Source organism: Ovis canadensis, chromosome 2 (genome assembly GCF_042477335.2).
Source record: "Ovis canadensis isolate MfBH-ARS-UI-01 breed Bighorn chromosome 2, ARS-UI_OviCan_v2, whole genome shotgun sequence".
Classification (NCBI taxonomy): Eukaryota; Metazoa; Chordata; class Mammalia; order Artiodactyla; family Bovidae; genus Ovis; species Ovis canadensis.
The window spans coordinates 245040685-245162710 of record NC_091246.1 but is presented as its reverse complement, the minus strand read 5'-3'; the positions used below and the strand labels follow the sequence as shown (position 1 = coordinate 245162710).

Genomic DNA, 122026 nt, shown 5'->3' with positions numbered 1-122026 from the left:
TGATGCTGGGAAAGATTGAAGGCGGGAGAAGGGACTGACAGAGCATTGGATGGTTGGATGGCATCTCCAACTCAATGGACATGAGTTTGAGTAAGCTCCAGGGATTGGTGATGGACAGGAAGCCTGGTGTGCTGCAGTCTGTGGGGTCACAAAGAGTCAGACAAAACTGAGTGACTGAACTGAACTGAGTCAGAGGTCATAGGGTTAGTGGCAAAATCTAGATTTGAAGGGAGGTCAATTTCCTGATTTCTGAGCTTCTGTAGAGTTCATCCTCCAACCAGGGGGGAAGAACAGGCCCCCAGACTCTGGCAGCCTGTATCGCTTCACCTGTTGCATCCTCTTCTCTTCTGCCCCTCAATACACTGCGTCTATCTCTGACCCACCACACACTTTGGCCAAGCCAGCCATCTCATTGGTACTGGGATAAGTGGTTTTTCTGCAACCTTCCCCTCTGCCTCTTGTGGCTTTTCTCCCTCTGCAGCCACCTCTCAGGTCCCTTAGAAGACAGCTCCTCTTCCACTCTGCCCCATCCTCCATTCTTCCCTTTCCCATCCCTACCTCTCCCCTCCCTTCCCCTCTCCCTTCTCTACTTCTCCTTTTCCTCTTTCTCCCTCTTCATCGCTGCTGGCCCAGTTCAGTCCTGAGCCCTATCTCCTCTTCTGGGTCATCTCAGTCAACAAGTACCATATGTCTATCTCCAGCCCAATGCTCGCTCCCCAGATGCCACACCTGTAATAATATTTTGTTAGGTGGTTCAGTGGTAAAGAATCTGCCTGCAACTCAGGAGATGCGGGTTTGATCCCTGGGTCAGGAAGATCCCCTGGAGAAGGAAATGGCAACCCATTCCAGTATTCCTGCCAGGATAAATCCCATGGACAGAGGAGCCTGGCCGGCTACAGTCCGTGGGGTCGCAAAGAGTGGGACGTGACTTAGGGATTGAACAGCAACAAAGCAACTATCAACGACTTAGTACTAGCAGAATTTACATTCTACTAAGAGGCTTAACTTGTCAGGTCTTTGCTGATGTCCACAACTACCCTGTAAACATGGGTTTTGTAATGTCCCATTTGCAGGCCTCTGGTAAAATCACTTTCCCAGGGGCACACAGTTATAATGGAGGGGGTCGGGATGTGGACCGGGATCTAGTGAGGCCAGAGGCTACTCTGCCGTCCACTGTGCCTCCTGAGGGTTCACCTGCTTCTAGGGCATCTCCACTTGAGTTTGTGCCTCAGGCCCTGGAAATTGCCCAGTCCCTCTTTTCCCCTCAGGAAGGCTCCTTCCATCTCACCAGGCAGCTGATTGGAAACCCTGGTCTCATCCTCACCCCCTCCCTCTGTCTTGCCCCCAGACTAAAGTCCTGCAGATCCTGTTTCTGGGTCCTGCTCCCTCAGCTTTCTTTTGCTGATCTCACAATTTCTCTCAGTCTCCAGGCCTCTCCCCAGCTCACCTCTCACAGTGCAGAGCTGTCCCAAAAACGTGGATTTGACCATGAAACAAATTTCAACTCAGCTTGGCTTTCACAGCCCTTTGATTCCTGGCTCTAGAAGCCTCAGACATCTTGTGCTCACCCCAGCATCTTACCCTCTGAGAAAATAGAATAGCCTTCCCCCTAGCATGCGTCGTTTGTACCTCCTTGCCTTCATCTGGTAGTGGTTCTCTCTCTTGGAGGGTCATCCTCCTCTCCTGACTACATGTATCTGGCAAACTAACCCTTCATGACAACGCTAAATGGCCACCACCTGCAGGAAGCCCTCGGTGACCGTCACAGAGCAAGGCTGAACTGCTGTGGCACTTGTCCCAGCTGGTAGATCCGAACCCATCTGCCCTGAACCCAAGGCCTCACTATCTCTTGCCTTGGTGACTGCAGTGGCCTCCTGGTAGGGCTTCTGCTTCTGCCATAGTCCATTCTCCACTCAGCAGCCAGAGCAATCCTTTGAAAATATAAATCAAATCATATTATTCCATGTTTAAGCTCACCGATGGCTTCCATCTCACCGCTTTCCAAGACTTACATGACCTTCCCCTGCCTTCCTCTCTGAGCTCAGCTCCTACATCTCCCCTTGGCTCCTTTGGTCCAGACACACTAGCTTCCTCTGTCCCTCAAACAATCAACTCTTTCCTCCTAAGACTTTCAGTTCAGTTCAGTCACTCAGTCATGTCCGACTCTTTGCGACCCAATGGACTGAAGCAAGCCGGGCTTCCCTGTCCATCACCAACTCCCAGAGCTTGCTCAAACTCATGTCCATCAAGTCAGTGGTGCCATCCAACCATCTCATCCTCTGTTGTCCCCTTTTCTTCCCACCTTCAATCTTTCCCAGCATCAAGGTCTTTTCTAAAGAGTCAGTTCTTTGCATCAGGTGGCCAAAGTATTGGAGTTTCAGCTTCAGCATCAGTCATTCCAATGAACACCCAGCACTGATCTCCTTTAGGATGGACTAGTTGGACCTCCTTTCAGTCCAAGGGACTCTCAAGAGTCTTCTCCAACACCACAGTTCAAAAGCATCAATTCTTCACTCAGCTTTCTTTATAGTCCAACTCTCACATCCATACACGACTACTGGAAAAACCATAGCCTTGACTAGATGGACCTTTGTTGACAAAGTAATGTCTCTGCTTTTTAATATGATGTCTAGGTTGGTCATAACTTCCAAGGAGCAAGTGTCTTTTAATTACTTGGCTGCAGTCACCATCTGCAGTGATTTTGGAGTCCAAGAAAATAAAGTCTGTCACTATTTCCATTGTTTCCCCATCTATTTGCCATGAGTGATGGGATTGGATGCCATGATTTTAGTTTTTTGAATGTTGAGTTTCAAGCCAAGGTTTTCACTCTCTTTCACTTTCATCAAGAAACTGTTTCGTTCTTCTTCACTTTCTGCCATAAGGGTGGTGTCATCTGCGTATCTGAGATTATTGATATTTCTCCCATCAATGTTGATTCCAGCTTGTGCTTCATCCAGCCCGGTATTTCTCATGCTGTACTCTCTGTATATAAGTTAAATGAGCAAGGTGATAATATACAGCTTTGACGTACTTCTTTCCCGATTTGGAACCAGTCTGTTGTTCCATTACCAGTTCTAACTCTTTCTTCTTGATCTGCATACAGATTTCTCAGGAGGCAGGTCAGGTGGTCTGGTATCCTTGTCTCTTGAAGAATTTTCCACAGTTTGTTTTGATCTACACAGTCAAAGACTTTGGCATAATCAATAAAGCAGAAGAAGATGTGTTTCTGGAATTCTCTTTTTTGATGATCCAACAGATGTTGGCAATTTGATCTCTGGTTCCTCTGCCTTTTCTAAATCCAGCTTGAACATCTGGAAGTTCATGGTTCATGTACTGTTGGCTTGGAGAATTTTGAGCATTACTTTGTTAGCGTGTGAGATGAGTGCAATTGTCCAGTAGTTTGAACATTCTTTGGCATTGCTCTTCTTTGGGATTGGAATGAAAATTGACCTTTTCCAGTCCTGTGGCCACTGCTGAGTTTTCCAAATTTGCTGGCATATTAAGTGCAGCACTTTCACAGCAGCATCTTTTAAGATTTGAAAGACTTTGCACCTGCTCTACTCTCTTTGGAACTCTTCTATTCTCTTTTCAACTGACTTGCCCCTGACCTCCCTACTAAAAACAGGTCTCCTGGTTATTCTACATCACGATGTCTCCTTTTCCCTTCAGAACATGTATCAGCTATGTACTCAATTACTCAGTTGTTTCCTAGTCTATAAATAAGTTCCGGGAAGGCAGAAACCATGTTTATCTTCATCTACAGTTAACTCCCTGCACACATAAAAGCTAATCAGGTGCTTATTAAATAATCATACTGTACCATGTTGTGACTGTATACATGTTTGCCTATCTCACTGGTCTGTGAGACCCTCAAGGGTTCCCTACTTAATATCATATTAAGTGTTTATTTGTAGATTGTCCATTTCCCCATCAGAATGGAAACACCATGAAGAGGAGATATCTGTTCATTGCTATATTCTCTGTGCCTAGAACTGTGCCTGGCAAATAGTAAATAAACTCAATAAATATTTACTGAATGTTGAAAATGCACGGATATGGCCACATCATCTCTGTCTGTGGCACCCTCTCAAACCCAAGCCCAAGAGAACTATCAGTGAATATTGGCTGAATGAATGGGTCTGTGCTAAGAATGTGTACACTGATGATGGCCAGATTCTTGGAGCTTGGACAGGGGGCTTGTGTCTGTGTCTCTCTCACACACTTCCCTCCAGAGTCTAGGCCCACAGGGTTGGTGGAGGGAAAGAAAGAAGTCTCACCTGGAGGTGAGTGCTCACAGCCATCTGGTGGTCACCTGGGGAACTACAAGTATTGTCCACCTTAGTCAAACTTTATTCCCAGCCCCTTCTGGGGGAGATGGTGACATTTAGGCTAGAATGAAGGCACACTGGATTTGGTTCCAGATAGAATGGCTTCAGATCCCAGCTCTGCCATTGACAGTGTGATTTGGGCAAATCGTCTGGCTTCTCTGGGCTTTACCTATGAAATAGGGGTGTAGGATTATTGTATGTACTGGGCTCTGGTCTGGCATCTGGTAGGTGGGAAGGGCTGGAGGGGGAAGTCAGTGACGAGGAGAATCAAGGAGACAGGGAAGGGGGCCTGAGGATGAGAGAAGAAAAAGGGTTGCCTTTTCTTCTAGATAGCAGATCTTTGGGGAACAGACCTGGTTGGCAGTGATGGCCTCAATTGTCCTGTTGACATGGGGCAGTTTTGGAGCACGAGAGAGTGTGCCCACATGAAAATCCATAGCCTCAGACTTCCCTGGCAGTCCAGTGGTTAAGACTCGTGTTTCCACTATAGGGGACGCAGGTTCAGTCCCTGGTAGGGGAACTGAGATCCTACATGCTGCATGGCACAGCCAAAGAAACCCCAAAACAAGCAAATAAGAAACTCCACAGCCTCACTTGAGTCACTTAGGTCTCCAGGGTTTCTCAGGGTTAGAAATGTCACTTCAGTCTTTTCCTCTTTGGCTGACTGAGGATTGCCTCCGTCATGAACCAACACCATGATTCTCTGGATCAGGAAATTCTGACCAACCAACTACTTCAAGGGAAAGGTGGTCATTGATGTTCTTCACCCTGGAAGGGCAACCGTATCCAAGACAGAAATTTGGGGAAAATAGCCAAAGTATACAAGACCACACCAGATGTCATCTTTATATTTGGAGTCAGAACCCATTTTGGTGGTGACAACTGGCTTGGATGTGATTTATGATTCCTTGGGTTATGCAAAGAAAAATAAACCACCACCACCTTGCAAGACATGGGCTGCCTGAGAAGAAAAAGAACTGAAGGACAGAATGAAGGAGCTTGGGGGATCACAAAGACCAATGTAGGTTCTGGCAGAAGGAAGGATTAAAGATCCTGCAGTGACTTTATCTGTGGTGATTGTGCAGATTTTTCATGAAAGGATTAATAAACTATGTAAAATAAAAAAAGATCATGCCACTCAGAAGAGAAGAAGACGGTCTCTCATACATCTCCCCTCTATTTGTGTGTGTGTGTGTGTGTGTGTGTATGTGTGAGCCATATGGCTTGCAAGATCTTAGTTCCCTGACCAGGAATCAAACTTATGCCCCCTGCGGTGGAAGTGTGGAGTCCTAACCACGGGACCACAAATGGGTTCCCTCTCATACACCCTCTCATGCCAACCTCCCAGCAGCCTCTCTGAGACCAACTGGACAGCTGTTGAGACCTGGCTCTGACAGGGGAGAAAGTGGACATCCGGGTTCCAGGGGGCAGATGTTCTTGTATTCCCTTTGCTGCCCCGCTTTCCTCAACACTGTGCGTATTACTGTTCCCTCTGTGATTTCCTTCTCTTTCTCGGATGTTGCTTTTTGTCCAGTCATCCAGTCAGCAAGTATTTATTGAACACCTCCTCCACGCCAGGCTTTGTTCTCCAGCACAGACCAGAACAAAGTCTGTATCCTCTTGGAGCTTATATCTTGGTGGGGCTGACATGTCTTTTCTCTTAAAACAATAAATTTACAATTTCAGGAGTGCTAAGTGCTCTAAAAAATGATAAGGAAAGGAGGGAGAGAGTGACAGGGGCGGGAGTGGTCGTCTAGGGTAGAGGTTGGGAAAGCCTGCTCCGGAAGATATTGACTTGGCCGCAGAGACTCTCAAATGGAGTAAAGGGGTTCTGGGCAGAGGGAACCGCCAGGCAAAGCCCAGGAGCAGGAAGCTTCTCACCCAGTCTGTGCTCTCACTGGTGGGTTTCCCTGAGGCTCCTCCTCTCTGCTCCCTCCCCGCACACCCAAGCCTCCCAGGTGTCCTCCTCCTGCAGCCAGCACCTCCCAGCAATCCCATGCAGAAGATACTAACATGGTCTCTCTTTTTCTTAACTTTTATTTATTTATTTGGCTGTGCTGGGTCTTAGCTGCATCACGTAGGATCTTGTTAGTTGCCGCATGCAAACTCTTTAGTTGCGGCTCATGGGATCTAGTTCCCCTGACCAGGGATCAAACCCCAACCCTCTGCATTGGGTATGTGGCGTCTTAGCCACTGGACCAATTGGGAAGTCCCTGTCTCTAGAGAAAACAGGCCCAAAGAGCCTAAGATATTCACCCAAACTAACTGCTGACCACACCACCTGCTAACCACCCCAAACTCACCATGTGCAACCTGAAGTACAGTATCTTCTCCAGCCCTGCCAGCCCCATGTACCCTGCCACTGGCCGGCCCCCTCCTTCTCCCTGCCCCACACTGACTGTGGATACTGCAGTGGTTCTGTGCTGGGAGGATAAGTGGTGGGGCCTGGGATCTGGGCCCTCACCTGGTCCCTGCCCCCAGCCCCTTCCCACAGGCCTGGTTGATTCCAATGAGGATCAGAGCTCGAGTTGGAGGGTGGAGGAGGCAGCTATTTCCCCTTTCCCAGAACTGGCCATATCTGTGGCATCTGGAGAAGTCAGCTGGGAGAGGTTCCCTGGGAACAGGAAGAGGTGGGGAAGGGGGAGTTTCTTCTCTGTGCCCTGCCCTGCCAGGGTGCCTAAGATGGGAGGCCGAGGGGGGCCCGCCCTGGGGACTGAGCTGATGGCTTTCTGCTTCCAAGTTCTTCCCGACTCCTGCTGCTTCAGGGAAGTGACCCCCCCCACCCCCACCCCCACCCCGCTGGCTTTCCAGATCCTTGAATAAATAATTCAAGTTTTGAAATCTTGCCAGGCCCACCCCTCCCTGTGCAGTGAGGGCGCTATTGGGCTGACATGATTGACGTCGCCCAGCTCCTTCTGCCAGCCCCGGCATCAGGAGGGCTGGCCCGGTTACTGTCAGTCCAGACCCTCTACCCTGTCCCACCCCCCTGGGGGCCCACAGTCACCTGGTATCTTCATTCCAGGACCCTATGACCCTTATCACAGCCTGGTCACTTGTGACAGGGTCACGGTGACCTGAAGAACTATCACCCAGCCCCTCCACCTTCCCTTTCCTACCGCCTCATCCCTGAACCCCATCATGGCCCAGCGTCACCCTGACACTGCTATGGTTGCCCTGGGGGCTTCCTTCTCCTCCTCAGCGTCGCACTGCCACCATCCCCCCAAGATCCTGTCACCGCGCTCATACCGTCACTTCCACCCACCTCCCTGCTCCCTCGTGCTCCTGTCACCATCACCTCAGGGCCCCATCGTCTTGGCAACCCCTGTCATCCTCACCGGGGACGCTCATTCAGCCCCCATCACTCGGGCTCCGTCACCTGAATTCCGTCAGCCTGTCTCTGCCACCCGAGGGTCCCATCACCTCCACAAACTCTCCGGGGCCCCTTTCTTCCTCTCCCTCTAACACATGCCCCCCCGCCACCTCCCTGAGACTGCAAGGGCTCTCGCACCAGCGACCCCGAAACCCCCGGCCCGTAGAGGGCGCAGCGTCAAGGACAGCGCGGGCCGACTCAGAAGGGGGCGGAGCCGCAGCCACGGTCGCTTTTTATGAATGGGGGAGCGGGCGGCACGAGGCCTCATTACTATGCCGAGCGGCGCGCGCTGCGCCCCAGCGCGACGCACCCATTGGCCAGCCGGGCCACTGACGTCACCAAAGCGGTGGTCGGGGGCGGGGCAGGGCGGGGTGACTCACGCCGCTTCTCCCGCGGCCGCGGGGGCTTCTCGGGGTCCTCACACACCCTGCGCAGCCCGGACCCGAGCGCAGCCTCCCCGCGGCCCGGCCGCGCCCCGTCCCGAGAGGTGAGTAGCGGGCCCCGCCTTGGGTACCAGGCGTCCAAGAGGGCACGCAGGATGCTGGACGCTGGGCAAGCGGTCAAGCTCCCAGCGGTTGGTTGGGGTCGGAGGTTGAGACCAGGAACTCTGAGTCTGGGCTAACAGGAGGGGACCCAGGGTCTGGGTGATAAGAGCTGTCAGCTGGGTAGCCCGGCGTGGGGTGAGCACTCCTGCAAGGACCCGAGGCCCTGAAGGGACTGATGGTCATCTGAGTTTGGGCCGGCAGGAAGCGTCTGGGCCAGGAACCAGGCGTCCGAGCAGGAGGAGGTGTCCGACTTAGAAATCCAGACGTCCGGACAGGAGGCGGAGTCAGGCCCAAGAGCCAGGTGTCCAAGCAGAGGGAGGGATCTGACTCCAGGATCCTGGCTTCCAGCAGGGGGTGTTTGTCCCAAAGACCCAGAGGTTCAGGCAGAAAGAAGGGTCCAGCTGGGGGCAGAAGTCTAGGCGAGTGTGTGTTGGGGGGCTGAGGTCCCAGATGTTGTTACCCTAAGAGTGCAGGGTGGGGGCTGGCGGGAGCTTCACGAGCATTCTCTGGGGGCGGAGTCTGGGGCTGGCCATACTGAGAATCGTGAGGGGTCTGGTGAGCCTCAGAAACTGAGCGTCATCCTCCCCAGTGGGGAGGGAGCAGAGCTGCTGTCAGTCTTGAGATGTCCCCTCCCCCAGTCCTGGGCCTTTCCCGGCTTCTCCGGGATCCTATGGGCCTCCATCCACTTATGGTAGTCCTTCATCTTGTCCTCCTCGGTCACACACATGGGAGAAAGACCTGCGGGACTCAATGTATTAGAAGGGAGAGGGGAGCGACCCACCACAGGGATCCCCAGACCCCTGCTGGCCTAGGGGCATAGGTGAAGACAAGGGTATCCTGGAAGGAGCTTCAGGGCATGGGAGGGGGTGGGCAACCTGGGACCCAGCCAGGTATCCTGAGGAGAGACCCCCCCCCCCCCCGACTGCTTCCAGACCCCTCTACCCAGCACCCAGCCCTGCCAGCTTCTCACAGGGCGTTTCTCCTACAGGTACCATGATGTGGGGTGCAGGCAGCCCCCTGGCCTGGCTCTCTGCTGGCCCTGGAAACATGAACATGAGCAGCATGGGGTCCACAGAGGGGCCCACAGGCCCTGCCGCACCGCTGCCCACCCCCACGGCCTGGGACGTAGTACTGTGCATCTCGGGCACACTGGTGTCCTGTGAGAACGCGCTGGTGGTGGCCATCATCGTGGGCACTCCCGCCTTCCGTGCCCCCATGTTCCTGCTAGTGGGCAGCCTGGCTGTGGCAGACCTGCTGGCGGGCCTGGGCCTGGTCATGCACTTCGCTGCTGTCTTCTGCATTGGCTCAGCAGTGATGAGCCTGGTGCTGGTTGGCGTGCTGGCCACGGCCTTTACTGCCAGCATCGGCAGCCTACTGGCCATCACCGTTGATCGCTACCTTTCTCTGTATAATGCGCTCACCTACTACTCAGAGACAACAGTGACGCGGACCTATGTGATGCTGGCCCTAGTGTGGGGGGGCGCGCTGGGCCTGGGGCTGCTGCCTGTGCTGGCCTGGAACTGCCTGGATGCGCGGGCCACGTGCGGCGTGGTCTATCCGCTCTCCAAGAACCATCTGGTGGTCCTGGCCGTCGCCTTCTTCATGGTGTTCGGCATCATGCTGCAGCTGTACGCCCAGGTCTGTCGCATCGTCTGCCGCCATGCCCAGCAGATTGCCCTCCAGCGGCACCTGCTGCCTGCCTCCCACTACGTGGCCACCCGAAAGGGCATTGCCACCCTGGCCGTGGTGCTTGGCGCCTTTGCCGCCTGCTGGCTGCCCTTCACCGTCTACTGCCTGTTGGGCGATGCCCACTCCCCACCCCTCTACACCTATCTCACCCTGCTCCCTGCCACCTACAACTCCATGATCAACCCCATCATCTACGCCTTCCGCAACCAGGACGTGCAGAAGGTGCTGTGGGCTGTCTGCTGCTGCTGTTCCTCTTCCAAGACGCTCTTCCGATCCCGCTCCCCCAGTGATGTCTAGTCTCATCCTGGTGACCCTCCAGCCCTCATCACTACAGAATTCCAGAATGTTAGGTCCTCCAGGGCTTTGTTCCAACCCCCAGCTCCACACCCCAAGACCCAGCTGGTTCTGGAGTTCTAGGACTTTGGGTGTTTCACAGGATTCTGTTCAGATCCCTGCAGGGCCCAGCTGGCTCCATGGTTCTAGAATGTTCCGGTGGTCAGGGTCCCAACTCAGAAATGTCCCACAGCCCAGATGGGCTTGGAGTTCCAGTAGGCTGCTGGGTGTTTCACAGTGCCATTCCAAGTCCCTGACCTTCCCCCTCCCTTGACCTTGACCATGTCACTTTACTTTTGTGTTTCTGAGCTAAAGAGTCAGAGAGGTTAGTTACTCCGTTGCCTAGATAAGAGAAAGGTTTATCTGTATATATGTGCACATACAAAGAGAATATCTATTTATTATTTATTTATGAATTTATTTATGGGTGTTAAGGGGAAATAAAGAGACCCACACCTTGAAATCCAGGCCATACCAGGGTACTCCCAGTCCCCAACACCCTCATTTCTGACCTCAGTTCCTAGAGGGGGAAAAGGGAGAGAGAGAAACCACGTATTTTGTTATTATTTTTGCTTACTTTTTATCGAAGAGATCATAGAAACCAGAGCCTTCTCCCCAGGCCCGCCCCCTCGGGTTTGCAGGGGGAACACACCAGCCTCTGGTTTTTTATTTTTTTAAGAAGCCATCACCTGAGAAACCGAGAATTCCTCTGCTCTGGGGGCCGACTGCCCTCTGGTGGCCGTTTTTGGGGAACTGCAGCCGGGTCGGCCGTCGGAACCAGGCCAGGCAACCCCAGCTCCACTCCAGGCTGGTGTCCAGCACCATAGCCAGAGCCTGGGGTCAGGTCTCACCCTGCGGTGCCCTACAGGAGGCAGGGTGCGAGCCAACACCTGAGCCCTCTGCCATCTGGGGTAGGGTCCCCAGTGCAATCCCTATTCCTGTTCCTGACCCAACCCTCAATAAAAAAATGATTTTGTGATAAATAAGATTTGTCTGTTCGTGGAAGGAGTGGTGTGGGGTGTGATGGGTGACAGCCTCGAACGGGAGGATTAGGCCAGGCCTGGGGACCTATGGGGGGATCCAAGAAACTGGAGACTCAGGTGGAGTAAGGCTGGCAGGTGACACCTCCCACCCCAGGATGCCAGTCTGATGGGTTCCTCTGTTCAGACCCAGGCGTCCCCAGACAAGAACCCCACCTCCACCGGGACTAGAACTGCTGGTGCCAGGCCCCCGTGGGTTTCAGTTGCTCACATCTTGCCTACATTAGCTTTAGCTTGGGGTTTGGGCATGAAGAATGTGCTCAAGCCATGTAGGTGTCCTGAACAACAGCAGCCTCTTCCACTCACAGGTGTTTCCTGCGCGCTGGGCACTGCACTAAGCGTTCTGCATCCGTCAGCTCACGTATGCCTAACAAGCATCCCCTGGCACGGGTAAGAACTTCATGTTACAGACCAGGAAGCGGGCCAAGGGAGATTCAGTGGTCAGCTCAAGGTCATACAGCTAGGAAACGGTAGAGCCAGGATTCAAAAGAGGCACGTTTGTTTCCAGGTCCTGTGCACTGTCCCCTGGCCGATGCCCCCTCATCTCCTGCCTTCCCAAGCCAAAGGCTTAGGACATTCTGGACCCTGCCTTGTGTTGGGGTTAATTTTCAGAGCCAGTGGCCCCATTTTGGGAGGTGATTGGATGGGGTCTGTTCACTCAGGAGCTGGAAGGACTTTTTTCTACGCAAAGGTGAGTGAAGGTAAGTGTGTGTACCCTTGTGTGCATTTGAGGACAAAATTGGGCAGGACTCTGAATTTCAGTTTTGGAACCAAAAAGAACTTGTTCACCAGGTACAGGCAGGAGTAGGTTTGGGGTGTGGCTGAAGAGGAAGCTCGGACTACCCCAAACCCACATCTACCCAGATGGGCGAAGCCTGGAGGTGGGGCCCTCAGAGCACCCCTATTGCACAGATGGGGAGACTGTTTCCCTGGCCAGAGAGCTTTTGCCTGATGTTCAAGACTCCTCCCCAATAGCAGCCACAGGAATCCAAGGGGAGTGGGCATACCAACAGGGCTGGGTCACAGCTGGCAGAGGGCGGGCCTGGGCTGAGCTACACACAGTGCCAATCCAGGCCCAAAGTGGGGAGGCTCCACCAGGTCAGGTTGAGGCTTACCTCCTCTCCCCACCTTCCTGGAAGGTCCCTGGGAAAAAGGTCCCCAGTCAGGAAGCACCTGTCCCATGCCAAACATCTCACACAACATCACCATGGCCCCTTTGGTGGGGGGGGGGAGGTACTATTGCTTTCCCCATTTTACAGAAGAGAAAGTTGAGGCTCTGAGAGTAATGAATTTTCATTTATTCATTGCTGTCCTTGTGGGCAGTGTAAATTCTAGCTGGAGGACACAGTAATAAAGACAGGAACTAAAATATGATAATGTCAGAGTGATATATTCTCAGAGACAGAGCACAGGGAGCGGATGTAAGCTTTAAACGAGGGTGCCCCTTGGAACCTCCCTGGCAGTCCAGTGGTTAGGGTTCAGCTTATCCACTGCTGCTGGGGACCCATGCTGGATCCCTGGTCAGAGAACTAAGACACTGCAAGAGATATGGAGTGACCTAAAAGTAAAGATGCGGATGCCCTCAAAATCCTCACTGAAAGTGGCATTTGATTTGCCTAAAGTCACACAGTTAAGAGCTGAGCTGACCTGAGGGTTGAACCAGGTCCTTGTGACTTCCAATCTGTTTCTTTCCTGGATGAGGGAATTGGTTTCAGGAGCAGCTCAGAAATAGCAAGCAAGGAAACCAGGGCAGGGAGCCCTGTCCTGGGCTAGGGAAAGTTTTGGGGGTCTCCAGGGCACCCCTAGACCTTTGGGAGGGGCAGTGTAGGAACAGGCCTACTGGCTGCCTCAGCCACACTCCCAAGGAGCACCCACCAAGGTCTCGAAGGAGCAGGGCCAGGGGCCCATCCCATCCTCGGAGGGCTTGGCTCTCGGCCCCCTCCTTGCTTCTGGCTCCAGGGCCCAGCAGGGCCAGCCTCATTTGTGGTGGACCCTCACGCCGTTGAGTCCTCTGTCTCTGTGTAGCTGTGAGGTGGCGCTCAGACATTTCTGGAAGCCTGCATCTTCAGTCTCGGCCTTGAGTCCTGGGCCCACATGAGGGTGTCTGAGCCTGTCCCCGGGTTGGGGTTTGTGTGCAAGGTGGGGCCTGTTGGCTTCTCCTTCCTCCTGGGATTCTGCAGCTACATCTCAGGTCCTCCCTGTACCCCAAGTCTGTGTTTCCTCCAGGAAGCCTCCCTGGCTCAGCCCTCCTGTGGCTGTGAAGATGAAGTTTATACACCTTGCTACACTTCTCCTTAGTAAATATTTACAGAGAAGTTTTACCTTCCTCATCAGAATGGGGGCCTCTGAAGGCTGTGTCCCAGCTCCAACTGAAGGTCCCTGAGAGAAGGGACATGTCTGCCCCTCAGATTGAAGCCGTCTGCGTCTCTTTCAGGCTCAGACTTCTCAGCCGGGGGCTGCTCATCACGTGTGCATGCACGTGTGCGTGTATGCCTGTGTGTGTGTTTTTCAGGGTGGGGAGTAGCCAAGCCTTCCAGCCTCTCTGCCTTAGCCAGCTGTCCAACTCCATGCCTGATCCCCCCAAGTGATTGAGGCCCAGGAGGGTGAGCTGGGCAGTGGGGGCTCCCTGGCTTGGAGGAGGCAAAGGCTGGGGCCCGGAACCCTGCCTTCCTGCAGGGGTAGGCCTTAGGGTGGGGCTGGGGCCCTTCTCTCCTCCCCTTCTTCCCAGGTCCTGTGGAGGGGGCAGCCCCCACCAGGGCCATGACCGCTTCTCCCTGCAATAAGTGAGGAGACAGCAGCTATTAATATAAGATGAGTTCACGGGCTCACAGCTTCTGCAGGCTGGAAAACAGGCTCCTGGGGCCGGGGGCTGCGGCAAGTCTCGTCTGTCAGATTTTCTCCTGGAGCCTGAAACCTGCCAACCCCACACCCCGCAACTCCCTACATGCGGAGACATGTGTGCACACAGGCATGTGCACACAGGCACACACGTGGGGGTCCAGGTTCCTGGCTGTTGAGAGAAGATCCACACATGCACACACATCCAGACACGCACGTATGATCAGTGTGTCTGCACACTGGTGTGAGCACCTGTGCACACAGATGTATCACATGTACACAGACCATGTCAGCCTCAGGTGCACGTGTTCTCATGCAGAAGCACACACCTAAATGCATGCACATGCCCCTGCACAAATACGTACGCACACAGACACACAGCCTTGTATATACATGTGTGCACACAGGTCCAGGCACGCTTGCATGCCCAGACCGATCTGCACACCACGGCACACCCACATATATACAGACACAAAGCTGCCCGTGTGCATACAGATGGCATCAGTCATGTACACACATGCACACAGGACTACATTCAAGGACTTGTACATGTACATATATGTGTACATGCATGTCTTTTGCACAAGTGTACAGTCACACAGGCTCCACACTGTCAGTGTTCAGCAATCATGAATTCACAGGCAGACCCTTGCTTTCCAGCACTAACCGGCTGGCTCAGCCTCCCCTCCCCCCAGCCTCATGACATGCAGCTCAGGCTCCTGCCAACCCCAATGTCTGCCCTTGGCTTCCCACCCCCCGGGGGGTCCCCAGATCCCTGATTAACCCCCTCACTAATTGGCCACCAGCCCCTTGACTTTGCTGCAGGCCTTCTCGGGAGCTGGGAGCGAGAGGCTGCAAATTGGCCAAGCAGGTTGGGTCTGGGGAATAGAATGCGAGGCAGGGCGGGGGTGCTATGAGCTCAGTGCTGAGCTGGAGCCAGGGAGGGTGCCCCTATACCAGGACTGGGGGGACACTGGCATCGTACCCTCGTGGGAGGGCACTTAGGATTCACATGCATCCAGTCACCTGAGCCTTCGCTGCACGCACTTTCACGCACACTAGTCATGTGGGTGGACATGCTCCAGCCCATTTCACACAAATGCATGTGAACATTTGCACACACCCACACTCAGGAAAAACCCCATTAATCAAAATCTTACATGTTGATAAATTCACCTGTCAGATACACAGAGACCACTGATATATGTACATCCTAACACACTTCACCTAAATGCCCAAATGTGTCATATGTATATCTGCTTGCAAACACAAATTTACTTGCTATACATGCCTATGAATGTACACCTAGGTCTACCTGTAGGCATGTAAGAACATACATCCACACCTGTACATGCACACCCAGAGTGCAGGCATGTGTGTGCCTACCATGATGGACCCCCAAATAGCCACAGAATAAGAACTCCCACAGCCAGCCACCAGCTTTGCGGAGGAACAGGGAGTTTGAAGTTCCTGCGGTCTACAGGGAGAGGGGTGTGTGTTGGGGGCAGGGAGTGGTGGAACTTGCCTAATACCTAAGCCCAGTACTCCCTCTGGGTTCTCCTCAGCCTCGGGGCTCCCAGACGGGACAGAGGTTCTGGCTTTGCTTCTCTAGTTCCTGTCTCCTTGGCTCTGGGCCTGAGCCCACAGCGAGTTCTGCTTTCTTGCAGACAGCCAGGGGCATTGGAAAGCGGAAGGTTTCTACTTTCATGCCTGCTGCCAACTTGCTGTGTGACTTTGGGCAAGTTGCTGTACCTCTCTGTGTGTCTGCCTTTCCAACTGTAAACTAGGAATAAAAAGCCTGGTATTGGCTGTCCTTCCGGGATTGCCTGAGGAGTCCATGGGTTCATCTTTATGGATGTGCTTTACTCAGGCACACGTCTGGGAGAGGTTAGTTCCCAAGACAGCGAGACACGAGTTGTGGTGGGGGGTCGGTGTTGGGCAGAATACCTAATCCTGTGCGACTCCTCACTGAACAGGGGAGGGAGCTGAGGCCCAGAGGGAGCTGCAAGGTGGGAGCTAGAAAACCTGGCCTGACTTCTCAGCCAGGAAATCTTCTCCTCCTTAAATACATACGCAGGGCATGAGCAGGTGTGTGCACAATCCCCCAGGTAAGGGCAGGGATGCCTGCCTGCTGCAGTGGGAGGGTGTCTCTGCAGAATGCCTGCCACCATGGTACCGAGCATTCTACCAGGAAGAGATTCTTTTGGGTGTGAAAGGCTAATTTTTTTTGTCCTCTAGCTTCAGACCCCTCATAAGACACTTCTCCTGGGGCTAAGGCTGGCTTTGGGGAGCACCTGAGACATCTCCTAGCTTCCAGATCTAGGAGGGAACTGGCTGACAACCACCCTGGAGCAGCACTTACGGAAGTGGTGCCAGCTTGCCCTGGCCACCAGGTGGCCAGGAGGGGGCAGTGAGGAGCTGGCAGAGGCAGCACAGGAGGGGTGGCTCCTGAGGAGTGTGTGGTTTGCTTGCGCTTGTGATCCTGTAACCGTGTGCTGCTCTGTGCTCGTTTGCACAAAGATAGGATTCTGTGTGCACGTGTCTCCATGTCTGAGTGTGCACAAATGCCAGCATCTGAACAGGTGTGCGCATATACTGAAGCTGTGTCTGTTGGAAGCCCCTGCCCATACACAGGGAGACCACTGTGTTCCAGGCAGTTGAGGGCACAGGGCACTTCTAACTCTAAAGGTCTAGGATAGCAGGGCCCCCAGTCCAGCTCACTTATTGAAAAGCGAGAGCAAAATCAACCATCATTTATAAAACTAGGCACCAGCGGGTAGGTAGGGCAGTCTGTAACAGAAAACCTTTCACACACCCCTCTGACACCAAAGATCATGATCCTCGATGGAAAGATTCTGAAAATGGTTTACGCTGCGTGGTGGGCAGAACACGAGAGACCCCCGCGCGAACTGCAGCTCTGCTTTTGGTCAGCTATGCGGTCTTAGGCAACTCAACCTCTCCGAATCATGTTTCTCAAGCGTCAAGTGGGACCCTTGGTTGGTGAAATAAAGCACAGGCAGTCTCGGGCAGGTAGTAGTTGAATGCTCCTTCTTTTCACTAGCCCAAAGAGCTGAAGCTCCCAAGTGGAGGAGCTGGAATTTAAGTCAGACTCCCAGCTGCCCAGAACCACATTCCTTCCCTCCAATTCTCCAGCAAGGGCGGCTCCCGACACCACCATTTTGTCTTCTCCCAGGGCGGGCGTCTGGCTGCCTGTCAGTCACCGACCTCGGGAAGCCAAGTGCTGACTAAACAGAGGCCTGAGCAGGAGGGTGGGGTGAGGGGCTCCGCCAGGGCCAGCAGCTCCCGCGCCCCCTCCCCTGCACCCCCACCCCCAGCGATGAGCTCAGAGTGGCTGGCGCAGCACTTGCTGACGATTCAAAACTTCTGCCCCCTCTCCTGGGATGCCAGTGGGTGACTCTCTCGCAACAGCAGGCGTGACCAGCCGAGTCACCAACCCAGCTCCCACCCCTCTCCCGGGGCCGCCCCACACCGTCTGTCTGCTGGGCTCAGAACAGGGAGTCCGCTCATCAATTACCCCCGGGGACAGCTACTCGCAGCAGCTGTGCTCGGAACAACCGTTGCTTCCTGGGTAGGTCATTTTTTTAGGGTCAGAAGAGAAACCCAGACCTGTCGCCTTCCCAGGCAGGAGAGAGAGGGGGCGTGCGGCAGCCTAACCCTTTTATCGGATTCCATTGTAAGTCGTTCTATTTAAGGTAAGTTGCTCGGGTCTGAGAGGCAGACAAGATGCCGGCCAGATGCTGGCAGGCAGCATCAGCATTCTCCTGCCTGATGTGAGGGCCCCCCCCCACCCCGCCCTCCCCTGCCCCAGCACACCCTTCCCAGGCAGCTGAGGTGGCCTCCACGTGCCCCCCCACCATGGGTCTCCTCCTAAATCAACACCCCCACCTCCCACACAGGGCGCACCAGCCAGAGGCAGAGGCCCCGGGCCTCCGAGCCCACCCACACCGACCTCCCTCTGGAGCTCTGGCCACCACCTGTGGCTATCAATGTTGCCCCCTTGGAACTGCTTCTCCCATTACACAGATACAAGTGCGCGCTCGCACACGCACACACACATACACACCCCCCAGAGGTGGCTGCATGGTTACAAAGACTTTCATCAGATTATTTAAAATGTTGGCATTTATGTATTCGGAAGTATACATAAAACAATTACACAGAATCCTCAGGTCACTTTGGGAGCTAACGTGCTATACACATGAACCTGGCAGGGACTCACGTGAGCCCAGACTTGGAGGCATAGGACTGAAAAACTGGGTGTCCTTCTCTTCTAAGGGCCTGAGAGCAGCAGGGGAAAGAGGAAAGGGTCACTTCAGGGGTCTGGCTCAGCCCCACTGCTCAGATCTCAGTTGCAGCTCCTGTCCCATCTTCAGGGGAAGGGGCCCCATCTTCAGACTGTACCCCACGACATACAAGCCTAGTCCCTAACATCTTCATGTGGCAAACACACCCAAGAATAATCCACTGGACCAGGTCCTTATAAATATATTTATATCAGAGAAAACAAGGCACTTAGGGAGCGTTACGGCTCACTCTCCTACACATACATCATTCTAGACAGAAAGTAAAAACTGGTTAGTTTCTCAAATGAGTTAACTGAGTAAAGTTAATACAATAACAAAATTGCTCCCTAGCCCTTCCTGAGGCACGGGATGAGGTGCATCTCTGGGCAACCCCTGGTATCCCAGGTCAGCTGGACCCCGGCAGAGCTCAAAGCCTGACGAGCCCAGGAAGCCTGACACTCTCCTGAGCAGAAGCCCCTAGCCTTGGGGCGCTGCCCTCCTCCCCAAGCAGGTGAGGGGGTGCTGCAGTGGGAGGCAGGCAGAGAGCAGAGCTGGGACACGGTGGGAATGCTTAAGCAGGGTCACCAAAGCCACAGAGACCTCAATCTGTCCGAGCTGGCACTGCAGAGCCGGAGGATCGGCGCCACGGGAAGAGATTTCACATTAGCCCTGACAACACTGCCTCAGCTCTGCGGTGACATTGGCCAGGGTCGTTTCTGAGGGGCACACGAGCTTCCGTTGGAGGCGAGCTGGAGCTCAGGCCAGCTGCTCTGAGCCTCCAAGGGATCGCTGAGCCTGCCCCCTCCCCATGGCTGCTCCTTTGGAATGTACTCATCTCACAACCAAGGCAGAGCCACAAGTCACTTCTGACACTGCCGACTGGAAGCTGGGCCCCTGGGCCACAGGAATGGGGGCAGGTCCCCTGGGCTGGGCAGAACAGGGAAGGGAGGCGGCTCCTTGCCTTCAGCCCTCAGAGTCCTTAGGGGCCATTGCTCCACACCCTCACCAGCCTCAGCCCAGTTTAAATAATCACTAAACGGCATTCTACAATTACAGGATTCCAAAGACACACAATTACCTGCACAGGGTCCTTTATCATCTTAAAGGGCTCTGGGTTTAAAGAAGCTTTTTTTTTTTTTTTTGGTGCACATATGCATAAGTAGAGCCCAGAGGGCCTCTCGGCTGACTGGGTCCCCAGCCCCCTGAGCTGAGGAAGCTTCGCAAGGCCGGCTGCTACAAAGCGCCGAGCTTGGCTGCATAGATTTTAATGAGAGCGTCAGGCAGAGCTGTGCTGTTGCTCTCCGGGACTTGCAGATCATTACCAAACCAGCTGTAGGATGAGAACACAGCACATCGAAACCCTAGGAGGTCACTGAGCTAATGATCTAATCCTACCTTCCGCAGGCAGTGCCCCTCCCCACCTCCTCCTGCCCCCAGCCCTCTTCCTCGGCAGGCTCTGTCCATTCCAGAAGCCAGGCCAACACCGCCCCCTTCAAGGTCAGAGCTGGATGATACGAGCACAGTGCTGGCTCCCCGTTTCCAGAAAGGAGGGGGTGGGGGTGATTCAGTCAAAGCCATTAGGCCCAAACCCCGGCCTGGCCTGGCCAGGCCCCAGGCCCCTATTTGGGAGAACCGCTGCCCTCTGCCTGCTGGCCTGGCCACTGCTGGGTGACAGCTGGGGGGCACCTTCAGCAGCCGTTTTAGAGCTCTGAAGAAAGCACCTTCAGCTTCCGGAGCGCACTGTGGGAGGCACGGCAGGGGTGCACACGGTCTGGCGCTCTCAGCGCCAGAGCCTGGTGCCCGCCCTGCGCCCAAGACGCCCTATCTGGGGAGACAGGCGGGCACACTGGCCTCTTAACGGCTCCGTCCCCACGACTGCATGCTCTCCTCGAGCTGGAGGGGCTGATGAGGGCTTTGGCAATTACTAGAACCATGTGCTGTGCTGGGGGGGAGACAGATCCTGTCTGTCTTTGTTTCACGGCTTGGAGAGCTGGAGAAGCCTGGAAAAGCCGGTTTCAGCCTAAGAGGCTACACAACAGAAGAGAAGAAACCTCACTGCTAGCCAAAGCTGACCGGCTTTTTTTCTCAAAAATAGCACCTGTGTATTAGCTTGGGGAAGAAGGGAGGAGGGAGGGAGGGAACATCATGGTGCAGTGAGGAGGGGAGCTGGAAACAGGACCCAGAGTCGTCCTGCCTCTCAGCCCTCCTCACGGCTGCCAGGCCTCCCCACCCCACCTCCCCAGGCAGCTCCCTGCGGCCGCTGCCAGCCTGAGGGACTGAAGTTTCTACAGTTGGCAGGACCTATGCTTAAACTGGGGAAACAAACGGGGGAGGAGATCCAGAGGAACTGAAAGCAGCACCTGTCACACTGCCTACCCTCCTCCTCCTCGCACTACTCTGGTCCCCCAAGAGGGCAGCTCTCAAGGCCAGGTGCCGGGCTGGTGACAGGAAAGGGGGGCACACGACGAGAAGCGCGGCCACGAGGGTCTGAGCAGCACTGACAGGCCTGGCACAGGCCCCGCGCCCTTTTGCTGGACTCCCCTCTGCGGGGAGGTCTGGAGCAGCGCAGGGCCCAGAACCTAGCAGGTGCCCACAATTTGGTCCCATACAGCACAGGGGACTCGGAATCAGAAACTCCGGGCTTGAGCTCTGTCCCCATCCAATGGTGTGACCATGAGCCAAGTCACTTCCCATCTCCAGGCTTCAGCGTCATTCAACCCAGAGACTTCCGTCTTCTTCCAGTCCTGCAGCTCCGAGTCTCTGCTCCTAACCGCGGCAGAGGCTCAGATCCCTGGGTGTCAGGGCTAGTTTGGTCATGGCTCCTAGAGGTTAGAACTGGGCTGTGGTGCTTGGAGGCACCTGGTGGCAAGGGAGGGGTGTTTGAGGGACACGGGAACAGCACAGTCCGGGAAGGAAGCCTGGGAGGGAGGCAGCCACCCTGCCTTCAGAAAGGCACTGTTTCTGAGCAGAGAGGGGTGAGACATTTCTTTAGGGGCTTGATGGCTCCTGGAATAAAGGGCATCTAGACACAGAGAAGGCTTAGAAAAAGGCAGCCTCACCCTGTGGATGAGGACAGAGGGGTGAGGCACCGGGCCTGCGGCTGCTCCGCCCTCTCAGTGCACGGGAAAGGGGCCAGCAGGCTTCAGGACCAGAAGATGGCTGGCACTATGCAAAGCAGCTGAGGGCAAGGATTCTGGAAGACTACAGAAAATGGCTCCTGGGGGAAGGCACCAACTCCAATTTAAACCCAATCAAAGGAGTGTGCTTGGGGTCTTCCCTTCTCTTCAGTCGGCAACAGTCACTTGAAGGGAACAGGGAACATCCCAGCTACAGAACCTCAGCAGCCCCATGGGGCCTGACCCTGGGGAGATGGGAAACACATGGTGATTTGGAGGAAGCACTTGGGATATATCTTTGGTTGCTTCAGGGAAGGCTCTGGCCCCTTGAAATTCTTTTTTTCCTCCCTTTTCTTCCCCTTGGGACTGTTGGGGTAGGTATCAAAGAAGGCAGGTAGGAAAGAAAGAAAAAGGAAGTAGGCGGCAGGCAGAAGAGTTAATCCGACCATTCGTCTTCATCAAACTCAGAGGAGTCGTCTTCTGAGTCGCTGTACTCCACAGCAATGCGACGCGACAGGATGGTGGCCACGTCGTTGCCCACAACATCCCGCTTCTCTTGCTCCCGCTGCTCCTCAACCCTGCGCAGCTGAAAGCCTTGTGGGAGAGAGAGAGAGAGAAGGGTTAAGAAGGCAAGTCAGCCTCTGAATCCATCCAGGACTGAGGAAGAGGGAGTGGCCCCTGGTGGAGGTGGGTACTGAAAAGGACAGCTAAAAAGAAGGATGCTGGAGGAGAGTAAAGAGAGAAAGGGGGAAGCCGATGAGAAGTCAGACAGGCTTTATGACACTGTGGTCCCAGTGCGACAAGAGGGTCTGAAGGGAGCCTGCCATTCTTCCAGGCTCCCACGCTCTCAGGCTGGTGAGGATGGTACTTCTCACAAGGCTTTGCGTGAGGAGTGGCTGCCATACCCCATCTAGCAGGCACTGAAAGTCATCGATTTTCATGGAGTTGAGCTGCCTGAGGTTGTCTCCTCTAGACAACCCTTCAGTTCACTGAGGATCAAACAGAAGGAACCACTCTAGCCTCCTGGGACCAGAACCACCCTCTGACAGAGAATAAATGCTTCACGATAGGAAGACGATGATGAGGGAGGGGAGGAAGGCAGGGTGAGAGGAAGGAGACATGGAGACAAGAGGGAAAAGGGAGGAAGGAAGGAGGTGGGAAGGTGGGGGAGAGGATCGGAGAAGGATAGGAAAGGCAAAAAAGTGAAGGACAGGGAGTGTCTGAGTCCAGATGAGGAAGTACCTTCCAAGACAGTGATTCTTGGTTTTCTTTGGGGCTCAGAATGAACGCAAGAACACACAAAGCATAAATTTCTAAGCAGTTCGAAGATCCTAGGTTAAGAAGCCTTTACTTTAAACCAAGGTGGAAAGAAATACAAACGTCTGCATTTCTTCAGGAGTGAAGCCTTTCTTCAGACTGATCTGAGGTCTGAAGTCCTAATCTCTCTCCACCCAGCAAAAACCATTCCCCTGGAAGGGCACAGGGGCCCCCGCCCGCCCTCCAGTCAGTCATCCCAGCTGCCCAGACAAGGCGCCATGATCCTGGACCCACCACTGGGGGTTTACCTTGACGGATGGCTGAAAGCAAGTCGCTGCGGGCATCGCTCACAGGAGGCAAGGAGGACTTGGGCTTGGTGGTGTCAGAAAGTGGCGGAGGAGGTGCAGCCAGCTGGCCATCTGCACCACTGAAAGGGGGTGGAGGGGGCCCTGGAGGAGGGGGCGGGGGCGGGGGCGGAGGTGCGCCTCCTGTTGGCTGGGACAAGGGAGGTGGTGGCAGAGTTGAGTAGTCAACTGCCGGCGGTGGGGGAGGAGGTGGAGGGGCAGCAAAATCAGGGTGAGGCGGGAAAGATGGGGGTGAAGGTGGTGGCGGGGTCGCTGGAGACCCAAATCCTCCAGGCGGGGGTGGGGGTGGAGTGTTTATCATCGGAGGTGGAGGCGGAGGGGCAGGTGGTGGAGCAAACCCGGGTTTGGGGCCTGGTGCAGAGCCCAGAGGAGGAGCTGGTGGTGGGTGGCTTGGGCTGACCACACTGGACCTTTTGAGTCCAGCTACGCCAGCCCCTCTTTGGTTACCATCTGCCGGGTAGCTGAAAGGACAAAGAAAAAAGACCCACTATCACTCTCAGGATGCAAACACTCCCCTTTACGTGAAGCTTATCGATTACCCTAGGTTCATTCTGGTTGACAGTATAATTTCATTCTGGCTCAAAGAGAAAGAACAACCTGGGGATGGTCAGAAATCCCCAGCCTTGAAATGGGCAGCTTTGTAAGATAATGAGCTTCCCGTCAGCAGAGGAGTTGAAGCAGAAATTGAGAAATACCGCCTGAAAAAAAGTGGATTTAGGAGTTCTCTAATAGGTAAGGCTGGCCAAGACCATCTCTTAGGTCCCCCTCAAACCTTTCAGCTCTGCAAGGGAAGGCGCCCTCCTGAGTCCTCCTCTTAAGAGGAAGGGTCAGCTCAATCCTGGAGCCAGGACTAATAAGCCACGTAAGAACGAACCAAAATAAAAATTCAAACACCACCACCCACCAGGCTCCATTCCATAGGCTGTTAACATTCACCAGATCTTGTGAGGGCAGGAAACCCAAGCCAAGCTAGGCAAACCTGACCAGGGTACAGATTCAGGTGAAAGCACCTTCAGTGCTCCTGTGGAAAAACCTGAGAGAGAACGAGGGCCTGAGGGTCAGCAGAGACGGGAAACGAATGTGCCGCCAGACTTGACCCAAGTTGAGGGAGCATTAAGGCTCACCTCTCCTGGGTCAGTCCTGCTTGCCTGCGGCGGCGAGGTCTCAGGCCACATGTGAGGCTGAAGGGCCTCTTTTTCCACCTTTGTGTCTGTCCTACACTAATAGCTACTCCTTAGGAAAGCATCCATCTTGGAATTTTCCACAGACCTTGGAGCCTCACTGTATCCGACGCGGCAACCAGCAGGAAGTGATTTGGGAGGCAGAAGGAGGTTTGGGATTAATGGTTTCAGACGCCAGAAATGGGGCGGGGGGGTGGGGGTGGGGTGACAGCGCGGCTACAGGTCTCCATCGGAAGGGGCCTCAACATCCAGTCTCCGATTAAACAGTGTCCAAGGAGACAAATGTACCTTTCAAAGCTCTCACTTGTTAGGCATCAGAAAGAAAAGTAACTATTTTTCTCAGGAAACACTGAAATCTAACACTCCTCAGATCCCTCCCCTTTCCAGCCACGACATGCTAACTCTTCCTGTATACACCTCTGCCAGGGACACTGACAAATATCAAAATGGTCAGATCCTAAGTCTCATCTCTTTCTCCTTTGTTTCATTCTTCCTGGAGATTCTAGCCACAGTAAAATGGAGCAGAAGCAACAGGAGAAAAAGGCAACTACTTACTAGGTTCCTAGACAACTAGGGAGAAAGGATATTCAGTATTTTATGGACAGCAGCAGATTATACCACTTTATTTGATCCTGAGTCAGCGCTAAGCGAAAAAACAAGAGAGAAGCTGGTGTCTTCTCTCTGTTCAGGTGTAGCCAGTAGTTAAGAACACAGGCTCTGGAGTCAAACTGGCCTGCTTTCCAACCGTGAGTCTGCTTCCTACTGGCAGTGTGTTCTTAGGTGAGTTCACTGAGTACTCTTCTGTGAAATGGGTGCCTATCTCAGGAGGACTCTTGTGGAGGTTAACATATACATACATATACATATACAGTGTTTGGTATAATGCCTGGTACCTTATAGACAATAAATACCAATTATTTCTATTATCCTGACTCACTTGTCTGGAGTTACTTTAGTGGTCCTGGCCTCGATTTGGAACTTTTACTTTGTTCTTGAGTGTTTAACCACCCAGAGTAAATAGCAGAGATACCACTGTTTACCTGAATTCTGCTGGTGGGGGGGGCAAGTTGTCCTCAGAGAAGGAAGGAGAAGGTGGAGAAATGGAGTCTGACTGTGGTGGTGGTGGGTAGTTGCCTGCATCCACGTTCTCAACAGAGCCAATGCTGCCATTCTGGTACACCAAGGTGGGTGGATACCTGATAATGAACCCAATGCCCAAATTGTTATTTAAAGCCTGAGTGATACTCTCTTGCTCTTCTAAAAGAGCCCACAAAAAATGCATTTGATTGCTAAATATCTCCCAGTATTTCTACTCCCCCAAGTTGCTGTAGCTGCAATTATTTTATTTTTTTTAATTTAATGGAGTATAGTTGATTTACAATGTTGTGTTAGTTTCAGGTGTACAGTAAAGTGAATCAGTCACACACACATACACACATATATCCACTCTTTTTTAGACTCTTTTCCCATATGGGTCATTATGGAGTACTGAGTAGAGCTCCCGCGTGATACAGTAGGTCCTTACTGGTTATCTATTTCATACAGAGTAGTGTGCATATGTCAGTCTCAATCTCCCAATCTACCCCTCCCCTCTCCCAGATATTTCTGCTGGATTGTCTGTAAAAATGGGACTCAACCCAGCTTATCAAAATCACGCTGTTCCTTTCCTCGTCACACCCAGCAGTTCTTTGAGATTCTTTCCCAAATGTTAGGAGCAGCCCAGATCCAAATCCCAAAGTCTGTCTTGCAGCAAAGGGCAAAGCCAGGCCCCAAGGCTAGTGAGCTGCAAACACGTGACTGGCACTCAGCCTGGTTTTGAGGTCGGCAAGCCTCTGGAGTACTCAAAGGCCAAGGAGGCATCTGACTGCAAAACCAAGCTGAGGATAAATGCAAGTTGCTATGTGGTAGCTGGATGCGGTTTCTTATCTCACAAACCAAGCTGCTGATTCAAGTGGGGTCCTAGGGCTGGCCTCATGAACACCTGTCCCTCATAGCACTGGGCCGTGGGCGAATTCACTCTGGGTGAACAGCAACAAACTTCCACACAAACAGGAACACACCAGGCAGCAGCTAACAAAGTGTGGCCTGTCCCGCTCCACCTCGCCCTTCTTTCCACCACTGCTGGGTTATAAGGAATTCATCTAAAGTAGACCCCAGGCAGAACAGAGTTGGAGGAAACTAACTAAATCAAATGATGCTCTGACGTAGAAAATCCCCAAGGCCTGCAGCCCTGTAGACCTGGCACATCTCTTTATAGGTTCACCATGTAGAACAGCCTGGCAGCCTGATCCCAAACCTCTCAGACAACAGAATCACCAGACACACACACACACACGTAATAGCTGGTTGGCACTCTGAACACACAAGCTGCTGGTCTTAAGAGTCACTGAGCCTTCCTATGACAAGGGCCTGTCTGAACAGGATGAGATCATGGAACAAAATGGCCCCTTTTTATTGAGAGGTGAAGGTAAAGGAGGTACCCTCAGGGCTGATTCCCTGCAGAAAGGTTCATTTTTTTCCTCTCACCATCTTCATCACTCTTTAAAACAAATCTCTTAATCTAGGAAGAACAAGTGTCAGAAGTGTCAAGATTTCTAAAAGTCAAGAATTTCATGGTAGAATTATTCCTAAAAGCAAGAACAACTCAACTCTTTCCTTTTATCATTCCTAGACACCGGCATGGGCTGGCATGGTTCTCCGACAGCCAGGATGCAAGGTATTTAGGGGAAAAACCAGGGCAACATTTATGCCAGGCAATCTCAGCGACTTGGCTTTGAATGTCACACAGGTCGGACACCAGGATAAGCATCAAACCAAACTTTAAAACCATTTACCCGCCTTGTAAACCTCTAGTGTGATCTGGTATTGGGAAACGGGGTCAGACTGACATCTACTATTTCTCCACAGAGATATATAGCCTCACACTGGCTGCACGGCCTTTCCCACACTATCTCTGAGGCCCGCTTTCAGTCCCTTGGCCAGCCTCTCTCCAGAGACTGACAAAGGCTGACTGAAAAGTTGCTTTGGTGATGTGCACAGATTCTCTGCCTGGCCTTCCCTACTCCCATGAAATGTCCAGTTCTTAGTCACGACCTTCAAATCAATGCTCTGAAGGCAAAGGACTCCTAAGACCACTTTTCTTCCCTTTCTAGTCTTTCCTTTGAGGCCCTCAGATATTGTAAGGGCACCAGAAGCCATGGGCTTTATTTTCCAGACCACTCTGGCCACCTTATTTAAACTGCTCAGCCTCTAGATTTTTCTTCTTGTTTTTAGCAAATTTTAATCACCAGATGGAGGTACTTTAAAGTAGCTGATTAGCAGTGGTATTGATTTAAGCCACACAGCCAGACTTCGGGGGTATGAAAGGTGTCACATCAGAGCTGTCAGACTGCTGCCCCCAGCTGCCCAGACCCTTCAAAGAATGCTACCAAGAGGACAAAAGCAGCACCTACCGAGAAGGCTTTTCTTTGGATTCCACAAATTCTTGACCCATCTTCATTTTCTCCCACTCTTCCTTACGTGTCTTGATTTTACGTGGGTTTACATTTCCTCGATTTGGATTATCTTTCTTTTCTTTCTATAATGAAAAGAAACAGAAAAGCTTAATAAACATTTCCCAAAGTTCTTCATTAAAATTCCACCCACCTTCATGGATATACACCCTAGAAATAATCTGCCTAGACAACATACAGTAACCACAGAACTTACAAAATTGCTGGGTTTAGAGTGACCTAGAGGTTATCTAATCCAAACCACCTCCTGGGCTCAAACACATTTCTTCAATCCTATACTCAAATACCTGTAGCAATGGAAATCTACCATCTTTCTGGGTAATTCATTCATGTTTTTGAGCAACTCTAACTGTTAGGAAGTTAATAAATAGCTATTTATTATTTGTTATGCCACAAAGGTCAGTCAGGAGAGAAGAGAAATAATGACAGCCATAGATATCTGGGACAGATACAGGGAAATAGTTAAAAAACAAACCCAAACAACTGACGGATTCTTCAGCTTGTGCAGCTGCACTAGCCCCTGGTGCTCTCTTAGGCCTCCCAGCAGCCATGCTAATGGGATTGTGAGGTTGCAACTGCTAGGTCATATGCTTACACACATCACTGGGAGTCTAAGGGGAGGGGAGCACCTCTACCAAAACTAGGCCTATGCCCCTACCCCTGCCCCGCCCAACCAGTAGTCAAGGTGTTAAACCGCTCCCGTTGCAAATCAAACACTATAGAGCCTTGTGCTGATCTCTGAGAAATGAGCTGCAAAGCTGGCGCAGAAGGGACTAGCCTAGCTCGAGTGTCCAGCAGAGTCAGGTGCAAATTGCAAGAGAAATAAATGGCGAATAGAAAAGTCAATTTCTAAAACTCAGCCTGAATATACTCAATTGTTAATAGTACTGGGGGGAACAAACACATTTTTGGTGTGATTTATACTTTCATCTTGGTTGTGCTTGGAGCGGACACATTTTTTTAAGAGTCTCACCTGGCATCCAAGCAAGCAGCCACTCAGAATGATTACTTCACATAAGACTGGCTTCCTTTTTATCCCCCCTCCACAATCGTGCCTACTGATGTGTAGAACAGAAGCCCCTTTCCCCTCACCCTATGCTTCCTCTTCTCTTTCATGATATCCTTGGTGTCCTGAAGCATCTTCTCCTTCCAAAGATCAAAGAAGTACGAAGGGTCTGTGTAGAATTTGAGTGCCTCTTTCCCATCATCCCTGGGATAGAAATGAAGACAAGTAGCTGTCAGTAGACAAATGAGCTCCCAACCAAATCCAATATTCCAAACACCTACCAGTTAGCAGTTTTTACACTGAGGAATCAAGAAGTCATTCAAATTGACTGCGTATTTCCTCCTCTATACCAGCATTCCAAAGCCCCTGAATGGCATGGCACCTCTTACTTATCTAGCTTTTTAAGAACCTTAGCCTTACTTTCAATTCCTGGTGGAGGAATCTGCATGGTTAGGGCAAGAATGGTTTATAGCAGCAGGCATCCTGCTTATGTCTAATGATCTCCAGGGCTGCAGACATCTCCCCGAGGACACTCGGATATCTTGGCACATCAGATGGGATTTCTGCCACTGACTCCCCTACCACCATCAATTGCCCAGGACGCTCCAGCAAGCATTAACGGCCTCCACCCACCCACAACCTGTGTACACATGCACAGCTTCACATGTGTACAGACGTATGCACATACACACGTGAATGTGTATCGCGTGTGTAGCTGTCATTCCTCTGTAAATACAGGCAACCACAGCACTTCACCTACTAGAACAGCTCAGCATCCGCCCCCCATCCCCCAACCACAAGGGGGCCCCAGTGAGAAAAGACAGTCAGCTGTTCTATGACCGCAAGATTTAATTACCAGCTCTTAGTAGCTGTGACAGAAGAACAGGGTGAGCTGATGAGTGTCAGTATAAGGGTCATCCGCCAGATTCAACGACCCTGGCTGGAATCCTGAGCTTTGGCATGGCTAAGTCTCTCTCCTTTTTCAGAAAGCATGCATTTAGGGATGGATAGTTATTTTAACACTATTCTCAACTAAAACGAATTGGAAAGGTAGTTCTTTTCTGACCTCCAATCCTATCACAATACACAGAAACCAGTTCCAATCAAGCACTGATGATTTTTATATTAAATCTGGTTCTGAGTTAGCCACATCACTCATTTCTGTTAGGCTAACTCCAGAAAACTGAGAAGAGAATGTTAAAAAGGAAAATACCCTACATTAGCTGAAAAATAAACTTGTCTTACCATACTCCATTCAATACTATCAAGTGTATAATCCCTTCCTCTCCTACAAACCCTCTGCCCAGATCCAACCAGACTCAACGATGGAGGCTGCAGAGTCAGACCTCTGCCCTGCCATGTTAGCTGGCCCCTTTGAGAGCCACGGGGCAGACATAATTTCACACGGTAATAACAAAGGATAGGTACCACGCACTTTCTCTGCGTCTGTGTGAGAAGTGGCCATGTTCCTACTCTGGCTCTCTGGATCAAGCGGGTGTCCTTGAATTTCACACACACACACTCTCTACTTTGCAGTACACCCATGCCTCACAGAAGACATCTGCCTCCAGCTATCTGTAATTACTTTTACCTGTTCCAAAGATATTTATGGATGCGAGCAAGATAAATATTCGCTTTCTGTCCCTGCTTGGAAGTTTTTTACAGTAACACTACCAGACCAGACCACTAGAGGGGAGGGGCTTTAAGCTGTCTATAAGGCTACCTTTTTCAAGTCCAGCCATAGCACTGTAGGTCCTTTCACAGGGGAATGTTGAAAGGATGTTCAAAACAAAGTGAACGACACTCATTTGGAAGAATGCCAATTATTCCTTAGGCTCTGGAAGGACCCTCAGGGCCCAGAGAAGCCAGTCCACAAGGCTGGCCCCACTAACACGCCCAAACATCTGGTAATCTAGCAGTTTCAGAGTAAGTGGGAGCCTTGCTAAAATGTTGCCCCTGGGATGCAAGCTATAGGACTGCCTTGTAACAAAGTCCTTTTGGTTCTATAATAACTAAATTCCTTGGATGGAGTCCAAGACGGACTTGGCTTATACCAAATTAAACTCTGCAGCATAAATGCTATAGCAAACTTTCAATATTATATATTGTATTCAATCATATTACATATGCGTTTCAGAAACCAAACAATAATAAGTGACACCTGTTTATATGGTAAATGTTAGCTTCTTCCACCACAAGCAACTCTGGGGTAGGTAGTACACTTTTTGATATAATCCTCTGATGTACACAACATCTTTAAAATGATGATCTAGTGTTGTTAGCCACAGGCTGAAGAGGGGAGAAGCTAGCCAGGTTACCTGTAAGGGGTGAGATTGTTGAGAGGTGGAGGAGTATCACAGGTGTTGTATGTTTCCAAAACAGGTATGGGGAGAGAGTTTCTGTCAAAGAGCTTCTGGTCTTGAACAGTAGAGCTTCTGAAGGCCTTTCGGGTGTTGATTCCCTGTAGTGATACTGAAAGAAGATGGAAGGCATTAGAAAATGGACGACAGACTATCTGAGCAAACACTGAGTCACGCCAGCCGGAGAGGCCTCAGCTGCTGCGTTTCTTGGCTGCGGCTGTCTGCAGCCAGGTTTTTTTTTTTTTTCTTCTCCCCCTCTGGGGAAGCCCCACAAGGCTGTCAGCAGCCCAGCCATTTCATGACTGAACAAAATGAGGCAACACAAAGGTTTACTATGTGGCCAGATCTAGCAGGCCCCTCCTTAGGAGGACTGAATCTTCCAAGTACTTTTATGGTAGCAAAACAAGACTGGGGGGAAGGAGAATTTGAGAAAGAAGGAATTGGGGAAATGGGAGAAAGGGAGTGTGTGGAGGTATGGTAGAAATGAAAAGGTTTCTTCACATCACCCAGGTTTGTGTCATTTCAAAGAACTCCATAGGTCTCTGTGATTTCCCCTCTCACTTTTTTATAAATCAGGGGAAAAAAATCTAAGCAACTGCTCAGCAGAGCCTGCAAATGCTGAGCTCAGCTTCCTTACCTTCTTCTTCCTTGGGATCCAGCTGAGTGACTTTAACTTGTAGGCGGTCGACCCTCTCAGCAAGGGAGCTTACCCGAGAGGCAAAAGTATTTGCCTGAGTAAAGAGCTCTCCAAAAATGTCCTCGGCATATTTACCTGAGAGAGCAAAGAACCAAGTCACTAGTGCATGAAAATGACAAAAATGGTCAGAAAAACTGGCTACTAAAGACTGTACTCCCCACCTCCCAAACACACAGGGACCTCGCCTCTCTAAGATGGTTCAGGCTACAGGAAGAGCTTGTTCTTGGAGACAGAGATACACCCTCCAGAGCCTGGGCAGCCTGCAGTGTGCTCTGTAACTAAGAGTCTTCTTGGCAAACTGAGCTGTCATGAGCTCAAAGCAAGCTGAATAAAATCAAAAGGTGTGATACAAAGAAACATCCTAGAAGAGTGGATAGTATGTCTACATATTTGCCTATAGCCCTTAGCTGTTTGCTGTTCTGTAAAAGTACCCTCTGAAAGTGGTTCTGGAAAACAAATTGTGAATTAGTTAAGTGTTTACAATTAACATAAAAAATAAGTTACATCCTCAATGGAGCCCCCAAAATACGCTGAACAACCATGCTGAGATGTGGTATCTGTGAGAGGCCTTGAACTGTCACTAACAACTCCTAGTAGAGACTAACAACTTCTTCTAAAGGGTCAAAAGGTGATTTTATGATTCATAAGCTACAATTTTGAAAGTCTTTGCTTTAAGTTATAATCCTTCAAATCTACATCTCAGGGAACAAGTGGAAAGCTGAAACATTCAAGCTCTCCCTGAAAAACAACATACCAGTGGTCTCATTCCACAATGTCTTGTTTTTTAGAAAAAGAGCTCCGTACTTTCAACCCTGGAATGCAAGGAGAATCTGCAGCCAAAGAAATGTAACAGCAATCTGACACTACCTCCATACCGTCATTCCAAGCCACAAAGCACATTCTTGCTAGGAACTGAAAAGTGGTGCGTACGAATAAATATACCATCTGAGTGTGTTACCTGCAAGGTGAAGGCAGGCATAAGTGACTGCGCCCAACCAACAGATCATTTCTTTAATAATTATTTAAAGTAGATCTGATTTTTAGCTTCTAAACTACATTTATGCTTAGTCCACACCGGAGGGGGAAAAAATGACTTCAAAAGGCCAAAACTTCACCTTGAGGGTGAACTGCAGCTCACTCACCTTCCCAGTGTAACCTGAAGAGTAAGCATAAGACCAATCAACACCATATTCTGGACTGCTAGCAGATTTAGTCAATAAGGAGTTTCTAATCAAGGAAGAAGCAAGTCTTTGCATACTGAATGGTTCTGTGATCTAAACAACCATGGGAAGCTCCTGAGCTCAAAGGACTCAAACTGGCTAACAAACTGCATTTCCACTGTGCAGGCTGAAGATTCCTATCTGATCCCTGTCCATAAAACGGCTAAGTTCCTATAAGAACCATACTGTATTGACTCTCAGATACAGAGAACAAACTAGGGGGGAGAGGGAAGAGGAAAGGGACAAGATGGGCTAGGCGTTTAAGAGGTACAGACTACTAGGTATAAAATAAGCTGTAAGGATATATTATAGAGCACAGGGAATATAGCCAATATTTTATAATAACTATAAATGGAATATAACCTTTGAAAATTGTGAACTACTATGTTGTACACCTGACACATATAATATTGCAAATCAACTATATTCAAAAAAACAAAAAACAAAAACCATACTGTATCATGCTTACCTAGGTAATGAAAGACTGACTGAGAAACACACAACATTAGTATGGAAAGTAACAAAGGCTCAAAAATATCTGGTAACCAACCAACTGTTCTGGAGGAAAAGAAAACCCCAAGTCAACTCACCCTAGATCACCCAAGAGAGTACCCAGGACTTTCCGTGCTCCTCAGTGGAAGGAGCAGCGACAGCAGGAAGAGCGCCTGTGATTTCAGATGAAAATCATACCAAGAACTCCACCACACAAAAACGGTGACACCGAGAATGCTACTGGAAGGGACAGCGAGGCGGCGTAAAGGCTTTCCCCACTGTCAAGTTACCTCAGGACTTAAGCATACTTAGAACTCAAGATAATACATGGAAGAAGCAGTAGTCTTCAAACCAGGAAGTCTGAGTTTAAGTCTCAGTTCTTTATCTCTATCCTTGTCTTACTGACTCTTCACCAAGTCAAACTCTCAGCCTCAGTTTCATCATCTGTGAAATGGGGACAACTGTATCTATCTCACCAAGTTGTCATAGGACTAAATAAGCCCAAATCGTAAACAGTTATATAATGAGATTCTTCCTTACACTGATGACTTTTAAGAGTATCGATAACTCAGTATCTTAAGACTTACGCTTGAAAATGAAACTGAAATTCACTCAGTTGTGTCCAACTCTTTGCAACCCCATGGACTCCACAGTCCATGGAATTCTCCAGGCCAGAATACTGGAGCGGGTAGCCATTCCCTTCTCCAGGGGATCTTCCAATTTAAAATATAATTCCAGTTGGTAATGTGATAGTCCTGCTCTGTAAGTACTAAAAAGTACTCCAACCTCTGAAAACAGGAGTGTGATACGTACATATCTTGTTCAGAGTTAATTTCATTCATTCAGATTACCAAGACAGATCCACTATCAAATCAGGACATTCACAACAGACATCTACCTCATTCTGCAAAAGATACCTTAGCAGTAGAATTTTTCAAACAAAAACAAATCTTCTTAATGACCCAAGAGGAGGTTCCAGTCTTCTAGGTGGTCAGAACACTGATTCAGAAGTGCTGGTTGGCTGCACATTTTCTAAGACATGGCAACCTAATACGTGAAACGCCAATCTCACTGCCCTGAGGGAAAATAAGAACTCTGGATATGCTATCAGGGAGCAATCCATGGCTGTGAAATTTTTAGTTTTGTGCATCATGCATTCCATAATCAGACTTTCCCTACTAGACCAAGCACTTCCGGCTAGAGTATATAATACATGAGGTCAAGGTCATGAGCCTGAAGTACGCAGGAGCCCATTTCTGCACCCTTCTCTGCTGGATGTAATCCTAGTCATCTTTCAAGGTTCGGTTCATATGTAACCTCTTTTATGGAGCTTTTCTTGACTCTCCCTATTCTTGCTATGTTCCCACTCCCCACAGGAAATATTCCTTCTTTCCCTGTATTCTCTGTGCACCAACAGCATGGAAGGGTAGAAAGAATAGAAGCACGAATCATTTAACAAATATTTACTGAGCTCCTACTGGGCGCCGGGTACTATACAAGATAGACACTGGGGTTCAAGGAAACAACACATGATTTCTGCCTTCAAAAAACTTTTACTTTAGTATAGGAGATACAGACAATTTTTAATATAATGTGGCAGGTAATATAATACAGGCAAGTAATAGGATCTCAGAGGAGTACTCAGTCCAACCTGGAGGAGATCCCTAAGCTGGGTCTTGAAGATCCTCTACCAAAATGGCAAGGGCTCTCTAGCAGTGGGAACAAAGGCGCCGTGCGAAAGTGTGAAGAGTATATGGTCTGTCTCAGAAGCTATGAGTAGTTGGCAATTCATCTTTTCTTCCTTCTTCCTCCCTCCCTTCTTTTTTCCCTTTTTAATTTTAAAAGAATCTCTTTAAAAGATTATAAAATGGGAGAAAAAGATGGACTGCAGAAAATGAGGCTGAAAAGAAAGGTAGGTCTTAAAGTCTTGAATGCCAAGCGAAGGAATTTAAAATTAAATAATTTCATAGTGAGGAAGACGGGAGATAAAATACATAGCTAACATTTATGCTCTTATTTTAAAAACATTTTTAAATTGCAAAAGTTAACACAGACTTAACTTTTTAAAATTCAAACAAATCAGAATTATGAAAGTAAAAAGTCAGATTTTAGTTTTTGGACAGACCACTCTGGCAAGAACATATAAGTTTAAGATTTAAAAGACTTTACACAATTTTTAGGTTTATAGATTTAAAGAGGTTGATCAGAGAAAGGGAAGCCAGAGGTGGTCTAAGAATCCTTTGGTGAGTGTTCAGTTGGGCTGCCCTGGTGGCCCAGTGGTAAAGAATCCGCCTACAATGCAGGAGCTGCAGGAGACGTGGTTTCGATCCCTGGGTCGGGAAGATCCCTTGGAGAAGGGCACAGTAACCCACTCTAGTATTCCTGCCCGGCGAATCCTTGGGACAGAGGAGCCTGGCAGGCTACAGTCCACAGGGTCACAAAGGGTTGGACATGACTGAAGAGACTTAGTACGGCACAGCAAAGGTCTAATGCAGGGCAGTCGTGGGAGAGCCAGGGAGCCAGGGAGCCAGGGGGCAAGCTTAGAAATTCTTAGGAAGTCTGACTTTGCCTCTCAGTGGCTACTGTGTCTGCAGGCAAGTTACCTTACTTTTCTGAGCCTTCATTTCTTCACCTGAAAAACGGGAATGCCAACGTCTAACCTCAAAGGATTATTAAGAAGATTAAATTAGATAGTCTATATGTCAAGTGGAGAAGGCAATGGCACCCCCCTCCAGTAATCTTGCCTAGAAAATCCCATGGACGGAGGAGCCTGGTAGGCTGCAGTCCATGGGGTCGCTACAAGTCGGATACGACTGAGCGACTTCACTTTCACTTTTCACTTTCATGCATTGGAGAAGGAAATGGCAACCCACTCCAGTGTTCTTGCCTGCAGAATCCCAGGGACAGGGGAGCCTGGTGGGCTGCCGTCTATGGGGTCGCACAGAGTCGGACATGACTGAAGTGACTTAGCAACAGCTATATGTCAAGATCCTATTAAAACCTGGCATAAAGTAGGCAATCAACAAATATGAGATCTCTTCTCACCCTCTCTCATTCTCCCTTATTTCTTTCTTTCTCCTCTGGTAGATTATGAGCTCCCAGAAGGCAGAGACCACTTATTATTATTGCTGTATCCTCTCAGCACCTGGCACATAAAATATGTTCAATACATGTTTACTGGATGAATAAAGGGTCAGCCAGCTCTACGACGTGAGAAAATCTTGTTTCCATAAGCACAGGCCAACCCTGGCCCTCAGATGAACTTCCTCAAGATAGGAGTGCCTGATCACAAGTAGGAGAGTGAGCAATGGCATCCAGCAACACTGCGCTGGAAAAACACCTGAGAGAGACCATAACTCCTGCTGAGAGAGAAGACGACGCATCATTAGCTAGATGTCCTTTGTCCTACAGAGAAGGAACCCGCATGTGACTGACTTCCACCCATTTGGCCTTCTCAGGGTGACAGAAGCAGAAAGGATGCTTCCAAGGAGCAGTGAGGCTCTCTGCAGTCTTCACGTGCTTCCCTGTCAGTCGCACTGCTGTGGTACTGCTGTCAACGGTCCTTTGTGTAAGACAGACACTGGCAGGGTTTCATTTCTTTCCTGACGCCCCATCCAGGTTTCCCTAAGCCCTGGATCAACTGAGACGGCCTCTGAGCTGGGTGACGGCTTAGGAATCTCAGACCCCATACGTCATCTGGTCACAGGCCTCTATCTCCTCAGGCCCCTATTTCCAAGGCAGGGGCTATTACTATCTGGGGTGGGAGGGGAGGGGGGGATGCAGGCTTTCTTGATATTCCACTGCTTTCACGAAAGGCAGTGATGCGACAGGAGGGTTAAATGTCTGAAATAATTCACACTAAGATGCTTTTGCTAAGGAAGATCACTAAAATGGCATTTTGACAGAGGTTCTTATGGGAACTAGAATGGCACTAGACAAATGCAGAGCCTATCCAAGCATCTGCCTTTCCCATATCTCGGCTCCAAGCAAACAAAATCCGCTCAATTCAGAGTGAAATCCAAACCTAAGCATGTACCCCACTGAAGGCAGTCTCATTCATTCTTAGCAATTAAAAAAAAATTACAGTTGAGCTGGCTTTCCCTCAGCTTCAAAATAGACTAGGTTAACCCCCATCTTCCTCCTAGAGAAGAATGGCTCCAGCTACAATCTGTGTCACTGTGTTCACACAGCTTGCAAAACTCCCAATACCCCAGAGACTACAGAAGTAATTTGTACCCTGAACTTAGACCTGGGGGCTTGCAGCACAATTAAATGTGTACCAGGGTAGACAAGTCAGCCAGAATCTCTCTGAATGCGTGTTTGCTTTACTCCTCTTCGTGAAGAAAGGTGGTGGTGGTTGGGGGGGGGGGGGGGTTTGGGTAGATAAAGACTATTGGTACATTTGAGGCTTCAACAAAGTCAGGCTACATCGACTAGCTTGTGCAATTACAGGCACATTCCCCAACCCAAGATACTGCTCTGTGAACCTCCCACTTTACACAGAGAATTCTGCTCCGTCATTCCATCTGCAGTTTCTGCTGCAGCCCTTCCTGCCACCCTTCCCACAGATTTCTTTTGAAGCAGGTGGAGGGGGAGGCGGAGGGAACCTAGAGGGTGGTGGTAGATGAAGAAAGGGTTGAGGGGAAGAATCTGTATAAACAGAAGCCTCTCTCTGGGGAGGGGTGAGGGTGGGATAAATTTTCGCACTACCTAGGGAAGGCAGATGGGGGAGAACGAGGAACACGGAGGAGAAGGGGAGGAAATAAACAGCACCAACGACCCCTGAGGGCAAAGCACAGGCTCTCTGCGGCACTCACTCAGGCTGCCCAGCTGTCGGATGACATTTGCCAGGGTGATGTTGGTCATGCATTCCAGCTCGCTTCTAACGCTAGGCAACGTCTGACGGCACAGGTGCCTTGGCTCGATGTTCCTCGTTACTAACGGCATGGTGGACCTGCTTCAGGCAATGTTCTGAATGATGAAAAACAACCTAAAAAAGAAATAACAGGAAAGTATTACTCAACCACAAATTCCAGGCACACCAAGGCTGTGTGAGTCGTTTTTCCTTTTGTCTTGCTCTGATCTAAACAGCTTTAAAAAATCTTTCCCTCTCTCTCTCTTTTTCCCCTGCTTTAAGCCCTCCCCATCACACCCCTCTTTCACAGGTTTGCTATCAGAGCCCTGCTGGATGAGTTTAGAAATTCTGAACTGGTGACTGCTGGCTGAGGGTACACAGGCAGTATAAAAACCTAAAAACCCTAAAATAACAAGTATGCTCCAGCTAACAGAAGTCTCTAGAGGCAGGGACGCATGGTCAGAAAACAGCCCATTCAGCAGGTCCTGGATGGTACCGATCCTAACCTGGGGGTGTCCACAATCAGAACAGATCAGATTCCAGATGATCAATTATGAGAATCAAAAAAGAGCTTCTGTCATCTGATAGTCTCTACAACGAAATTACGTTGCCAAGTGATTCCACTGATCTACATCAGGATGTAACTTCTCCAGTTCTCCCCTGATGGAGGACTCTTAATGTACAACTAAACACTGTCAGTATCTATTAAGACTACTAAAGTGCACTCTGTAAATGGACAGAATGAAAGAATACCAAGGAAAATTTTACATGTTCAATATATTAAACATGATGCCAAGCACACTGTGCTGCGAGATTCCCCAGCAGTCCTTTCTCTTCTACTCACAGCTCCCTTTCTCTCTCCCATCCGGTTCAACACACCTGGGCCAAAAGGCTCTTGAGACAGCAGGAAGTGTCTGGAGCAGATCCGGAAACCTTCCAGTTACTGGTTCTTATCCTGTCGGCTAAGCCCCTTTCCCTAGGAAATCCCCCAGCACTTTAGGTTCACGCTGAGCTATTGTTTCAGAGTTAGATTACCAAATTCCTAACTTTACGAGGATAGGAGGAGGTTTTTTATCCAACAAAATGACTATATGACTATAGCCAAGGCACACCGGGCTGGAACTGTTCACCTAACTTGTGAAACTAAAGAAATCTGAAGCAGCCTAAAGGTTTTTGTGCTAGGGAAAATGGCAAGTTAAATGGTAAAGCATAAAGGTAATATACTCAAGTCCCCAAGATTGCAAACACCTCTTAAAACACACACACAAATCCACAGAGGTTTACTTACATTGAATCTTAAAACACCAGCTCATCACCAAAAAAGTTGATTGTGAACACGAAATGCTTAAACCAAGCTATACATCATAGAACTTAAAAGTGAACCAACATATTGTCTGACCAAAAGAAAAAAAAGCCCTTCAGCTCAAAGAGGGAGTAGAACCCTTTGGAACAGACTGCTCCTTGTTATGGACATTCTGCTCTGCTAAGAGTAAAAATAAAACAGGAAGCCAGCAGCCTGGGGAACAAGATTTCCTGTCACCAACAGCAACAGCCCAAGAACCAAGAGAATCAGCTGTTTGCTCCTAACTTTGAACCTCCCTTTAATAGTCACTGTATGGCAGCTGTGCCTATCTTTGGGGTGCAGAGGTGTTTCCTGAATATTTGTCTACTGTCTAAGGAAATAATTTTCATTCTGTTCCTCAGCTAAGTTCCCCTTAGATTCAACACATTTTCTAATCCAAACTCTGGACTTTCCCTTCCAGTCTAATGATTCTCCTCTTTTACATAATGTAAAGGGTACTGGGTACTAACATGCAGCTTCAGTAACTAACTCAAACTGAGAAAGAGTTTAGAGCAGAAAGGGAGACAAGGGGTCACAAATAAAAGAAGCTCACAGGGCTGTGCACCCTCTGGATGCCCCCAGATTCCCCAAATTCAAGCTCACCAGAAGAGCCAGAAATTCAGGGTGCAGCCAGAGATGACTGGAAATAGCCACTATGGCCCCCTCCTTTAGCAATCATTTCAGAACTTGTTCCAGCATCTTAGAGGAGCTACAGGAGCCAGATCCCCTTGAAATTCTGTGTCAAATGGCTACTGACAGGGCATTCCAGACATTCTCTTTGGACACCTAATGGAAATTGGATTCCAAATAGCTAGGTAAATGTCAGATGGGGATGAAACTGGGGAAGCCACTCATTAACACCTTGGTACTTTAGCATTTATGTTTTCCCAAGTTCCTTGGGTAAGAAGACACAAATGGAGTCAACCCTGTGTCATCTGGAGATGGGGGGGCGGGGGGCAAGTTTTCAATACCAAGATAGCTAGCTACGTCTTGCCAAAAAAAAACCCAGCTCCCACATCAAGCTAGAGTAATCAAAAAATTACAGTATTCAATATCCATCAAGACAAAAGAATTAGAAAAGTGAATCTGCTACTAAAAAAAGTCATTTTACGTGTTTCAGAGTCACCAAAGAAAGACAAGAGTCCTTATTAAATGGAATTACCCACATTACTACTCACTTTTCTTCAAAAGAAGTATGGAATTATGCACAATCTGAACCAAAATACTAACTTGACCAAGAAAGAAATCCTACATTCCAGTGAAGATAAACTTGGAAATGAAGCAAAGGCTCTTGACTCAACTCAGCTTTAAGTTGCGTAGTTGAGACATACTTGGGTTAGTGCCCTGAGTCTTGACACCTTACTAGCTGTGTGATCTTGGGCAATTTTCCTAGAGACATTAAATAATGTAACATATATAAAATGTCCACTACAGGGCTAAGAAAAAAAAGGTAGTTATTTTTAGTTCAATAGACCTGAGGCAAATCCTCCTGTAAAGTCAATTTTATTCATTGACAAATATCTTGAAACACTTTTAACAATGGACATATTATGTAGTAGGACGCAGTGTTCACATAAATTTAAAGATGAAACCCTAGACATCAATGAAATGTGTGAGTTCTGTTTCTGGAGACTGCTCCCAGCCATGCTGTTGGAGCTCTTGAAGAACATACATTCTCTCTCCTCTACTCTTTTACAATGGGTTCCTCATCTGAACCACAGAATAGAGAAAAGGATTAGAGTGACTGTTTTCTCCATTCTCATCAAGAGTGTAAACAACTAGTACCATTCCAGATGCACTGGAGAGAAGCTAATGCATTATATACAATGGATACCTAATGGCATTAGGGCTTAATGTTCTCATGGGAATCCAGTTGAGAAAAACTCCTCGATCATCAGTCGTCATTTAGTGGGAAATCAGTGGAGCACTGGGTGCTGAGGAACTTCTAAATTAACGAAGTGACATGGTCAAATCTGCATTTTTAGACAAATCATTCTACAAGAAGTAGGAAGCTGTATTTGGACAGAAGACTGGAGGTAAGAAGACCAGTTGGGAAACTCTTCCCAGGATGAGAAGGAGATGATAGAATGGAGAGGCCCACCACAGCTAGCAAGTAAGAACTGAGAAACCACAGACAGGCTGTGAGGGTGAGTCCAATCCTTCAGCCCTATCTGTTCTGTACAAAGATAAAATGTATGTTTCTTTATTAAACATACTATGAGGGAGCTCCCTGGTTGCCTAGTGGTTAGGATTTGGTGCTGTCACTGCTGTGGCCTTGTTGCAATCCCTGATCAGGAAACTGAGATCTTGCCATTTATAAAAAATTTTTAAAAATAAAAGTACTATGAAAAGAACTAAATGCTAGTGCCAGTAATGAAGGGACAGTGAAGAAAACCAAGAAAGTAGTCATTCTTAGCTAGAAAAAGAAGTTTTGGACACATGAAAAGTGGAATGTCCTATCTTTATAGAATCAGTAGAAGTTCTTTTTCAGTTATACTTTACTTTGATTAGAAAAATTATACGCTATAGTGATATTTGCTAATTTGGGGGTTTGAGAAGGTCTTACCTTCAGGGATGTTACATAGGAGAGGAATTAAATTAGAACCATTGAGGAGATAAAAGTTATAGGGACATAGATTTCAATTAAGTTAGTTCCTTTTAATTAGAGCTGTCCTATATTAGAATGGGTTCTCTTCAGAGGTGATAAGTTCCCCAGTATCATCCCCTGGATACCAGCTATTAGGCATGCTGGGGGAGAGATTCCTAGACTGTAAGAAGATGATATGGAGAGGTCAGACTGGATGACTGATACAGTGCCCTCTAAATCAAAGATGATATAATTCTGACTCTGGGCTTCAGTTTCTTCATTTGCAAAATAAAAGGACTAAGCCAAGATCTTTAAGAATTTCTAAAATTCTTGGATTTGCTGGACTTTGGCGACCTGATGTGAAGAACTGACTTATTTGAAAAGACCCTGACACTGGGAAAGATTGAGGGCTGGAGGAGAAGGGAACAACAGAGGGTGAGATGGTTGGATGGCATCACTGACTCAACAGACCTGAGTCTGAGTAAACTCCAGGAGTTGGTGATGGACAGGGAGGCCTGGCATGCTACATGCCACGGGGTCACAAAGAGTCAGACACAACTGAGCGACTGAACTGAACTGAAAGCTGCCATAACCTCTTGCTTGGCCAACAGTCACTTGCATTTTGAACGTAAGGGCAGGGGAGGTCTAGGTACTGTAAAGATGGATGGATCATGTCCATGAATCAAACTCTTCTATAGATCCAGAATGGTAAAAAGGACATTCCAGATAGCGCCCTGGGGTTAAGTTAATTACACTCGAGGAGCCTCCCAAGCCAATCTGGATGTTGGCTACCCAAAGATGAAAAAAAAGGGGGGGGGGGCTTTTTTTTCTTAGACCAGTTACAGACATCTAGTCAGACTCAGCAGCAACCCCCATCTTCACCCCCCAGTTATTTTCAGCTTAAGGGACTTGAGAATGAGTCAGAATAAATCAAAGACTTCAACCATCCCCTCCAACCCACGGCTTGGAGTACACTGACCAGTCTGGACTGCCAGTACCATGATGAGATTCCTGCTTTGAATTGGAAACTGGATGAGGTGTTCTCTGAGGTCCCTTCACAACAGTAAGACTCTACAAGTCTGTATATTTGAAGTTATCATGGGATATTTACATATCACATTTGGCCAGTCTTAAGGCAAAAGGAGACTCTGACATGTACCCTACACTCTGAACTCTCAACTCTGCTCCCGACAAGCCTGGAGCAGGAGTGGGGTGAAGTAGGTGAGAGGGACGAATTTGGAAGCTGGAATAAGGTAATAAAGGAAGAGTGCATGTGACGGGGAAGATGCACTCATCTGTACTCTACACTTTGAATTCCTATTAACAGCAGGACAAAAAACAGATGACTGCTCATTCTGGCAATGACATGTATTACTAGCTGTTTATTATAAATAAATGAACGATGCTTCATTTAGAGCCATGGTCACTGATAACACCTGCAGATTTCTATGGTCACATCCCAAAGCAAGTATATCTGAGCTACAGCAATAACTATAACAACAGAAATGCTTCTCAAGGCAGTTCCTCTTTGAAACATACCCTCAAAATGCTGATCAGCAGTAGCATGGGATGAGAACATGTGGGGATATTGTATGTGTGGCAATTAGTACTTCTGCTTTTCACTTCAGCATTTCCCACTGTTCTATAGTTAACAACATTTTGGATAGGGGCATATGAGAAGCGCCTTGCTTTGTAGACTAGTTTCCTCTTTCAGGAGATAAATTTCTTTATGATAAAGAATATGCATTCCACAGTGGTTCAAGAATCTCAACTGAAAAGTCAAACAATCACTTGATTTCGAAATAAAACACAACACTCAGGTTTACCGTAATCTAAGTTGGTCCATCAGAATATTTAAAGAAGTATAAATTTACTGCTGCATATAGCAGTTCCTCACTCTCATGCAACAATCCCAAGGAGAATTGTCTCTTTATAGACTTAGGCACCTACCACTTCCTGTTGAAATACAGGGTGGGGCTGAAGCTACAAATATAACCAGACTCTCTCCAAACACAAGAAATTACTGACAAATCAGTTTAGGTCACCAGAGTAATGTTCAAAAAAGCTGGCAAGATAAATGGAACTCCAAGAGTGTACAAAGAAAGTATCTGACTGGGAGAACCAAGAATAAAAGCTTACCTGTGATCTAAAACCAGGAGAAATGACCAATTTCATAAATGAATGACACCAGCTATGGACCTACCTTCAATAAATGTAAAGTTCCTTCTTGTCCTAATTTGGTTTTGGGAAAGGAGTCCAGGGGAACAGATTTCTAAACTACAGTATCTTACTCCTTGAACATACTGTACATCTATCAAGGACCACTCACACCTGGCAATTTCATAACTTTCTATTATCTTTTAGGGGCAATACCACCTTTTTTCTTCTATTACTCTTCAGGCTTTAATCATAGCTTTGTTCTTAAAGCTAAAATCAGGAGCTAATAACTTCAACCTGCAAAACTGGTTTCTTCTAGTATCAACTATTCCACAGAAAACTGCCTTTTTTGGTTGGTTTTTGTTTTGGGGTTTTGTTTTGATTATTACTGTATAGCTGCTTTACAATGTTGTGTTAGCTCCTGCTGTACCGCAAAGTAAATCGGTTACACGTATACATCTATCCCCTCTTCCCTGGATTTCCTTAGGTCACCACAGAGCACTGAGTAGAACTCCCTGTGCCAATAGTTGGTTCTCATTAGCTTATCTATTTTATACTTGGTAGTGTATATACGCCTATCCCAATCCATCCCCAATCCCACTTCCCCTTGGAAGCCATGTGCTTGTTCTCTACATCTGTACAATACCTGGAGAAAACCGTAATTCAAGAAGATACAAGCACCCCCAATGTCCACTGCAGCACTATGTACAATAGCTAGGACATGGAAGCCACCTAAATGTCCATCAACAGAGGAATGGGGAAAGAAGATGTTGTAAATACATACAATGGATTATTATTACTCAGCCATAAAAAGGAATGAAATTGTGCCATTTGCAGAGATGTGGATGGACCTAGAGACTGACATATAGAGTGAAGTAAGTCAGAAAGAGAAAATCAAATATCATATATTAACACATATATGCAGAATCTGGAAAAATGGTAAAGATGAACTTATTTGCAAAGGAGAAATAAAAAACTGCTTTTCAAATGGCCAAAATTAAGCTCTTTCTTAAAGTAAGATCCATCTGGTTGTCCAAAAGAAAATACACTTAAAATTGTGCATTGGAAACCACTTAAAACTGTGAGTCGGGTTCTAGTTCTTAGTCTAATGATGACTAGCAATTGGAGAAAAACTTTTAATTCATCTTTCCAGTTCAGCTGTGAGCTGCACTAAAAAAAATGCTTGAGAGGTGCTATATGAAACTGAGATTTTGTTTACAAAATATTCCTAGCTCCAAAGAGATTTATTCACATAAAATATTTCCTGTATCTGCATCTTTGCCTAAGTTCCTAGTTATGAATCCATTTAAATTGCACAGGGTCTGCATGGTTAGCACTGATAACTTCAATAACAGACACAAAGTTCATTTTACTCTCCCAGTCTTAATTCCACTTTCTAGCAAAACTTAAATTCATCAGAATGGAATGGTCTGAAATACTCCAAACTATCCGTCTAAAAGGTCTTACTTTTGATCCAGCAATTACACTCCTGGATATTTATCCAAAGAAACAAAAACACTAGCTTGAAAAGATACCTACACCTCCATGTTCACTGCAGCGTTATTTACAACAGCCAAGACACGGAAGCGACCCAAGTGCCAATCAAGAGATGACCAGATAAAGAAGACATGGTATACACACACACACATACACACTGGAATATCACTCATCCACAAAAAAGGAATGAAAACCTTTGGGACTGATATATACACACTACTGTATATCATATAGGAAACTAATAAGAACCTAGTGTATAGCACAGGGAACTCTACTCAATACTTTGTAATAGTCCATATGGGAACAGAATCTGAAAAAGAGTGGACAGGGACTTCCCTGGTAGTCCAGCGGCTAGGACTCAGGTTCCCAACGCAGTAGGCACCCGATCAATCCCTGGTCAGGGAACTAGATCCCACATGGTGCAACTAAGAGTTCGCATATCACAACCACAAGATCTCACATGTCACAACTACAGATCAAACGCACCATGTACCTCAACTAAGACCCAATGCAGCCAAAAAAATAAACATTTTAAAAAATTAAAATAAAAAAATAGAGTGGATCTGTATGTGTGTAACTGATTCACTGTGCTGTATAGCAGAAACTAAAACAACACTGTAAACCAACTACAGTAAAAGTGCTCCCCCTCAAAGCAGAATGAAATCTTGCCATTTGCAACAACACGGATGGACCTAGAGGGTATTATGCTAAGTGCAATGTCAGACAGAGAAAGACAAATACTGTATGGCTTCACTTATATATGGAATCTAAAAACGAAACGAACAAACACAACAGAAATGGGCTCCCTGGTGGCCTAGCGGTTAGGAGCTGGTACTTTCAGAGCTGCTGCGTGTGTGTGTGCACGTGTGCTCAGTCGCTCAGTCACGTCTGTTTGCAATCCCACTGACTGTAGCCCGCCAGACTCCTCCTGTCCATGGAATTTCCAGGCAAGAACACAGGAGGGGGTTGCCATTTCCTACTCCAGGGGATCTTCCCAGCCCAGCAATCGAACTCGAGTCTTTAGAGTCTCCTGCACTGGCAGGCGGATTCTTCACCACTGGGCCACCTGGGAAGACTGGGATTCAACTGCTGGTTGGGGAACTGAGATCCCTTAAGTGAACAGAATTATGATACAGAGAACAAAGCAGGTGGTTGTCAGAGGACAGGGGGGAAGAAAGAAATAGGTGAAGGAGATTAAGATGTATAAACTTCCAGTTGCAAAATAAACAAGTCAGGGGTATGAAATGTACAGTATGGGAAATACAGTTAGTAACTATGATATGTATTTGTATTGTAACATATCTTAACTAGACTTATCCTGGTGATCATTTTGAAATGTTTCAAAACACCAAATCATATACTGTATAATAGGAACTAACACAGAGTTGCAGCTCAATTATACTTCAAAAATAAACTCATGGAAAAAGAGATCAATTTTATAGCTATCAGATGCAGGGGGAGGGGAACTGGATGAAGGCGGCAGGTATAAACTTCATTATAAAATAAATAAGTGACAGGGATATAAGGCACAACATGATAAATATAATTAACACTGATGTATGTTATATACAAAAATTGTTAAGAGTGTAAATCCTAAGAGTTTTCAACAAACACACAAATATTTTTTCTATTTCTTTACTTCTGTTATCTATATGGAATGATGGATGTGAGTAAAACCATTACGCTGCACACCTTAAGCATATACAGTGCTGTGTGCCAACTATATCTCAATAAAACTGGAAAAATAAATGGGGGCTCACTCTTACTCTGAGTGCATGCATGCTACATTGCTTCAGTCGTGTCTGACTCTGTGACCCTATGGACTGGAGCCCACCAGGCTCCTCTGTCCACGGAATTCTCCAGGCAAGAATACTGGAGTGGATTGCCATGCCCTTCTCCAGGGGATCTTTCCAACCCAGGGACTGAACCCACATCTCTTCCATATCTTGCATTGGCAGATGGGTTCTTTACCATTGGCATCACTATGAGTAAGTGAGGAAACCTTATTCCTGTCATTTGTGGGTACTCAAGTACCAGATTTCTTTCAGCTATAGTCATCAAATGAGCATTAAATTCACACAGGAGTTTAACATGAAAAACAACTCAACTGCTCTGGGACAAAGAAACCTCACAAAACAAAACCTCGTGCTCGCTTCAGCAGCACATATACTAAAATTGGAACGATACAGAGAAGATTAGCATGGCCCCTGTGCAAGGATGACATGCAAATTCATGAAGCGCTCCATATTTTTTAGCAATAAAACTACCATATAATCCAGCAATCCCACTCCTAGGCACATACCCTGAGGAAACCAAAAATGAAAGACACATGCATCCCACTGTTCATTGCAGCACTACTTACAATAGTTACAACATGGAAGCAACTTAGATGTCCATCGACAGATGAATGGATAAAGAAGTTGTGGTACATATACACAAAGGAATGTTACTCAGCCATAAAAAGGAATGTATCTGAGTCAGTTCTGATGAGGTAGATGAACCTAGAACCTATTATACAAAGTGAAGTCAGTCAGAAAGAGTCAGAAAGAGAAAGATAAATATCATATTTTAACACATATATACGGAATCTAGAAGAATGGTACTGAAGAACTTATTTATAGGGCAGCAATGAAGAAACAGAGAATAGATTTATGGACATGGGGAGAGGGGAGGAAAGGGTGAGATGTATGGAAAAAGTAACATGGAAACTTACATTACCATAGGTAAAATAGATAGTCAATGGGAATTTGCTGTATGGCTCAGGGATCTCAAACAGGGACTATGTATCAACCTAGAAGGGTGGAATGGGGAGGGAGATGGGGGGGAGGTTCAAAAGGAAAGGGATATACGTATACCTATGGCTGATATGGACTTCCTTGGTGGCTCAGATGGTAACGCGTCTGCCTACAATGCAGGAGATCCGGATTTGACCCCTGGGTCGGGAAGATCCCCTGGAGAAGGAACCGACTCCAGTATTCTTGCCTGGAAAATCCCATGGACAGAGGAGCCTGGTAGGCTACAGTCCATGGGGTCACAAACAGACACACCTGAGCAACTTCACTTTCACTTTCTTTCATGGCTGACTCATGTTGAGGTTTGACAGAAAGCAACAAAATTCTGTAAAGCAATTATCTTTCAACAAAAAAATAGATTAAAAAACCCCCAAACCTCAACAAATCACTGCACAAGATTATTAGAAATGTGTCAATAACTCACACAAGCCCTTATAAAGTATTCTCTTTTTTAAAAAGTTTTCTTTATTTACAGGCAACGACAGAAATGAGTGATCTCCGGTTGGTGGTGGCCAAAAAACTGAGATGAGGATAGATACAAAAGGCATTCCTCTCCAAGTACCTGGGCTTGAATACCCGGGAGGAAGCCTAACCTGGACATGTGCTACCATATAGGAACACAAAGTTGTTTTTTATGGGAGAATGTCTAGTTCCCAGTTTACTATCTCACCCAGGGATAGAGAAAATGGGGCTAGGCTGTAACCCTTCTTTCCTGGTTCCTGCAAATAGTAGTCTACTGCACTTGGTTAAGCTCCCTACAGACAAGACATTGGAGCACCCACTGGTGGATGAGATACTGAAGCAAGTTTGAAAATGAGGAAGGAGATAATCAGGATGGAACCGTACATTAGGCACTGAGTAGGTCTCATTTCATCCTGCTGGCTCTCTAGCCATGCATTTAATCTCTATGATGCTTCTCTTCATATTTCAAGCATCCCTCCATAGTAACTACTCCCTCTCTGGGATGAAAGGGCCAAAAAAGAAGCCAGTTCCACACAAATGAGAAAGGCCAGGGGGGGAAAGGTTACATAGTAACAACAAAAAAGGAAATTCAGCAAAATGTTTTGCTGACAGCTCAAGGCGATCCACAAACACACTGTGTGGTCATGGGGTAGACGGAGCAGTAGTCCTGGATATGACTGGTAACGCACCAGTGTAAGTGGGAGAGAGACCTGCCATCTCAGCTGCATCCGTACACCCGCGAGTGGAATTATGAAGCACACTGCCATGAGATTTCATATCAACTATTCTGCCAGCTGTAACAAGAATTCATTGCTGAAAAAGTGTCACACACTCATCTGTCACCAACGGCCAAGCTGCCAGCAACTAAGAGCAGCAAAGGGCAGCTGTACATCTTCCTCTCACAAGGTCTATCCACCACTCAAAACGTGGGATTTATAAGGAAAAGTCCCTGAACAGCGGGAAAAGCACGTGTCCATTTCTTTTCTTTCTATCCTCAGTTTACTAGGTTACCAAAGCCCTCAAAAGAGCTAATAAGCAGTGATGTAGAGCAGCAAGAGCATGGGCGTTAGAGAAAGAGGTGTGGATTTCACCCCACTACTGCCGAACTTCAGTTCTGGGACTTTGGCAAGCAGTACTCTCCCTGTCTGTTTCCTAACCTGTTAAAATTAGTAAAATGATCCTTAGTTTTTAAGGTTGTTGTGCACAAAAATGAAATAATGCGTGTATAAAATACTTAACATAGTACCTGGTACAGAATAATCACAATAACAGTAGCAATGACTGTAGCAGTAACAGCAGTCCCTGCAGCAGCAGTGGTGACAGAAATACTAATTCTGCACCTATCTAGCGGTCAGCTCTGGCATATAGCTAAAAATGTGGTTCTCTTAACCAGTAAACACTCTTTTAATAAGTTTTGGGTTGCATTAATTGCTAACTACTAATTATAGTACCCTTATCAATCAGTGAATATTTATCAAGTAGACACTAGATGACACAAAGAAATGTAAAATTCTTCCCATGACTCCAAGAGCTTATAATTTGAGGACAAATAAAACACAGGTAAGTAACAACACAGTAAACAGAAGTTATCTAACGAATGATGTAGTCGATTATGACAAAAGAAGGGATGAGAAGATCACTTTCAACTGAACAGAATTCCTGGAATAAAGACCGGAACTGGGCAGGATTTGGATTTAAAGAATAAAGAAGGGAAGTTTTCTAGGTGAGGGTAATATAAGTAGAAGACTTGAATTCTACCATGAGTATTTACGGAAAAGTCACAACTCTAATGGGTTTTTACGGTATTTCATGAAATTTAAGATGCATGATTATTCCAGAGATGTTAAAATATGGGGAAAATATACATCTCAGAATTAATGAAACATAATATTTCTTTTTCTATAATATGAGAGGGTGAACAAGATGATCTTTAAAAGTTCTTTCCAATTCTAAAATGATATAAAAAAAAAAGATATGATTTGGTTAACTCAGACTTACAAGATAATATTCAAATTTTACCAAATCATCAACACCATGAGAAGAAAGATAATAAAAAATAAGAGAGACTGAAACCAAATCCCACTATTTATTTGCAAAGCTAAAATGTTTACCTCCTAATTAGTATGCGCGTATGTTCTTTTATATGTGCTAAGTCGCTTCAGTCGTGTCCAACTCTTCGCAACCCAATGGACTGTAGCCTGCCAGGCTTCTCTGTCCATGAATTCTCCAGGCAAGAATACTAGAGTGGGCTGCCATTTCCTTCTCCAGGGGATTTTCCCCACCTATGTATCAAACTGGCGTCTCTTAAGTCTCTGCACTGGCAGGGCGGGTTTACCACAAGTGCTACCTGGGAAGCCCTTTCCTCTATATATTTGAATATAATTATAACAGCTGTTTTAATATCTTTGTCTGGTAATTCTATCACCTCTATCATTTTTGAGTGTTTCTATGAACTGATTTTTCCCCTAATTATGAGCCACATTTTCCTGGTAACTTTTGACTGGATCTTGGACACTGTGATTTTATGACGTTGAGCACCTAACATCGTTGTCTTGGTTTCAAAAGTGTGAGGCTTTGTTCTGGTTGGCAGCTAAGTGACTTCTGGTTCAATTTGGTACACCTGAGGTTTCTTTTTAAGCTTTGCTAGGGTGGATCTTGAGCAGCTTTTACTCTCTTGGCTCTTTAGCCCCAGTACAGACATGGCCCTTCGGTGATCTCTACTGGATGCTCTCTACTGGATCTCTGCTGGAGAGTGAGCAACATGGGCTCTCTATGCTGGCTGATAGGAATTAGTACACCTCCCTACACTGGCAATCAGTTAGCTCATAAGTTCCTGGTCACTCTTTTCCAACCTCCTGTAATCTGACCCCAGGCATATGGGTGATCAGTCAAGCCTCAAGGAGACCCTAAGAAGATTTCTAGAACAGTATTCTTCCTCTTTTCCAGAACTGCACCCCACAGTTTCCAGTTGCCTCAGCCTCCCCTGAACTATTAACGCGATTTGTCTCTTCAGTTCAGTAAGACAAATCTGCTCTGCTTGGGATTCCCTACCGCCCCACCCCGCCTTGCTCCATGGTTAGAATATACACCTAGACAGAAAATCAGGGTAATCACGGGGCTCACCTCCTTATTTCCCTTCTCCCAGCAATCAAAGCCACAAGCTTCCTATGTAAGTCAGGATTGATTTCCACTCTGGTTTTGCAAGGTCCCCAATCATAAAGAGGTATTAATTTCAATTTATCTTCAATAAGTATATGCCATGGAAAACTTTTAAAAGGAAGAACAGGTATCCCAAAATCAAATAAGAAAACATTGCAAAAAGGTAGGATATCACCACTATATGCCTGTAACATATTTGAATAACATTTAATTTTCTGAATAATCATAATTAATAATGGCAGAAATTTTTCCCTTTTTCTTTTTTTAAAGTTGGTACTCATATAGGTATTTATCACATTAAAAATCAATACAGCTTGATGAATCCAGAGGCAAGTTCAGTCAAGAGACAAGGATTCCCTGAGCCACTAGTTATATATGACTTTGGGCTGGTTAATCTCTCCAAGCCGCATCTGTAAAACAGGGAAAATAAAACCTATCTTATAGGATGGTTTTCAGGATAAAATGAGGTAACATACGTAAGCCTTCTGGAGGGGTATCTAGCACCTAGTAGGTACTCAACAACTGATAGCTCTTGTTGCTAATTCAAAGGAGAACTGAGTTTGTTGGACTTACCTCCTAGTGGTAATACAATAATCTAAAGAGCGCAGGTCAAATCAAAGAGTTCTCCTAATTGGTTCTCTTTTCTTTGGTCTCAGAGGAAACCAAGCAGTAGGTAGGCCTCTTAACTTCTGAAACGGGTTCTCTGGGAGTCTGAAGACAGGAGCTGAGAAAGAAATGGATGGCCTCAAAATTCCACCAAATGCAAAACTTATTTTTGAAGTGGAATTAGTGGATATTGACTAAAATAATAAAGATGTGGCCGTGAAGAAACTTATGTATCTAATTAGAGCTGGTTACTATTGTTAAGTGAAGAGTCAACTGGAAAATTCAAGTTAGAAAACTTGTTTACTTGATCCCTCAACTTTTAAGAAATGCAATCCATTATAAACCCTTGAATTTTAAAATATTTTACTACAACTGTGTAAAATATCACTTGAAGAGAACTGATTTGCCTTTTACCACATGTTGTAAACTAAAACGTTCAATAAAAACGTATCCAATGTCAAAAAAAGGAAATGGATGGCCTTTGCTTACGTTATACCAATTTTAAGGATTAAGACAAAGGGTATCAGTCTATCAGTCCTCCAAATCACAGTCAAGAGTCAATTCAATATTTTCACTTTATGTATTTTGAAAGCAGTCTCAAAGGTACTATTATCTGGATTGTACCATTTCTTAAAAAAAAAAAAATTATTTCATCTTAAAGGCCCAAGGTGAATGTCACCATTTCTAAGAAGCCTCCCTCAACTCTTCTAGTCTGAAGTAATTTCTCCCTCTCCAAAGGTGCCAAAAAAGTATGCTGAACCTTTTACGGCAGTCACTACATCCTATATTGTAGCACAGCTTTTTGGAGTGTACAATTCTTTGAATACAGGAACTGAAAAACAAAATATCTTTAAACAGAAACAGTAGTAATAGCAGCAGCTGTTGGAAACTGCTGTAATAAGGGTGGGATTTTTGAAAACTTCTTTGCATCCTGTAGTGTCTGCCCCAAATGTGCCAGGTATTTAGTCATACTTTAACAAATCTAATCTTCAAAGCACTACTGAAAGGTAACTGGTAGCGTTCTGATTTTACAGCTAAGAAAACTAAAACATTAAGAGCAGTTCTGTAACTTTATCACAGTCACACAGCTTTTAAACCCAGGTCCATCTGCATCCATGACACTATGCTGACTTCACAAACACCCTAGCCAAGACTGTGCCCAAAGTTCTCATTTTCATACACAAGTGCCATCAAACCCCAGACTAGTTTCTTCCCCCTCAAAAAAAAAAAAGATAATATGCTAACATAAGAAAGCCTTCCTGACATATTTACCCTGGAACTGCAATGGTGTTAATGAGAATAACACACTGCTTTCTCCCTCTCTACACCCAGTTTTAGCCAGCTGCTCAGGGGCTTCACATCTTTCACTTTAAATAACAGAAACACTGGCTCATTTAAAGTGCCAGCCTCAGATAACATACATGTTCAGATGCTACTGCTTTTCAAACAAACGCCTATTTCCAAAGAGCTAGGCATTTGGGGTTCCATCACTTCTGATGGGTTACTTTTATTTACAGGGTCCCTGAAAATCACTTTTAAGTTCCATTCTCTGGGCACTGTTGAACTCATCAAATCTTGTCATTAAGGACTTTTTAAAAGTGCCTAATCTATCATCTTCTTTTACAATGAACCAAAACACATTCCCATGGGTAATTCCTAAAGTGTATACAGTAGTCCCCTTTCTCCAAGAGTCATACATTCCAAGCCCCACAAGGATGCCTGAAAGTACCAAACCCTATATATAAACAAAATACTTTTTTCTTTCCTTGTTAAGTCGAGAACTTTCACCTTTTCACTCAGAGGAAGTACTTTTTGGCCTCTCTTTGGCTACTCTTGCATTTGAGGGTCATTAATAGGTAAAAGAAGGATTATGTGAACACAAGCACTGCAACACCTGCCAACTGATCTAATAACCGAGATGGTGGCTAAGAGACTAACAGGCAGGTAACACACACAGCGTGGATATGCTGGACAGAGACGATTCACGTTCAGGGCAAGACAGCGTAGGATGGCATGAGATTTCGTTATGCTGCTCAGAAAGGTGAGCAATTTAAAATTTATGAATTGCTTATTTCTAGAATTTTTCATTTAATAATTTTGGACTACTGAAATTAGTTATTATTTAATAATTTTGGTAACTGAAACAGAGGAAACTGAAACTTCAGATAATGGGTGATGACTGTATGTATGTTTTAAAATAATATTCTTCTGAGCCTTTTTCTAAAAAGCACAACTGTTTTTCCTTTTTAGCCCAAGCAAAGATAATTATATATCAGAAGTGAGTCCTACCCCCCCATCTCTTTCTGCATATGGGGAATGCTGAAAAGATAAGTCTTTTTTAATTATTAAATGTAAATAGCTCATTAAATATAATCCAATTACTTTAATTGTAAAAGGGAAGTAATTACAGTATATACATGTATTCTTGCCTAGTAGATTTAATATCTTAAATTAATCTTTTCAGCATTAATATTTTAAATTAACCTTTGATATCAGAAAAATTCGAGAGATTGATGTCTATTTTAAATATATACATATAGAGCTGTACCTTATGGATCTCTGTTGTGCTTTCACCCACAAACAGTTTTTGTGGGAACAGCCCCATCCCCATAAAGAAGGGTAATTAAATAACACCTGCCCTAACTGAACTGGCATTTCTTGTCTGCTGTAATTCATGTTAAAGGGTCTGTTTTAAACTCTAATGCTTTTGTGGGACAAAAAGCCAAGAGATGAATTCTATGGCATTCCAGTAATCACAACAGCTTTACTTAGCAAGACAATTTCAAGCCAAAACTAGGAGCATGTCTCTGGTATAGTAGCCTAAATTTTCCACTACCTCATTTCTATTCTGTTACTATCAATTACAGTTCCCTGAGACTACCCTCGAGCATTCTCCTCTTGCTAGCCTCTTCTGGTCTAGCCCCTCAAGTTTGCTGTTACAACATTTTCCCTTAGCAGCCATTTGGCTCTTTGATTTTTACTCTTTCTTGGTGACCAAGAGTAAGTAAATTGCATAGCTAAATCTATGAACTGCCTTGAAAATGGGCTCTGCCACAGTTTGTGCACAGAAGAACTTCTATTAAAACGGAGAGTAAAGGCCTATACGGACGAGAAATTAGGAAGACAGTTCTGTTTTTCTACCTCCCACCAAAATCTATCAATGAGTGTTGTTTTAAGATATGAGCATGTGTTTAGAAAAATTAAAACTGTGTTTACATTAACATGGAACTTTCCCAAACTTTAGAAATATCGAGAACTGAATGAATATATATGTTGTAGCAGTAACAACTACGGCCATGTTTGTATAGCACTTCCCCTCCAAAGTAGAAAAGTTCTATTTAAAGTACAAAGAGGAACTTCTCTGGCAGTCCACTGGTTAAGAATTTGCGATTGCACTGCAGGGGGCACAGGTTCAATCCCTGGTCAGGGAACTAAGATCCCACAAGTCACTCAGTGCAGCCATACATACAAAAGAAACTACAAAGCAGCATCATGCGTTTTCAGCAACTTTCCAGGATTTCACTGAAATAAATTTCACTGTTCAGACTCCAGTATTAATGAGCCAAAGGTGCATCTGTGTCTCACTGATATGACTTCTCAAAACAAATAATGAAACAGATAAGCCTAACTATGACTAACTCCTTTCGCCATTCAGACTGCAGCCATACTGGAGCGGTTCCTGACCACGTAATACATAAGGCTGGCTTCTGCTGTCATCCTGGCTAACTTGGAAGGCTATTTTATGGTCCAAAAGGACAGTGACAAGGGGTCACTGTGAGTGCCTCATTTCAAACACTGTAATGAATTCTGAGCAGTCACCAAAGGTTAGCAGAAGGAATGGAGCCTGATATCTGATGATGCTCACAGGACTCCAGAAGGACAGCGCCATTAAAAGACAAGAAGGAATTTCACAAGTGAAAGGTGTACTGGCAGCTAAAACTGAGCCCCTTTCCAGATTTAAATGATTCAAGTCTCATCTTAGTAACACTGGTATTTTTGCACAAAATGTATCTTATTAGGACAGCCCTTGAAAGTTAAAAGGTGTCTTTAAATGCCTGCTGATCTAAAATTGCCATGTTCCATGTTTAAAGGGATTGATTTTCTGGAAAAGGACAATAAGATGCCAAATTCTGTTCAATGGAGATCAGAATACTGTTTGGTGAACCTATTCTGCACCTGTGGAAGCAAAAGAATAAGACTGGCTCACACACCCGAAGGAGGGTAGTATTTATGTGGGCTCTCCCAATGACCGCTTTAGCAGCAAATGTAAGAAAGCCCCTTTTTTGAGGCCAAGGGGCGGGTCCAGGACTTTCAACTACCCATTCAAGCAGGGTTACGATTCCCCTCCTCCGTAATTAAGTTCCCTTTCCCACTCTCCACGCATGCATGAATTGCAGTGACATTGACATGGGGGTCTGACATTAGTCTTTGAAGGTCATTTAAATCCTCCTCCTTCCAAGCTGCCTTAAAAGCAATGCATCATCCTCTCCACAATGCCTGAGAATGGGGTTTGACAAGATGGTACTCAATGTGGAGTGAACCTAAAGCATAAAAGGAAAGGGGGCTCCAAATTGATATGATACCTCCAAGGGGCATCATAAAAAGAACCAAAGAAATAAACATTAGGTAAAACTCAGCTGCTCAAGAGACAACACCAAGAGAAACACTAAACATCTAACATAACATGAATGAAAACATGCCTACTGATTAATTTCAGAAGGTAGAAAAGGTCATTCACAATATGGCCCCTTTCTTTGGCTCCAGTCTCATCTTCTGTCATATCTTATATTTACATACCCTTCCCTGAAGTCCCACAGACCTTCTCATGGCTTCCCATCTCATCACGTTCTCTCTTGCCTCCATACTTTTGTTCAAGTCTAACCACCTACCACAACCTCCAACTTCTCAGTTCAGTTGCTCAGCTGTGTCTGACTCTGCAACCCAATGGACTGCAGCACGCCAGGCCTCCCTGTCCATCACCAACTCCTGAAGTTCACCCAAACCCATGTTCATTGAGTCAGTGATGCCATCCAACCATCTCATCCTCTGTCGGCCCCTTCTCCTCCTGCTTCTAGGGTCTTCTCCCCAACTTCTAGGGTTTTCCAAAACTGAGCTCAGGGATTTCCCTGGTGGTCCAGTGGCTAAGACCCTGCAATCCCTGCAGAGGGCCAGGGTTCAATCCCTGATCAGAGAACTAGATCCTGCATGTCACAACTAAGACCCGGGGTAGCCAAATAAATAAATTAAATATTAAAAAAAAAACAAAAACCACCCACTGAGCTAAAGTGAAACATCTTTTGACCTACCTTGACCCCAAAGGAGCTTGATGGCCCTCCCTCACATCCTCTTTAAAATTCCATAATATTCTGTGCATTCCCATCCTATCCCATTGCTTTAAAATGACTGATTTTCTTACCTGCTCTCCCACTAGACTAAATTGAGGCTAGTGTTCAGTCATCTCTAATTCTAATGCCTACCACCATGTGAGACGCAGAATGTTCAATAAAAATTTGTCAAATGAATAAAGCTACAGTAAGTGGCTACTATGCTTTAGCCCTCGAAAAGGTAAGGTCGGGAGAGTGTCTCTGGACCTCCAGTCTTACAGCACTGCTTCCTGAGGGAAGAGAACCCAATCTGAACGGTCCAAGTTTAACTTCTATTTTAGATTAAGAGTCCTGGTAACACACCAGATCACAAGACAGAATCTCCATACACTTTCCAAGCCCTAGAAAATATCAAGGGTCTAATCTGGTACAGCATGAGACATTAAAAATTAAAACCCAAGGCAAAAATTAACTAAAAAACAAAAGGCTACCCTGACCAATATGATCAATCTGCCACCTCCTTTTTATTCACTCACCTCCAAGTTCTTACTTCCTAAAGTAAAGAGAGATGAATGCTAAGAGTCATCAGCCAAAGAAGATAAATTTCCAAAAAGGCTAGGGAAGGTCTAAGTCATGAAAATCAGCACATGTCCACTGCTTGAAAGAAATCCAGGCTGTTATTAAAATCCCCGGGCACTTAGCCTAAAACGTTAATAAGCCTCTGAGTCTTTCCTTTCCCTCCCAAATCAGCTTCTGGCTTCCCTTCCCTCAATACTTCTTCCCCATCATCTACTCACCCATCAGCCTGCCCCGTCTTTCTTTTCCTTCCTACCTTCACAAATACTGAGAGAGATGATCAGAATTTGGCAAACAAATGACAACTTCAAACTACATGCGGGACACCAGTATAAAGGATATCCAATCAATCAATTGTTTGTTCCGCCTTCCTTCACTCATTCAACAGACCTTACATACCAGACACTGTGCACACAGTGGGGATATAATTCAACACTGCCCTGTCCTCATGAAGCTTGATCACTCCTGAAGGAGACAAATTAAAAAGGGGGACAATAATATAAAGTGATGAATGTGACCACAAATGTTAATATTCAAGGGTTATGGAGGCATCCAGCTCACACTGGGGGTGAAGGGGTCATAAGAAAGAGTGTCTTAAAAAGATGAAAAGGGTTAGTTAAGAGAAGTTTCAGGGGAAGGAAGCAATGTGTGCAGAGGCGAACAGTGTTCCAGGAACAGCAAACAGCTGGGTGTGGCTGAAGTGCAGGAGGTCACGAGTGATGAGGCCAATCAGACAGACAGAGGCCCAGGTACAGAGAGCCTTGTGTGCCATACTATAGCACTTGGGAGTGTGTTGATGGCTACTGAGAACTATTTCAGATTGAGGCCAGGGAGTGACATGATCGGATTTGCATTTAGAAAGCTCTCTCTGGCAGCAGAGAAAATGTATTACATGAAGGGGAGAAAGACTGAGGCAGTAATCCAAGTGGAAGCACTTCTAATTGATCGATAGAATCTACATAATGGGAAAGTTGCAACGTAAGATGACAGAAATTGCTCTATATTGAGTTTGAGACCAAGTTGTCACTGATAAGCTTTCTCTTTTGAACAATTAAATTACCTAATCTCTCTCAGTTTTTACATTCTGAAAAATGCATTTGTGTGTTCTAGGGGGAACACTAGACTATCATGTATCATCCTTTTCTTAATGCTTTAAAATTTAGAGTATAAATTCTTTAATATATGTATAGTGAGATAGCAAGTATCACTGTAGAGTGTACCTACCACCTAGTTTAAGAAGAATATTACCATTAGTTTTATTTATTTTTTTTTTACCATTAGTTTTAAAGTCCCCTGCATGTCTCTCCCCAAACCCACCTTCTTCTCTTTTCACCATGAGGTAACACTATCCCAAACAGTGATAACTTTATCACATCTGTATCTCTAAACATTTTTAGTTTCACATGTTTCTTCACATGAATCTTATCATAATGTATATTCTTCTGCAACTTTTCACTCTACCATTTGTTGAGATTCATTCATGTCATTTCCATGGTTACACGGTGCTCTACTGTATGGCCACACTGAGATTTATTTATACAATCTGGAGTTGATGGATATTGGGATTTTTTCCCAGTTTGGATTTTTGTTTATTTTGCTAATGCCAACAGTGTTGCTACGGACATTTTGGTACACATCTCCCACTGCACACGTGCAAGAGTTCTTTAGGGTAGATAGCCAGGAGAGAAACTGCTGGGTACAGGTATGCACATCTTCAACCATGAGATAATGCCAAATTGTTTTGCAAAATAGTTGTACCCATTTACACTACTATTTGCTGGGTTCTGGTTGCTTCATAGCCTTGCTGACATTTTTTGCCAGACTTTAATTTTTGCCAATTTGATAGACACAAAACAGCACATCACTGTAGTTCTGACATGCATTTTCCTGATTGCTCATAACGCTGAGCATCCTCAATGCTTTTTGTAGAACGGAGCTACTTTTTATTTTCAGAAACCTCTGAAAGCCTAGAATGGCTGGAAGTCCTTAAGAATGCTGCCTCCCCATAACTAACAAGATGAAAATTGGTCTTTCTTAGCACTAAGCTAAAATTGTATGACCAAATCTCAGCCATACTGACAGCTGACACACAGGCAAATCTAAGATTTTTCATCTGACAACTGATGGTGAGTTAGAGAATTTAGAAGGACTATACTGAGACAGAAAAATCAGAGGGGCAAATATTGCAATATTTAAGGCCTCTGACTATATGATATCAACACACTTCTTCAGCTTCCTTTCTGGTCACACCTTTACAATGCTCTACACTTCTCCTGCCTGTGATTTCATACAAGATATTTCCTGCTTCCTGGAATACCTACCTTTTAAAAATTTTTTTTCCTCCCCCTACTTCTTGAAATTTTGTTAATTCTTCCCTGCCCAATTCAAATGTAATTGCTTCCGTGAAGCCATTCTCACCCTCTTCCTCAGAAATAATTAATCAAGCTCTCCACTGCTTCAATAGCACTCTATAATTCTTCTGTTAGAGTACCCATCCCATATTACAGTTGTAACGGGGATCGACTAGGAGCTTTCTGAGGGAAAGTACTATCTCTTAAATCCTCAGGGGCTGAGTAGCACTCTGTCAACTATCAATTCTTCATAAAACACTGGGTAAGTAGACAGAAAGATAAACATAATCTGCTACGAAAAAATCTCTAAGGAATTTCCTGGTGGTCCAGTGGTTAGGACTGTGTGCTCTCACTGTCTAGAGCCCAGATTCAATCCCTGGTCAGGGAACAAAAATCCTGAAAGTTGCACAGTGTGGCCAAAAAGAATATAGTTCTTAAAAAGAAGAAAAAGTCTCTAAACAATGAAAAGGTTCTTTCTTATTCTTGCTGATTATGCAGAGAAAAAAAAAATCAGAGAAAAGGCAAGGTAGGACAAAAGCACTGGGAACTAGTAAGAATTAACTGTGACAATTCAGACTCCTGAATGGAGCTCCATGTCAGGAAGGCCAGGAAGTGGACATGTAAACTGGACAGTCACCTCTTTAATGGGGGACAAAGGCATCGAAAAGTGAGATTTATAACTGAATCTAAAACCTCAGGCTGTATCTTTAAATTCATCTGGAAATTATTTGGGCCTAGTATTTTCTGCAGGAGAAGTTGTTTTTATTATAAATTCAATTCATTAAATAGTTAAAGGTTTTCACTTTTTTCTTAAATCATCTTGATAAGCTTTCTTTTGAAGTTTGTCCATTTTATCTAAATTTTAAAATAAAATGACACAGTATTCTTTAACTTGATTAGCAAAAATGATTACTATAAGGAAAAAATATCTAGAAGACTAGACAGAATAAGGGCAGAGATAAGGATCCAAAACAAAGATTTGCGATTTCACAATACTGCAATGTGTTCATGTGTCTCTGCATTCCTAGAACACAGACTTCTTTTGGACAGGGATTACGTCTACCAGTCTTTGGTACCTAATGTGTTCTAAAAAGTATTTCCTGATTTCCCATATCAAATGAAAAATACAAAATTGACAGTTCAAGTCAACAGGTATTTTCTTATTTTAAGAGTTGATTTTGATTAATATATGGTTGACCTGAGTAATATTTGTAGTTGTCTTTAAAATAAAAACCTTTTTTACAATCAAGTAAAAACTGGTTTCAAAGATCTTTAAAAAAAAATCCATTTAAATATGGGAATTCATTGAATTTAAAGGAAAAAAAAACCAGCAGGAACTGATTTGAGCTATAAAATACAGCTCTGAATGAAAAAATACACATTACTTTAAAAAATAAAAATGAAGTTATTATTAAGACTATTGTTACTATAAAATCACACTTCATGACTTAAGAAGTCAGTTTAGTGGTTTGAAAAAAAAATGTTAGTCATTTGTTTTATTCACTTCTTCCTCACACCTTAGAACACAGTAACCAACTGAAAGCAAAACTATCTGATTTAAACTTCAGAGTCCCCTCCCACCCTCTCCTGCCCCAGTGGATGTGCACTCGGTTAAATGCATTTTGTATGAGAAAGGAGAAGCAAAGAGATTGGTTTGAGCTTTATCCAGAGCAGATTATATTAGAATAATTTTGAAAGCTTGTTTAGAGACTCATGGAATAATACTAGTCTTCTATTAGTGAAGGTCAACCTTTTTAATTGGACATAGTCCAGGACACTACCTGGGCAACAAATCAGTGAGACAGTACAGACACCTCTGATTCTAAACTGGTATAATCCTTTTTTAATAAGCATTATCACAGCCTCCAGCATTATACAATAAGATTTCCCAAATATCTATGAGAAGTTGACAGCGGTAATACTTCTCTACCTATCTCATAATACCAATGTATTTTACCAGCTCTTCCCCTTACAGAAATCACATTAACAGAGATGTTTAGAGAAATTTCCTGGCTGTCCAGTGGTTAGGACCCCACGCTCTCTCTGCCCAAGGCCCAGATTCCAATCCTGGTTGGGGAATAAAGATCTCACAGGCTGCTCAGCACAAGGCCAAAAAAAAAAAAAAAAAAAAGATGTTTGAGGATTTATGGTTTTAAATGTCAGTAGTTTTTAAAACTAGACAAGTGTTACAGAAATTTTTGTTGGTATTTTTCAGGCTTGGTGAAAATGGAATTTGACAAAGATTATTTTCCAAGTGGTGTGGAAGGAAGCAGAGAATTAGCAAATCGAGAGGAGAGAAAATGAGAACGCATCAGGTGAAGGCCTGAGGTTTGTTGGCAGGAGAAAAAAGTATGGTACTCTATAAACAAGAATCCATGGTAAACAAAATTTAATTAAAGTGAAGCAATTATCATGTCTTGTCACATTTGTTAAAACAGAACTCTGCCAACAGGTATCCTGTTTTAGGGTGTCCATCAACTTGATTTCTATCAATTGTCCCAGAGAAATTATGAATAGTGTTCCCTCTTACTCTTAAAAGTGAACTGGTTTTAAAAATAGCAAATCACCATGTTGTACACCTGAAACTAACATAACATTGTAAATCAACTATTAGTCAGTTCAGTTCAGTTCAGTCGCTCAGTCATGTCCAACTCTTTTCGACCCCATGAATCGCAGCACGCCAGGCCTCCCTGTCTATCACCAACTCCCGGAGTTCACTCAGACTCATGTCCATCGAGTCAGTGATGTCATATAGCCATCTCATCCGGGTCATCCCCTTCTCCTCCTGCCCCCAATCCCTCCCAGAATCAGAGTCTTTTCCAATGAGTCAACTCTTTGCATGAGGTGACCAAAGTACTGGAGCTTCAGCTTTAGCATCATTCCTTCCAAAGAACATCCAGGACTGATCTCCTCTAGAATGGACTGGTTGGACCTCTTTGCAGTCCAAGGGACTCTCAAGAGTCTTCTCCAACACCACAGTTCAAAAGCATCAATTCTTCGGCGCTCAGCTTTCTTCACAGTCCAACTCTCACATCCATACATGACCACTGGAAAAACCATAGCCTTGACTAGACAGACCTTAGTCGGCAAAGTAATGTCTCTGCTTTTGAATATGCTATCTAGGTTGGTCATAACTTTCCTTCCAAGGAGTAAGCATTTTTTAATTTCATGGCTGCAATCACCATCTGCAGTGATTTTGGAGCCCAGAAAAATGAAGTCTGACACTGTTTCCACTGTTTCCCCATCTATTTCCCATGAAGTGATGGGACCGGATGCCATGATCTTCGTTTTCTGAATGCTGAGCTTTAAGCCAACTTTTTCACTCTCCACTTTCACTTTCATCAAGAGGCTTTTGAGTTCCTCTTCACTTTCTGCCATAAGGGTGGTGTCATCTGCATATCTGAGGTTATTGATATTTCTCCCGGCAATCTTGATTCCAGCTTGTGCTTCTTCCAGCCCAGCGTTTCTCATGATGTACTCTGCATAGAAGTCAAATAAGCAGGGTGACAATATACAGCCTTGACGTACTCCTTTTCCTATTTGGAACCAGTCTGTTGTTCCATGTCCAGTTCTAACTGTTGCTTCCTGACCTGCATACAGATTTCTCAAGAGGCAGGTCAGGTGGTCTGGTATTCCCACCTCTTTCAGAATTTTCCACAGTTTATTGTGACCCACACAGTCAAAGGCTTTGGCATAGTCAGTAATGCAGAAAGAGATGTTTTTCTGGAACTCTCCTGCTTTTTCCATGATCCAGCGGATGTTGGCAATTTGATCTCTGGTTCTTCTGCCTTTTCTAAAACCAGCTTGAACATCTGGAAGTTCACAGTTCACGTATTGCTGAAGCCTGGCTTGGAGAATTTTGAGCATTACTTTACTAGCGTGTGAGATGTAGCGTGTAAATCAACTATACTTCACATAAAAAAGTTTTAAGCGAATCGGTTTACACAATCAATTATATGATCACCCTGTCCTTCAAGAACCAGGAGGCAGAGCTGCCTCAATGTTCAGGATCGAATCATAGTCCCAACTATGTAAAATCCAGTACATACTTCCCTCATTTATCTAGCACCATGACCACAACAGCAACAGCAGAGTAACTAAGAACATGGACTCTAGAAGCAAATGGCCAGAGTTCAAATCTTAACCCTGCTACATACACTCTAGCTATGTGACCTCAAGAAATTTTGCTGTTTTTTTCACTTTGAAATAATTTCAAACTTGGAGAAAAATTGCAAGAATAGTACAAAGGACTCCTTTATGCCCGTCACCGAGGTTCACCAATTATGAACATTTTACCATATTTACTTTTATCTTCCCCCCACACACAATTTCATCACTAATTTTTAAACTATTTTGATAACAGGTTGTAGATAGACATGGTGCCGCTACGTCTAAATACTTCAGAAAGTCAACTCCTAAGAACGTACTACAGTCCAATTATCACATTAGAAAATTTAACAATAACAATACAGTATTACTGTGCAACAAACATAAAGTCCACATCTAAATTTTACCAAGTGTCCCAATAATGCTCTTTATGGGAATTTTTTTCCTCAATCCAGGATTCTAATCCAGAATTGTGGCCAGGTTTCTTAATTTTTCCCTCATGGGATTACTGGGAGAAAGAAAGGAGTAAACATACAGAATTTGGAACGGTTTCTGGCATTTAATATAGGTATTAGCTGCTTTTAGGGAGGGACAGACTCCATGCAGGGCTTCCCTGGTGGTCAGCTGGTAAAGCATCTGCCTGCAGTGCAGTGCAGGAGACCGGGGTTCGATCCCTGGGTCGGGAAGATCCGCTGGAGAAGGGCATGGCAACCCACTCCAGTATTCTTGCCTGGAGAATCCCAGGGACAGAGGAGCGGGGCAGTGGGCCACAGTCCATGAGGTTACACAGAGACTCCATACAAAGTACAATAACTGTTGGATAATGAAAATAACTCTTTAGACATTATAGTTCTGTTGTGTTTTGTTTTTTTTGGGGGGGGAGGGATGCTGTTCAGCATGTGTGATCTTAGTTCCCCAACCAGGGAACGAACTCCCACCCTCTTCATTGGGAGCATGGAATCTTAACCACTGGACCGCCAAGGAAGTCCCTAGACACTATACTTCTTAAAGTCATTTTAATGAAAACCCTCTGTAAAATATGTTGTGCATATCCATTATTTCTTAAACAGAATACACAAAATATAATTCAACCTTTTCCTTAGTAACTCAGGGTCTTCACATCAGCAAGAGTACTATGCTATAAAACCATGATGCTGTCAAAGGTTCTTGAGGTGTGAAGTGCTATACGCCTCCACAGTGAAACGGCAATAAAGTTCTGGACAGAAATCTTGAATCCCCTCCTCCTGCTGTCAGCTTCTGATCATCTGTATGTATCAGTGCACCCACTCTATATTATTCTAATAACGCTTATAGTCAAACAAGGCTTTTAGTTTAAAAGGCACTTTCATGTCATCTCTCATTAATTCAATAAATATCTACTATGTCATTTGATTAATTAGCTGATTTGAATTTCACAAGAAGTCTGTGAGGTAAAAAGAACATGTATTACGACTCCCAATTTTAATTACCTCATTATAGATGAATAAATTAAGGCTCAGAGAGGTCAACTGACTTACTCTGGGCCACAGAGCCAACAGGCAACACTGACAGCCTTCACACACCTAGATCCTCTGCCCCTCAGTACAAACAGTTACCTCAGAGTGAGGCCCTAGGATGACAGACTTTTTAGGTAGGTGAACAAGCTTTTGGAAAGCTCTTTGACTTTCAAAAGTACTTTCAGCTTCCTTTCAAATGCAAGGAGTTGCATTCTGCTCGGCTGAAAATGCCAGATGTCTGACTTTCAGATGCTCTTCCTCTGTATTTTCTCAAATATTTTTTCTAAAATTCTCTGAACTTGATGGCAACACTTTATTAACATAGACTCCACACCCATTTGAAACTTGAGATAAACTCAGACCTGAGCTAAAGTTAACCTCTGCACTCTAATAAAGAAAAGCCTGGCTGAGAAAATGGTGTAAATAAGATTGCAGGCAGAAATGTTTAATGAGCTGTTTTTAAGCATTTCAGGAGTCTAATTTACATACAATTAAAGTTAAATTGCACAACATTCTCAGCTATTCATTAAACCAGGTACAGGGACCTCTACCTAACAAAATAACCTGGTAACACTATTAGCCTAGTTTCAGTTATGACTCAAAGTAACAGCTGCACCTAAAGAAAAACAAAACACAACACTCTCACTAGGATTTACCCCAATTAGCCCAAATTAATGAGGTTTGATTGTACCTCCAATGATGACCCACAAAACCTATCTTCCCCTGATGGCCTAGAGTAGAAGCTCAAATGCAGTTAAAACACCTGCCACAGAAGCTAGGTAGAGAAAGCAAGACAAAATGGCAATGGCATAGAGTTAAGAGCCAGAAGCCTCAGGTTCTAGGTCAGCTTATGCTGCTGAATCTGTGTGACCTTGGTTAAATCACTCTACTTCTAGAGCCTTCAGTTTCCTAAGCGATAAATGTGGTCTTTAAATACCATATCTCACTAAAAGCATCCAGAGTTCTTTGACTAAAGGGCAGGAATTGCTCAAGATGAGTCTGGAACCTCTTATAACTAGAAAGCAAGGAACAGTATCAAAGACTACTTCAGTTATGTCAAAAGGAATCAGGAGCCAACCTGAGGAGGCTCCCACTAGTTCAAGATGGAACAAAGTGAACATCAGTAAAAATAACTACAATAGACTAAAACATATCAATTATATTAAAACTCATGATAATACTTTTTTTAAAAACCTAAACAACTCATTCATTCCCTTTGGAGTGTATCAGGGAACCAACTTATTTTCAAACTTGCAAATAAGGGAATAAAGGTGAAGAATAGAGTATTTATCCTGCCTTTCCTGTACAAATCAAAAACTTCAGAGAAACCGAAGAGTTGATTAGGGAAGTTTTTCTTTTTTGAAGTATTCCAGCTCATAAATGAAGAAAGAATAATAGGGAAAATAAAAGAATGATAGAACCGGGATGAATATCACCATTTTGCAAACATCTAGGTCATCATCATCCATGACTACTTACAACACAAAAAGAGACACCTGAACATTACAGGCCTTCTGAGAGAAGAACACAACCACACTTACAAAGCATTATATCGTCAAAGCAGGGAGCTGATTTAGTTCAAGCCATCAGAGTTGTGCTGACCAGTAAACAGCCACTACACACACGAAGCTACTGAGCACTTGAGATGTGGCTGGCTCACATGCATTGCTACGTGCTGTGAGTGTAAAATACACTCCAAACCACACAGGTTTAGTATGTAAAATATCTCAATAATTTTTATATTTATTACATGGTGAAACGATAGTAACTTACAACTAAGTAAAACAAATTTCACCTGTTTCTTCTTACCTCTTAAATGCACCTACTAGAAAATTTAAATCTCACTTCAGACTTGAATATTTCTATTAGATAATGCTGCTCTAGATCTAACAACCAGTTTACAAGGAATACAAGTGGCAGAGAAACAAATAAATAAATCACAGAAATTCAATTAGCAAAATCTAGAATGAGAAAACTTGGTTTCATCAACAACAACAAAAATACAAGGGAAAAAAGAGGCAAGAGAACCCAAAGATTAAAAGAGACTTTAGAGCCATATAAACCAAATCAATGTATGGAAATTTTTTTGGAACCTGATTTTAATAAACCAACTGTTTAGAGAGAAGGGGGGAACACTGGTGAAGGGAGAGAGGGAAAAGAGAAAGCAACTGTGGAAATATGAACATTAACTGGATATCCAATGAAGTTACTGTGTACTGTGATTTTTTTTTTCAAGAGTAATTACCTTTTAAAGCCACATAATGAAATTATTTACAATTAAAATGATATGGTGCATGGAATTTCTTTCAAAAAAGTCTTGTGAGGATGAGACAGCAGTAGTACAGATGAAACAAGACTGGCCATGAGACTGATAAATGTTGGAGTCCAGTGACGGACATGTAGAGGCTCCTTATATCATCTTCTCTATATTTGTAATATTTGAAATTTTCTGAACTTACTTTTTTTATGAGAAAAAATTTTACTATAAGGACACTTCCAGCTCTTGAATCTACAAATATCTATGAAAATAAATGGTGGGGTTGGCAGGTACCTCAAGAAGTCATTCAATCTAGTTTTTTGCTTCTAGGAATGTTACTTGCAATATTACTTCACTCAACAAATATTTATTAAGCAATTACTAAATGCAAAGGCCATAGCACTGTAGAAGATGTATGCAGATATAAGAGTTTCTGTTTAAATAGTTTCATAATACAGGAGAGACAAGAACATAAATATAAAATAAAGTAAAAGTGGTGAAGTTATGGTTTACCTGGTTAAGTAAACCACAAAAAGGCATGATAGAGGAGTGTCATATAACTGGGTGTTAAAATAGGCAGGATTTGGACATGTAAAGACAAGGAGTATTATGTCTAAGGTGGACAGTGTGAGCAGAGGTACATAAGCAGAGAATAATGAGACATTTCTGAGGAATGAAGATGCGTACATTATTGCAAAAGCAGCAGGGAACATGGCTGGAAAGACAAGTATGGCCAGATGATAGAATCTTAAGTATCAGGGTGAGTTTGTACTTTAGTCGCTAAGAGATAGGAGTCACACAAGATGAGTTACAGATTAAAGAATATTTAGGAAGATGCTATGCATATCACTTGGTATTACTGCCTGGAAAATCCCAAGGACAGAGAAGCCTGGCAGGCTACAGTCCATGGGGTCACAAAGAGTGGGACAAGACTGACTGACTGAGCACACACACACATCTCACTTGAGCAGAGAAGAACAGAATGGACCTGGGAGCGGTGGGAGTGGGGACAGGCGCGATTCAGAAAGCTGAAGCGACAGTCAAGGCAAAGGGAACAAGGAACCTGAACTGGTATAGCAGGGAAAAGAGACAGGGAGGGACCTGAGGCTATCTTGGCATGAAAAGAGGGAGGTCAGGAAAGTCAACCAGCAACTAAGGCCTTACATCTCACTCAACTGGGCAAACAGTAGAGCCAACGTTTGATATGTTGGCAGACCTATACTAGCTCTGAAATGTACTGAATAAACGACTGACTGAGTGAATAAGTAAATAAGGGGGTTTGTGGGGTGGGATGGGCAGAACAGCTCAGCCTTCCTGTTTTAACTTATGAGGAAGTCAAGGTGCTGAAGGAAAATGCTGCCCAGGTGTGCTAAGCAACATTGTCAGAAAAGCAAAGGTTCTATCGTTAAAACCTGTATAAAAAGTATAAAATCCATCCTTAAAAACTCTTACCATGTCTCCCTACCAAGAAGGAAACAAGTTGTACCAATATGACCACTGGTTGCCAAAAGCAAACAATCCATGAAAAGCTGAAGGTGCAGAAGAGATGACCAACCGGAAAAATTCAATAGGAATTCTGGGACTGGGGTTCAAAGGTGGAAATGCAGATTTGGAAGTTACCAAACAGAGGAGGTGATAGTCAAAGACATGAGAGAAGAGATGACCTCCTAACACAAAAGCATAAAGAGAAAGGAAAGGACACAGGACAACCTGGAGACAGAAAAAGAAGAGAGATCGAGGAAAGCGAGAGAATCAGAACATCGCCCTGTTAAAAAGCTTAGAGAAGACTTTCTAGAAGGAAGGCATGCTCTACCCTTGTTTTCTTCTTTGACCCACACAGCTAATTCCTCATCAAGCCTATCAGCTCTACCTCCAAAATACTTACCACATGCATCTACTTCTCTCCTTTCTTCTTCCACCAACCTAGCTGACATCTCTACCACTTGGACCTCCGCTATTCACCTTATATCAATCCCTGCCCCCCAAATAATTCATTTTTTTTTGCAGCAATTGGATTAATCTTTTCTTTAAAAAAAAAAAGTATTTATTTAGTTGGCTGCGCTGGGTCTTCGTTGTGGCATGCAGGATCTTCGTCTTCACTGTGACACATGGAATCTTTAGTCGCTGCATGCAAACTCTCAGGAGCAGCAAGTGGGATATAGTTCCCTGGTCAGGGATTGAACCTGGCCCCCTGCATTGGGAGCTGGGGTGGTCTAGCCACTGGACCACCAGGGAAGTCCCTACATTAATCTATAAAAAATGCAAATCATATCACATACCCACTCCCTCTTTAAAACACTAACTAAATGGATACTTAAAGACACTGGGGTGTGACAATGCTAATATAATCATGTTCCAGTAGGGAAAATACTTGCATTGACAAATATTGACAAATGAAGTCTGCTTCAAAAATATTAAGGGCAAACAAGTCTGAACTTATTCTATGAGGCCAGTACTACTGTGCTATCAAAACCAGACAAAGGGACTTCCCTGATGGGGAAGTGGCTAAGATTCCATGCTCCCAATGCAGGGGACCTGAGTTCAATCTCTGGTCAGGGAACTAAATTCCATATGCCGCAACTAAGGTCCAGTGCAGCCAAATAAATTAATTAATTAAAAATAAAAAACCCAAAGACTTCCCCCTAAAGTTAGGAACAAAAGTGCAATATCCATTCTTCTCACTTCTGTTCAATACTGTACTGGAGGTTCCAGCCAGGGCAATTGGGTAAGAAAAAGAAAGAAAAGGCATGAGACTGGAAAGGAAGAAGTAAATTCTATTTGCAGATAACATGATCGTGTAATATAGAAAATGCTAAGAAATCCATCAAAACACTGTTAGAACCAAGGCAGCAGGACACAAGATCAATATACAAAAATCAATTTTAGGGACTCCCCTAGTGGTCCAGTGGTTAAAAGAATCCACCCTGCAATGCAAGGGACGAGGATTCAATCCCTGTCAGGGAACTAAGATCCCCCATGCCTCAGAGCAACTAAGTCCGTGAGCCACAATTAGAGTCCATGAACTGCAACAAAGGATTCCTCATGACTCAATGAAGAAACGATGTGCTGCAAGTAAGACCCACAACACAGCAAAATAAATTTCTTTTTAAAAAATCAATTTTATTTCTATACACTAGCAATAAATTGGAGAAGGCAATGGCACCCCACTCCAGTACTCTTGCCTGGAAAATCCCACGGACGGAGAAGCCCGGTAGGCTGCAGTCCATGGGGTCGCTGAGAGTTGAACACGACTCAGTGACTTCACTTTCACTTTTCACTTTCATGCACTGGAGAAGGAAATGGCAACCCACTCCAGTGTTCTTGCCTGGAGAATCCCAGGGACGGTGGAGCCTGGTGGGCTGCCGTCTATGGGGTTGCACAGAGTCGGACACGACTGAAGCGACTTAGCAGCAGCAGCAGCAGCAGCAGTAATAAACAATCCAAAAATTAAACTAAGAAAATAATATCATTTACAAATGCATCAAAATAAATTTAGGAATACTTAGGAATAAATTTCATAAAAGCAGTGTAAAACTTGTACATTAAAGACTTCAAAATATAGAGAAAATTTGTAAAGGCCTAAATAAATGAAAAAACACCCTATATTAACAGAGTGAAAGACTTAATATTGTTCCAATACCAACACATCCTAAATTAGTCTACAGATTCAATTAAATTCCTATCAAAATCCCAGCTGAATTTTTTTTTTTTTTTGGCAGAAATTGACAAGCTGAGCCCAAATTTATATGGAAGTGCAAGGGACTCAGAAAGTCAAAACAATATTGAAAAACAGAACAAAGCTGAAGGACTCATACTTTTTTATTTCAAAATTTATAATAAAAGAGCTTCAGTAATCAAGGCTGTGACACTGGCGTAAGAACAGACATTCAGGTGAGTGGATCAGAACTGAGAACTCCCAAAAACCTCTATGGTCAATTTATTTTTAGCAAGGATGCAAAAAAATTCAATGGGGAACAAATTATCTTTTCAATAAATGGTGCTGGGACAATTAGATACTCATCTGAAAAGAATAAAGTTGAATCTCTACCTAACACCAATACAAAAAATTAACTCAAAATGGATCAAAGGCTTAACTATAAGATCTAAGAGTATAAAACTCTAAGGAGAATATATAGGTGTAAATCTTCACAATCCTGGACTAGGCAATGGTTTCTTAGATAGGACACCCAAAAAAACAAACAAGCAAAGGAAAAGTAGCTAAACCATACCTCATCAAAATTAAGAAACTTTTGTGCTTCAAAGGTCACAGCAAGAAAGTGAAAAGACAACACACAGAAATGAAAGTATTTACATATTATATCTGGTAAGGGGCTTGTATCCAGAATATATAAAAAACTATTCAATTCAATAATAAAAAGGATGAATGACCCAACTTAAGAATGCGTAAGGCATTTAAACAAACATTCTCCAAAGCAGATACAGAAACAGCCAACAAATACATGAAGGGTGTTCAACATCACACTAGTTATTAGGGAAATGGAAATCAAAACATTAGCTATGTGGGAGGTGGGTAAACTAGGCACTTGGGATTAGCTGATACAAACTACTACATAAAAAGCAGATAAACAAGAGGTCCTACTGTATGGCACAGGGAACTATACTCAGTATCTTGTAACAAACTACAGTGGAAAAGAATTAGAAAAAGAACATATCCATGTATAACTGAATCACTATGCTGTACACCAAACACTGACACAGCACTGTAAATCAACTGTACTTCAAAAACAAAACAAAAGCTATGAGGTATCACTTCAAACTCACGAGGATGGCTATAAAAAAAAAAGATGAGAAATATTGGTGAGGGTGTGGAAAAACTGGAATCATACAGTGCTGGTGGAAATGTAAAATAGTGCTGCCACTTTGGAAAACAGACTGGCAGTTTCTGAGTTACCATATGACCCGGCAAATCCATTCATAGGTGTGTACTCAAGAGAAATGAAAACATACATCCACTCCAAAAAATCTCTATACAAATGTTATAGCACCGTCATTCATGATAGCAAAAAAGTGGTAACAAACCAAATGTCCACCAACTGATGAATAAATAAAAGTGTTACATCCATACAATGGAGTACTGATACAAGCCTGCCACATGATGGACACTTGAAAGCATTTGCTAGGTGAGAGAAGCCAACCACAGAACAGCATGTGTTATATGACTGAATTTATATGAAATGTCCAGAAAGGGCAAATCCACAGATACAAGAAGCAGATTAATGTAATACCATGTAAAAACGTCATTAAATTTATTTTCCCCAAAAGTATCTTCATCTATTTTAACCTTGACTAATTCAAAATTCCTATGAATTCTGGTTGTAAACTCTGGAAGGGAGTTTAACGTAGATTGCCTAGGAACACTTGACTTCCCAATATAAATGCTTCATGTGCCATGCTTGCCTTTCCTACACAAGGGCAGTGTCATCGCAAATTGCCTAACAAGGTCATGGAAGTGACTTTGTATCAAAAACATTACTTTTGGGGGCTGATTTGCACCACTTTATTTTATATAAGTCTAATTTCAGTCTGTCTGCAATGCAGGAGACCCGGCTTCGATCCCTGGGTTCAGAAGATCCCCTGGAGAAGGGAATGGCAACCCACTCCAGTACTCTTGCCTGGAAAATCCCATGGACTGAGGAGCCTGGTGGGATACAGTCCATGGGGTTGCAAAGAGTCGGACATGACTAAGCGACTTCACTTTCACTTTCAGGGCTGTGGGGAGGGGAAAATGGGGAGTGACTTCTAATAGGTATGGGGTTTCTTTCTGGTGTGATAAAAACATTCTGCATTTTGAAATTAAACAGTGGTGATGACTGTATAACCTTGTAAATATACTAAAAAACACTGAATAGCATATTTTATTTTTAATATTTATTTTTGGCTGGCTCGGGGTCTTAGTTGCAGCACACAGGATTTTCCTTGCAACATGCAGACATCTCTCTAGTTGAGTCACTGGCTACAGGGAGCTCGGGTTTAGTTGCCCAGTGGTATGTGGGATCTCAGTTCCCCGACCAGGGATTGAACCTTGGTCCCCTGCATCACAAGGCAGATTCTCAATCACCAGACCTCTGGGGGTCCCTGAACTGCACATTTTAAATGGGTAAACTTTTTGGTATGTGAACTGTACCTCACTTTACATTTATTTATTTATTATTTATTTATGGCTGTGCTGGGTCTTCATTACTGCTCGGCTTTTCTCTGGTTTCGGCGAGTGGGGGCTACTCTCTCCTGGCGGTGCACGGGCTTCACGTTGAGGTGGCCTCTCTTGTGGCAGACCATGGGCTCCAGAGCACAGGTTCAGCACTTGTGGTGCACAGGCTTAGCTGCTCCGAGGCATGTGGAATCTTCCTGGATCAGGGATCGAACCCGTGACTCCTGTATTCACAGGTGATTCTTTATCACTTAGCCACCAGGGAAGCCTGCATCTCACTTTTAAAAATCAAAAAGAAATGTCCACAAAAAGACCTGTACACAAATGTTCATAGCAGCTTAATTTGTAATAGCCCCAAACTAGAAACATCCAAATATCCATCAACAGGTGAATGGATAAAAAAATTACTATATTCATGTAATGGATTATTACTTGACAACCAGTGAAACTTGCAACAACATGGATGAATCTCAAAATAATCATCCCAAATGAAAGACACCAGACCTCTGTCAATGAGCATATAGTGTATGATTCCATTTATATAAAATTCTAGATTTCCTGATGGCTCAGCAGGTAAAGAATCTGCCTGCAACTCACGAGACAAGGAGACACGCGTTAGATCTCTGGGTTGGGAAAATCCCCTGGAGGAGGAAATGGCAAACCTCTCCAGTTATTCTTGCCTGAAAAAACCCATGGACAGAGGAGCCTGGCAGACTACAGTCCAAAGGAACACAAAGAGCCGGACACAACCGAGCATGCACGCTGGCTAGAAGATTCAGAATAATTAATAGTGATAGTGTATCAGTTGTTGCCTGTGGCTGGGAGTGTGAAGGTGAGCATCAGAGCAGAAGGGAGTGATTACAAAGAGGTAGGAGGAAAGATTTACGGGTGATGAGTATGTTCATTATCTTAATTATGGTAGTGTCTTTAATGGTATATACATATGTCAAAAATTACCAAATTTTACATTTCAATATGTGGTTTATGCCAATAACATCTCAAAAAAGCTGTTATAAAAATGAAAAAAAAAAGGCTGTTAATTCAAGTATTTAAACTGCTGCTGTCTATAAGCTAGATAATAATTTTAAACAAAAGTTACATGATTAATAGTTACTATGTGAGGTGATGTATGTGTTAATTGACTTGATTGTGGTTAATCATTTCACAATGTATATACATACACTAGATTTTCATGTTGTATACCTTAATATAAGATTTTTGTCAATTATATCTTGATAAAGCTTAAAAAATAAAAATAAATGAAAGTTACATTAACTGTTGAAAAAAATAACATTAGGGGAGGAGATAGAGTATTAGAAGGAAAAAAATCAGCCATGAATTAGTAACTCTAGTTAGGAAATAGATACACAGGGGTTCATTATACCATTTTTTTACTTTTACATATGCTTGAAATTTTGCATTAACAACTTTTTAAAGGGAATACCCTGACAACCCAGTGGTTAGAACTCCACACTTTCACTGCCAGGCACAGGTTCAATCCCTAGCTGGGGAACTAAGATCTCGCAAGCCACACAGTGGGGTCAAAAAGAAAGAAAAAAAAAGTTTTTAAAAAAACTGTTCAAGCATCTGAATTTAAAAAAAAAATCTCATCAAGACTTCCCATTTTACTTAAAACTTATCAAGCCTACAAAGCTTCGAAATACCTTTGCACTTAGTTCCTTTTCCTTCTACCTTGGAACTGTCTTTTCCTCACCTCTTCCTTTGGTTCATTCATTTTCATTCTTCAGTTTTGGTTTGTCACCGTCTCACAGAAGCCTTTCTGACCATCTCTGTGGTATGCTTAGTCACTCAGTCGTGTCTGACTCTTTGTGACCCCATGGACCGTAGATTACCGGGCTCCTCTGCCCATGGGGACTCTTCACACAAGAATACTGGAGGGGGCTGCCATGCTTTCCTCAGGGCTTCTTCCCAACCCAGGGATGGAACCCAGGTCTCCCACACTGCAGGCAGATTCTTTACCGACTGAGCCACCAGGGAAGCCCAACCATCTCTGAGTTCCTCCATTACCTCTGTTATAACACCTTATTTTATTCTCTTACTAACATATCACAATCTTTCAATATCTTATGAGTTGGTTTTTGTTCTTTAGTCTCTAAGTTGTGTCCAATTCTTTGCGACCCCAAGGCCTGTAGCACACCAGGCTTCCCTGTCCTTCACTATCTTCCAGAGTTTGCTCAAACTTCTGTCCATTGAGTCCATGATATCACCCAACCATCTCATCCTCTGTCACCCACTTCTCCTGCCTTCAATCTTTCCCAGCATCAGGGTCTTTTCCAGTAAGTCAGTTCTTTGCATCAGGTGGCCAAAGTATTGGAGTTTTAGCTTCAGCATCAGTCCTTCCAATGAATGTTCAGGGTTGATCTCCTTTACGATTGCCTGGTTGGATCTCCCTGCTGTCCAAGGGACTCTCAAGAGTCTTCTCCAGCATCACAGTTCGAAAGCGTCGATTCTTCCTCACTCAGTCTCCTTTATGGTCCAACTCTGACATCTGTACATGACCACTGGAAAAACCATAGCTTTGACTATACAATCTTTGTTGGCAAAGTGATGTCTCTGTTTTTTAACATACTGTCAATGTTTGTCATAACTTTTCTTCTAAGGAGTAAGCGTCTTTTAATTTCATGGCTTCAATCACGGTCCTCAGCGATTTTGGAGCCCAAGAAAATAAAATCTGTCACTATTTTCACTTTTTCCCCCCTCTATTTGCCATGAAGTGATGGGACCTGAGCCATCACCTAGTTTTTTGAATGCTGAGTTTCAAGTCAGCTTTTTCACTCTCCTCTTTCACCCTCAACAAGATGCTCTTTAGTTCCTCTTCACTCTCTGCCATTAGAGTGATATCATCTGCATATCTGAAGTTGCTGATATTTCTCCAGGCTATCTTGATTTATTTGTTTATGTGATTAATTTAATCTTGATTTATGTGTTTACTTATTGCCTACCCAAGCCTCCTTAAACTGCATGAGAGCAGAGACCTTGCCTCTTTTTTTTTTTTTTTTGAGACCTTGCCTCTTATAATCACTGAGCTGTGTTCTTCATACCTGGCACATAACAGATATTTAATAATTATTTGTTGAATGTTAAACTAGTAACCCAATACTGCGTCTTATTGTTGAACATTTAATACATTAAGGTCCTACAGAGAACCTACTGTTTGCAAAGCTTCAGGTAACACATATGCATGTCTGAAGTGAGAGGATACATGATATAACGTGAATAGAATGCAAATTTTTTTTAATTCCTCCAAAGGCTAGTGAAAACAGTAAATAAATACTATTTAAGAAGACTTATTTTTTTCTCTGGCGAATTCATTTAGAAACAGAAATAAAGAGTATTTACCTTCTCAAGACAGACCTATAAACAAGGGGATCCCCAGTGATTAATGCTGTAACCTATCAGAAATAACATTTTTAGAAATTAGCTAGAAAAAAAAACTGTCTAGTGAATCTTCTCAGCTTGCATGACTCTAAAGTAGTAGCTAGAGGTATGATGATACAAAGTTGTGCATTAAGAAAGGTGGAAAATAGCATCCATGTAGACAAAAATAAGGTAATGCAATAATGGAAAGGCAGTCCAAACTATAATTATCAAATGATGAGCTCTAAAGCTACCTGTTTCAATACAGGAGAAGGATATCAGAATCCCTGAATTTATGCTGAATACAGCTACAAAAAGGCAACCAAACGCTGGTCATTATTACGAAGGTCTTGGAAACAGGGAACACATCATCCTGCCCTTGTACCAAGCAAAGTGTATCTGTATTAGAATAAAATGTGCAGTTGTGGTCGCCATAACACAAAAAGGTAAAATAGAGAAGGTCTAAAAAGGTATCCAAAAAGGCCAAAGGACAGAGGAGCTTATGCAGGTGTATATATATATTTTAATATAGATATATAAAGGACACACTAGTATGAAACAAAGCGAGGGTGAAATGGTAGACTACATCAAATCTTAAAAGCTACAATCCAGTTAGAAGTGTAAACAAACAGTAAAGTATATTTTTTAAAAAATTTAAGCCCAAGTTTTAGAATAAGACAGACAGAAGTTTTATGTCAAAAAAGGGAAGGGAAGGGGGAAAGGGAAGAAGGGGAAAAAAATGAAGGCAGGAAGGAATTGAGCTTTAATCCCAGTAGGCTTAGCTGTGTGACAGTGGGAATGAACTTAACTTTGAGCCTCGCTTTTCTCATCTTTAAATATCTAATTTGAAGGGCTGCCATGAGAATGGAGATATGCATACTACCTGGTATATAGTCTACACTTACTACTTTTATTAGGACTAATAAAAAGTAATAGTTTACTACCCAATCCAGTATATAAAGTAATAAAACTCATTACTCAGATGACGAGTACAGAATATAAGAAAAAAAAAATCATTCAAAGATAGTCTAGAAAAATTCATAGGCACCTTTTCCATAAGAACCTTCTTCCTAAGAAAAATTACAAATTTTAGGCAACAGAGGCCTAAACTTTGAAGCTGACACTTTCACCCCTTTACCATTAGCAGCAGAATTCTGGACTAGATGATATGTCCAACCAAACATGCCATTCATTGTCTTAATTTAATTAGACAGGTCCCTCTCTTACAGATGAGAAAACTGAACCTAAGAGTCAATGCCCAAGGCTATACACAAAGCTAACACATGGAGGAGCCTACATCTGAAACCAGACAGGCTGACTCCGAATCTATACTCATAACCACAACTAACTGCCTCCTACTCTGCAAGAAATGTTGGATGCTGGGTATGCAAGAATGAGATGAGTGATTAAGGAGTATACAATAAGTATTCAAAAAGGCTGCTTGATGAGTTCAGCCCAGCCAAGATCACCACCAGTTAGATACTCAGATTTAGGGTGACCACAAGCACAAACACTGAAATAATAACCGACTAATGAGGATGTAACAAACCTAATATAAGAAGGGAACCCTAAAAATCCCTAAACTGTGGTCTCAGATATGGTAAACACACTGCAGAAAAAGAGGAAAACATATCAAAATGCTAACTAGCGGGATTATGTGAAAGTGAAAGTCACTCAGTCGTGTCCAACTCCTGGTGACCCTGTGGACTATACAGTCCATGGAATTCTCCAGGTCAGAATACTGGAGCCAGTAGCCTTTCCCTTCTCCGTGGGATCTTCTCAACCCAGGGATCGAACCCAGGTCTCTCACACTGCACGCAGATTCTTTACTAGATGAGCCCCAGGGAAGCCCAAGAATACTGGAGTGGGTAGCCTATCCCTTCTCCAGCGGGTCTTCCCAACCCAGGAATCAAACGGGGATCTCCTGCATTGCAGGTGGATTCTTTACGAACTGAGCTATCAGGGAAGCCCAGTGGGATTACGGGTGACTCATTCTCTGTTTCATATTTTTTTTTAATTTGGCTTTTAAAACAAAAAAGAGCTCATATCATTTTCATAACTGGAAAAATGAAGAAATAAAAATAAATCTGAGGAAACTTTCACTCTTTACTCACTTCAAATTCTGTAATTTGTTGCAATGGGCATGTATTACTTTTGTAATTCCAAAGAGATTTTAAAAACAAATAAATCTAATATATTAGAAAAATGAAGTAAATTACATGCAAATACCAAAGCCAAAAAATGGATATGATATAAGAATTAGCAAATAAGGAGTTACAGTTTGTTGGAAAGAACTCCATACATAGACCACAAGACTCAGATTCACACTGATATACACACCAACATGGATATCAAAAACTATGTTGAACAGAAGAATTCAGACACAAGAGTACATACTGCATGAGCCAAGGTCAGGAAAATTAATATGTGAGGATAGAAATCACAACAGTGGTTGCCTGTAAGACAGCAGGGAACTGAGGAGGGTTATGGAGACAGTCTATCTCTTGACTGGGTGTTAGCCATACACGTATTTACATGTGTCAAAACTCATCTATCAATAATTACACACTTGTATTTCTATGTATTCCACTATATGTAAATTTTACCTTTAAAGAAATCTCATTTTTTTAAATAAAGACAGGGTTCAATCTCAAAAGACAGGGTTCCATCTCAAACCCGTTATTTATTAGCTGAATGACTTTAAGGAAGTTACTTAACCTCTCTGAGGCTGCTTATCTGTATGTATGCTCAGTCATATCTGACTCTCTGCTACCCCAGGGGCTGTAGCCCACCAGGCTCGTTTGTCCATGGGATTTTCCTGTCAAGAATACTGGAACGGGTTGCCATTTCCTCCTCCAGGGGAATCTTTCTGACCCAGGGATCGAACCCACATCTCCTGTGTCTCCTGAACTGGCAGGCGGATTATTTACCGCTGAGCCGTGGGGAAGCCCATTTATGGGTATAAAATGGAGCTAACATAACTTATCTCAATGCCGGGAACTGACTGTAACATGTATCAAAGTCAGAGACTGTGCTTTGCAAACTGTAACAGTATGAATGTTCAAAGAACTTTAAAGGTAAAATGGGGGCAAAGTGGATCTTATATTTCTCTTAATACCACAAATGGCTTTGTTATCAGGAATACTATTCTTTAAAAACTATCAGTATTCTACAAAGGGAAATTTACTTATAGTTCTCAATTGTGAAGGGAAAGGAACATCATGGACATGATCTAAGACCTCCTTCTACAGAGTTAAAAACAATTACTCAAGATACGACTTGAGAGAAAGCTTGCTAGACTGAGTACTTGCCGGAACAATGGCATAATCACAGGAGGAAAAGGTCTCAATTCTAAATACGTGAGAGTAAGAGTTGCTCACTACTTTACTATGTCAATTACAAAGTTTAAATGTCCCCGTAAGTCTTATCATAAATGTGTATAAATATTTATCTGTGCACATACATACACATATTTACTCAAATTGGAACAGAGTTAAACCACTGCTTCTTCCCAAAAGAGCTTCTACGTTCTAAAAATAAGAAACTTAATTCTGTTCAACTAGAATTCAGAATTCATCTTATAACTGAGAGTATGTCTCAGGCTTTCCCATATTTACCCAAAAAGAAAAGCAGCTTGAAAAATAATATCATAGGCAAAGTCTAATAGCCTCTCCCATCAATCTCAAACTGTTTGTCTTTATTAGTGTATAGAAATCATGAAGACGACCAAATTTTTCTGCGGTACTTCTATATCTGAACGTTATTTCTTCTGTAAGCATTCAACAATTCTTGTTTCTATTCTTCTCTTTTCTAATTCAATTCTGTTTGGTTTCTAAGTTAAGAAGTGTGCTTCATTTGCATAAATGGTAACTATTCTGAGATACCATTCATAACCATACATTTGAATTCTCTAGAGTACTATTCATAACTTTAAATGGAACAGGGGAAAAAAAAACACTCATTCAGCTTCACTTTAATGGTGACTAAGACATGAATGATTATGTTATCTTGTAGAGGGTTGGCCAAAGGAGTGAAGTCCCCCAGTGTTACGACTAACTTGTCATCATTTTATGAACGTCCAAAGGAACCAAGAGGATCACTGCCTTGACCAATCTACCTATCACAAAAAAATACTGCGCTTAGAAAAACATGCTCATTAGCTAAACATGTTTTTTAGAATTATGAAGTATCTATGTAGAAACATTAAAAGATATATCTTAGCCAAGAAGCTCAAAAATTAGCTGAGAAGAATCCTGACAAGTCCTGGCAAGTTCTCTATAAAACCAATGCTGGTTATTCTCTAAGTATTAAAACAGCTTTTCTGAGAAAAGCTGAATCTTTTATTCAAGGTAGTAATATTCTAGTAGTTCTTTACTCTACCTAACCGGTGGCAGAAACTGAATTCACAAAATCTGCATAAATAATTCAACTGTCTGTACTGCTCTAATATATTTAAACCAAATAAAATAAAATGAGCAGAATAAAAATGATGGTGCTATTTTAAGTTTGTCACCTCCTGATTTTCCCTCATTTTTCTTTCTTATCCAAAAGTCAGAGACAAGAGACTATATAACCAGAGAGGAGGAATGGAAGGACAGCACATATGTGGGGACACCTACATTCATCCCCGCTCTATGACCCTACTACCCCTACCCTTGACAGAGTTTTCAACAGAGGGCAATTTTCTCCCCAAAGGACATTTGACACTATCTGGAGACATTTCTGGTTGGCACAGAGAAGGGGCAGAGGTGCAATTACCATTAATAGATAGTGGGTAAAGACCAGGGATACTGCTAAAGATACTACAATTCCCACGACAGTCTACCACTATATAGCATATTATTCAACCCAAAATGTCAATAGCACCAAGGATGAGAAACCTGACCCCCAGGCTCAATAAAGACCTACCTCTCAATAAATGTTTGTTGGAATGAACTGAAAAGGAAAGACCATAAATTGGAAAAAAGAGAAGCCTATAAGAATGAAACAGAAGACAGAGGCCTAAATTAAACATTACTAGCATCTATCAAGCCTTTATTGAGACTTCCTGGAGGTCCAGCGGTTAAGACTCTGCACTTCCAACACAGGCGATGTGGATTCGATCCCTGGTGGGGGAACCAAGATCCGACATTACACGTGGCATGGCAAAAAAAAAAAAAGGCTTTACTGTGTGTTTCACAATCGGTCATACAGAAATGAACAATAGAGCCCAGCCCATAAGAAGCTCATCGCCAGGTAAAGGAAAGAGTTTTATAATTTGTCTGTTATCTGATTTGACAATATCCGATAAATGCTTTAGTGAAGGAAACGGCATACAAGGGAGTCACTCAACTTTTCCTAGGAATGATTCACATCTTAGAAGACATCTTAGCTCAGTTCTGAAAGATAAGTAGGAAGCATCTTACTTCACAGCTTACAATGCCTCTTTGCAGACAAAAAGCCATTCAACAAAAACTGTGGAATACCAATTATGTTCCGCACATTCTGTTATGTTTTGGAGACACAAATTACAACTTTCCACTTTTCCCCTGGCACTGCCGGTGCCCAGCAGCCCACCTCCCCAACTCAAATCCCAACAATTCTTTCACTGAGCAATTGTCACCAACCTATCACAGTAGTCAGGAAGGCCACTATCCATGGATTCAGTAGAACTTCCAGTTGCCTGTCGACAAGACTGTATCTAATCTTGCGTAGATCACAAAATCAGGATGGCGATGCTGGCAGAGTAACTAGCAATGAACTGACTATGTGTCCAGATCTGCCAACTGTTGGATGTGTGCTGCTATCTTGGAAAGCTATTTTACTTTATGAAGAAATCCTCTTCCACCCTACCCAATTCATGCCATAACCAATATGGAGTTGCTCAGTCGTGTCCAACTCTTTGTGACTCCATGGACTGTAGCCTACTAGGCTCCTCCGTCCATGGGATTTTCCAGGCAGTAGTACTGGAGTGGGCTGCCATTTCCTTCTCCAGGGGATCTTCCCGACCCAGGGATCGAACCCAGGTCTCCCGCATTGTAGACAGACGCTTTACTGTCTGAGCCACCAGGGAAGTCCAATAGCAAATTAATCAACATATATTTACTGAACACCTTCCATGTGCTTACCTCAATGGTTCTCAACTCTGGTTGTTTACTTACACCGGAATTCTCAGATATAATTTCCTTTTTGATGGTAAATTCTGATGCAACAAAGTGTGATGCCTTGGCCTTTAGGCTTTACAGAATATACAAGAAGTGTAATACACAGTGCTTGTTTTGAAGAGCTTAATCACAGTCACAACAGAGTAACCTGTAATAATATGTTTCTTTACTAATTTGTAACCCTTTTGCAATATTATCAATCCTTACCAAAGGGAAGAAACTGAGGTAGTCTGGATAAGAACTGTTCCTATTCCCTAGTCCAATCAAACACTAACTACACTAATACACTGTTACACTGATACACTGTCCCACACCCTTTCTATCTCCCAGACAGTGAAAGTGCCACTCTCAGGAACTATGGAGACACTCCAATTAGGAGAATGAACTGAGGCCCTCAAATCAGGTGGCAGTTTGTCCTGAAGCCCAGAATCTCTCAAATTCATGATGTCAAAGGCCTTCTTTTAAATAGGAGAAATAATTCTTTAACCTCTAACAATACCAGTCCACCTCACTCCTAGTTGAAGTGTTCAAGAATAGTAAAGAGTAGACCGAATTTTTGTAAATGTGCTCCTAGAGGTCCTTGGCCGTTTAAAGAAATCACCCAAATTCGTAAGGCTGGTAAACTTCAGTTTTTCACATGGTAAATAATTGAAATTTTTTAAAAAGTAAAAATATAAATCAAAACTATCTAAATCCAATATATTTTAGTAAACTCCTTGATGTACAAATTGAAGAAGCTTGAAAACTTAAAAACATAAAAATTTTTATATAAATCTCATCCAGCAGCAATGACCTCATACTAAAGACCACCTTGAAACTTTAAATTCTGCAAACATGATTCTACAGATCCTCACCTGATTAGTCTTTCTCTGAATTATATGGGAAAAGATGCAATTCTCTTAATTGCTATATAAAAATTGATGAGCACAAGACCTATAAATTACTTTTTTAAAAAAAGAGGGCAGGGATGTCTTTCAAACATCTAAGACAGAGACCAATAACAGTATTAAAAGGTAAAATTTTGTACTTGAGGAAAAATGCATATTAATGTATATTAAAATAAAAAATATGAAAGAAAAAAAGTGTCTTCTATGTAATACTGTTTTCAGGACCTATGACTTTAAAATTTGCTTGGTTGACAATATTTGTCCTTGTAATTGTTCATCATATAAACTATATCCATAAAATTCCACAATTCCTTATTTCCAAAATCCAAAAGGCTATAAAAAACATGTGTTCATTATTCATTTGGTGGCAAATCCTGACATGAAATGACTATAAATTAAATGACATGACGCTATTTATAACATTTATTTATCCCAGTTGGTGTGAACATTCTGACATTTTACTGCAGAAACAGAAGTATGTTTGATTACAAGGTGCTGCCCCACACCTTTCAGGGATGTTACATAACTTACAATATTTGTACATTTCTTTTTCAAAATTCTAAATTCAGAAGCACAACTAATCCCAAGAACCTCCCCCCGCTCACGGTACTGCAGATAAACTATATATAATTAAGACTAATCTTTTACAGAAAATATAACTGATGTTAAGAGTAAATGTAAATCTTTACATGTAATAGATAACAAATTTAATGTCTTTAACTATTCACAACTATACAATCCTGTAAAATAAAGCATTATAAAGACTTAACAAATGTCAAAAAACACACCATTTTTTGCTTTCCAATTAATGGGGACATTTGCATCATCCAATATCTAGATCAAGTCCTCTCAGGCTGAAACACACTAATTTAAATCACTGATTAAAAAAAAAAATCCCAAAGACTACAATTGGTAATTATGTTGAGAAAAACAATCATTCACTGACAAATAACATATTCAGTTCTGACTTTTTAAAAATTATCTCAGAAGGTTGAAGATGTAAAATTCTTTCATTCTAGAATATAATCTCTGAACGTAGAACATATTTCAAGTGACTTTTTCTGTGAAACCAGAGCCTTAGACAGGGGACAGCAACAGAAAAGTCCTTAAAAACATTTCAATGGGAAAAAGAGTTTCACAGTTCTTTCCTTGCTTCCTCCTTCAGTTGCTTTTCTGGTTTTAGAATTTCAAACAAAGAAATACATATTGGCTCCAATGCTAAGAAACGCCCTCCTTCTCAGCAACTTCCTCTTCCAATTTACTTCCCTACTGTTGACATATGAGAACAATGCACACTGCTGTCCTACCATTTTGATTAACCAAAAGCTCTGAGACTTGGAAAAATTAAGAGTTGCAATTTAGTTGTAGTACCCACTCTAGGTCCACAATCTTCACTAATCTAGAAGTCAAATAACAGGAAGCAAAAAGAAAGGAGTATCTCACTTCAAGAGGCAGGCTATTGAAACTTTCACCCCAAGAATCCAAAGAAATTTGCACTAACGAATGGGAAATTTCTTCCATCCCAAGAAAGCTTGGCCTTCTTAGGGAGGAGAAAAAGTTACTAGTCTGGCACCATTCCAAACCAAGAGTCAAGTCTATGCACCAACAGTTAGTGAACTTCTACTGGCCATGCAATCAGGATTCAAACGGAGTTCTCTGAGATTCTGACATACTTCCGAGTGACTTTTACAATTCGGTAACGGTCCTTTCCAACTCACAAATTGAACAAAGGGGATGTACTTATGATTAACCATCCAGAGATTAAGACCCAGCCTGTCTCCTTGTTAGAAGTCAATTCAAGTGTCTGGGACCCAACCCCTCCCCCATTTATGACAAAACAAACTTCCTTTAAGTAGACAGTCAATTGCCCCTTGACCAGTGATTCTCAAAGGAAACACCCTAATGTTGGTAAGCTCTGAACCTTACTGTGTGACCTTGGGCAAGTTACTCAAGTCCTCTGAAACTTATTTACCTGTAAATTCTCAAGCGTGGCTGTAAAAATTAAACAAGAACCTGTTTGACACACAGTAGGGGCACCATAAATGTTTCTTCTAACCCACCCAAAAAAAAAACCCCAAGTTCTTTGGGGCCTAAATTTCAATCACAGCCCCAAGAGGCTCCAAGGATCCCTCCCTCTTCTCCGATTCTATGAAGAACTGTACAAAACTTCCCCATCTCAGAGATTCTACGGTCCTGGAAGACCAAGACAACCAGACCCCACCCCATTATAGTCTGGGGTCCATCCAGAGTCTTCCTCGATGGGCCCCTTTAGCCAACTTTCCTTGTTACTCTGCAGACCATCCTGGACACACACCTACACTCACGTACACTACACATTCCTCTCGACCACTCTGGCCAGAAGTCTCAAAGAGCGCTTTAATGCCTTCATGGCCGAGATGGAAACTGAGGCTCCGCCGAGAGAAGAACTTGCCCAAGATCTCTGACAACGTCTGCCCGCAAAGCCTTCGTTTTACAAATGGATAAAACGAGGCCCAGAAAGGGAAGTGACTTGCCCAAGGTCACACAGCGAGTTGGAAGCACAGATAAATCAGGTTGGGGTACTTTCGCTGCCTCGCGGGCCCTTCCAAGCCTCCGAGGGGGTCTCCGGGACATCTCCTCTCTGGGGAGGGGAGTGTACTGTAAGACATCACCCCGTGCTGACCGCTCACCGGCTCTCGATCGGTCTGCGGCTGGAGGCGCGGCACCCACTCCCCCGGAACCCTGAGCGACTCGGGAGGGGCGGCCCGACAGGGCCCGGCGCCTCACGGCTGGGCCCGCCCGCGGGGACTTGTTGCTCACCTGGTCTCGCGCGGTCGCCCTTAGCGTCAGAAGGGCTGGCCGGCCGCCCTTCTCCGCACAGGGTCTGTTCTCTCCAGCCGCCTCTCGGGCTGCCACACAGCCGGACCCCCCCCTCCCCCGCTCAGCGCGATACGCCCCCAGCCGCGCTCGCCCGGCCCGCGTCCGCCATTACGCGATTCCCCGCCCGGGGACGCAGCCACACCCCGCCAACCGCCCTGATTGGCTCGCTGTCCCACCCGCCTGGGACTTCCGGGCTTTCCATTGGCCTGAGTGGAATGTCAGTTAACAGCTACGCAAACGACGTACTCAAGGGTACTGTCCCGGGAGCTCCACCCGAGCTACTTCCGCAATCGGAGTAAACAGCAAGGGGCAAACCAAGTGAAGTGGGGGTGACTTTGAAACTAAACCAACCCCTATATTCAAAGTAGGAAAATCCCACTTAAAAACTCGTACAAAGTGTATCGGGAGGTGAATTCTTCTTGTTAGAGTTCAAATAACCAGGATCTTTGACAGGATGAATGGGTCAAACCTATAAAGTTTCTGTGGACACCCCTAAAGTTACTGATAGTTTTGTTCCTTCCCGACCGGTGTCCGGCCTGCAGAAAGTAGGGCGGGGAGAGTGAGTCACAGGCTCCCGCCTGCCGCTAAGGGTCCTTCTGGGGTGACGCCCGGGGTCCTGGGATTGGGTGCTGGGTGTGAAAGGCCAGGGTCAGGTGAGTTGGATCCTGGTTCAGCCGCCACCGAACTCTGCGACCTCAGGCAACTCTCTCAACTTATCTGGGTCTCAGTCTGTCCTGCAAAGTAGGAGCAGTCACGTCTGCCTCTTGTCCTGTAGTGTTTAAGGATTCATGCTTGAGTGGGTATATATGCACGTCTTGCCGATCATAAAAGGTTGCAGGCCGGATTCACATTGTACCTCAGTTAGTTCTCTAGAGCAACTCTTAAAGGCAGATACTGTCCTTATTTTGCAAAAGAGAAAACTAAAAACGCCATGACTTAACCCTGAGTCGCCCAGGGAATTTGAAATGACCCTGGGACTCAAACCTATATATTTTGGCTTCCATTTCTGTATTTCTCCCTTCCAGGTCTGGTGTCCCCTGAGAAAGACCTCTCCTCCAACTTGTTAGCATTCCAGGGAGATTCTTGAGGGTGCCCTCAGGCCAATCCCCCATCTCTCTGGTAACCATAGACTTAGGTGACCACTCCCTAGCTCCGAGGTTCCTGGGAAAAATAAGCCACTCCCCAGCTCCGAGGTTCCTGGGAAAAAGAAGCCAAGGGATGTACCCGAACTGTTTCTGGGGGCCTAGGAACCAGGAGGTGGGTAAGGGATGACAGGTGGGTCAAAAACCCAGGGTAGAATCCTGAGTAAGGACGCAGAAGCTCCAAGAGGGGCAGTCTCCATTCCAGGACTTATGTCCAGGTCTCTCTGCTCTCGGAACAGGGCTCTTTTCACCGCAGGATTGTTTTTCTCGGAAGGACTGCCTTGGCTATAATTCCTAGTCCTTTTCCCTCTCTGGAAAAGAAGGGAGCCAAAAAGGGAGTGTGAGGAGGGAGCAGTCTAAGACGTCAGAAGGACAGAAACCACCAAGTGGGTGGTGCCCATAAGGCCCCAGTGCCCGCTGAGTCAGTGACCTCCAGGCTCAAATTGGGCCATGTGGTCTGACGGCGGATGACTATTTAAATCCTGACTGTGGCCACTGGGCGCTGGGAGGCAGCAGGTGCTATGCAGAGGTCAATGACTTTAGGGCAGACTAACCTAAGATTGAATCCAAGCTCCACTACTTTGTAACTAACTCTCAGCCTCACCCAGGTCTTCTCTAAAATGGGGACAACATAGCAGTTGTGAGGATTCAATAAGTTAATTGTGGAATTAATGAGTCATGTGTGTAAAGTGCCTGATAGCTATTTATTCATTCATGGATTCATCCATTCAGTAAAAAAATTATTACACACCAACCATGTGTAAGGCAGCCTGCCAGCAGTGTAGCTACAGTGGTAAGCAAAACAGACTCATACCTTCATCGGGCTTACAGTTTGATGAGGAAGCAAGTTGTTAAATGATCAGACAAATCAAAAGCTATGATAAGGAATAAGGAGGCAAAGTACAATGTGTTTATGAGAATGAATGTCAGGAACTGAGATGGGGTCTCAGGAAGCTTCCTGAAGAGATGCGTTGATGAATGGGGATTAACTAAGCTGCAGATGGTTGGAAGAAGTGTTGGAGGCCAAGAGAAAGCATGCTAAAAGCATCCAGGCCCAGGCCCATGGGGGTGAATTGCAGCATTGGGGAGAGAACTTGCTGTGGGCCTAAACAAATAAGGTGTTACAGGATAAGGCAACTGGCGTGAAAGTGAGGCCATTCTCCAAGAGTCTCTGTTCTTTTCTGGTAGTGCCTGAGTGTTGACATCAACCTCCCTGGGCTTGAATCTTGGCTCTGCCATCTCTCCTTGAACCATGTGACCTGAAGCAGTCACCACACCTCTCTGTACCTCAGCTCCTCTTCCAGTCAGTGGGGATAGTGGTAGAATAAGGTGAGGGAGTGAGGATTCTGTGTGGAAATGTGTATAAGACACTCTGGCACATAGAAGGCACTTCACAAATGATGTTTAGCCTTCACAGCATGGAGGGAGGTGAGCCTAAGGCAGCATATCCAGTAGATGAATAATGCTAATACTAATTAGCAATTAGTGTTAACTGATTAATACTGATATTGGGAGAGAGCTGATGCAAGCTCCTGGGTACCACGCAAGTTGTCATCTGACTTTAATTGTCATAAAAGACTGGAGCCAGGCAAGCCTGGGTTCAAGTCACATCTGTACCATTTCCTGCCAGTGTGACCTTGGGCAGATGACTTCACCTCTCTGAACCTCAGTTTCCTTATCTGTAAAATGGGGGTGATAATTGCTCCTGATTCTCAGAGATGTGAAGATTATCACATCTTTATCTCAAATGCAGGGACTTCCCTGCTGGTCCAGTGGTTAAGAATTCACCTGCCATTTCGGAGGACATGGGTTCAATCCCTGGTCAGGGAACCAAGATGCCACATGCTGCGGGGCAAGTGGGGCACAACTACAGAGCCCCATGCTCTGGCACTTGCACATCACAACAATAGATCCTGCATGCTGCAACTAAGACCTGATGCAGCCGTAAATAAATATTAAAAATGTGAAATAATTAGCACAGTGATTGGCACATAGCTGCAGCTGTTGAATGTTCGCCTTAATTATTATTATTGATGTCGGCAGTTACTGTCTGTGCTAGGTAAGATTCTGGTGCTTTGCTTGAAGGTTGTCTGGCAATAGGAGACTTCGTTTCTCCTTTCAGGCAATGGAGATAGGTTACTTTCAGAAGGGGAGGTGCTGTGCATCTTAATACTAATAACTAATCTTGAGACTTACCTGACAGTCAAGGTTAGCACTCCACACTTTTATTGCCAAGAGCATGGGTTCGATCCCTGGTTGGGGACCTAAGGTCCACAAGCCACATGGTGCTGCCAAAAAAAAAAACCATAACTGTTACTAATAATAAGCACTAACATTGAGCATTTGCTATGTGCCAGCCATGGGGTAAGCGCTTTACTCATACATTCTTACAGCAGGCCTATAATTTAGGTCCTGTTGTTGTCATTTTCCAAATGAGATAAAGGAAGCACAGAGAGGTCAAGTGACTTACCCAAGGCCAAACAGTCAAGAAACAATATGACTGTATTGGTGTTTTGGGGGAGGGAGGTGGGAGGGGGGTTCAGGATAAGGGGGCACAGGTACACCCATGGCCGATTCATGTCAATGTATGGCAAAAACCACTACAATATTGTAAAGTAATTAGCCTCCAATTAAATAAATTAATTAAAAAAAAGAAACAATATGACTGCAATTTAAACCCAACCTTGGAACTTGAGAGGGCTTGGTGCTTTTGAGAGGCAAGCCCTCTTTCTAGTACCCAAGGAGTTCTCACCTGGAACGATGAAATAATCATTGCTGCTAAGTCCCAGGTTCTGAAGACCAAACACTGTTCCTTTCCGACCAGTTCTAGAAAATAACCCTTGCCTGTTCCCTGTCCTCGACGGCTGATAAGATCAGGGAACATAACTTCTCCCTCTACAAGGGGAAGCAGGAAGACACATCAAGTCACCAGAACTGGTTTGAGTCCCAACTGTGCCACTTAATGGTTCTGTCCTAGCCAAGTCACACCCCGTCTTTGAGCCTCAGTTTCCTTGTCTATAAAATAGGGATGATAATAGCTCTGCCTCCTAGGGCTGTTGTGAGGAGCAGAAAAAACAAGTCCTGCATGAACTATAAAGTACTCTTCAGCACAAGGCTTCCTCTCCTTGTTGCTATGGGGATGGCGAGCACTCCAGAAAAGCAGTCACAGCCAGTATAGCGCATACCAGGCAGATTGCCATCTCTGGAAACAGTCCTGGATTCGAGTCCCAGATCTGCCTCTTACTCCTGTGTGTGTGACCTTGGGGCAGTCAGCCTCAGTCTTCTCATCTATAAAATGGAGTGAATCGTACTGATCTTGTAGGGCTGGAGGGAGCACAAGCACAGTGAAAGAAGGCACCAAACGCCATGAACCCATGCCTGTTACAGAACTGCCAGAGCACAGGGATTCAGGGCAGAGGGACCACAGAGAATCACACTGACCCCTTCACACAACCCCTGCCTGAAGGCAAGAGGGTGGAGAGGACTGTGCTCAGAGGCAGAATGGTCTCCAAGCCACTGCCCTGCCTCTGGCATCCTTAGCTCAGGCTGGGTCCACTGCATCTCTCTCTCTCTCCCTCCCTCCCTCTCGTCAAACAAGTTCTCCACTGAGCAATCCCAGGGGGCCCCCGAACCTCGGTTCCAGCCAAGCTTGCAGGCTTTCCCCGCCTCCACATCCTGAATCCACAGCCTTTGCATTTGCCATTCCTTCCACCTGGAATGCTCTCTCCTCCCCGGAGCGACTTTGATGGGGGAAGGTGGGGGGAGGGGGAGGGGGGCGGTGCTGGAGGGGAAGGATCTGGAATGATGCTCCCCCACCACCTCACTCCCCATGCCTGCAACCCCCACGGCAAGCCTGACCTCCCCCCCTCCCAGCATGGGGGATGAGACAGCGCTGGGAGGGGGAGGAGGAGGGGGAGGACTCAAGTGAAGGGCCCTCTGTGGGGTTTTTCACCTGCTCAGAAGAGGCAGACGGAAATGAAAGCTCTAGAAAAATGCCTGCCGCTCTGCTCCTGAGGCCCCCAGCTCGGCGAAGCCTCCCCCTGCCTTCCCACTGTGCCATCTTCTCTCCCTCCCCCCTCCTCCTGCAGGCAGGTGCCACATAGTCAAGGAACACGGGTGGGCGGGCAGGCCAGAAAGCCTTGAGTTCAAATCCCATTCCTGCCGCTTAGCCAGGGAGTGGCCTCCGCAAGCTGTTTGGCCTGCTTACACCTCATTTCTTGATACAAGGAGACAACAATCCCTTCTCAGGCCGCTGTGAGGACTAAACAGGGAAGCCAGATGAAAGTGCCCAGCACAACCAAAGCGCTCAGCAATGGAGTTGGTAACAGTGATGGCAACACACCCAGTGCCCACGTGTGCCTGGCACAGCTCTCAGCACCTGGCAAATATTAGTCTACTTGATTCCTGGTGAGGTGGATCCCATTACTGTGAGGGATTACTGACTGCAACGTCCACCCTGGCCAGGCACCATAGTAACCATTTGCATGAGCTGTTTTATGACAGGGGGTCCTGGTAAGGAACACGGACCTAATAAGCCACCACCAACCGGAAGAGTTCAGGAAAGGTCAAAGGGAAACACCACATGTCCAACCACCTCCCAGAATCCTTCTCTCTGGCATCTATTTGGCTGGACAAGGCATGCACCACCAGGAAGGACTCTGAGTCAGAATGATTGCCTAAAGACAACCCGGAAACTAATCCCATCACCATAAAACCCGAGACTGAGAGCCACGTGGCAGAGCAGTTGCCCTGGCTTCCCTTACCCTCCTGCCCTCAGCCCGGGTGCCCTTTCCCAATAAAATCTCCTGCTTTGTCAGCATATGTGTCTCCTTGGACAAGTCATTTCTGAGAGTTAGACAAGAGCCCAGTTTTGGGCCCTGGAAGGGGTCCCTTATTACCATCCCTCATTTTACAGATGAGGACACTGAGGCACAGAGAGGCTCTATAATCTGCGCAAGGCCACACAGCCCACAAGAGGCAGAGCTTAGCTCTGTTCTTACCCTTTGCACCCTGGTGCTCTCAGTGGTGGTTGTTTTATTTGCTGTTATCTGTACTGATTCTGTGCCCTCAGTAAATGCATGTTATTCTTTTTTTTCCCTCCCACCTTCAAAATCCTGCCTGAATTTTCTCTCCTTTGTAGCGTCTTCTAGTCTATTCATCTAGTGAGCCTCTACTGCTGACGGCTCTTGCCAGACCTGTGCAGGGCACTGGCAATCCAGGGATCCATCCACCCAGTCTCTGCCCTCGAGTGACTCCCAATCTAGTGAGGGAGAAAAACACACACATAAAAGCTACACATACATTGGACTTCCCAGGTAGTCCAGTGGCTAAGACTCTGAGCTCCCAGTTCTGAGCTCCAGTTCTATCCCTGATCAGGGAACTGGATCCCACAGACCACAACTAAAGAGCCCACATGCTGCAACTGAAAGAGGCCAAGTGCCACAACTAAGACCTGGTGAAGCCAAATAAATATGTAAATAAATATTTTTTAAAAAATAAAACTCTCTAACAGCAAAAGGAAAAGTACAAGAATTTAAAAAAAAAAAAAAACATACATTATTTGAAAGAAAGAGAGGAACACCGATTGCAGCAGGAGCTGGGAGCCCACAGAAGCATAGAACTTAACTGGAGGATTGGGGCAGGCTTACCAAAAGAGGGATCATTTGAGTAGGGTCTTGAAAGGCAGATAGGAGTTCCTCAAACAAAGTTATAATATAGAGACATAGAATATGATGTACAGTGCAAACCCTGCAAAGGAGACTGAATCTATAAAGGCTAGATACTAACATGCTGGATGAGATGGCTGGATGGCATCATGGACTCGATGGACATGAGTCTGAGTGAACTCCAGGAGATGGTGATGGACAGGGAGGCCTGGCGTGCTGTGATTCATGGGGTCTCAAAGAGTTGGACACGACTGAGCGACTGAACTGAACTGAACTGAACTAACATGCTGGGGTAAGTTCTATGCTAGGTCTTCTGGGCACTGCAGATAAAGAGGTGAAAGAAATGCCCCCAGGGAGTTTACAGACTTGGAATCAGGGAATAGAAAGCAATAAGTAAAGCAAAAACAGCAGTATTAAAGAAGAATCCAGAGAGGCTTTGGGACTACCAAAAAAGAGAGACCTAAACCTGTCAAGGGGTCGGTCAAGGCTTCCTGGAGGAGTAGTTGATGCCTGTGCTAAGTCACCTCAATGGTGTCCAACTCTCTGTGACCCTGTGGACTGTAGCCCATCGGGCTCACCTTTCCATGGGATTCTCCAAGCAGTACTGGAGTGGGTTGCCATGCCCTCCTCCAGGGGATCTTCCCAACCCAGGGATCAAACCTGCGTCTCTTATGTCTCCTGCGGTGGCAGGTGGGTTTTTCGTCACTAGCATTGCCTGGGAAGCCGGTTGATATCTAGGCTGAGATTTAAAGATCAGGGCCAAGGAACTGTCCCGGTGGTTCAGTGGCTGAGACTTGGCACTCCCAATGCAGGGAGCTCGGGTTTGATCCCTGGTCAGGGAATTTGATCCCAGAAGCCACAACTAAGAATTCACATGCCATAACTAAAATTCCGCATGCCGCAAAGAAGATGGAAGATCCTGCGTGCCACAACTAAGACCCAACACAACCAAATGAATAACTTTTTTTTTTATTGAAGGATAATTGCTTTACAGAATTTTGTTGTTTTCTGTCAAACCTCAACCTGAATCAGCCATAGGTATATATATATATATATATATATATATATATATCCCTTCCCTTTTGAACTTCCCTCCCATCCCCCTCCCCATCCCCCCTCTAGGTTGATACAGAGCCCCTGTTTGAATTTCTTAGCCACACAGCAAATTCCCCCTTGGCTATCTGTTTTACATATGGTAATGTAAGTTTCCAATAAATATTTTTTTAAATAAAAAAAGGAAAAATCAGAGCCAGATTATGTCAACCTACCACCACCCAGCCCATATGTAAATTCAACATAAAAAACGAAACTAACTGTTAAGAGTAAGGAACTCCAATAAACTTCAGATGTTTGCCATGAATACTATTTAAATGTTTTTTAAATTATCAAACATCAGATTATTTTTAAAAATTGTTTTTGGTGTCCCTGCTTTGCTGGTGTCCTGAATACACGTTCCTCTGCTTGTTGGGTAATCTGACAAGGTAACTGGCCAGAGGGAGTCAGCCAGGTGAGAGCTGGGGAAGGGTGTGGCAGGCAGGGGGGAATTTCTTGTAAGTACAAAGGCCCAGAGGCAAGAGAAAGATGGCGTGTTGGGAGAAAAAGGAAATCCTTTGATGCGATCCGGCAAATGGAAAGAGGTGGGGGATGGAGAATTGGACTGGATTCTAAGGGTGCTGGGGAGGCACGGAAGGGTTTTAACTGGGATGTGACGTGATCAAATGTTCCTTTTGCAGGATCACCCTGAATATTGCTAGAGACCTTTTGATGGTTTGAAATCATTCATGCAAGAGACACCAAGTACCCAGGATGTTTCAAGCACTGACCCAGGTCCTGAGGCTGCAACAGATAATTAATTAAGGGTTCCGCAGACAGAGCAAGACCTGGCGGGGACATTGAGTGCCCCGCTACGGAGGAGTCTGAGTGGATAGAGGCTTGGAGTGTGGAAGTGTATGGCTTTCACAAAAAGAAAGCCAAGCCCTGGTGCTGGATGACGAAGCAGTGAGATGGGAGATGGTGCTCAGGGAACTTGCAGGGGACTCGTAGAGGAGAAAAAAGGGATGAAAGCGGGAGTAGAGGCAGTGGGTTAGGGGTGAAAACCCCTGCTCCGTGTAACCTCCCTTGAAAGTGGCCAAGTGGGCAGAGGGCAGAGGCCCTGGCCAAAGCCATCAGCCCCCCATGCTTCCTGAGCTCTGCTGAGCCCTCCTCCTGGCTCCAGAAGTCAGACGAAACCCTGAAGGAGAGCAGAGGCGGGTGAGGAGGGGGTGGGCGGGAAACAAGCCCAGGCCTCTCACCCCAGCAGGGCCTTCCTTCCCAGCGGCTGGAGCCAACCCTGCTGAGGAGCCAGAGGTTACAGGGAAGGATTAAGGAGTTGGTTGCTTTTTTACCCAAATTGTGGCTGCATTTCTCTCTCTTTTTTTTTTTTTTTTAAAGAAAAATGTTCCTGTACACGCACCCGGAGGCTTTTGCAGGAGGCGGCTGTTGGAGAACCGGGAAAACAAGCCAAGAAACAAGAGAGAGGAAAAAGACCACGCCTCGCTTGGCAGATTCCTAATGGCCCAGGAGACCTGAGGCTTTACAGTGGGAGGCCGGTGGGGGCTGGCTCGGGTGGGAGGGAAGGGCAGGCCGAAGGACAGCCACTTGCTGGCCAGTGACCTTGGGCGGGCTGCTGCCTGCTTCCCTCTGGTGAGAATGGGGAGGAGGGGGCAGGGGCCGGGCTGGCCGGCTGAGGTCACAGGAAGGCCCCTTCCAGCCTGAAACGCGATCTCGGGATGTGGGGCCTGCCAACCTGCAGTGACCCTGGGCCAGCAGAGATGAAAGGCTGCCTGTCCCCGGCTTCCGGACCCCCGAGGCCCCAGTGCCTCCAACTTGAAGGGCAGCAAAGCGGCTGCAGCTGGCTGAACCCGGTTACTGGGCTCCCCCCACCACCACTACCACCACCGCCACCACCCTCCCACACCACCTGATGTCCTTCAACCCTCCCTTCCCTGTTTTGCAGAGGACACTCGGAGCCCAGAGAGGGCTAGTGACCTGCCCGAGGTCACACAGCAAGTTGGAGGCTGAGCCAGGACTCACCACAAAGTCTTTGGATTCCGAAGCCAGGCCTCATTCCCTTTCCTGGAAACTTGGCTGCCTGGTGGGGCTTACCCTGGGGAGTTGGAGAGACCCAGGGTTAGGGAGGACAGTTGGGAGCTGTGTCTGTTTGAAGTCACAGCTTAATGTTGATTAAAGTGCCTTAAAAAAAAAAAAAAAAAAGACGAAAGGAACGTTCCCAGCCCCTGCCATGAGCCTGGACTTGCTCTGCTGGCAGGGGAAGGAACAGTGGCCAGCTGCGGCCTCAGTTCCTGCTGCTCCCGCCCCAGCAGACAGAGGGACAAAGGCCTCTTCTCAGCCTGTCCCCTCCAGCCCCTTGGATCAGAGCAACAACCAGGAGGCTCTGTCACTGACCAGCTAAGTCCCTGTTTCTCTCTAGGTCTTAGTGCCCTTTCTGGAAAATGGGGGCAGAGTATCTGCCTGACCTACTTCTCAGCACCATTTTGAGGTTTCAAAGAGGGAGAGTTAACAGAAATACAAACCTCTCAGCACCTCCTTCTGCCTGAGGGTCGGCTGCCTCTGAGACCCCTCTCCCTCACCCTTAAACCGGCCAGCCCCAGTGCTCAGCGGGGACCATCCCTCACTTTGGGGAGCCCTCTCTCACCTCCAGACTGTGCTGCTCCTTCAAGGTATTTATCCCCGTTGTAATTAAATAATTAATTGTGTAATTGGATCTGTCTCCCCACTAAAAGGTGAACTCTGTAATAATAATAATAGCTGACACAAAATGCTTACCCAGTGCCAGCGACTTTCCATGCATTAACCCATTTAATCCCTGTGCTGGGTACGGTTAGTTTTCCCATTTTACAGATGAAGAAACTGAGAAAAGGAAAGATAGAGTCATGTACCTGAAGTCACAAGCAAGCTGGAAGCTGAGCCAGGACTCAGTCCAAGAAGTAGCAGAACAAGGATTCAGATGCAGACCCCAGGCTGCAATCAGTAAGCCACTAATGAGGTTAGTTCAGTTTGTTCCTTGTCCATCCTAGCTCAGAATATCTGGCATCCAGTAAGTGCTCCATATGTATCGGGTGACCAAGGACAAAAGCAAGCAATGAATGCATTTGGGTATTTGGAGAAGACTAAGTGGTGTTGGAGAAGACTCTTGAGAGTCCCTTGGACTGCAAGAAGATCAAACCAGTCAATCCTAAAGGAAAATCAGTCCTGGGTGTTCATTGAAAGGACTGATGCTCAAGCTGAAGCTCCAACACTTTGGCCACCTGATGTGAAGAGCTGACTCGTTAGAAAAGACCCTGATGCTGGGAAAGATTGAAGGCGGGAGGAGAAGGGCACGACAGAGAACGAGATGGTTGGTTGGTATCACTGACTCAATGGACGAGTTTGAGCAAGGGTGGTTAAGGACAGGGGAGCCTGGCGTGCTGCAGTCCATGGGGTCGCAAAGAGTCAGACAAGACTCAGCGACTGAACAACAACTGAGCACCATCCAGGGGTGAGTTTTGCAGGTGCCATGTGTGGAGCGAAGCCCTGATTAAGGGAGGCGGTACCCAATATATTGTTAAAGACCTGTTATTAAGCTTCTTTCTGGAACATAACAGGCCCCAGACCTGGGACATCATCTGTGATTCTTCCTTCCACTTCATCTGCCAGAGCCATTTAGCCCCCAGGTTCTGCTTGCCATCTCCCAGTGCACCTCATCTTCTCCATCCTTCAACCCCTATCTTTTCCTTGGATTTTTGTAGCAACTCTTACACAGGGTTCTCTGTCTCTAATTTCTTCTCCTTTGAGCTGGGGACTTCCCTAATTAGGAATCTACTTGCCAATACAGGAGACACAGGTTCTATCCTTGGTCCAGGAAGATCCCGCATGCCATGTGGTAACCAAGCCCATGCGCCACAGCTACTGAAGCTGCCACACCCTGGAGCCTGTGCTTCGCGACAAGAGATGGCACCTCAGTGAGAAGCCCATGAACCGCAATGAAGACCCAGTGTAGCCAAAAATAAATAAAAAGTTTAAAAGTGGTTAAAGTGAAGTTGCTCAGTTGTTTTGGACTCTTTGCAACCCCATGGACTGTAGCCTACCACGCTCCTCCATCCACGGGATTTTCCAGGCAAGAGTACTGGTGTGAGTTGCCATTTCCTTCTCCAGAGGATCTTCCCAACCCAGGGATCTAACCTGGGTCTCTGGCATTGTAGGCAGACGCTTCACCATCTGAGCCACCAGGGAAGTCACTTTAAAGTAGTAATAAATAAAACCAGAAAGCTAATTGTGTGTCCTGTCCCTCTTTACTCCCTCCCTCACTAATGAACCTTGGATGGCTCCCCGCTGCTCTCTGGATAAAGGCTGCACTTCTCACCAAGGCTTCTACCACCCAAACCTCTACCTCCCCCCAGCAGTCTCCCCACCCCTCAGTCTCACCTCCTACCCTTCTCCACATGTCCTTTGCCCAAACCACTCTATGTAGGAGAAGTTAAGAGTGTGGAAGACCTAGGTTCAAGTCTGAATTTTGCCATTTACCAGATGTGGAAGTTTGTAAACAAATCAGTTCCCTTCTCTAAGCCTCAGTTACCACATCTGGGAAAATGGGCATAATTATAATACTTCTTCATAGATTCATCATAAGGATTAAATGAATACATAGGATGCTGAGCACAGCACCCAACACTCCCAGTAGTTCCGGTAATTCTTACCCTCTGCTACAAAGACCATTTCCTACTGTCAGTCTTACAATTCTTTATGACCCAGCTCAAATGTCACCTCTTGGAGGAGATCTCGCTTGATATTCACACTCTGTTCCCCAAGTGAAATCAGCCTGACTTTCCAGGCTCACTTGCACTTTGCACCTCTGTGAAGCACTTGTAATATTGTTGCACCCTTTCCCCCATTACCCCAAGAGTTCCTGGAGAGCAGGAACACCTTCTTAACTCTAGCCCCTGCCTGGAGTGCAGCTCAAAAAGTGTAGGTAATACTGAATGGAGGCACCACTTTCAGCGCCTTTCTCTCTCTCTTTTTTTTTTTTTTTTGGTTGTGCTGGGTCTTCGTTGCTTTTGTGTGGGCTTTCTCTATTTGCAGAGAGTGGGTGCTACTCTTCTTTGGGTTACACAGCGTTCTCCTCGCACCCACTACTCTCTTGTTGCAGAGCACAGGCTCTAGGCACGTGGGGGTTTCAGTAGTTGCACCTCTAGGACCATGGAGCATGTGTTTAGTTGCTCTGCAGCGCATGGAATCTGCCCAGGCCAGGATTCGAACTTGCGTCCCCTGCACTGGCAGGTGGATTCTTACACACTGCGCCACCAGGGAAGTCCCTCAGTGCCTTTCTTGAGAGCCTTGCAGGCAGGAGGCCTGAGTGATGCTGGGACCTGGCTGCCCCAGTCCCACTCCAGCTCTGGCACAGGTATGTTGGTATGCGAGTGGGAGTGGAAGTGGGCAGAAGAAACCCCTGACCTCTGCGCTCTTTCCTCCCGCCGGGCCTCTGCAGTCCTCTGAGGGAGGACGAGATGGGAGGAGGCACAGGTGCTGAGCAGGGGTGAGGTGGGGCTATAGCCAGAGCTGGGGCGTGAGTGGGAGCTGGCAGACTCCAGCTGCTCCAAGACCAGGGCTGGGCCCGGCAGGACAGAGCCTCACAGCCCAAGTCCCCACCTGCCATGCCCCGCCTTATCCTGGCACCTGCATGAAGTGACTTTTCAGGTTGTAAAACTACATCTTGATCTGCAAGGAAGCAGAATCCAAGCCTGGCCTTGTCTAGTTGCTGAGCAGGGAAGAAGGGGAGTGTTCCCTTTTATTCTCTTTTTGTGTAGGCAACCCCTTGCAATCCCAGACACATCGAAGGAGGTAGCATTCTTTGCAAACCCAGGTTAAGGTCAAGTTATCCCCCAACTGTTGCTTCAGTTGCTTCTCCTGCCACTCCCCCTATTCAGAACCCTCCTCTCAGGGCCTAGCACCCTCAGGATAAAGTCCCAACTCCAAACCCAAGCCATAAAGTCCTGGGTAGTCTGGCTTCCGCCTCCTCTTGCACTTTTGCTCACTGCCTCCATGTCTTCTGGCCTTTCCAGCATACCTTGCCCCTTCCTTCCTCTGGGCCTTCACACATACTGTTTTCTCTGTCTTGAATGCTTTTCCCCATCCCCTAATAATTCTGTTTTATGTTGAGTGCTTTTGATGCCTAAGAAATCTTTGCCTATCCCAAGATCGTGAAGGTACGCCCATTTATTTTCTTCTAGGAGTTTATAGTGGAGAAGGCAATGGCACCGCACTCCAGTACTCTTGCCTGGAAAATCCCATGGACGGAGGAGCCTGGTGGGCTGCAGTCCATGGGGTCGCTAAGAGTCGGACACGACTGAGCCGCTTCACTTTCACTTTTCACTTTCTAGCATTGGAGAAGGAAATGGCAACCCCCTCCAGTGTTCTTGCCTGGAGAATCCCAGGGAAGGGGGAGCCTGGTGGGCTGCCATCTATGGGGTCGCACAGAGTCGGACATGATTGAAGCAACTTAGCAGCAGCAGCAGCAGGAGTTTATAGTGTTAGCTTTCACATTTAGGTCCCTGATTCTTCGTGGTGTGTTGTCAGGTAGGGGCTGAGACTCATTCCTGCTCTAATTCCTACTCATTTGTTTTTTCAGTCTTTTGGCTGCACTGGATCTTTATTGTGGTACGCGGGGTCTTTCGTTGCGGCATGCAGGCTTTCTCTAGCTGTGCTACAGGGCTTCTCCCTGCAGCGCCTGGGCTTTTCTTGTTGTGGGGTGTGGGCTTAATTACCCCATGGCATGTGGGATCTTAGTTCCCTGACCAGAGATTGAACCCATGTACCCTGCACTGGAAGGCAAATTCTTAACCGCTGGAACACCAGGGAAGTTTCTCCTGCTCATTTTTGACAGTTCAGCTTATCCCTCACCTCCTCTGAGAAGACTTCTTTGACTGCTCCAAGACTAGATCAGTTCCTCCCACTCCATAACCCAGAGCACCCTCTATTTTATTGTAGCACTTGTCACAATCGTAATTAAACAATTATTTGTGTAATTAGTTGTTTAACATCTCATCTCCTCTTGCATACTGTAGCTCTCTGAACTCAGTGCCTGTGAAGGTCTTCTTTAAAAACTTTGTATTGAAAGAGACATTCCGAAAACCGCTCCTATCGAAATATGCAGCTTGATAAATTTTCACCAATGGAACACACCATGTAACCGGTACCCAGACCACTGTGATGCTAAACATTTTCTGTACCCAGGAGTCCCCTCATGTCTCATCCAGCTATGGCTGTCTTTTTTCACCCTTATATTCTTAGTACTCAGCACAGAGCTTGGCATTATTAACCTCTCAGAATTTTTGAATGAATGAATGAGTTGGTGATGGTTAATTCTCCTGCGAAGAATTAGACATGGAACCCGATCTCAGCTCTAGCTCCAGTTCATTGTGACCTTGAGGAGGTCCTTCTGCTTTCTGGGTCTCAGTTTGCTTGTTTATAAAATGGGTGGGTTGAGGGGATGGAAGGAGGTTGGATAATAATCCCTTTGGGACTTTTCCAGATACAGCATTTGAGGCAGAATAAAGCCCTCAGGTTCTGACAATATATTGTCAGGGACGATTGATTTTGGTCTCATGCCTGAAAATGAGGGCCTGGAAGGATTAGAAACTTGATCCAGATGGAGCAGCAGGAGCCTGGGCCTAAGATTCAGAAGAGCTAGGTCTGAGTCCCAGCCTGGCCTCTGGGTGACCCAGGGCAATTCCTTCCCGTCCCTGGGTCTCCTTGCTTTCTTCACTTAAAATGAAGAGTCGGTTGGTCTCCAAAGCTTGACAAATGGTGATGCTGGCTCCAGGCCTCTGAGCACCAAGTTTCAGTTCCTGGGGCACAGGAAACTGGCTCCGGGCTCCTCCCTTGCCAGGCACCATGGCGGGAGAGGAAAGCACACAATATGATAACCACCCTAGCGAAGGGAACGCGCAATCCAGCCGGGGGACCCAGTGTTCAGCCAGGAACCAAATGGAAAATGGGCTGATGGTCCAAGTGATTCTCTCTACGTGTGGGGCTGGAGGGGAGGAGTTGGAGTGTTCCCAGTAGGGGTAGGAGACCTGGGAGTGGCGGTACGGGAAGACAGAGATGGCTTCTTTGGGGAGAAGCCTTTGGAAATTGGCAGGGCAGCCCAGGGTGCTTCCCAGAGATGGGAGGAGGCAGGAAGGAGGAAATTGGGTCCAGGTGACCACAGAGCAGCAGCTTGGCCAGGGAGTGGGCGAGGCGGGAGCTTGGGCAGCCGCCCCACAGCTGAGTCCTGAAGGGGAAGGCGGGGGCGGGGCTGGGGGGCTGTTGCCTCTGCCTCAGCCCTGGGAAAGCGCCATCTTCTCAGGCCTCAGGCTGCAAAGGAGGGCATGGCTGTGAGCTCAGGCTAGAGGGGTGTCTTTTGGAGCCGTCCCCCAGAGCCCTGCCCAGCTATCCTGGAGCTGCATAAAAAGCAGAGTCCAGCTCCTTCCACAGGGCCCTCCCTTCAGCTTGGATCTCATTTCTGCCTCTTCCTGGCTTTACAACCAGGGGGCACTCAGAGCATCTTCCCCGAAGCCCGTTCCTCAGACAGATGACTGAGGCAGGGTGATCGGGAGCCAAGTTAAGGCACTGAGTTCTACCTCTGCAAATGGTAATAGGCAGCAGAGCCTAGAGTTAAGAGCTTGATTGCCAGGGTTCAGCTCCCAGCTCTGCCGCTTGTGGGCTGTGCGACCTAAGGCAAATCCCTTAACCCTTCCGTGCCTCGGCTTCCTCATCTGTAAAGTGGAATGATCATATTACTTAAAGCATAGGGTTGTTGTGAGGATTAAATGAGGCAGTGGGTATAAAGCATTTAGATATAAATCAGTGCCACCTCCGAGGCAGCAAAACAAGTAGACTTTGAAGTCGTTCCTCTAGTCCAAGCTTCAGTTTTTTTAATCTCTAAAATGGTGCTAATAATGCCTGCCTTTCTGGTCATATGTGAATGTTAGTCAGGACGAGCTGACCCCTAAGAAGAGAGTACACTGGAAACCTCTGTCTCACATCCCCTCCCTGCCTCACCATCAGCCTGTTCAAGCTCTGTTCATAGGTCCCCAGCAAACAGCTGCTCCGTGGCCAGCTCAAAAGCCTAGGAATCTACCCTGGCAGTGGGGTTTGGTCTAGGCTAGGACCATTCAGGCTCTGGGACCTAGTTCAAAGGCTTCTAGGATCTGGTTACCCAGAGGTAGTCTAGAGGGGGTGGAGGTGGGCTTCAGGTGGGCATGGCCTCTTGACCTCTCTCTCTGACTCCTTACTCGGTGAGGGAAGGAGCCAGTAGAGGAGGCTAAAAGTAGACCCTCTGAAATGTGGGGGTTCCTACTTCCCTGGTTGCCTGGGCCTAAAGGTCAAACTAATTAAGAAGAAATGACAAAGCCTGTAGTAGTCCCTTGGGAAATAGTAAGACTCCCTGCTATCCATTATCTTCACAACAGCCCTGAAAAGCAGGCACTATTGAGCCCATTTTGAAGATGAAGAAACTGAGGCTCAGAGAGGTAAAGTCACTTACCTGGGGATCACAGAGCTATATCCAGGGGCACAGCGGAGATTCAAAGCTGGATCTGTCTGATCCCAAAGGGGCTGCCAGCCAAAGGATAGGAATCCCAAGATCACCAGCACCTTGGTGACCAGCTGGGGCTGGACCAGGGGCCAGATTTAGACTGGGCATGGTGTGGCCCCAGAATGATGACCAGATCCACTCAGGATAAAACAGTTTGATTTACCCTCAGAAACCTGCCTGTGAGCCCCCTCACCGCCCTCTAGTAGCATTCTTTTTTTTTTTTTTGGCACGTTGGGTCTTAGTTGCAGTGCATGGGATCTTTTGTTGCCGCACGGGGTACTCTTCCGTTGTGCCCAGTCTCTAGCTGAGGCACATCCCGCAGCATGTGGTATCTCAGTTTCCCGACTAGGGATCAAACCCAGGTCCACTGCATTGCAAGGTGGTTCTTAACCACTGGACCACCAGGAAAGACCCAGTAGTAGCTTTCTTACTGAAATTATTTATTGTGTCTACAGACATTTGCACACCTCTTCCATACGTAGAGCCATATGCTCGGCCCTGGGGACCCTGGATGAATCAGGGTCTCAAGGTCCCTAGTCTCCAAGGGAAGACAGAGGCATGGCTAGAAACCTACTAGGGCAAGGTGGACTAAGGAGTAAGCACTGAACTGCGGCTCCCAGCTTTCTGGGTTTGAGCCTCAGCTCTCTCTCTTATTACCTTCAGAAATGGGGCAAGTCACCTAACTTTTCCAAGCCTCAGTTTCATGTGTGTAAAATGGAGATGATGATAAGATATTTTTTTTAAGATGTCCATGAGGATGAAATAATATCATGAACATGAAATGCTTACATATACAAAGTCTAGCATTTAGAAGGATTTCCCTGATGGCTCAGCTGGTAAAGAATTTGCCTGCAGTGTGGGAGACCTGGGTTCGATCCCTAAGCTGGGATGATCCCCTGGAGAAGGGAATGGCTCCCCACTCCAGTATTCTGACCTGGACAATTTCATGGACTGTATAGTCCCTGGGGTCACAAAGAGTCGGACACCACTGAGTAACTTTCACTTTAGCATATAGAAAGAAGCATCCGATGACTATTAGCTGTCTGTAATTAAGTGAAATGGGGGCGGAGAGGAGAAATCTATTTTTGTTGGGCAACAGGAATCAGGAGAGGCTTCTTGGAGGTGGGGACATCTGAGTCGGGCTCTGAAGGATGACTTCACCTGGAGAAGTGGGGGAAGGCATGCCAGGGACAAGGCCCCAGAGACCAGGAGGATATGACCTGTTTGGGTGTGGCTGGGCAGAGTCAGCTGGGAGGAGTGATTGGAAATGAGGCTGGAAAGGCGGTTTCAAGGGCCTCCAGTGCCTTGCTGCCCGAGTTTGGACTTTAAAGGGCTGGGGACAGAGCAGGCCTTTAAGAGCTGGGAAGGGACATGATTGTGCCTATTTTAGGAAGATGATTCTAACTGTAGTGTGGATGGAGCATGAACCGGAAGGGGAGAGACTGGATGTTGGGGAGCGGATCTGAGAGTGTGCCCTGGGGGCTAAAGTCCCCCAGGGGCTTCCCCAGCTGCCTCCAGATCAGGCCCTGACTTCTTCCTTCCTGACTGCCCCCAGGCCCCCTCCTCTGCGTGGAATGTCTTCCCCTCTCCCTTCGTGGGCTAATTCCTTGTCCTCCCTCTGGTCTCTGTCTAGCCACGCTTCCTCCTGGAAGCCCTCCTGGGCACCCCCCGGCCAGGCCTAGATTAGGTCTTCTCTTGGGGACTAAACTCTGGCTGAGCAACCACCTACTCAGGGACCACCAGGCCCGGCACATAGGGGGCGCTCAACCCTGAGCAGAGGAAAGACGGAACCTGTGAGTGAAGGGACAAGCCCGTTAGGGGGCAGGTGTGACAGTCAAGTGAAAATGATGGGACCTGCAGTGCAGTGAGGGCCGAGAAGCATTGACAAGACGCACGATTGATGAGAAGTGAGCACGGGGTGAAAAAGAAAGAGTTGGCGATAACTCAGAGGTTTCTCCCTCTGATAGCCTGCTGCCTTTCACCAAAAGAGGAAACATGGGTGGGGTTAGGAGCAGGAGAGGAGGGGCGGGCCAGGGCGGAAGATGGGCCCCCAGGGCTGGCTGCTCCCCAGAATGCCCTCCCCATTGCTGGGTCTCCATCAATGTCTCTGACTTGGTCAAAACGTTGCCTCCTCAGAAAGGCCACTGTGAGCCCCCCTAAGCAGGCTGGCCCCCTATAGATTACTGTCTACCAGCATACCCGCTCCATGCCCTTCCAGCCCTCCGCAGAGCTGTCATCAGGTATCTATTGATTTGTATTTTGTTTGTAGTGTGTTTTTCTCAATAGATGGGAAGTTCCTCTGTCACCTTATTGCGTGGACCACGTCGTACCTGGCAGGCTTCCTGAAACACAGTAGGTGCTCAAAACAAGATGTTTTTTTGGTAGGAATAAGTGAAGGAAAGAAGGAAGGTAGGCCTTGAATGCCATGATAAGGAATTTGACTCTTGGCCTCCAAGAAATGGGGAGCCATAGAAAGTTCTTAAGGGAGGCAGTGTCAGGATTCAGCTTGTTTTAGGAAGCTCGCCCTGGGGGCAGTGTGGAAGAGGGATTGGGGAGGGAAGGGGGAGGAATTGAGACAAAGACAGTACCTAGGGCCAGGCTTGGAAGCCCCCATGCCTGTGGGGGCCCCAGAGCCCCCTCCCCATCCTTCCCCACCCCCGTCCAGGCCTGTTGTCTCTGAGCCCAGCGGCAGGCGGGTGGTGGGAAGAGCAGGGCTGGCAAAGCTGACACTCACTAATCACGGCCCTCACCCCAGAGCCGCACTGACTGTCTGGTCTCCATGGAGACAAGGCAACCTCCGGCCACTTGTTAATGGCAGCTCAACAAGGCTGCAGCAACGGGGACGGGCCTGACCAGCGTGCCCCAGCCCGGCACCACCTGTCCCAGCCTGGTCCGCTGCAGCACACCACAGGGGCACCCGAGCTGGGGGGCAAGACTGGAGGTCTGGTGGCTGGGAGGCACCCCCTCCACCCTCCACGGCCCCACCTCCCTTGGCACTGCCAAGCAGGCAGAGGGCAGAGGCAGCCTTCTGCCCTGGCTGCCTCCTCCGCTGAGCTGCTGGGAAGCTGAGCTCATGCAGGTCACCCAGGCAGGGCCAAAGGGCTGCAGGGGGATGGTGAAGCGAGTATGTGGGGGCGACCGGCCTACATCCCACACAGGAGAGGAACGGACAGGGCGCTTCGCCTGCCCTGACAAACCTTTGCTCTGCTAGCCCGAGGCAGGGACCCGATTGGGAACCATCTGTCCAGAACCTCTTCTCTAGTTTGCTGTCACTACATCTGAAATCTGAAATGCCACCATTAGCAATTCACTCCTTTGGGAGGCTGTGTGGCATAGCACACACACACACACACACACACACACACACAAACAACTCTGGCTTTGCAGTCAGGCAGGCCAGGATGTGAGGCCTGGCTCCGTCTTGCCATCTCTGAGCATTGACCTCCCCATCTGTAAAATGGGATAGTAATTGCACCCCACATAGACTCACATTGAAAGGCACACACATCTCTGGGCTTACTCTGATGTGTCCTGGGAGGCTGATCACAGTACCTGTGAATCCTCCAACTCCTAGAGGCCTTTCTTCACTCCCACAGCTGAGCTGGGTGTCTCCTCCCTGGCCCCCAAGACTGATACCACAGCATTCACCCCACGCAGGTAAGCGTGTGTCCAACCTTTGTCTTCCCCACAGATTGCCCTGTTGGGCAGAGTAAGCAGCAGGAGTTTGTCCAGTAAACAAAGGAGGCCAGGAGGGCTGGGGGCGGGGCTCCCTCCACCTTTCGTCCTCCTCCCTCCACAGGGGGTGCTCAGCCCCTGGAGCACTGCTTGAGGGTCTCCTTCCCCCTTCCTCCCCTGCCGCTCTCCTTCATACCTTTGTCCATCTGTCTGTCCACCCAGCTATCCTGCAAAGATGTGGGAGAGGGCCCAGCTGTGACCCCAGCAAGCAGGTGAGGCAGAGGCCAGATTCCTTGGGTCAGATACCTGAGGCCCACCCACAGCTGCCTGGACCTTGCCACAGCTGCCGCCCCTAGTCACTCCCCAGGCAACATTCCAAGCTGAGAGGGCCCTTGGAAATCGTCTAGTCCAATGCACTGCAGCCAGATGAAGAAACCAAGGCCCAGAGAGGACCGGGGCTTGCCCAAGAGCCCAGAGAAGCTCTGTTTCTGAGCTGACAATGTACCAATTATGTGGGCCTGGTTGGGAGGTGACTTTTGGCTCTCTTGGCCCTGCTGACAGCTGTGTTCCCAGTGGCAGCTGGAATGCTGGTGGGAGGCCTGTCTGGCCTTTGCACCCTGACTCCCCAGGGCAGAACCAGGTGGCTCTGGGAGGTTGGGGGGCGGTGCTCAGGGCCCCGTTGGGAGGGTAAGACGATGGGTGGGAGGGCCTCAGAGGGGCAGCCAGGATACCAGGGAGGGTGTGGGATGTCTGGAAGATAAAGGAGGCAACATCGATTTTAGAGACTAAATCAGAAGCCTTGAGCTGCTGTCCCAGTCCTGCCATATTCAGGGTGCATCATTTGACCTCCCTGAACCTTAGTCTTCTTATCTGGAAAATGCTGCTACCTTTGTAGAATGAAAACGTACTGTCAACGGTGTCAGCAGTACAGAGGGGAGGGATTTTTAACTGCTGGACTGAAAAGCTAAGTGTCTGAAAGGGGAAGGGACTAGCCCGAGGCCACAGAGTGAAGCCACCTCTCCCTCCCCTGAGTTCTCGGCCCTGCACTAGATACAAGGTTTGGGAGCTGGAAGAAGCATCCAGAGCAGACTGTTCACTCACTGAAGGAGGAGGAAACAGGATCAGAGAGGGGGAGCAAGTTTTCCAAGGTCACCCAGTGAGTTTGGGGCCAATGTAGGCCCAGAGCCCGGGCTGGGCACGAAGTCCCCCTGCCCAGCTGCCTTGCCTACTCATCCAGCCCCCTTGGCTTTTGTCTCCCCCAGTGAGTGGGCGCAGAATGGGCCCAGCTTCCTTCCTGCCGCCCTGCCCGCCGTCTGCCACGTTGGCAGCCGCCCGCTGCCTTCTCGCCCCTGCTGCTGCTGCTGCTGCTGCTGCTGCTACGGCATCAGCCGAGACCAGCCCGCCGAGAGAGTCTGCCCAGAACAGCCAGGGCTGCTGGAGCTGGGGCTCGGCTGGCTGACTCTGCCAGACAGGAAGGAGCGAGCCAGCCGGCAGAGGGAGGGAACAAGGGCTGAGCCAGCCCCCAACCTTCCCAGTCCTTCCCCACCCTCACCAGCCAAGACAGGGAGGCCAGGCGACTGGGGCTGCGGGCCTGGGGCTGGTGTGTCTGTGTGTGAGCTTCAGATAGCTGGGTCTCTCCGTGGCTGCGTGCATGCTTGCGTGTGCAAGCGTGGCAGGGGGGATGTTGGGGATGATTGGTGTGAGTCTATGTTTGCCTCAGTGTGCACAGGCGATGCTGTGTGTGGTGAGTTTGTGCTGGTTTGTGAGACACGGGGCGGGGGGTACCACTGCGTTGTTTGTGTAAGCACGAGGGAAGACAACAAGATGACAACTGTTAGTGACAAGGAATTGGTGTGTGGATAAAAGGCTCAGCACGCGTGTCTGAGTCTGTGTACTCACCTCATGTCTGAGTCTGTGTACTCACCTCGTGTCTGGGTGTGTTGGCCCCCTGTGAATTTGTTATCGTGTCCAAGAGGATAACGATGATACCGTGAGTCTGAGCTCCTCTGTGTTTGCCCAGGGGACAGTGATTGTGTGCACACCAGAGGGATGCTTGCAGCTGGGATTTGAGGCAGGTCCCAGGAAGACACTGTGGAACAGAGAAAGCTGGCCCAAATGTCCAGGGCGTGGGCACGGAGAGACACTCCGTGCCCGGCAGGCTTTGTAAGCATGGTTATCTCTGGTCACGCAGAAGATGACCGTGTGTGATTGTCGATTGCTGGGCTGTGTGTGCAGAGAACAGGCGGCCTGGGTGTTGTGTTCCTGGGGTTGCATCCGCAGGGGCCGCAGCAGCCGTGGTGGTGTGGCGGCTGTGCGGTGCAGGGAGACAATGCGCTACGGGTTTGCACTTGTTTCTCTGCTCGGCAAGGCCCTGTGTGTGACTGTGTTTATGCGTGTCTGTGAGCACCGCGTGCTGGAAACGGCGTGCTTCGGGGGTCTGTGGTAAGCTGAGCGTAGGAAGGGGGGAGCACATGGCTGTGTTTGTACTTGTCTATGAGCCCGGGGTCAGATGCGCTCCATGTGCTACCTCCTGTGTGCACAGGTGGCCGCTGTGTCCAACCGTGTCTTTGTGTGTTTCGGGTCGTCTGAATGTGCACAGGAGGAGGACATGGGGGGGATGGTTTGAGTGCGTGCCTGTGCAGGCCCCTTTAACATGGCAAGTCGAAGAAATGTCGGCCTTCTTGGCAGCAAATCTGGGCTTGGTTCCACTGGGGGTGTCTGCAGAGAGGGGCTCTTAGAAGGGACGTGCTTGAGCGAGAGAGACAGGAAGGGAAGGGGGGGCCAGCCCCAGCTCGGGGTTTCCAGGAGGGAAAGCCAGACATTGGAACTTGTCAACGCTACCTCCCTCCCCGCCCCCACCTCTCCTCCTGGCGCCTGAAGGCTGCTGGCAGCTGGACAGACAGACAGACAGTGCACACATAGACTGGCTCACCGGCACAGAGCCCAAATGTGAGCCCCTAAATACACAAGCCTGGAAAGCCTAAGGTCCAGAGAGGGCGAAACACATGGCTCAGGCTTAGAGGAGCACATGTGTTTATAGGCGCTAGGGGGCAGGGGGTGCTGTTGGCTTCAGGTGCTTCAACCCAGGGGAGAGCCCAGGCCTAGAAGAGGGAGGAGGCTGCAGGGGTGGGGCAGCCCCTGAGGAGGGGCCTGTTATTACTCTAATCAGACTCCCAAAGCTCCCGGGCCCCCTCCCTGTTATACAACTGCTGCAGAGTCTTTGAGAATTTTGGTTGCCTCAGAAATCACCAACGGCAGCTTTCTCTTTGTTAGAAGCAGAAGAGCAACCCAGAGAGGGGCTGCAATGGATCCAGGGTAACACAGCAGAGTCAGAACTGGAACCCATAGCTGCCCCTCTGCCTAGTGTGTCTGCTGTGCGCGCTGGCCCAAGGGCCAGTCCATCCTATCCTAGCCTTCCCACTGAGCTGTTTCTCCCTCCTAGTTCTTCAGGATACGACAACAACCTCTGGCTTTTGCTTTGGTTTTTTTGTCCCAAGTGATGTGTCTGTCTGCTTGATAGTCCGCCTGTTTATCACAAGGGCGCCAATACCCTCTGGGGCAGCAGAACCTGGAAGAGAAAAGGAGAGTTTGGTTCTGGGCCAAGGGCTACTGGGATGGGGAGATGGAGGAAGAGAAGGAAAGGAACTCAGAAGAGATGGAGGGGACTTCCCTGGTGGTCCACTGGCTAAGGCTCTGTGCTTTCAATGCAGGGGTCCTGGGTTCGATCCTTGGTCAGGGAACTAGATCCCACATGCCCTAAGAGCTGATGCAACCAAATAAATAAATAAATAAATAAATATATATATATATATATATATTTTTTTTTTTAAGGAGGAAGTGAGGGAGGTGTGGAGGAGAGCAAAGAGGGGAGGGGCCTGGTGGGAGATCTGAGAAGCTTAAACTTTCCTGGCTCCACCTCCAGCCTGGGCACCAAGGGCAGACTCTGAGCTCTGAGGGAGTCCTGCCCCTTGCTGGGTTTCTCTAAGGCCTGGACTCAACCCTCTAAACCCTGGGGTCAGTAGGGTTGGAATCTTGGGGGCAGAATTCCAGGCACACGTGTGGTGTGCCGTGACTAGACTCACCTTAAGAGAAAATGGGGTGGGTGTGAACCTGGGTGTGTGGCCTCTTTGGAGCTTGGGATTTAGGTGTGTATGTGACATTGTGAGTGTGATAAGACACTATGTACACCTGTGAACATAGGCACACAGGCTTGGACTTCCCTGGGTAGGGGAAGGATTGTGGGAATGTGTACATGTGTGTGTGTGCTCTAGGCAGGAAGAGGAATTTTACCCTGAGGTTGTGTGCATGTGTGTGTAAGTACATTCGGGTATGTGGAGGAGGCTGTGTGACCTTGCATTTACATGCTGTTGTGGAGGCTGTATTCTGTGTATGCAGGTAAGTAAATTATATGGCTATGCGCTGTGTGTGTGTGGCTGGATTTGTGTGTATCGTGTTTGCGTATTTATATGTGAAGTGTATAATTGCATATGAGTGCAGCTGTGTACACATCTGTGATTGTTTTGAGGCACAAGGTGGAGTGGTGTGTGTGAGTCTTGACTAAGGGTGGCGTGTGCAGTTATGTGTATTTGTGGGACAATGAATGTGAGGGAGCTGTTCACATATGTGGTTGTACATTTCGGGGGATTGGGTTCAATGTGTGGTTCTTGAAATGGTACTTTGTCTATTTATGGTCAAACATTCCCCCACCAGAATGTAAACTCTGTGAGGCTGGAATTTTGGTCTGTTTTCTTCATGGTACCTTTTGTGTTTAGAATAGTGCCTAACACACAGTAGGCATTAAATCCTATTTCTCTTCTAAATGATGAGCGAATGGGCGCATGCTCGGCTATGTGTGGGAAGTGTGTTTTATGTCTGAACTGTGTGTGCATGTATCTGGGTGTGTGAACGGGTACATTTTGGTGTTGTCCAAGTGTGTGCAGTTTTAGGCTAAAGTGGCTTGTGAACCGAGTGCGTGTGCAGGAGTGTGCGTGTGTGTGTGTGTCTAGATCCACACATAACTTGTGTACCTGAAGCTGTGTCCCTTCAGTGAGTGTTGGGGGATGTGTCTGTGTGCGTGCACAGTTGTGTGTGCATGTGCGTGGGGGCGGGAAGGCGCTGGCGGCTTCTCCCAGCCTTCAGCACTCACTCAGCTTCACCCCAGGTCGCCTGCTGCGAAATGTCAGTGGCAGAGAAGCTAAAAATATCCATTCTCCTCCTCCTGCTCACTGCTTGGGCTGATGGGGCTGTGGGGCCCCAGCAGGCCCCTTGGGCCCTGGGGGGAGGAGGAACCGCTGGGCAAGGGGCGGGTGTGGGGTGAGATAAGGAGGCCCTCCTCAGCACACCCCCTCCTTCTTCCCTCTTGGACTCCCAAACCAGGCCCCAGGGTCACCTCTGTCAGGAAGCCCTCCAGAACCTCCTGGGAGCTGCCACATGCTAGGGTGTGTGTGTGTCTGTGTCTGTAGCGTCCAGAGCTGCCTGGGAGGGAGATACAGCCTCCATCAGATCAGGGCTGCTGTGGGCAGGACCATGTCTCCTCTATCAGTCCAGGCGGGGACTTGGGAGGACAGGGCTTCCAACCAGGGGTTCTGGGGATGGGCTATATCTTTCCTCCTCAGCCTGGGTAGGGGGCTCCCAGGGAAGCTGATGCTGTTTCCTCTCTAGTGCTGAGGGTCAAGGGTACAGCCCAGGCGGTATGGATTCATCTGGAGCTGGTCCTGGAGCCACTAGGGCCCTCTGACCCCAAGGCACATCTGCTGCTACTCAGGGCTTGTGGGCAGGGAGGAGTCTCAGCTCGGCTCACACCCTAGGCCGGCATGTGTTTGTGTGGGTGCGGGCGGGACATGTCAGGGCCCGTGGTGCTTCAGGGACCTGTGTCCCGTCACATGTCAGGCTCCTGGGTGTGTCTTCACTTATGTCCGTGCTGTCAGCAGCTGCCTGCCTTAAACCTTGTGGGCAATCAATGAAAGTTTGGGGAGTTGGGTGTTCCCCTGTGTGAATGTTCCTCTGTATGTGAGGCTGGGTTTCTTTCATAATGCAGACCTGCAAACCCTAGGCTGGAATGGACTGTGGTGGTGTGATGGCTGCCGGTGTTACCACATGGAGAATTCGGTGTGGCAGTGTGCTGGAGTGTGTGTCTCGATCAGATGGTCGGTGTCTGTTTGTCCTCTGTACCAAGAGATCCGCGAGTGTGTCTGCATGTTGGGATGTCCGCCATCTGATGACTCTGTTTCCGTGTGTCTGCCTGGACGTCAGTCACTTTGTCAACAGGCACCTCTGTGCCGGTGTGTGTGCCTGCTGTCAGCTTGATTTCGTGGGTCTGTGTGTTCATGCGTTCCTGCAAATGATGGAGTTGTCTGTGGGGGTTGAAATCTGTGCACAAACTGAGCACCTCTGTCCCTCAGTCCTTTTTCAGTCTTCCACCGTTTCTGTGTTGAAGGCCTCGGGTTTTGTGCCATGTGTATGTGTGTGTGTGTGTCTATCAGTTGTCCCCAGCCCCAGTGCCTCCAGCTCTGAGATCTGCCCTCCCACTCTCTCTCCCGTTGGACTTGAGGTGGGAGCTGAAGTAAGGAGGGCAGGCAGGAACCAGGCACGGAGCCCACCACAGCCGGGAGCCGAGGCCAGGCTGCCACCAGGGCACTGCCTCAGCTTTCCTCCGAGCAAGCAGTAAGCCAGAGCCTCGGTTACATGTAAACACCAGCTGTGTCAAGACAGCGCAGCTTCTTCTAGGTCAACAGACAGCTGTGGGGTTGCTAGGCAACCGCCTGGCTCCCCCCTTCTATTAAGCCCCCACCTCCCACTGCCTCTACCTGCAAACCCTCTGCCGGCTCCCCCCACCCCGGGATACGGCCACGCCCCCTCCATGCCAATTAAAACAGCAGGGTTGAGAGGGTAGGGGGTCAAGGCTGCGTGAAAGGGGGGCTCTGGGACTGGGATTAAGGTGTGGGGAGGTGTAACCCTTCTGGTGCCGCCGTCCTCTGGCCCCCAGTCCTCAGCACACTCCTCCACGCTCCCTCCCTCCTCACCCGTCAGACAGGGGCAGGACTGGAGGGAAGGTAACTGATGCCCCCTGCCAGAACTGGAGAGATGCTGGAAGCAGATGGAAAGTGAGGGGTGCAGACCATATTAGCGATTGGCCAAGTCCCCTCCCCCTCCCCGTCAAGCCTGGGGAAGACTGGCTGGAGGACCCTCTGGCAACGAAAGGGTTAAATTCTCCCTTTATTTCCCCCCTCTCCCAGGATAGCCACCCCCTCCTAGCTACCCCCCCCACCCCCGTTTCCAAGACAGCACCTGCGCTCCCAGCTGCCAATGCCCGTTTGGTGCCCGTGCCCAGGCCAAGCAGCCCCCTCAGCGCCCCAGGCCCTCGCCCCGCGCGCCGCCTTTCACCCGGCCGGGGCCTCCTCTGGGGGTCCCGCAGCGCCCCTCTCCCATCCCCGGGCCTCCCGACCGCCCCAGGCCCCAGGCCGGCGGGTGCGTTGGCTCTCGGATTGGGGTGCGCCGGCCTAGCCGCGGGGCAGGGGCGACTCTGGCTGAGCCGGAGGAAGGAGTGGGCGGAGGGAGCGGGCCGCCGGGCAGGGGGCAGCGCCCGTGGCCGCCCCATTAGTATGCGGTCGCGCTCTGTGCGCCATGGCAACCGCTCCCCCCGCGCCGCGCCGGCCAGGCCGCCCCGGGCGCAGCGCGCACCTCTCCTCCCACAGGTGGCCGCGCGCGCGGGCCGGGCACGCTCGCGCGGGCACGCACACTCAGGGCGCCTGGGGGCTCCCGGGGGCGAGCCGTGGGCGCCAGGTGCGCTGGGCCGCCGGGTCCCCGCGCCCGCCGCCTGTGGGCGTGTCCCCAGGTGCTCCAGAGTGAGCCCGGAGTGGGGGGGGAGTGTACCTGAGGATGATCTGCTTGTGCCTGGGTGTGTCCCTCAGCGCGCCTGTTGTGCCTCTGTGTCTGGTTGTCCTTGAGGGTTATCTGCCTGTCTGTGCTCATTTGCCTTCTTGCTCCTGATTGTCTGTGGCTCTGAGTGTGACTGCCCCAGCGTAACTGAGTGTGTGCCTGTGCCTTTGTGTATCTGTGTTTCAGCGTGTGGTTGTGTCTGTATGCCTCTATGTTCCTTAAGGGGTGTGTGTGTGTGTGTGTGTGTGTATGTCCATGTATGCCCATGGCCCTGGGTTTTCCTCTGGAAGAATGCCATGTGCCTGTGACTGTATATCCGGGTGTGCCTAGATGAGTACGTGTGTACGTGTGATTTCTTTGCACGTGACTCTCGGTGTTTAGCATCCTTGTGTGTGGTGGGGAGCAGCTGCGTGTTGAACTGTGTACCTGTGTGTATGTCCTCCAGAAACTACTTCTCCATGTATGTCATTGTGTGTTCCTGTAAGTGCCCTGAGTTTGTGTCCTGGAGTGTGACTGTGTGTCCAGGAGCTCCTGGCTCTGTGCCCTTCTCAACTTCACTCCCTGCTGCCTGAATGAGCCAACACCTGCTCCCTGAGCACTGGGCCCCCTCCTCCCACCTGGCAAGGACAAGGAAGGACACGGAGACAGAGGCAGACATAGAGACAGAGAGACTTGGAAGAGGACACAGAGAGCCAAGCAGGCTGCAGAGGTGGTGACCTAGAGCCATGTGATCAGCCTCAGAGCCCAAAACCCAGAAGAGAGAAACAGAGATCCAAGAGAGAGACCCAGAGTCACACAGAGACCCAGAGCACCAAGTCCGGAACTGCTGAAACAGACCAGAGATCAAGGATGTGGCTCCCCAGCCTCCCTCCCTCTCTCCCTCCCTTCCTCCCACTCTAGCGTTTCCAGCCCCAGCTGTGCCTCCTCCACACACCCAAAGCAGAATTCTCTTGGCCCTGGGAGTTTGTGCCCTAGGACTGGAAGCCAGCCTCCTCCTTGCAGCAGCTGGCTGTGTGTGTGTGTGTGTGCGTGTGTGCATGTGCACATGCAAGCGAGTGCTCCAGTGTGCATGTGCTACCATCTGTGTGCTATTCTTGGCCGGTGCCTACAATTGCACTTGGCCCTCCCAGGGCCATGGGCATACACACGGACACAAACACACACACACACACCCTTAGGGAACATACAGGCGCACAGGCACAAAGAGGGCAGACACAGCCACACGCTGAAACAGATACACAAGGGCACAGGCACACACACACCTCCCCCCTCACACACACACTGCTGTCCACATTTTCACTGGCCCAGATCATGTACACATTTATACACATGCCACACAGCCAGCCACACTCATTTACACCGGGAAACATGCCCTCAGTCTCCCTCTCTCTACACATCTATACACAGGGCCAGAAGATCCACCATGCATACAGCAAGTGTCACCTTCTTAAGTTCCCCCAGCCTGCCATTCGCCCTTCAGCAACCCCTGAGCGGTTCCCAACCCGTCACCCACAGGGAAAGACCTAAGAACAAATTTGTCAATTCCATCAGACCATACACACAAAGGCAGGAACCCCACCTGTTGTAGCCCCAGGTGCCTGGGACAGTGCCTGGAATCTTGTAGATGCGTGAGAAATACTGGTTGAATGAATGTGTTCACATAGTGTTTCTAACAGTCACTGAGAGAACCCATGGTAATTTACAACCAGTCATTCAGTGAAAAACAGACGGGTATCCTAGTGTACACACAAAGCATTTTATGCACACCTAGGACCACACGTTAAATATAGGTGTGTGCACACAGGTGGCTGCTTGTGTGCAAACATTCAGCACAATAGCGAGATTCAATGTTCTCAACTTTAGCTGCACATTAGAACCACCTGGGGAGCTTTTAAAAATCCCCATGCCCAGGCCCCACCCAGGCCAACAGATAAAATCTCTGTGGGGTGAGAACCACTGATCTAGATGAATGGACTCGAAAATGTTGACGTAAGGATTATTACCAAGAATGGGGGTAGTGTGGGTTTTCACTTTGAACAGTATAGTGAAGCAGACTCCTGAAGGAGATTGCTTGGGTTTCAACCCTGGTGTCCTCATTGAGATGTCTTTGTAAATGACCTCTCTGCACCTGAGTTTCTTGTCTGTAAAATGGGGCTGATGGTCACTACAATAAAGCCTCATGGGATTGTCATGGAGACAAAATGATTTTATAGATCTAGTTTAGAACAGTAACTAGTATATAATGTTATGTAATTATTTCTTGATCTTACTTCTATCATTTAAAATTTTAATCACAGAATGGATGAATTTGGGGATGAATTTTATAAGCAAGACTTTTTCCCCTTTGTTATGAAAAAGTCAGACTCTCGGTCAACCTACTTCTGCCACCTCCTGTGGGATCTTGGGACAGGTTACTGTTTCTCTGAACCTGTCTTCCCATCTGTAAATGAGCTGAGTATTTTTTTCTACCTCAAAGATTGTCCTGAGGAGTAAAAAACCTCAGGGAGGGGCTCAATAAACAGTGGCAAAACCCAAATACCTAGGAGCCAAGTTGCCTTGATGTATTGTGGGATCAGGTGTGGGACGGTGGCTGTGAAGGGCCAAACTTCTGAGCAGGGTCTCTGCTCCCCTTCCTTCAGAAGCCCGAGGGCTCAAGGGCCAAGAGAACCTTCCATCCCAAGGGCTGCGCCCTTGGCCCTGGCAGCTCCCCGAGTCTGCTCTCCAAATACACCTCAGGTCCCGCCCCCCTCAGCCAGGACTAAGCCACAGACCCTAGACTGAGACCCCTCCCCTTCCTGAGCTCCAGGAGCCTCCTTTTCACCTTTCAAGGAGCCCCTGTCCTCCTCACCCAGCCTCCCACCCATCCCGGAAACCACAAGGCCTTCTCTGGGTTCCATCCCTCTCTGGGCGCCCCTCTCTTTTCAGTGAAACCTCACCCCTCCTACAGAGCCCTCTTCGAGTTACAGAGCCCCCTTGCTGGGCTATAATTACCTCCCTCAACTCCCATTTCCTTCCTGGGTCACCCCTCCCCACCCCACCCCAATTCCTGGGCACACCACCCTTCTGTCCTTCCTCTCTCAGAGCCCCAACAATGCCTTCCACCGAATAATCCTCTGTTACCCCCTTCCCACAGGGTACCCCCACCCACCCCCGGCCCTCAGCCCTCCTCACCAGGGCCCCACCCTCTACCCAGCCTGCCCCACCTGGACAGCCTCCCTAGGTCTCCTCTGCTTCCTCAGCAGCCGAAGAATGATGAACATACTCATTTTCTCCCTGCAGGCGACTCTTGGGGCTGAAAACAAACATCTCAAGGCTTCCCCCACTGGTCCCTTTGAGGCCACCCACCCCGCCCCCCCACCGGCCCCCAGCCCTGGGGTGACTTCGTGAAAGCCTTCTTTCCTCCCCAAACAGACAAGTGTCTACTCCACCTGGATCTAGCCACTTGCAGCTTCCATCCCCTGGCTCTTTCCTCCATTGGGAACTCCCTGGGTTCTTCGGCCTCACACCCTGGTCTCGGCCTCCACGAAACCCTCGCCAGGTCTTACCACCCCTGCCAGTCCCACCCCACTGCAGCCTGATGCCTGGGCCCTCACTGCAGGAGGGGGAGTCTTGGGACTGCAAAGGAGGGAGGCTTGGTGGGAGAATGAACCTTCACATCTACCACGAGACTGAGGTTTTAGGGGCTGTTACTTCCTCCTGTCTGAACCCTCCGGTGTCTTCTTTCAGACAGGGATGCCCGGAAGTTGGGGGAGTTTATCTTCTTCTCCCAGATCGAGGGTTCCTCTGACTCTCCCAATGCCTGGGCCATGCTGCTTGGGTGGGGAGGGGGGCAGGTGGTACAGAGCTGTCCCTTGGGGGTCACCTTGAGCCTCAACAGACATAAACTGGGGCTATGGGAAAAGCTGCCTGCTCAGGACCAGGCAGCCCAATGTGGGCATTATTTGGTCAAGGGCAGCCAAGAGCTCGTCAAGGTCAGGGGGTGGGACACAGCTCGCCCTGCCAGGTCCACCAGAAATAGGCTCAGGATTAGTTTTCTTTTTCCAAAGTTTACAGAAGCTGGGAGGAAATTCAGACCTGGCATTTGGGGTTCAGGGTGGAAAGACAGGGGAAGGCAGAAGAATTGAGGTCACTGGCCTAGTCAAATCCTGCAGTTTGCATAGGCAGGTGAAGGTGTGTTGGGGCAAAAAGTGGGGAAGGGCGGGTGCTGGAAACAAAGAAGACCCAGGCCCTCGGGTAAACAGGAGACACATAAATGGGATACTCCAGTCCTTGTGGGAAAAGGGGGTGAACCACAAGGGTTCTTGCCCTTAGGATGGACTGAGTATCTCAAAGACAAGTATCCTAACTGGAATATAACTGTGGGGCCCAAAGGCTGGCGGGACACAGGACAAATGAA

The 122026-nt window shown here is 46.7% G+C and overlaps 2 protein-coding genes, 1 long non-coding RNA gene and 1 other non-coding gene across 8 annotated transcripts; 3 read left to right on the top strand and 1 right to left on the bottom strand.

The window, feature by feature from the left end:
- Positions 1 to 8102: 8102 nt before the first annotated feature.
- Positions 8103 to 10656, top strand: GPR3 (G protein-coupled receptor 3). The gene is made up of 2 exons (XM_069578911.1): positions 8103 to 8185; positions 9232 to 10656. Exon 2 carries the CDS (start codon positions 9237 to 9239, stop codon positions 10227 to 10229), a length of 993 nt encoding a protein of 330 aa, XP_069435012.1. The 5' UTR covers positions 8103 to 8185; positions 9232 to 9236; the 3' UTR covers positions 10230 to 10656.
- Positions 10657 to 18268: 7612 nt separating this feature from the next.
- WASF2 (WASP family member 2) lies at positions 18269 to 88928 on the bottom strand. 4 transcript variants are annotated; one of them, XM_069578908.1, is made up of 10 exons: positions 88598 to 88791; positions 53078 to 53228; positions 38471 to 38643; positions 31882 to 32016; positions 31203 to 31356; positions 28971 to 29088; positions 27819 to 27943; positions 25407 to 25562; positions 23129 to 23646; positions 18269 to 22157 (listed from the first exon to the last, which is right to left on the bottom strand). In XM_069578908.1, the coding sequence occupies exons 3-10, from the start codon at positions 38598 to 38600 to the stop codon at positions 22000 to 22002; spliced, it is 1494 nt and encodes a 497-aa protein (XP_069435009.1). In that variant the 5' UTR covers positions 38601 to 38643; positions 53078 to 53228; positions 88598 to 88791; the 3' UTR covers positions 18269 to 21999. The 4 variants fall into 4 exon arrangements, with proteins under 4 accessions (XP_069435009.1, XP_069435008.1, XP_069435011.1 ...); XM_069578907.1 differs by lacking the exon at positions 53078 to 53228 and having other exon boundaries at positions 88598 to 88928; XM_069578910.1 differs by lacking the exons at positions 53078 to 53228; positions 88598 to 88791 and adding an exon at positions 88468 to 88568.
- On the top strand, positions 48237 to 48343 carry LOC138434782 (U6 spliceosomal RNA). Its single transcript, XR_011254862.1, has one exon. It is a non-coding gene; the product is annotated as a U6 spliceosomal RNA (small nuclear RNA).
- A 276-nt stretch (positions 88929 to 89204) lies between the features above and the next one.
- LOC138434354 (uncharacterized) lies at positions 89205 to 100542 on the top strand. 2 transcript variants are annotated; one of them, XR_011254753.1, is made up of 7 exons: positions 89205 to 89310; positions 94940 to 95757; positions 97199 to 97292; positions 97896 to 98598; positions 98935 to 99184; positions 99366 to 99510; positions 100339 to 100542. It is a non-coding gene; the product is annotated as an uncharacterized lncRNA (long non-coding RNA). The 2 variants fall into 2 exon arrangements; XR_011254754.1 differs by lacking the exons at positions 89205 to 89310; positions 94940 to 95757 and adding an exon at positions 97020 to 97102.
- Positions 100543 to 122026: the final 21484 nt, after the last annotated feature.

Coding starts and splice junctions, on each gene's coding strand:
- GPR3 (XM_069578911.1), top strand. CDS start 9,237: ATGATGTGGGGTGCAGGCAGCCCCCTGGCCTGGCTCTCTGCTGGCCCT.
- WASF2 (XM_069578907.1), bottom strand. CDS start 38,600: ATGCCGTTAGTAACGAGGAACATCGAGCCAAGGCACCTGTGCCGTCAG. Junction 31,357..31,881: donor GGATCCCAAGGAAGAAGAAG/GTAAGGAAGCTG, acceptor ATCTTCTTTCAG/TATCACTACAGGGAATCAAC. Junction 22,158..23,128: donor GCTTTCAGCCATCCGTCAAG/GTAAACCCCCAG, acceptor CTCTCCCACAAG/GCTTTCAGCTGCGCAGGGTT.